This window comes from Astatotilapia calliptera, chromosome 23 (genome assembly GCF_900246225.1).
Source record: "Astatotilapia calliptera chromosome 23, fAstCal1.2, whole genome shotgun sequence".
Classification (NCBI taxonomy): domain Eukaryota; kingdom Metazoa; phylum Chordata; class Actinopteri; order Cichliformes; family Cichlidae; genus Astatotilapia; species Astatotilapia calliptera.
The window spans coordinates 18,104,883-18,249,061 of record NC_039323.1 but is presented as its reverse complement, the minus strand read 5'-3'; the positions used below and the strand labels follow the sequence as shown (position 1 = coordinate 18,249,061).

Below are 144,179 nucleotides of genomic sequence, written 5' to 3'. Positions count from 1 at the left end.
AAAACTTAAAGTGGGAGCACCTACAAATATAATACAAAAGAACAAAAACCTAGTGATGGCCCACTTGAAGCTGACGCTGCAGTGCGTGTGTCAAAAAAATCAACACACTGCTTCAGAAGCACTGTGTCGAAGCTTGATTCGTTTGGCCAGAGTCACGTGATCAGTGACGTCCGAAGCTTCATTTAGAGCGTGACTGCTTCGGTATCTGATTCAATGGTTTATAAGGAAATGAATCATTTGCAGGATTTGCGGAGTGTTTTGATGGTGACAGATAGCGAACCACTGATCATTCTACTGAGAGATTTGGAGCCAGCGAGGAATAGAGGAGGTTCTGTTGTGTGGGAGAATTTTGAGTTGATTTTCGTCAATCGGGTGGGTTTTCCAGCTTTGTGTTCTGGCTGTTTGCTTTTGTTTTGTGCGTGTTTATTTTATCTGAAAACGGGAAAAACTTAAAATGTCAAAAATATGATTTTCATAATATAAATATCATCAAATAACTTTAGAAAAACTTCCATTTGACTTGTTACATTTAATATTAAAAAATATTTTATTTTTTATTTTTCAATTAATCTTAAAATGTTAGTCTGCCAAATGTGCAGCAATTGAATTTATTTATTCTCTTTAGCTGATAGTTTCTGTATAACTGCATCTCTACCAGTTTCTCTGCACTCCAGCCTCCTCTGGGCCATGTGAAGGGATTTTCCTTAATGCAGGAGAAATTATCTCAACGAAAAATAACAGGTTCGGCCATCGCACAGTGGAACGAATTTTCTTCTTAAATAAAAATGAAAAAGGGCTACTTTAAATGCATCATGTTTTTAATTTGCAAGTTCATAAGCATTTTCCATTTCACAATCAATTCTACCCCCAGGTCAGAAATATATATAGGAAAATGTCCCTAATATAATATTATTGATAAATACACCCATCTTGCGATTAATTGCATAAGTGCATGGAGGCAGGACCTCACAGCAGAAACATACTCCATAATATGTTGTACATTATTATATATATATTATATGTAACGTGGTATTTTTCAATTATTGCATTTACCAACATCAAGAAGTGAAAAGCAAAGAAAGACCACGCCATGGTGCATGTTTAAACAAGGAAAATTTGCTGGTCATAATTATTTATAAAACAAATAAACCACATTTTTTAACCCCCCAAAATACACGTTCAAAGCAACACAACGGCGGCCCAATATCATACAGAATTCCACTCTGTAGAGTGAGCAATCATAATGAAGCAGTTGGTTTTATTTTGTGGATTCAAGCTGCTCTTTGTATTTTTGGCCACCAGATGTCACCAGAGAGGACTGTGTTGAAAAGCTTCAAGTAATGAACCGTTTTTCAATACAAGCTTCAATGCTTCAGAAAGCTTCATTTGGCCATCACTACAAAAACCTGAACCTAGAAACCTGGGGTCCGTTCTTCGTACCTCACTAAGTAAGGCTACGTTCACACTGCAGGCGAAAGCGCATCAAATCCGATTTTTCTGACCCTATGCGACCCATATCCGATCATGCTATGACAGTGTGAACGGCGCAAATCCGATATTTTCAAATCCGATCTGGGTCACTTTCGTATGTGGTACTGAATCCGATACATATCCGATGTTTTAGAAAGCGACTGCTGTTTGAACGGTCATGTCGCATTAAATCCGTCTTTTACGTCACCGACACAAGACAGACGCCAATTATCAGCGCCGGAGAAGCGCCCGAGAAGACATCGCGAACGTTTCCTGGCCATCCCGTGTAGATGTCAGTGAAACTGTTGGGGAGACAACGTTGGATAAACGTGAACATTTTATTTGTACTGTATAATCTGCAGATTCTGACAGAAATCTGCAGCTATCATTTGAAGCACCGCTCCTCTCTAAAACAGCAATAAGGATCATTATTAGGTTATTTACATTATTATGTAAATAACAAAATAACTTAAAGCAAAAATTGGGAAACGTAAAGTCCGAAGCCTTTATATTAAGGGCCATCAGTCAAACAATACCGTTTGCTCTGGGTCTAAACAGAGCGCGTTGTGTGTGACATCTTCTTTTGCGCATGCGGGCCGCTTTGAGCGTTCACACTAGAGCGCCTTTGCTGTCGCATTTTATTTGTAGTGTGAACGAGCAGACAAAAAAATCGGATTTGATCAAAGAATCGGAATTGAGCATTAAGACCTGCAGTGTGAACGTAGCCTTAGTTAGCTGGATTTGATTGTTGACGATTTCGCGTGATCTTGGATCGTTCGGTTCTCCGAAGCTCATCCGGGACTTGCTGTCATAGCAACAGAGCCGTAAGCGTAAACCTGCTCGGGAGCAGGTTTACTTTATGTAAACAGGATTAGATCGCGGCCACGCAGGTATGTCCGCTTCATGCATACGAAAGCAACAGCGATATTTTTCCACTGTTTTTCCATAAATAAATATTATCAATGTAACTAAAGATAATGCAGTATTTGATCCTTTTATTGATTTCACACAGATACATACAGGTCATTTCCTAAAAAAAGGGAAATGTACTATTAATCATTCTATTTCATGTATTTGATTATTTCAGATGTAATTCATATTTTAGAGTAGTAATAATAAATTACTTCGTGTAATCGAGATGAGAGAACACGGCTATAAAAGCGAAGGTGGATTTGGGAAGCCTGTCGCAGCCATGTCCTGTCCGTATACGCGAGCAACCCATTGCGGAAGGTGCAAGATTGATAAGGAGAGTTTTCAGAATTCCGCGTATATTGCGGGACAGACAGGATCCTTTAGCTCAGCGCGACAGTGTGCTCATAGAGAGATATCGATTTTCCCGTGAGGGTATTATTCACTTAACCAACTTGTTGACGAGGGGGTGCAGGACCACCACCTGTCTTTTTTTGCTCTGCCCTTTTCTTGGTTGCTGTTATAAACAAACAGATTATTTCAGGGTCTCTTTCCAAGAGACGAAAAGCAATATAAGTGGTAAATATTACCATTCTGTAGAATATTCTTATATTTCACTTTTACTTGTTCCCATGTTCTAGTGGGTCCTGTTGTGGCTCTAATGTGAAAGGGGATATAATATAATATAATGTAATATGATATAATGTAATATAATATAATAAATATACCCTACCGCCTACTGGTGTTGGCCAGAGGGGCCGATGGCGCGATATGGCAGCCTGGCTTCTGTCAGTCTGCCCCAGGGCAGCTGTGGCTACAACCGTAGCTGCTTCCACCAGTGTGTGAATGTGAGAGTGAATGAATAGTGGCATTGTAAAGCGCTTTGGGTGCCTTGAAAAGTGCTATATAAATCCAATCCATTATTATTATTAGTATTATTATTAAATTACTTACGAGTTTAATTTCTCAGCAACTTTCTGCCAGCCCTCTCTCCTTGCTTTTGCAGCCTTTGCAGTGTTCCCTTGCGTTTTAATTAAACTCTGAAACTCCTGAAATCCCTCACTCAAGAGTTCTTGCTCTGCTGCCGGAAAATACTGAGCGCGCGCATTCGACATTTTCGCCGACCAATCAAAGGGTTGCCGATCAATGTTTCTACTATCGATGCGTAGCCCCTTTTAAGCCAGCCAGTGATCTCACATTACTTCATCCAGCTGTACTAATCGTCAACAACAGATGTGTTCGGAGAACCGGAATAGCAAGCTCAAAGTTGGCGCGATGATTTGATCTTGGATGTAGTAAGCAAGGTACGAAGAACGGACCCCTGGAACTGAAACATAAAAACCTGAGACAGGGAACACAATGAATATGGGAAATGTCACGGGTGATACACATACAAACCAGCAAACAAACAGAGGAAGACACAGGGCTTAAATACACTGAGGGATAACGAGGGAATGAGACACAGGAGGAGAGCACAGCTGGGAGTAATCAAACATGAGACCAAGAGACTATAAATTCTAAATAATAATGAAAGCAAAGACTATTAATAATTCAAAACACAAAACACTGGGTCACCAACCAAGGACTGTGACATTAGGATTGTTTTGAGGCCTCAACACGATTCCAGCACAAATGTTTAAATTGTTTCAGTATCTCACGAAACCTCACTTTGTCCATCACTATTGTTTACTACCAAGTAAAATAATTAAACATATGCCACACAAACATACTAGCAATCAATGGGAGGTTTCAGAGGACATAATCCACAGGTGATCTGATCCGCAGTGACATGTGCATAACTCCTACCTGTAACAGCTAGTGAAGTCAGGTGCTTCACAAATCACGCTTGTGCCAAGTGCTTAGCTCCAGTGAAAGGAACTCTTAATGCTGCAGGATACCAAAACATTTTGGTTCTCCCCTTGTTTGCGCGTTTTCCCTCCGGGTACTCTGGCTTCCTCCCACTGTCCAAAGACATGCAGTTTGTGGGGATAGGTTAATTGATCAATCCAAATTTCCCATAGATGTGAATGCGGGAGTGAATGTGAGCGCGAATGGTTGTCTGTCTCTGTGTATTATCCCTGTGACAGACTGGCGACCTGTCCAGGGTGTACCCCGCCTCTAGCCCTATGACAGCTGGGATAGGCTCCAGCGCCCCCCGCGACCCTGAAACGGATAAGCAAATGGATGGCTGTTCTTTTGTGCGGACAATGTTGAGATGCCTTTTTTTTGGAAAGGCTTCCATTAAGAGTTGAGCCTGTTATAGCCTCAAAGGGTGGGCAGACATTATATTAAACCCTATGGATTAAGAATGGAGTGTTACTCAAGTTCATATGTGTATGAAGCAAACTGGGTGAATAATTTTAGTAATATAATGAAGCTTCTCTGTGATTATTGAAGTGTTAAGATGATACTTAATGCAGTCTTTTCACCAGCAGGTGGGGATAAATCACCATCAATCAATCCTCAAACTCCTAAAAGGAGACTATTCTTATTTTTCTTATAATGTAAATAGTGTCTCTACCTTATCTGCAGGATAACAACACAAGGTTTACCTGTGCCTTATTTACCAGTTTAAAACCACACAGAAGCTTCAGTGTTGATCAGTAGCAGTCTTGTCTGTTATCTGTCACCTGCAGGGTCTGACGGGAGGTTTGAGGATCTGTTAGAAAACACGTGGTACTTGTGTGATTTTATAAGTCATCCTTGTTTGGCCTCAGCTGCATTGGAGCTCTACTTATCTCCAGGTTCACCAGAGAAACCATCACTGCACACGATGCTTTCCCTCCGAGCTGCTGCTCTGTGCTGTCTGTGTTCAGGTGAGTGATTTTATTCAAACAAGAGCACAACATCTGTACCAAACTCCAAGACTAACCTGTCTGTGTCTCCACAGCGATGGTTACTATGGCTGAAGAGCTGATACAGAATGATTTAACTCTGACCAGGGTAGCTGGAGAAAGTGTCTCCTTCAGCTGTGGGGGAACTGACCAATGCAGCACTGCAGTTGTAGACTGGTACCAGAAGAAAGACACAAGAGATTCATTCAGAATGCTTCTTTCTATCAGCACAAAAAATGGTGCAGTTACTAAAGGCTACAACCACCCCGAGGAAGAAGATTTCTCAGCTGTAAAGAAACAGGACGGCTGGGAGTTGGAGATAAAGAAAGTTAAAGACATTCATTCAGCCACCTACTATTGCTGTTGCTCTAAAAGTTCTCACAGTGACAAATGATCCCTGCAGGCTGAACAAAAACCATCAGAGCAAAAGCAAGAAACCACAACCCACATTCACATCTTTCACCTCCATCTCAGTCTGAGACACAAGAACAGAGTTACAGAAATTTCAGCATTTAAATCACACAAATCGAAGTCTTTATATCAGCAAAGAGTGAAATGACTATTTGTAATGAAGGCCGAGAGCTCAGTGGGAAGCTTTCTACTCTAGTATGTTTCCACTAAATAAAGTGGTTTTCAATCAAATTGCTTATTATCTTAACAGAAAGGAAGAAAAAGAAACAAAGTGTTGATGGTTTTAATGATAATATTTCAAAGTTACACTTTTCAGAACTCCTGAAATCACCTCAAATTAAATCAATCATCTCTAATAATCCACAGAGAGATCGGCAGAAGAGAGATCACTCATGCAGGAACGATTATCCATATGTGTAAAGAAAATAAAAAGTGGAACTGAAACATCTTCTACAAACATGTTATTGTGTTGTTATAGTGTGAAGAAATGTTTTCTATGACACTGTAGTTTACACGCATGGCTAAACAAGCAGTTTTCAGACTTTCACACTGATGATTATTCTTCTTCACGCCTCAGATTCAGTGGAAAAATTACAAGACTGCATCACTTGTTAATCAGCAGCTGTATGATCTTCAGCTGCAGGGTGGTTTGAGGACCCGTTTGAAATCACGTGAGCCTCGTCACATGATTTCAAACAGTATCTTATTAATACTTGTTTGGCCTCTGCTCTGTCACAGTGCCACTTCTCTTCAGATTCAGCTGAAGAAACATCACTGCACACAATGTTTTTCCTCCAAGCTGCTGCTCTGTGCTGCCTGAGCTCAGGTGAGTGATTTTATTCAAACAAGAACACACCCTCTGTAACAAACGTTGACATACTAACCTATGTGTGTCTCTGCAGCGCTGTTTACCATGGCCACAGAGCTGATTCAAAATGATTTGACTCTGACCAGGAGAGCTGGAGAAAGTGTCTCCTTCAGCTGTGGGGGAACTGACCAGTGCAGCACTGCAGTTGTATACTGGTACCAGAACAAAGTCAGTGACAAATTCAGAGTGATTATTGGTATTAACAGACGCACTGGTGCGATCACTTCAGACTACAACCACCCTCAGCAGAATGATTTCTCTGCTGTGGTAAAACAGAACAGCTGGGCGTTGGAGCTCAAAACAGTTAAAGTCATTCATTCAGCCATATACTACTGCTCCTGTTCTCAGAGTTCCCACAGTGTGAAATCATCCCTGCAGGCTGAACAAAAACCATCAGAGGAACAGCAAGAAACTACAGCTCCGTCTCAGTCAGAGAGAAGAGTTAGAAAAATTTTCAGTATTTAAATCAGACAAATGAAAATGTTCATACCATCAAAGGGTAAAATAAGTACTTGTAATCAAGGTTGAGAGGTAACTGGGAGTACAATACAATATAATTTTATTTATATAGCACATTTAAAAACAAGGTGTATGCCAAAGTGCTTCACAGAAACCAAATAAGAGCAGTAATAAATACAAGTAAATAAAATAATAAAATAAGTACAAATGGAATATACTAACAGGTGGGAGACATAACTAACCAATGATACCAGGCATAGTAGACACGAGCCGAGAGGCTGAAGGTTAAAACATAAAAACATTAATAAAATCAAAAAAGATAAGTTACAGTACAGTTAAAAATGCAGGGTCTAGGAGGCAGGGAAGGCAAGGCTAAATAAAAACGTTTTTAATCGAGATTTAAAAGATTGAATTGAATCAGATGTGCGGATAGCTTGAGGAAGATTATTCCAGAGGTAGGGTGCAACAGAGGCGAATGTGCGGCCACCTCTGGTCTTAAGGCGGGATCTAGTTCGCACCAGGAGCATTTGACCTGCTGATCTAAGCACTCTCCTAGGGGTATAAAAGCTGAGGAGATCCTTAAGATAGCTGGACGCTATCTTAAGGACGCTGGTCCACTGCGCCCTTAGTACACTCGGTGCCCATCAGTTAATCAAACATCTTTTATGTGTCTGTACTACTTAGCTACATTGTGTGTGGAACAATACAACTCACCTCTCGTATGGCTACGTCAGACTGGCAGCGATTACTGCAGCCAGCCTCACCTAACCAGCCAAACCGATAGGGGGCGCTGTTTCCCCATTACACTGACATTTGTGGCAAGTGGAATGCCACATAAATACTGTTACATAGGTAGCCATCGTGACAGAAAAGGACCTTTCTGATAGATAAGATTTAAACCATTTAAGGGCACTGCCCGTGATGCCCACCAGATGCTCAAGCCTCATTAGAAGGACATTATGGTCCACCAAATCAAAAGCAGAGGACAAATCAAGCAAAACTAAGACCACACGGCGCCCTGAGTCAGCAATTGAGAGAAGGTCATGAAAGACTCTCAGTAATGCTGTTTCCGTGCTGTGGCGTGGCTTAAACCCCGACTGAAAATTTTCCCCGATATTATTTGCATCCAAATAAGTTTGGAGTTGGGAGTGAACAATCTTCTCTAGGACTTAAGACAGAAATTGGAGTTTGGAAATAGGTCTAAAGTTAGCGAGATCATTCTGACCGAGGCAGCTCTTTTTGAGTATAGGTTGCACTACAGCGTGTTTAAAGGCAGCCGGAACATAGCCCGGTAACAATGACAGGTTCATTAGAGATAAAATACAGGGCCCGATAATGTTAAACCCATCTTTAATAATGCAAGATGGAAGGATGTCATGAACAGCGTTTGTGTTTTTCAGGTGATCAATTATACCCCTGAGAGTGGGGAGTGAAACTGGATAAAACTGATTGAGGTTAGTGGAGCATCGTAAAGCTGGCGCCTGACTCATCACAGGGGGGTGTGAGACTCTTAGAGATAAGATTCTGCCTGTAAAATGATTTAAAAATTCTTCACAAAGTGCTAAGGAAGCCAGTCTAGGCGTTACAGGACAGGGATTAATCAATGAGTTAAAGGTTTTAAATAAAAAATGTGGATTGTGACTGTTATCCGTAATGACAGCTGACAGGAAACCTGCCTAACTGATTTCTATAATTCCAGGCGGGTCCTGCGAAGGATGTCAAAAGACACCTGGAGCTTATCTTTTTTCCACCGCCTTTCAACTTGGCAGCAAATGCATCGTAAAGCATGTAAAGAGTCATTTAACCATGGTTGAGGGCAGCTTCTAAGCTGTTTTAGCTTTATAGGGGCCACAACGTCCAGTAAAGAAGAGCATGTAGAGAGGAAGGAGTTAGCAAAATCATCAACTGGAGAGGGTGTAGAACGATCAATGTCAGGAAAAACAGATTTGGAGAAAGCAGCCAAAAATTCAGCCACAGTCACAGGATTGATTATGCGCACAAGACGTCGAGGACCCTCAAAGTCCTGGACCATTTTGCATAACAGCATCAAAGATGACTGGGAAGTGGTCAGAGATTCCGATGTTGCTGATGTCCCTGATACAGATGTCCAGTCCATAAGAAAAAATCAAGGGTATGTCCTTTGAAGTGGGTAGGTGCATTAACCCACTGGATGTGAATGTTAAAATCGCCAGTGATAAGAACACGATCATAATTTAAATAAAGAGATGCTAAAAGGTCAGCAAAATCATTAATAAAAGTCTTATTATATTTCGGGGGATGGTAGATAACAACACAGAGAGTCAGGGGGGACCAGCAAGTTCCAGCAGTTGAGCTTCGAAGCTAGGGAACATAGGGGAGGGCAGATGTCGTATTCAGAATTTATTCCTAAAGACCACTGAAGGTCCTGCCCCCCTGCAGGAAGGTCTCGGTGAGCTAAAAAAGGCACAATTCGGAGGAACAATCTCTGAAAAAGGAAAAGACTCACCAGGACAAATCCATGTTTCCGTCATGAATAATAAATCCAAACCTGTAGCAGTAAAAAGATCGCTCACAATAAATGTCTTATTCGTCAGCGACCTAACATTTAATAGCGCCTCCGAGTCAAAGACGCCGAGTGACAGTTCGAAGGAGCCCATTAGGAGCCCTAATCCAACACCGGGCCAGTGAATAAACCACTGGGTTGGCAGGGCAGGCCTGTGACTCAACATGGCAAATCCATCGATGCCTGAACAACCTAAGGGTAAACTGCTCCCAGAAGGTCGAGGGAAGGCAGAAAGCATCCACATCGACGTCGAAGCCAGCTACAAAATGTGCCTTTAGGTAAGCCTTAATGCGGACACGGACACCGCTCTGCTTGCCCCGTTTCCTGTAGCATCTCCTGCGTGAAGGAGGCAGGGGTCGGCAGTATGTTCCTGAGAGGTGATCCGTCCATGGCAGAGTGGTATCTCCTATATTGCCCCACGGGTCCGATCCATGAAAGTGCGACCCGTAAGTATAGGGTGGCCGCAGACTTAGGAAAGTATGCCGGTCATAGGTAATCAATGCAAAGCCACCTGAATAGTATGTAAGCAGAAGGGCAAGAAGCAGCAGAGAGCAGCGGAGAAGGCCTGCAGGACACACTGGCGCCATCATCGCAAAAGATGTGAGAGAGGACTAGAAAGTACTGGGAGTACAGGGGTAAGGTTCACATTTATTGCTTCCATGTTAGTCTGAGAGACAAACACCAGGCTAAAGAAATTTTCAGGATTTAGATCTCCACAAATCAAAGTTAAAACCTTATTATCTTAAAAAAAATGGAAAAAAGAAAAAAATGGAACAATTTTTTTGGTGGCTTTAGTTCTAAATTTTCAGTGTGTTATATATCCAAACTGCAAATGTTTCTTAATTACCACTAAAACTTTAAAGGTAGACCAACAGAGGGGGGATCACTCGTCCAGGAAAGCTGTCTATATATCTATGAGCAATATGGAAGTGGAGTGCACTCATCTTCTACAACAGTGTTATTGTACTATAATGATGTGAAAATACATGTGAACGCTGATAAGATTCAGATGGTGGTTAGGTTGTCATTTCTAGAGCCTCACTGATATATTGGTTGATTTGACAACATATCAGTATCAGCCTTTAGAGTGATCAATAAATGAACAATTTAAAAAAAAATAGACAAGAAAAGCACCTTTCAATATGTCACAGTGCCACTGTGACAATGTCATGAATATTGATGTTTCACAGTTTGTGCACCAGGGGGCACTCTGCAACCGCCCTGCAGTTTTGTTATTCCACCAGCTGGATCATCAAACACAAGAATCAGAAGAATGATCAATGGAAACTGAACCAATGAATTGAAAGGGAAAATCCATCCATCTTCCACTTATGTGATTTAGGTTGACGGGGAAAAATGAAATATTTCAAAGCTAAAATCAGAGATCAGGATCTTTGTGGAATTCAAGTTCATTGCATCTCTAAAATAGCAGAATAAGTCACACGGTTGTATGTCCTGTCAGAAACTATGAATTAAAGATGATAGCTTAGAACAGCAAATAAATCCCTCTACAGGAAAATATTTAAATGTTCTTTTAAACGACAAGATGGTTGCAGCTGTCAGTCAGTACCACCCTTACAAGAGGAGGTTGGAGGACCCGTTAGAAGCCACGTGGTACTTGTAAGATCTTATAACTTGCCATTGTTCTGCATCAGCTTAAAAGAGCTCTACTTCTTTCCTGGTTCACCAGAAGAAACATCACTGCACACGATGCTTTTCCTCCCAGCTGCTGCTCTGTGCTGTCTGTGTTCAGGTGAGTGATTTTATTCAAACACGAGTCCACCATCTGTAACTAACACTGCCATACTAACCTGTCTGTGTCTCTACCCCAGTGATTACTGTGGCTGAAGAGCTGATACAGAATGATTTAACTCTGACCAGGGTAGCTGGAGAAAGTGTCTCCTTCAGCTGTGGTGGGACTGACCAGTGCAGCAGTACTGTTGTATACTGGTACCAGAAGAAAGACACAAGAGATTCATTCAGAATGCTTCTTTCTATTGGTATAAGCAATGGTGCAATAAATCGAGGTTATAACCACCCTCAGCAAAATGATTTCTCAGCAGTGAAAAATCAGGGCAGCTGGGCTTTGGAGCTAAAAACAGTTAAAGACGTTCATTCAGCCATCTACTACTGCTCTTGTTACAAAAGTACTCACAGTGTGAAATCATCCCTGCAGGCTGAACAAAAACCATCAGAGGAAAAGCAAGAAACCACAGCTCCGTCTCAGCCTGAGAGACAACAGTTAGACAAAATTTCAGTACTTTAAATCATAAATCGAAATGTTCATACCGTCAAAGGGTAAAATTAATACTTGTAATTAAGGTTGAGAGGTAACTGGGAGTACTGGAAGTACACAATAAAGGTGGATAAGAAAGAAAAAAATGTCTCAGACCGGTTCTATGGGAGGTTTTTCCTCCCATATCATTGAGTTGTATGTTGATGATACTAGTGTTTCCACGCATGGTCTAAAATATTTCAGACTACATTAAGTCCCTTTATGTTCCTCAGTTTGTGTTTGAGGGAACAAATATTTTTAGTTTTGAAGTCATCACAGTTTTAAGACATTTTGTTGACTGACTTCATAGAAAGTGAAGAAAAGATACGACTGAAATAATAAATAAATTCCCCTCTATATTTGAAGGTTAGTGTTTTGCAAACCTCAGTCTCAGTGGAAAACTGCAACACACGCCTTAGCTGTCAGTCAGCAGCAGCACTGACAGCTGCAGCAGTTAATGGGAGGTTGTAGGAGTTGTTAGAAACACGTGGTCCTCGTCTGATCATATAAATTGTCCTTGTTTGGCCTCGTTTCTATCAAAACATCACTTCTCCTCAGATTCACCAGAGGAAATGTCACTGAACACAACGGTTCACACAATGCTTTTCCTCCCAGCTGCTGCTCTGTGTTGTCTGTGTTTAGGTGAGTTTCAACCCAACAAAAACTACATGTCAGAAACACCATCAAACTGACATTTTCCTCTGTGTCTTTGCAGCGCTGGTTACCATGGCTGCAGAGCTGATCCAGAAAGATTTAACTTTGACTGCGACACCTGGCAAAAAAGTCTCCTTCAGCTGTGGAACTTCCCAGTGCAGTGGCAGTTATGTGCACTGGTACCAGAAGAAAGACGGTGATAAGTTCAGAGTGATTCTTCATATTAACATACGCACTGGTGAAGTCAAGAGTGACTACAACCATGCTCAGAGAAAAGATTTCTCAGCTGTGAAAAATGAGAACAGCTGTGAGTTGGAGATAAATGCAGTTAGCCTCGTTCATTCAGCCATCTACTACTGCTCCTGTGCTCAAAGCTCTCACAGTGACAAAACATCCCTGCAGGCTGAACAAAAACCATCAAAGGAACAGCAGCAGACCACAGCTCAGGTTCACACACACACACACACACTGACGCAGGCATCACCTTTGAAACCAAAACAACTAGTTTGTATTCTATTTATATAAGAAGTAAAAATAATCAAGACCAAAATTAATTCAAGTAGATTCAAAAGATGACACAATTGGGAGTATCAGATAAACTTGTCTTGTGTGTTCACATTCAGGTCAAAAACAGCAGACTGTAAAAATCCACAGAGATTATCTTCTTCTGACAAACATCAAACAGAAGTGTCTATATTTTTTGGAGAAGCAATATTCCTCTATGAGAACAGCAACTGAGGGAAAACCAAAACACCACAACACAGTGATCACAGCTCCAGAAACCAGAAAGCATATGGCTTTGAAAAAAAAAAGAAATGAATGAAAAACAACAGTTTGAATCCAAGATTCTCAAAGTATAGCCAACTGGTCAATCACACCCTTTAGTAACATTATAGTTATGACTGTCATCCTCACAAATGTCAGCCAAGCTAAAAGTTACATCACATCCGCGAGTGCAAGCTGTGCTTTGGTGTCTTTTTGGTCGCTTTGATTGTCCAACTCTTATTTCTGTAACCTTGCACATCTGCACAGAGCATACAGGTTGGTTTCTTTTCCTTTACAGTCATTGCTGTCATGTGCTGGTTCTCTACATTTCCATGAGGACTCCTCATAATAATCATGCTGAGATTTGCAGGCAGTTAAACTACAAAACATGCAGCAAGTTTGTATTTTGTCTGAGGAGATTTTTTTTTTTTTTTGTCTCTGCCGATGTTTATAATTTTGAACAAACAGAAGAAACCATTTAGCTGGACAGATATTTGTTCTTAGAAACCAGAGGACGACCAAAGTGCATACTAATATTGTAACACTTGTTGGCTGTTTCTAGGTCCCAAAACATGCTCAGATGGGTCGGCTGGTGCAGTTAAAGTGACTTATTTGCACAGTTTTATCTTTGCAGACCGTTCATTGATTCCAGACAATCGATGTCAGCTGTGTCCACCAGGCTCTCCTGACACTGCCCCTGAACCCACTGCAACACCCCTACTGTGCAGCTGAGCCACAGACTACACGCCCACCACAGCAAATGAATCCTGTTACAGTGCTACTCCATCAAAACATTGTTGAGAAGGTTAATTCTGGAGGAAAACTGCCAACCTGCTGTTTGGACAAGAATAAACTTGTGAAACAAAGGTCAGCTCAGGTAGCTCATCATCTGGAGGCAGAAGTTATGCAGAATATTCAGATTCATGCAGTTTTTACAACATTAATTCATCTCGACTGAACCAAATCATGGAGCTGAATTACACTAAACAGAAATAACAACATGACCCCTGACAGGTGACAAGATTATCTCTTCATCACGGCACCTGTTAGTCGGTAGGATGTATTAAGGAGCAAGTAAACATTTTCTCCTCAAGTTGGTGTGTTAGAAGCAGAAAAAATGGGTGAGTGTAAGGATTTGAGTGAGTTTGACAAAATAGTGATGGCTAGATGACTCGCTGCAAAAATGGAAAAGCCCGATTGTGGGGTGTTCCTGCGGGTGGTCAGTTTGTATCAAAAGTCGTCAAAGGAAGAAACAGTGACCAGTAACTGAGCATCTGTGGGATCTACGGGACAAACAAGTGTGATCCATGGAGGTCCTTCCTCACAACTTACAAGACTTCAAGGATCTGTTGCTAACATCTCAGTGCCAGATACCACAGCACATCTTCAGGGGTCGAGTGGAATCCATGCCTCACGACTGTTTTGGCAGCAAAAGAGGGACCAACACAATATCAGGCAGAGTCATAATGTTACGTCTGATCGGTGAATGACATTGCTTTACCTCAGCTGCCACATTCAACATCAGACAGGTTTTTGTACTGGTCTGTGTCACTGTGTGAGGAGACATGATCTTTGGCTCTGGAGCTAAACTGTACGTAACAGGTAAGAACAAATGAAATCATTTTCCTTACGACTTTCAAAATGACAATTTGTTCAAAGCCAGTTTCCGTTAAGTTCGACTTTAAATGTGTTTCTGTAAAGGTCGAAAAAAAACTGTGAATCTCACTGTATATGTGAGGTATTTATTGGGGGGTTTTCAGCGTGAAAAGTCCTAAAAGTCTGATGTGAGCAGGATTACAACTAATCCTTATCTAAGAAATTTCAACATCCTTTTATTTATTTTTATATTTGTTTGTAAGCTCAAAAAGATAACAGATTCACTGGGATTTGTGAAAGAAAATCATTAAAATTAAACGTGGACATATTTACAGTAAGTCATAAGCTTATAAATAAAATGTTATTCATATTTGAATCTTAAGACACATTTAAGGAAAGTTTAATGACTACTGACTTAATATTATCTCAAATATTATAGTAGATGTAATTTGGAAATTTAGGACTTGACATCATACTTAAAATAAGAAAAGTTTTGAAATTATATAATAAGCTATGTAATTCAGTATTTCATTACATGTAGTGCATTATATAGAATTGATTGTGTATCCTTTGAGGGCTTTAAGCTATTTTTCACATATTCAAATAATTGCTATTGTTTAACTACATGAAAAAAATTATGTCTCATGTGAACACAATGAAAAAAGTTCTGAAGTTTCTGATCTAATGATGTCTCGGTCTCTCTCTCTGTGCATACTGGAAATTTCTTAAATGTCATTTTAATGTCATTAAAATGTCATACAAAATATTTAGTTAATCGCAATATAGATTTAAAAAATCCCCTGTACAAATATTTCTTCATAAATGTTTTCAGCTGAAATTACTGTAATATGTATATACTAACCTTGTATATTTTAAGAGATTATAGATGCCAAATATAAAATCATTATGAAAACAAAGATACAATTAAATTCTGACATATTATAAAAACTGATATAGAAATATTCACATCGTATATATGAAATCTTATTTGCAACAGTTTTAGAATAATTACAAACTATATGCTTCAAATATATACAGAAACTATAATGTACAAAGTACGCGTGCTTTCATTATCAATACTGCTGCCATGATATGTGAAGGATGTGATTTATTTTTACATCTATAGATGTGTTACATTGTATTGTTATAATTTAAAATTGTGATAACAGACGTAAAGGACAAAGGAGTTAATTGTATTAAATATTGTGTGTTAATGAAATCAGTTTAACTTTGATAAATATAATTCTGCCTTTAATATTTAATATTACATTGTACATTATAACAATAAATCATCTGAATATTGTTAAGTGTTTAAAATGAGCCATTACACGGCCGATAGGCACTGATTGGTAGTTTGGTGATTATGAAGCTTCTCAGGTCACACTGAGTGAAATTCTGTGTCTGCTGTCAAACTTCAGCTACGCCGGTAGCAAAGCCCTCGGTGACAGTGTACCAAGCAGCATCCAGTGATCATCTGGAGGAGAAGAGATCCCTGCTGTGTGTGGCCTCACAAATGGTTCCTCCTGTGGTCAAGATCACCTGGAAAAGCCAGAAGCAGGACGGATCTCCGCTGGCGGCGCCCCCTGGTGACACAGAACAGCTGGACATCATAGAGTCCGATTACACTGCCAGCATCTTGTTGATCCATCAGCAAGACGAGAACTCACATACATATGGCTGTTCTGTCACACACGAGGGGGGGACGGTGGAGGGTCAAATAGAGGAAGGTAATGAAAGTTTGTTGCCTTTTCAGCATGAAATTAGCTACGCAGCTACTCAAATGTGACTTTTCTGTTTCAGGAGTTTCTCAAAGTCCACCAAAAGAACTTCCACCAGATACACTTTCCACCAATCAAACTTTAACAGAAGGTCCATCATCAGAACATCCCGTGTCTCAAAAACAAGTAAAACTGCTCTGCCTGGTGTACACGGTGCTGATCACGAAGAGTCTGGTGTACTGCTGTGGAGTCTCTCTGCTCAGGCTCATCAGACGCAGCCGCAAACACGCAGCTGACTGACTGTTTCCTTCTTCTTGGCTTATCGCTTTTCATATCGTTTATCACTCAGGATTTAGAAAAGTCTGTAACAGTGCAGCATTTTGGTTGTTTTTTTACTTTCTTTTTTATTTCAATATTAAAAAAAGAGCTGAAACAGAAAAGGCTGAATTATTAGCTCCCTAGTAGATGATTCATCATTTATAGCATTTGTTTAATTAAAACAAAGTGTTGCCTGCTCTTCAAAGTATTTCTCTGCAATATTCCGAATAAAGCAAACAAAAAAATCTTGCTTGTTTGAGTTTAATTTTGTAGAAAACTGCGAGAAACAGCAGCACTCCCAATATATGCTGATAGGCAACGAGCAGTGGTAAAAGAAGAACAAATGTTTAATGAGATACAAACAGGATTTTAAAGAAGATGAGAACATGAAACCATAAATCTGTTAGAAAAAAAACATGCAGGTGTGTCTGAGCCTTATTTTTAGTTCACTATCATTGGGACTGCATAGTCATCACATGATGTGATATCATAGTGTGGAAGTAAATGTTCAAAATCATAATGTTCCCTCACAAAATCACAAATTCCTTCCAGATGCAATAAAATTGTTAAACACAATGACCCAATATTTATTTGAATATGAAATTATAAATGTTAAAATAAATTAAAATTAGAGTTCACCTTGATTGGTTTCATTTTGTAAAGGACATATTTAGCAGATGCATTTGTGAACTCTCACCAATGTGTTTGTCATTCAACAACAATTAGTTCTATGACCTAAAATATTATTTAATATGTTCTCCATGATTCGAAGCAGATAAAACTATGAAAGCAAACTCCAGTTTTAAGCTCTGTCCTCTTTCAGACATTGCAAATCAAATGTTTCTTTATACAGATAGTGTGGTTTTCTTATTAAAGGAAACAGAATAAAAACTGTCTAACTAAAGGAACCAAACTATCAGGAACCCGTGGATGTTGTTTTCTGGACTCAGTCTTAAAAACGATATCATCTTTACACCAGCTTTATTTGGACTGTGTGGGGTTTTTTACACATGCACATATATATCCTGCAGTGTCTGCATATCTATATATCAGTTATGTAAATTATGTGTCATTGTGTGTTCCATGTGAGATTGTTTAAAGCCTCTGAACAATGTCATGATATCAGTGCAGCTGTTAGCGCTGCGACCCCATAGCAGCGTCCTTTAGCTTTTAAAACTAACATGGATCGCTTTTCAACTTTTTAACTGAATCTCTTTCAAACAGCTTAAAGTCTGTCAAATTGTTTTAGTTTTTATAAATTTTCCTTTTATTTGAATTACCCTGAATACTGTATTTACTTTTTCTACTAAACATTCTGTATTAATTTCATCAATCGTACTTCTAGTTTTTTGCTAACTTTTGAAAATGACTAAAACTGAAGTATTCTGGTAGTTAAGGGGACAGATGGTCCTAAGAGTCAAGACTACACTACAACGAATTCAAACACCTGACTTTGTTAAAGCTGCGCAGTAAAAATAAATATACTTTAAACAAGCAGCAGAAAACACCAAATGTTGATGAAATATTTCTTGATGCTGACATCTAATTTTCCACCAGCATACATGAGCTAAATACTGAAAGCCCTGATTCCAAACTTATCATTGTTTCATTTAATGTGTTTAGGTGGAGCAAGTAAAAACATGATCAAGTGGAAGTGAAATAAAAACATGTGAGGTGAAGCGCTGGTGTTTGTTTCGAGAAGAACAATAAGTTGTTTGTTTCAGCGGTTTCCAAGTCTGTCTCTGTGTGGTTTGTCTTCTCATACGAGCAGGATGTCCGAGACTCAGCGCTGAACTGTTCTCATGCGATCACTTCATAAACTTTAAATTCCTATAATACTGTTTAACTGTGATTTCTTCCATATTCTTTGCATGAATGGTGCTATTTGCACCAAAAATCTCTCACATATACTTTTAAGTTGTGTTCGTCATTATTGACCACTAAAGTCGAACCTGCATTCATGTGAATAAGCACGTGACCTCGTCTTGAATGTAACACTAGTGTAGCTCAGATTAACCTTAATGCTGGTTTGTACAGCTAACCTAAAATTCATCCTAATGACTGATTTTAATAAACACCAGCTTAGATGTTGTAGGACCAACATTATTAAAGACAAGTTTGTGTTCCCTGTATTGGTTTTGTAGGATGCAGCTGACCTCACTTCTAATGTTTGGTGAAAAAAACAAAACAAAACCTAAACAAACAAAACTTTATTCGATTTCATCATTATAGCACACGGAGTCACTGCAGTGAAGGGGTCTGAATACTTTCTGGAATTATTGTGCAACTGTGGCTGTTGCTGTAACTGTCACTGTGACATTAAAGTGAAAACCCCCAACTCGCACAGAAACCCACACAGCCCAGCTGCTGCACAAAGGGAAGCTCTGATTGGCTGTTGACTTTCTTTTCTGTCCTAATAACCGCTGAGAACAGATCCATATCTGCTGCTGCACCCCTCTATCTCATTCTTTTCCACTGAGCGCTCCACCCACTCAGAGCTGAACTGACCCCGTCTGACCCACCTGCTACATCATTTACTTTTTATTATTCATTTGCTCTTTGTTAATGACTGACAAGGTGTTGCTACATTAAATAAATCGATGGCACAAAGCTTGTATTGAATCAGCTGTTTTGGACAATTTCAAGGTTGATTTAAAAACCTTTAGAACTTTTAATCCAACCACCAGAGCAACGTGTTAGCAGCTTCAAATTAAGAAGCAACACAGATCCTTACAGTTACTTTTTCTTAATGAAATTACACAACAAAAAATATTCAATTACAATTAATTTTATGCGTGTGTGTATGTGTGTGTCTGTGCATGGTAGTGAACCTAAAATATGTAATCAAAAAACCCTGAATTATACACGAGACGTTATCTATCCAAATAACTGAGCTTTAAAACTTCTAACTCTATATCTTTGTACTTTATATTTTTGAGCATGGAAACTAATCGAAAATCTTGTAGTCCAGACAGCAGGTGCTGCTTCTGGGCCAAGTTTAAATTTATTTCTGGATGACTTATAAGCATGAGTAAACCTCTCCCAGTGTCCTGTGCACTGTCTGCAGCGTGATTGTATGTTGCAAAAGAGTCTTTACTTCCCTCCAGTGGTCACACTGAGTCACAACGAAACTTGTGTGTCTCACAAGATTATTGATTATTAAACGGGTCATTCATCTCAAATCAACACTGGTCTTCTACTCAACCATCTCAAATTTACATCAAAATGTTGTGACACAAAGTTTGAACATGTATAATGGTTGCTGACAAATTTTAGATTCATAAATCCTATTAGTTTCAGGATATAGGACTTGGCGGAGGACTTTTTAAAGAAAGGTTCCTTTCAGGTCTTTTTGCTTTTTGCACACTGAAATCTGAGGCAATGTTTAAACATCGATATCTCAAAGGCTGTTTAAAATAAAAAGTTCTATACTTATCAGACTCTTCTAGGACAAAAGGGCTCAAAATGGTAGGAGTAGGTCTTGAAAACATTAAGTACGCACAAATATGGGATTTTAAAGGACTACTTGATACGCTAATAGAGAGACATGTGATGCATTTGTCTGAAATACACAATTACAGATGCTGATGGTTGATGGCAAAAATGACTAGTGAAAATTTCAGGCTTGTCATTTAAACCATGTTTTCTTAGATATTCATGTGAAAAAAATGGTTTGAAAGTGAGTTGGAACATTTTTTTAAAGTATTTGTTATATGAAGCTAAAAATTCACAACATTTAGTATATGTGTTGAAACTTTGTAACATAAAATATTTATGTTAATTAGAGGCGATCGTGGCTCAAGCGTTGGGCGTTCGTCTTGTAATCGGAAGGTTGCTGGTTTGAGCCCCGGCTCCGACAGTCTCGGTTCGTTGTGTCCTTGGGCGAGACACTTCACCCGTTGCCTACTGGTGGTGGTCAGAGGGCCTGGTGGCGCCAGTGTCCGGCAGCCTCGCCTCTGTCAGTGCATCTTGTGGACATCGGCTTTGCCAGCTGATTCAGTAGGGCTATGATGTGACTAAGCCTCTTGTTACAAGCGATGGCGGGGACTCGAGTTCAGTTCCAAAAACAGAGTTTTATTTACACAATCACCAGGTGCAGAATATATACATTGGGGGAAATTCAGGGTTCCTAGGGTCCATGGGGAAAATCAGGGAAGGGGTAGCTCTCTCGCACACGCTCTCTTCGTCACACACGTCCACACAGCGGGTAGGTTATGGTCTGGGAAAACTATTTACAAAGAGATAGGTTACGCAGAATCGCAGAGTTACACACGAAAATTTCACTGATACTAGAGGCTCACTAACGTGTCTCGCACAATCATCCAGCGATGAGGCTGTCTGCGTCTCGGCCTTAAATGGCAAACACATAATGACGGCCTGATGGACAACAGGTATGGTCCAAGGGCGGGGGCCTGCAGTGAGCTCCGCCAAGGCGGAGAGGCAAGAGAAAGAGAGAGTAAACAAAAGCACATGTAGCCTTGCGGGGCTGGGCGGGCAGACACCGGGACCATGGCACCTCAAAGACTTTAAGTTACAAGTACTACAGATCATTAATTGTTTATTTATAGATTTAGAAGCAATGCCACCACAGCTATCCCTCCCGTGATTAAACTGATTTCAAAGTTTTTTTTTGATTATTTACTTTACAATCAGCACAGTGGCACGATGGCTAGCACTGTTGCTGTACAGCAAGAAGGTCCTCAGTTTAATTCCACCATCAGGCCGGGGTCTTTCTGTGTGGAGTTTGTATGTTCTCCCCGGGTACTCCGGCTTCCTCCCACCATCCAAAGACATGCAGTTTGTGGGGATAGGTTAATTGGTAAATGGCCTGTATTGTAGTCCCTAAGGACCCCAAAGTGCTTTACACTACATTCAGTCATCCACCCATTCACACACATTCACACACTGGTGATGGCAAGCTACTGCGACAGACTGGCGACCTGTCCACCGAGTACCCTGCCTCTTTGCCCTATGACAGCGGGGATAGGCTCCACTGCCCCCGCCCCCACGACCCTGAAAAGGAGAAGCAATTGACACCCCTTTCTCAACGAGAAGTTTGGGCTTGGGTGAGCCTGAGTGCTGAAGATATCTACCTATTCGGAACCATGGTAACAGGGTAAATAAGTTTGGTTCTCCCTAATTTATGTTGGGTTTCCATCATTAAACTCTAGTGGACAAAATCTGCTAGCATTGTTGCTAGTCAGTCACAGATAATCTACTTTGGAAGTCTGGGAAACTGAGAAATTGTTCAACTCATATAGCAGATTAACTAAAGATTTGTTTGACTGGAGTTGAAAACTGTTTGTGGTTAGATATGGGCAGACTCACCTTTTCACACAGAAGCAAGTTAGTGAATTGTGAAAAGGTGAGAAAGGTTTAGATTAAATCAGCTATTTCGTCTCCCCCCTTTTTTATTACATATATTACAGTTATATTATCAGTCTTTGCGTAGTATGATTTAGTACCATAATGAACACATACCTGTGGCATTAGCTGGTTGATCCTGCAGCAGAATTTGGGGAAATGGTTGTCCTGTTGAAAACCAATAATGGATTCATTTTCATTATTGTTTAAAACAACAGGTACAGCCTTTATATTTCCTCTAAATAGCAGACCTTCATTCCTTTTGATCTTCTTTAAAATCTTCTTTGTCACCGCTGCAGTCTTTGTATCGTACATCTGCACCATCAGGTCCACTGTGTCCAGTCTGTCTGCGTTCTCCAGTCGACTCTTTTTGATTGGCTTGAAGCCATCCCTTGACTCAGTAACATTTTGCAGACACCACTTGAAGTTTTTCAGCTCCTCAGTTCCCAAAGTCTCCAGAGTTTCCCACAGCCATTCCTTTAAAACGCCCGTCTGTCTTTTTTATCTGATAAAGTAAGAGAACGTTTTTGATAATTCGTACACTAAACAATGAACAAGAAAGAGTCGTTTTATAAAATCTCACCAACATCTGAGTTATTAACAGAAAAAAAAACAAATAGACTGGTCAAACAACAGATAATATAGGCTTTTAAACCATAAAAATCAACATTTTTGTGCGACTAACATCAAATTTAATCAAATTTTAATTTTTGTAATTTTGCAGTAACCTTGAATCTTGTCATTTTAGACAGTCTTTCTTAAAAAAGGACAGTCTAATTGTTAGGTCAGTGTTCTGCTTAGAGGTCTGTGATGGCCAAATCCGTGGCCACACTCTAAAGTCGATAACTTTTGTATTTTCATTCTTCATTTGAACATAGTAATACATTTTAGTTGCCAATAACTTTATTGATTGGTTTGGATACATTTGTTCTATTTGTAAGCGCGCACATTTAGTTTACTTATGTATTCATACTACTTCATTTCTTTGCTTTCTGACTAACCTTTGTCTTTTTATTTCTTACCTGGTATCATCCCTGGGAGTTGCTGGACAAAAGATGGTAGCCAGGGTTTGAAATCATTAGATGCAAAGGAAGATAATTGGACCACACCACCACTTCCTGCTGAAGGGGGGAATGTGTGTTTTCTTTACTTTAAAAACAAAGTATTTGTATTTAATTAAATATTTGAGTTTAGGGTTTAATGGGGTTTTTTGATTTTCTTCTTTAGTGTTTAGTTTATTAACAAACCAGATTGTACTGCATCGTTTGTGATTTATGATTGTGTTTGTTTGTTACCCCCTCATGTGTCACAATGGTCTGATCAGCCATTATATATACCCTTGTATGTCATTTCATGTTTAGGTCAATTGTGTTTGTATGTAGCAGTCATTTGGTTTGTTAAGTTTGCAGTTGTTGCCTGAGTTCAGTTCAGTTTTGTTTCTTTGGCCTCTTTTATGAGCTCAACATTTATTAGTCTTGTAAATATAATTTTTGGGGGTTAAATAAATGGAAACTATATTTTTCTAATAATTCCTGGGACTCCTCCTCCTGTTTTTCAAGGTCCAAGTGACCTGAGTTTACTCTTTGCTGCTTGGTCTTCATCATCCTGCCTGTGACACAGTTTTGAGTGTGAATAGTACCTCTGTACCTCACCTCTGAGCTTTGGTCTGGCTCTCATGTTCCCCACACAGAGTGATTTTAGAGGGAGGGACTCCCTCCTCTCTGTCCTCACACTGATCCATGCTGCTGAATTCACATCAGCTCACATACACTTTCTACCTTCACCTGCAGAGGAAACAAAGTAAGCAGAGCAAGCGCTTAATTCATCATTTATACATATTACACCTCAATATGTCATTTATAAATATACAATTTACAGCTATCACTGCATGTGATAATCATAACAATATTCAGAATAACATCATTTTGAAGTTCGCGGACGACACTGCAGTGATCGGTTGCATCACTGGAGGAGACGAGGCGGCTTACAGGAGAGAGGTGGCCGGTCTGGTGTCATGGTGTAAGGACACCCTCAACACTGACAAGACAAAGAAGATGATAGTGGACATGAGGAAGAAGAGGAGGCCTCACCCACCGCTGTCTATCCGGGGCCTTGAAGTGGAGAGGGTGAGCAGCTTCAGGTGCCTGGGCGTCTACATCACCGAGGACCTCACCTGGTCACTGAACACCACACAGCTGGTCAAGAAGGCTCAGCAGCGGCTGTATTTCCTGAGGAGGCTGAGGAAATTTGGTATGTCGGCCAAGATCCTCAGCAGCTTCTACAGCTGCACTGTGGAGAGCACACTGACCAGCTGCATCACTGCATGGTACGGCAGCACTACTGCTATGGACCGCAAACGCCTGCAGAGAGTGATAACAACTGTGGAGAAGATCACCAGGACACCGCTGCCCTCTCTGCAGAGCATCTACCATCATCGAGTCCCGAGGAGAGCTGCCTCCATCCTCAAAGACCCCACACACCCCCAACACAGACTGTTCACACTTCTGCCTTCAGGGCGGAGGTTCAGAAGTTTGAAATCCAGAATATCGAGACTCAACAACTCCTTCTTGCCCACTGCCATCAGACTCTTGAACAGCTGACCCATTTTGAACAGTAATAATACATTTATTTTGCACATCAGGTCATCTTACACATTAAGCTATAGCTCTTTTACACACATTTCTGTTTCAGATCTCCATATTTTGTCTCCTTTACTGTCTACATTTATTTATTTGTACTATTTGTATTTACATGTTCTGTTTCTATTGTATATATTAATCGGCATCTGTGGGTGGACAGCAAAGAAAGAATTTCATTGCACAGAGAAATGCCTTTTCTCTTGTGACACATGACAATAAACACTTTGAATTTCTTGAATAATACATCTGTTTTAAATTACTACTATTATTATATGACATCACTATAAAGTGCTACTGAAGATGTGAGCTCTCAGATGAGCAGTGAGGCCCACACACTGACACAGCAGAAAACTGTAGTAAATGCAATGAAATAAAATGACTCTGTGTTGCTGTGAAAAACAGAAGCGACATTTACAGTAAAAACCGAGAAGAAAAGCTTTAATGATGAGGATGTGAAATCCTTTAAAAAGTGATGCTTCCTGTTTGCATTTACTCTCACTAAAAGGGAAGTCCACCAGCGTACAACTGACATCTGTACTGAATACAGCTGCGGGATTCAGGACAGATGCACAGATTATGATCATTATATTAATTAATATATTATATGGAATATTAATATATTAATTAATATATTAATTAATTAATAATTAGTAGTATTATAAGTACAGATTACAGATGCTCAAGGGTCCTGTGACCAAAAGAGGTTCTCCAAATTTACTGACAATAATGTAGCTTTGTAAGATTGTGAATATGTCCTTTTTTTATTTTTAGCTGAGTACCACAGGAGGGTGGAGCAGAGTAGAAATGAATGCTGTGTTTGATTTACAACCTGTGTCCTCATAAATGGAAAAGTCCCCTCATGGTTTGCGTTGAAGGAGTGTGTTACAATGCGCCTAAAGGAATATTTAGACTCTTTGCTGAAGTTACCAAAAAGGAAGGAATAAAATGAGATATTTGTCCTGAATCACCATGTATTAGTCGGCTTATATTTTAAAATTTGCAGAAATACGAAATAACCAAAGGTACATGAACATCATATATTCATTATTGAATGAACCATCCGTTTTCTGCCTCATAATCCAAGAGAAATGCTCAGACTTCCCTCTTCCAGCCACCTGCCTCAGCTATTCTTTGTACACAAAGACGTTCCCAAACAAAGCCTGCCTTTGTAGCACTTATCAGGGCTGGAACATTCAAGGTCCATCATTAGAGCTACTCCTCCAAACACCAAGAATCAAACACAGCAGTCGACCTGCAAAAATAAGAACTACCACCACCTTCATCTAGGGTGTCACCACAGGTTCATCACTGTGGTGTATTATTTAATAAACCAAGGCCAAAATCACAGCCTGAAGCTATCTTAATTTTAAAAAAAAAAAGAAAAAAAAAAAAGAATGTTTTGCTTCATGTCATTAATTTTTAAACCAAGATGTTGTTGACTGATGTTGATTGAGTCGATCAGAAACACAACCTTTCCTGACTCCAGGAGTTCATCCATTGATCCAGAGGGACGCTAAAGGATCTTCACTAATAGAGAGGTCACAGATTCATGGAGTTTTGGCTCTACTCTCCTCATCCCATCTCTAAGACGGAGGTCAGCCACCCTTCAGATGAAGCTCGTTCTGACACACTGTGCTCACCTTCATCAGAATAGAGCACTACAACAGCTTCATCACTGCAGGCGCTGATTACGTTTATTTAAAGCCTTTTGTTGTCCACATTTTTCCTCTGCCACTTATCTATATCACCATGTTACACCCCGACATGATGCAGATAGTTTCAGAGAAACAAAAAAAAAAAAAAAAGACAAAGAGTAAAAAAAAGTTCGTTTTTAATTATTGTAGAACAATTTGTGTTTAAACGGGACTTTATTATTCAATCATTCCATTAACTGAATGAATCAGTTAATGAATCAGCTGTTTCACAAACCAATCATAAACAATAACAGGGAATACCTCAAAGACACATTTTAAAATCTCTTTCAATTTAATTATCTGAACTTGGCTTCAGTGGGACTGACATCTGATTGTTAACTCTTTATTTAGTAAAACACACACACACAAAACAAATTCACATGGTAAGTGTAAAATATAAATTACTGCATAAACATTTCTCATTGATAATTAAACATTTCCATCGTCACAGTGGATTCAGTGGCTCCTCCTTGTGGCAGGAAACTGTTACTGCAGAACAAAAACACTGAGAAACGTTTCGTTTTATTGTTGGGTTTTTATTGAGCTTCAGCAATGAACCTGCAAACGTCAGATGTAACAAACACACCAGAACTGCTGAGGAAGTCTGAAGTCATCAACACCTTCCTTAACATAACACTCAGAGTCAAAACAAAGGTTTGAATCCAGTTTAAATAAACTGCATTAAAAACAACCAGAAACAGGGAAGAAAAGAAGAAAAAAAAAAAGCTACCAGTTTTTCCTAAATTTCCCACAATGCCTCTGGGTTGCTTTCCACACTTCACACCATGGTCTGCTACAATGAAAAGGACCAGGGTCACATGACTGCTGTGGTTACCTTCAGACATCACAGGTACCCTGAGCAGAGACCCTCACCATTCAGACTGTAACAGCGCGGCGATACACAAACACACGGCACATCAGAGCTGATCGATTAACTGATTGGTTGACTGACAGACAGTTTATGTGCGGTCGCAGCTTCTTTGATGTTTTCTACAAGAGAAACACTGTAGCGCCACCTGTGGTCACACCAGAGCAAGCAGTAGTTACACTTAAATGATCCTGGTCACATGACCACGATGCTATTGGTTGATTAAGTTGGTATAAGGGAAAAGATCCTGGACTTTGGTTCAGTCTGTCCTGACTTAAAACTGTATGATAAACAGGCTTAAACTTGAGCTGAAGCAAAGAAACTAAAAACACTGGATGTTTCCAAGGCTTTGAAACCCTGACAAATACCTCCATGACACAACAACTAAGCCAAGGAACAAAACAAATTATGAAAATAAAACACTGAACACAACTGATTGATCTTCATCGAATGACTGACAGGCAGAATAATTCATATTAAAACTTAACACAAACTAATCTGAAAATGACTTAAAGCCAACAAGTTGGCTGAACGTTGTAGTGCCTAGAGTCTTTGTGTAATTAAACAGACAGTTAACCCCACATGTTGATGAAGAAGACTAAACCACTGATCTGTTATCATCCTTATCGCTGAAAAGAGAAAAAAAAAATGAAACAAAAAACTGATACAAACGAAAGAGGATCCTCGTTCGTTCCCTGACCCTAACATTTTGTTAAGATCTCTACTATGACACTGCAACAATTAAACCAGATAATAAATAAACCTGAAATGTTGACAGATAAAATCTGAGGTATGAAAGTTGGGAGTAAATCTTTGACTATGGAAGCAAAACAACTTTGACGCATTGGCTTGTGCAAGAAAACTCAAACTATGGTTTGAGGACTGAACCCTGAAAATCAAGCGAGTAGTATCGTTTGCAGAGCTGAACTGTTGCTCAGTCCACTAATCGGTTAATCAGCTCTTTGTGCTACCTGGGAAGACTCACACACATCTGCGTTGCAGCTTTTTGATCTCTCGTCACTTCATAAACATAAAATATGCCGGTAAACAAGATGAAGCTTAAAGGGAGCTTCGGGATGTTTTGACCCATCTGCATCGGAAACAATATATATAAATATATAAAACACAGCAGATCTTTAATAACAGTATTATATAGTAAATGATAGAAGACACAGACAATAAATCTGACATTTTACTGACTATTCTCAGCACCGATTGTAATAAAGTCATGTTTTTGTTGGATTGTAAATGGTAAATGGCCTGTATTTGTATAGCGCTTTACTAGTCCCTAAGGGCCCCAAAGCACTTTACACATCCAGTCATCCCCATTCACACACACTTGTGTGGATTGTGTTGGATGTTTTGCTGTTTTTAGTAAACATTACTTTTACATTTTGGTTTTTTTAATCAATAATAAATAACAGCTTAGTTGTAAGTGCTTATTTTCCTTCAACAGTAATTTCTTCAAATAAAAACAGAGAAAAACAAACTGCATAATGTACAATGACCTCCTTTAGAAGCTGCTAATCTTCTGCAGAGATCCATGCCATCAGATTTAGTAAGTCTTAAATTTGCTGGAGCTCCTCCATTGTTAATAAATAATAATAACAACAATAATAACGATTATTAATAATACTACTAACAATAATAATAATCATAACTGTGACAGCTCCATGTAGTGGCCGATTGTTCTCACATGTTTCACACATCTGATACTTTAAAGATTCATTTGATGTTGAATGTCTTTGGATCAAACTAATGCTTTTTACGTCAGTGATACACAGACACACATGCAAGGAGAATCACTGAAATGAACACAACCTAAAAAACAAAAACCTTCACAATCCCGGTCTGTGGCAAACATCAGTCTCTATATGGTGTCACTGTGAAACATCCAGGTAGATTAAAGCCTGTTAAATCTGCCTGACAGTGTGACTTCCTGTTTTATTCATAGATGATAGGGAGCACTTCCCTCCTGGCGATCGACAAAGAACGTGAACAATGTAAATCAGCTTTATAAAGGTGTTTTCTGTGGAAGAATTCCAATTTGATCAATATGACTAATATCGGCCCATCACAGAAGTATCTGAGTACAATTATAATGAAACACACACTGAAACTTTAGACGTTAAAGGTCCGGCAGCAATCTCGGAAAGTCGAACAACTGTATTTTTCTGTTTATGACAGTAATCTGGGTCGTATCAATGTTGTTCGGATACTTTTCTTCTTCTTCTGCTGTAATGTCCTTTTTTGGTCTCGGGCATCAAAAGAGCTTCAATAGGGGTAAATAATGACTGGTTTTAAAACCTCGTCAGCTCTCCATAGAACTTATTTTTGATTTATTTAAATGGTGGCGCTCAAAGGTCAAATGCACTGCAACATAAGAAAACATCAACAAATGGAATAAGTGCACAAAACAGAAAGGAAATTGAAAAAAACATTACTAAAAAATAACTTTTTGTGAGGTTTTGTTTTGTTTTTCTTTTATTGTACTTGGTGTGTTTTTGGAGTACTTTTCTACTTGCAGCTGTTTGACCTTTCAGGGCCACACTCAGTTTTGAAATCATTGAATTTGGAGGCTGACCTGACTCAGCGGATGGATATCAGCCAGGAGACTGGTTCATCAGTTTTTCAGGCATTAACCAATATTGGCCAGTATGGATACTTACACATTTTGGAGGTTATTTCTTTGTTTTCCAGTAACACAGCATGAAGTTAGCACTGAAAAGCAATGAAAACACCATCTGACTCCAATCAGATCTAAACAGGACTACACCGATATCTCTGGTGTCATGACACAGCGTGTCCAGCAGGGCAGATGACTTGATTAGCAAGACTAAGCTAAACGACTATCTTCATGACTGTCAACATACATTGAATAACATGACAGCCTGTCTTTGGGAGACTGTTTATAAATGGATCAATTTAACGTTGATGTCATGAACATCAGTGCAGCGAGTTCATTCATGTTTGTTTTGGAGGGCTGAAAACAGGTGGAGGTGGATGCAGCGGGTGAGTCGGAGTGTAACAGTCGCAGGTGGTTTCGAGCTGAGGTTTAGGTTTAACATTTTTCTGTCACCTGATTGGAGGATGAGTTACATCAGCACACTGAACAGTCTAATAAGAAATGCCTCGAGGCAGAAGAGGAATTTTTCAGTCGTCTGAGCTGAAGGATGAAACGTTAAGACGATAGCTGTATATAATGACGATAGATGTATGGATGTCAATAATTCAAAGCAGCTCCATTATACATTTACCAGATTTAGAGCAAATATGGAAAAGAAGGGTTTTACTTTATACGACAGTGTGAAATGTTATTTTTAAGGTATAATCTAGTTTTTGATTAAAGCTAAACCCAACTTTAACTCAAGTCTGTGCCTACTTTCAAGAGAAGAAAAGCACAAACAGAGCAGGACAGAGGAGAGTCAGGTGCTGCAGGGAGGAGGAGGTAACCGCTGCACCCCGAGGCAAAGCAGTCACAGGAGGCGAAGGACGTGGAGTCGTTATTTTAACGGCGGGCTTCTCTGCAACACAAAACAGATAAACATCAGTTTAATCAGAGCTGAACGTGCAAAAAACACTTTTTTCTTTTCTTCTGTTTGCCTAAAAATAAAGATGCTTTCTGTTACTTTTTTTAAATTTTAAAGTGCAACTTCTTAAGTGTAGCATTTGTAAGTTTGCTGGGAAGCAGCGCTATCTTTGCTTTATGCTGTCAAATCAGCCCAAAGTCAAATCCGCACAAGGCACACCTTAGTGCAGGGGTGCCCAATCCCGGTCCTCGAGAGCTACCGTCCTGCAGCTTTTAGATGCATCCCTACTCCAACACAGCTGAATCAAATGGTTTGATTACCTCTTCAGCATGCCATCGTGTTTGGCAAAGGCCTGATAACAAGCCATTCATTTGATTCAGCTGTGTTGGAGTAGGGATCCATCTAAAAGCTGCAGGATAGTAGCTCTCGAGGACTGGGATTGGGCAGCCCTGCCTTAGTGGTTCAGTAAATTAGCTGTTCATTTTAGTCAGTGTTTGAGCTCTAAAAGGTCTGTTTCCTCTTTTATCCACTCAGTTTTAACACTACTGCAGCTTTGTAGGTGATGTAATGGTAAATGGCCTGTATTTGTATATCGCTTTAATTTGTCCCTATGGACCCCAAAGCACTTTACACTACATTCAGTCATCCACCCATTCACACACACATTCACACACTGGTGATGGCAAGCTACATGTATGCTGTATGCTGCTTCTAAAAACACGCCTGACAGTGGAATACTAAAATATTGTGGGAAGATCAGAAACGAACAAAAAAAAGGAAAAAAAAAAAGCTAATAAAATTATTTTCTTCCTCTTGTAGTGCTGCTTTGGATTTTAGATTCAGATTTAAGTTTTTGTTTTTACTTTTTTTAATATGAAAAGTGAACAATATTTAAAAGGCAAACACGACACTGGAACTCTTTAAAGATTCAAATGTGTTCACAGGTGTAGGTGCAGTCCAGCAGGTGGCAGTGTTGCAGCACAGAGCCACTGATGGGGCTGCTTAATAGTCTGATAACCAAACTCATGTTCACCTGCAGGACACGGAGGATATTTTTAAAAAGCCTCTTAAATTGGGGAAAATCTGAATGGAGTCTGGTGCTGTCTGAGTTCAAGTTTCACCTGATATTGACCTGCTGCACGAGCCACAAGCAGTTGAAAAAGTTTTTATCCCCATACCTGAGCTCACACTCACTGATCAGGGTTCATGCTGTTTATCTGTGACACATATAGGGCCACATGGACGCAGCAGATACATAACGAGCCACCAACTCCAGCTTTGACTCGATCTGATATTGTTGCGTTGTTGTTGTTTCTGCAGCAATAAAACTAATGGTGTCCAGCTTCAACACTTGCAAGACACAAATCACATTGTAGTGATGTCATAGTTTTATAATGTGGAAAGAGTCAGGCACCACAACAACAGGATAATAAGAGTTGCACGCTAGATTTGCAGCACGTGTATTTGTTCAGAGAGAGAATGGATTAATAAAGAGGATTTTTGTGCAGCAGTCAGCTCTTTGTGAGCTCGAGACTTCATCGACACTTACTGTGAACAGTTTCTGCACTGAATTAGATCTAAAGAGGAAACGTGTCCTGATTTCTATTCACAGCAGCATGATCATTTTCTGCACTTTTCAAAGACCCCTGAGCTGCTGCTGCACAAACACTGAGGTGTTCCTAATAAGGTGCTCGTGCTGCTGAACTGACCTGTGACATTCAGAGTTATCTTGGTCTGATAGTCCACTTTGGTGATGTGGCAGTCATACGGGCCGGCGTCGTCTGCCCTCAGGCCCTTTATAAGGATGGAGAAGTTTCCAGTCTCGTATTGGTTTGGAAAGCTGAACACGCGACTTTTGAACTTTGGATCCATTTTACCCTCTCTGCCGTTGATGATATCCAACACAATTTTGTCATCCTTGTCCCTCCAGAAGGCGTTGACCTCCTTGGGCAGCTTTTCAGAGTAGACGCAGGGCAGGAGGACCTCACCCCCGATGAAGCCGGTCCTCACAGACTGGCTGCTGACTGCAGGACGACAGGACAGGTGAGTTACAGATTACCTGTGCACAGCTTCACCACAGCTCTGTGCTTTAGCTCACTGTTTAAGCAAGAGACTAAAAAACTTAATGTTCCAGTTTTTCTCTGGATAAACTTCTGTCCTCTGAACCAAATCATCACAAGCCAATTTATGGAATCAGTCTGTTGTTTGGAAAAACCTTAAACACATAAAACACTCACTGGATGTTCTCCTGCTTAGTAAACCCTCATGAATGTCTTTAAATATGCAGAGGACTGTAAATTTTTACTGTGATTAAAATCTGCCAGACGATGATGGGAATACTCAGTAAATGCTGCTGCACTGTGTAATTCATGCTCAGTGCTGTGAGTGAGTTACCTGCAAACATCATGTGACTTTGAGCACAGGGAAAATCTCACAGCAGAGGAAGAACATGAGCAGTATTTTAGCATTAATTAATCTGATTCAGCTGTTAATGTCTGTCCTGAGACTGAGGGGCCGCAAGCTGAAGCCAAGAACAGCTTCCCTCTTTTCCTAACTGTAACTGTAACTCTGTGCACCCGGTCAAATCCTTCTGCTCACCGGACCTGGAGTACCTGATGATTAAGTGCCGGCCATTCTGGCTACCGAGGGAATTTACAGCAGTGATCATTACGGCTGTTTACATTCCCCCACAAGCCAACACTGACAGAGCACTCAGGGAACTGTACAGCGCGATCAGCAGCGAGGAAACCGCACACCCAGAGGCAGCGTTTATCACAGCCGGAGACTTTAATAAGGGAAACCTGAAGAAAGTCTCACCCAAACTCCACCAACACATCCATTTCAACACTCGTGGAGACCGGCTACTCGACCACTGTTACACCTCTTTCCGGGATGCGTACAAAGCCCTCCCCCGCGCCCCATTCGGCCAATCAGATCACTGCTCCATCCTGCTCCTGCCCGCCTACAGGCAGAAGCTGAAACGGGAAGCTCCAACCCGGAGGGCGGTGCACTGTTGGACGGACCAATCGGAATCTACGCTGCGGGACTGTTTTGATCACGCGGACTGGGAAATGTTTCACGTGGCTGCTAGGGACATTGATGAGTACACAGACTCAGTCTGCGGATTTATCAGGAAATGCGTGGAAGATGTCGTCCCATCCAGAACAGTTAAATCCTTCCCAAATCAAAAACCCTGGATTAACGGAGATGTTCGCGCGGCACGGAGCACCGCCTTTGCCTCCGCAAACACATCGGACTACAAACATGCACATTACCAACTCCGGAAGACGATCAAAGCAGCCAAACGTGAGTACAGGGACAGGGTGGAGCAACAGTTTGACAACCCTCGGAGTATGTGGCAGGGACTAAACACGATCACAGACTTTAGAGGGAAAACCAGCACACCGCAGACCACGGCCTCTCTGTGTCAGGATCTAAACGTATTCTACGCTAGATTCGACGCAGCGAACACCATGAGACCGGACAGTGTGCGCACCGCAGATGACGTCAGTGCGCACACTGTGTCTGAGGAGGATGTGCGGAAGTGCTTCAGGAAGGTGAACGCACGCAAAGCTACAGGTCCGGACGGGATTCCCGGCCGCGTCCTCAAGTCATGCGCGGCTCAGCTGGCTGGAGTGTTGTCCTCAAGTCATGCGCGGCTCAGCTGGCTGGAGTGTTCACGCACATCTTCAACCTTTCCCTCTCTCTGTCTGTAGTCCCAGCCTGCTTCAAAATGGCCACCATCGTCCCTGTACCCAAATCCTCCACCATCTCCTCATTGAACGACTGGCGACCTGTAGCCCTGACCCCCATCGTAAGCAAATGCTTCGAGAAGCTGGTCAGGGACTTCATCTGCTCTGCACTACCCGACTCACTGGACCCTCTACAGTTCGCATACTGCCACAACAGGTCCACTGATGATGCCATAGCCCTGACACTACACACTGCCCTGTCACACCTGGAGAAGAGAGACACGTATGTGAGGATGCTGTTTGTAGATTACAGCTCAGCATTCAATACCATCGTTCCCTCGAAGCTGGACAGGAAACTGCAGGATCTAGGACTGAGCAGCTCCCTCTGCAGCTGGATCCTTAGCTTCCTGTCTGACAGACGCCAGGTGGTCAGACTGGGCAGTATCACCTCATCCCCTCATCACACTGAACACTGGTGCTCCACAGGGGTGTGTACTGAGCCCTCTCCTGTACTCACTCTACACCTACGACTGCACAGCCACTAACAACTCCAACATCATTGTGAAGTTTGCGGACGACACTACAGTGGTGGGTCTTATCACCAACTTTGATGAGACGGCTTACAGGGAGGAGGTCAGCGCCCTGACCCACTGGTGTCAAGACAACCATCTCACCCTCAACGTCGCAAAGACAAAGGAGCTGATAGTGGACTTCCGGAGGTGCAGAGAAGTACACACCCCCATCACCATCAACGGCGCTGCTGTGGAGAGAGTGAGCAGCTTCCGGTTCCTTGGAGTACATCTGGCTGAAGATCTTACGTGGTCAGTACACACAAACAAAACAGTGAAGAAGGCGCAGCAGCGCCTCTTCTTTCTCAGGAGACTGAAAAGATTCGGCATGAGCCCCCGCATCCTCAGGACCTTCTATCACTGTGCCATTGAGAGCATCCTCACTGGATGCATCACCACCTGGTATGGCAACAGCACCGCCTACAACTGCAAAGCTCTCCAGCAAGTAGTGCGGTGCTCTGAACGGATAATTGGAGGTGAGCTTCCCTCCCTCCAAGATATCTACAGGAAGCGGTGCCTGAGGAAAGCGGGGAGGATCATCAAGGACTCCAGTCACCCCAGCCAGAAACTGTTCAGACTACTTCCCTCAGGAAGGAGGTTCTGCAGCATCCGGTCCCGTACCAGCAGACTGAGAGACAGCTTTTTCCATCAGGCCATCAGACTGCTGAACACGTCATAGACACCTCAGCTTCACTACTGGAACTTCAACATTATGCACTCCATACTGTACAGTAATGCCACTGTTTTGCACATGTCTCAACTCTGTATATTTTTATATATTTTATTTTTACTCTATTTAATTTGTAAAAAATGTGTATACACACACACACACACACACACACACACACACACACACACACGTAGAAAAACATTTAGTATACACATCCAGAAATGCATATACTATTATATATTGTACATATATTTATTAGTTTCAGATGTAGCCATTCTTGTATTTTGCTTGTTTACGTTATTGTATTTTGCACAACCCTGTTGCTTGTGAAGCTCGCACACAAGAATTTCACTCACATGTGCTGTACCAATGTACCTGCACATGTGATGTGACAATAAAAGTGATTTGATTTGATTTAATCAAAGTCCTTCATCAGCTAAATACTTCACTAAATGGCACTGACCTACATGATTACAGACCTCTGCATAAAGGTGAGTCAGGTCTTAGAAATAGTTCATCTTTAAATATCTGCAAATACCAGAGATCAGAATCATGAATGTGAAGGCAGGCTATTACAATAAACTAAACCTGAGGCAGATCAGATCAAACTGAACTTTTTTTCTCTTCATAAACAAAGGAAAATGTATAAAATAATAAAAGTGAATAAAAAAATAAAATAAAGGTTTGGGACTTCAACACTTAACCTGCCAAATGTTAAAGTGGATTTAAACTGTGGTGACTTTAGTGTGTGGAGTTCAAAACGAGGGTGTTCACACAATTAACTTAATAAAAACAAAGATAAGCTGCCAGAAGATCTGTCTGTGTGGAGCTGATTTGTACAGAATCTGACAAATCCTGCTTCTTTTCCACTGGTTGTTACTCTGTAAAGCAGGAACATCAAACTCATTAGGGTGACGTACAGCCCATTTTTATCCGAGGTGGTCCGAACCAGTGAAACTGTCCTGTCTGTCAGTGAAGTTTAACTACACATTTAGCTGAGATGATTTCATTTAGGAAAAAAATAAGTGTCATTTCAATAATATTCTTCAGTTTTCCTACATGTTAGAAAACATCCTGCTGTAGTAAGTGGGAGACATTTATCAGAGCAACTCGTAAACTGTAAGAAATCAACATGGAAAATTATATAAAATGTTTTAATGGCTGATTGTACAGACTGAAATGAAATGAAAGCCCCTGTTCTGTTAGTTACTTTAGGGTGGTATGAATGGGTTTTATCAGCAAGAAAAACCTGGGAACTTCAGCTCTTTAGGTTTTTTTTTTCAAATATAACATTTGTTTTAATGCATGTTTCTTTTCCCACAGAGTCCACTCTGAGATTGCCAGGAATATTCTGGAAGAAGCGCAAGCATGCCTCCCCCCCCCCATTCAGTTTCTCATTGTCAAGCTAAAAAGACTTTCTGGCAGCCAGGCTTATTGCTTATAAGCTGACACACTAGTTGTATAATTCTTTGAACCATAAAAACTAAAAACAAATACATGATAAAAATAATTGATGTGAGTCCAGCATCCCCAGTTGGTTTACAGGTCAGTTAATCACTAAGTGTAACAGAGATCTGTGGAAAATTTGGGAGTGTTTTTATTTTTATTACCCTGTTTTTTTATCGTTTTTGTTTTTCTACTGTTATTTTGCTGTGATTTTTCTCTTTTTTTATGTATTTGTACTGATTTTTGTCCTCTGTTCTTTCCTGTGATTTCACTTTTCTTTACTGTAGTTTTATGGATTTTATCTTTGTTTTTGTTTGTTCTTTGTTTATTTGGAGGGGCGCCATTCTTTCATGTATTCAGCACAGGCCTGGAGCTGGTGATAAACAAGGGAGAAAACCACACACTCACAGATTATTTTATGATAATTTTACAGCTGAAACTAGAAAATAATTCCAGGCAACCTGCTTACATTATAAAGGTTAATTCATTTGTAATAAATCCAGTCATAAAGACGGTAACAGGATCCTGATTTTCTGCACAGTCTTTAGGGTTTTTTTTCCATAGTACCTACTGGGACAGGCCCAACGTGGCACGACTCTTTTTTTCCATTACAATCAAGTACAACCTAAAGCACATCGGGTTGTTATAGCAACGTAGGGAAGTGTCTTGTGATGTCATTTGTATGCAACATGGACGCCGAGATGATGGTATACCTGATTTAGGTGAAGGAGACGCTCTCATGATTTATCGAGTGACGCCACTGATTAGCCAATTGATGGCATGGAGTCTGTTGGACGGTCTCAGACCATTTGGAACCCTAAAAAAACCATGTCGTTAATGACTCTCCGGCCACCCTGCAGCCTCTTTGTTGTGTGCATCACTGTATGAAGAAGTGATTGCGTAGCCACAGTATCAACAGACTCCCTGCTCATCTCTGCTCTTTGCTCACATGGAAACATACACTAACTAAACTGGATCTAAATCCTCTTCTGTCCACAAAGGGAACAACAATTGCCAAGCCCAGAAATTTTCCACTCTTTCACATCTTCCACTTTCCTGTCTGTCTCATGCTGCCGTACATGCAGGTACCACAATGAGACGAGCCGTTTACGTTCAGAAAATGACCACACTAGTCAGTAGGAACTGCCAACTCACTCAAACTACTCTCTAATGACTGCACAGTTTTAATTTTGGTTTATTTTGGAGGGCCACACAGACTTTCCATGGCATGCTTCTCATGTTTGTTCAGCTCAACTGATGCAACGCAACAAGAACATGAACAGCAGGAAACCAGAAAGAGGAAGAAGATTCACACCTGACTAGGAACTGAAACTGCAATACTTAACCACATAGAGCTGTTTTCTGTTTTAGGTCTTTTTTTTTGGTGGAAACATTTAATTACACTGTGTTTAAATATCTTAAATTACCCTGACACACAAGGAGAACCAACACTGAACCAAAGAAAAACTACACTGAGGTGAGAGAACACCCCGAGTCTCCAATTTGAGACAGATCCGTTAATAAATGTCTTCACTACTGGCTAGTTAAAATATGAAATAAATATATAAATTAATAATAATTCAAGTGTTGAAGTCCCATATTTGAAAATAAAAAACTTCAAAAGCAACTAGTGACCAGTGCTATATTTCACAGAAATGCAACATTAAACTAATGTTTTCATTTTTGAGACTGACTTTGAAAGCAGGGACATCGCTCAGGAGTAGTCTGAGGTTAAGCTGACTGATAAACTTAATTCAGGCTAGGTTTAAATATACAAAGAGGCATTAAAACTGCCACAGAGTAGCATTTTCATGTGTCACAAATCTTGCAGCATTCACTCTGGCTGTCAGCATGCTGACCGTCTGACCCCTGCTTGCCTGTAGCCATCATTGCATTACAGTTAGAATCTTGACTGCTGATCACGCCGTTATGTATTGGCCTCAGAAGACTTCGTACATGAAATGAGCAAGTAATCCACTTGTGAAAATATGCCCGTGTTTAATCTAACCCCAGACTCTTTTTCTCATTTCTGCTGATGTTTTTGCTTTTGTGGTATCATTTGTCATATTTGTTCGATCCAGCGTGAAAGCTGAATGAAAAAAGCGTTTACTAATTTTTGTGACTAAAAACTTCATGTTAAAAAAAAAAAAATACTATTATAGTTCTTCTGAACCATTTAACCATTTTTAAGAAGTACACACAGCCTATGTATGTAAAGCAGCGCTGTGGTGGGGATAACAAGAGGTTTCAGATTGCTTGATATGAAACTGAGTTTTATTTTATTAATTTAACATTTTAATGGATTTTAATTCCTCTAATTAATCCCTTTCAACATGTAAATTAATCAGAACGTTTTTTTGTATGTAATTTGTATAGTATTTTTTCTCTCTCTTATTTTCTTTTCTAAATGTACTTGTATATTGTTCACATGTTGAGATAAATTACCAATCAAATCAATTGATTCACTTTATGTTCAGAAGGGCCGGTAAAAACGTCAGGGTTTTATTTTTAACACTGTTTCAGACGTTAATATTAAACATGCAGTCAGACTTTCATGTGTGTTTGTGAGGGAGGGCTGAAAGTGAGTGGATTGGCCTTTAAAAAAAAAAAAAAAAAGCATACCTGAAGAAATATCTGATGTTAGAAACTCTTGTGTACTGTTTGTTTGTATATTTGTCTTTCTTGCTGCTGTTACACCCAAATTTCCCCTTGTGGGACAATTAAAGGATTATTCTATTCTAAGCTCAAATTTCACAGAAGTCATGACATCCATCCAAACTTTAGACTGTAAAAAGCAGGGGTGGGTTTTTATAATCGATTCATCGATTAAAATCGATTCTGGCTTGGATAACATAAAATCGATTCATTAAAATCCTGAATCGATTTTTTAATATAAATTTATTTTGCCCGAAATGCCAGAATCTCTGGTGAAAGATCACAAAATTTCAACAACCACCAAACAACTAAGACAGTAAACGAGAGCAGGTACACGGATTCTGCACATAGACGTAAACACACAGCGCGGACCCGCGGATCAGAATCAGTTAGATGTCGCCTTTCTCACGGTCGGGGCTGAAAGCCGACAGCTCGCTGATTCTGATCTGTCGGCGGGTCCGCGCTTTGTGTTCACGCCCTTTATGAGCTGATTCTAAAGCTGTTAGTTTGATCTCTCTCCAAACAATATTGACCGAACCAGCAGCAAAAGAAGATCCAAACGCTTCACATAAACATCGTCATGAATTCACTCTGACTTTTACTGTTTTGCTTCCACCACGATGCACAGCTCTCTCTCTCTCTCTCTGTTTTCTTCATTATTCGCTTGCTTGTTACCCACAAGACTACCGTTGTTTACAGCGCTGTCGGCCGCTGTTTTTTTCCCTTTTACATTCTTCCGAAAAGAAAACCTCATTTCTGCTGTTCAATACTGAACAAATTTAAACTTTTTAAAATTATGCAAAATGCTTAGACGTGTCTCTAATAAAACCGCTGTAACGTCAGAGGTAATGTTCATATGTTGATTAATGGTTTTCTTTCGTTTTTGATGTACTGCAGAATATTTTTATAAAATCCCAGAACAGGAAAATCACCTTCATGTTTTTCTGTGTTTTATCTTCAGCTACTTTGACACAAAGGCATCTACTGTGATGCTCACACCTTTGATAAAGTCTTGCGTGTGTCAGCTTCCTTTTTATTGATACAAAAATATGTAAATGTACTGATCTGAATTATATTTTTGACTGTCAAAATTTCCTAGATTTAAATCGAATCAAATCAAATCGAATTAAATCGAATCGTGGATCAAATCGATTCGGGACCTTGTGAATTGGAATTGAATCGATTCTAGAAATCAGTGACGATACCCAGCCCTAGTAAAAAGGTTTTTTTATGCTAGACTCACCCACGCTCTGATTCCACAGCAGGAACACCGTCAGGCTGTGGAGACAAAGAAAGACACCCAGGTTTCAGTGTAACTCCTGTGACACAGCTGATGATACTGAAATCCAACAAATCCAGGAATGTCAACGAGCAGGTTCAGTGAAGCTCAAGTGCAGAAACAGCAGTATTGAGTATTTAAACGAAAATTCAACCCATAATGAAGCATTAGAGGTAAAAACATAAAATGAAATAGCATTTTAATTATATAAAATCCTTCCAAAGTAAAACTTAAACTAGATTAAAAGTAAAAGTCAAAAGAGTGGACTCGTCTTTTCATTTTCAAGGAAAAACGGCCAAAAACGTGAACGTTAAACCTTCATAAAATATTTTCTTGGAGTTAAGTTGGGCTTTTTTAAAATTATTATTAAGAAAGGGAGTTTTAAGCGTAAATGAGAGAAAACTGAAGTATTGTCTGGATTTTTTCAGTTTTTAAAAATCATCCGTGATCCAGGGTTTCACCATGTGTTATTCATCTAAAAATGTTATCTCGACGTGTTTTTAACTTCAAACTTAAAGACGATGGAGTGAAATGAGTTAGCGGAGAAGCGGCAGGAGTTAAAGCGGCTCCCTGTGAGCTGGTTATATGAGGAGAAGCTCGTTTATCTGCAGTTAATTCAGAGAAATTCTGTTTGTCTTGTTTGACTTCTTTAAAGTTGGCCAGTTACCGGAAGTAGCTTAAGCTAAAAGAAAACGGCTAACGCTGAACTACGTAGTTAGCCTCGATGACCCATCACACTCATTTTATGGCCCAGTCGTTGTCGGTTTCATTACTGACCTGATTAAACTGTTCATGCCGTTTCTTTATCCCTCCCAGATGCCCAAAATAAATTTTATATTTACTTATTACTTCTAGTTTTCCAGCTAGCTAGACACTCCTGGCTCACGTATCCCAGTAAACGGAAGCCAAGAGGCAGTCATTTCCGCTTTAAAAAGTTCAGTATAATAATAATGCACATACTATGAGAAATATTTTTTAAATATATCTCGGCTGTGTTTATGTGTGTTTACAATGTTATTTCAACCCCCAAATTTAAAAATCCACGTTTTTTAAGCCGTCTACGTCAAATTTCTGCTAAATTGTTGCGATTTGTGCTCCGAAACTCCAGATTAAGCAGATTTTCCAGCTGTAACGCACCTATCACATATTCTGCAACTGCCTGACATCAGTGAAAACACCATGCGCACAGGCGGAACCTCATCATGCTGTCTTCTCTTTCTCCTCTTGCGCCTCCTCCAGCACTGGTGTTGCGGAGACTTCTGCAGCCGTGTCCATGTGTGGATGGTTCTCACTGAGCCTGCGTGAGGGAGAAAAAACAGAAAAAAACTTCAGTAATTACACTTAAACAGAAAAACTGTTTAAATAAAGTTTATTTGAAAAGTCATGGATTGTGCAGGGAGACAAAATTTACTGCAACACCTCCTCCCGTTTAATCCTGCAGGTAGTTTCCTGCTGCTCACAATAAATAATCACAGTAAAAACAAAAACACTGTTTTAATGCAAGAATAGCTTCAATGTTTCTTTTTTTTTGTCTCCACATATTTATTTACTGCATATATATATATATATATATATATATATATATATATATATATATATATATATATATATATATATATATATATATATATATATATGTATAGTCCAAAAAGATTTAGACTCTTTTTTCATCTTTTTTCACCTATCAAAATAAAAATAATGAACTCCTGAGGCGTAACATCCCGACGATTTGTCATGTCCCGCGGCGTTCCCGAGGAACGACCTTCCGCGTTCTAGGAGCCGGGTTACGGATGAAATCCAGTAGAATGACGGTCCCGCGATAATACACGTTGGGCACAGTGAGATCCTGAATGTAAACTTGTTTTTATGGTTTGAAAAAAACGTCTAACGGAAATTTTAAAATATATTTTTAAGACTCCCCAAGAGGGAAAGAGAAATTTCTACAAACTGTATTAAGGTATTGGATGTGGTCATAGAGATGTAATAGCTTTTTGTTCGACGCCGCTGTCTACTGTGCACATATCATTTCAGCCTGTGTTAGTGTTCTGCTTCTGCTGCCACAGCAGTATCTCAGTGGGGATAGACGGCCTGGGGGACTTTTAATCACTTTTATTTATATCATATTGTGTTTCTCTTTTCAGCAGAATTTCAGCTCGTTTGGGAGTTGGTTAAGGAGGAACTATGTGGGAGCTGTATGATTTGGGGAAGTAAAGTTTGTCATTTTATCTGTAGTTTCTGTGGCTGTGCTTTGCTTTCAGGTCACTAATTATTGCAACAGTGATTTTTATTTGTACTTTATCTGAGCCCTGAGAAAAGAGAGGTCACCTCAGTTCAAATGAATGCCAGCATTAAAAAATCTAAATATTTCCAAAAAATTTATTTTTTAACATCCTTTTTTGTTTAAAAATTCATTTTCCTTTTTGCAACATTTTACTCATAGAATAAACATTAAAAATCATTTTATCTCAACACTGAGTCTCTGTGGTTTTTTGTGATTAAACCAGAACCACATGATCCCAACATAATGTTAATGATATCTGCACCATATAATATCAACCTGCTGGTGTTCCAGTTTAACTTGTTTTGGTGGTAACTGTTTATGTTTGTTTATATTGTCCGTGTATCCGTGCCAATGCGTCAGAGGTTGTGACAACACCTTTTCAGAAATAACAGTAAACAAAGGTTGCTGTGTCCAGGTCATGAAAATATATATTTGTGTTAAGATCGTAGATCTAATTATTCCTCTGACTCCACTCGTACCACAAACCAACATTTTCCTCTTTGACACCACTGATCAACCATATAGATACACTTCTGCACACATCCTGTTTGCACAGCTAGTTGCTTAACACCACGCCCATATTAGCTGTGGCATCGCTTTGTAGAAAGCAGACAAATGCACCTTCAGCTTTTCTACAGAATAACTTAACCTGAGATCAAATTCTGATCTGTTTCAAGATCACAATGAAGTTTAGAACACCTGGAATTTGAGCAGCGTGTTGGATTTACTGTTAATGAAATCCAAACAGGTCAAACCATCATTAAGGAAACACGTTGGCTTTTAAAGCGCTCTGTAGTTGTTCAATGAAAGCAATACATGTGGGAAATAGGTATGGGAGGTTTCTGGAAGTCAGTATTTCAAACTGGTTACCTTCATTTTTTTAATAATAAATGTATTAGCTGAAGGTTCAGGTGCCTCCCTCGGGTTCCATTTCACTGCATATACAATAAATGTTTCCATATTTCCTGTACATGCATTGCGACTGTCAGTTTCACTTGCTACCAAGTTAGGTGTACGCTTGGTGGGAACTCGTTCTGCTGGATCTGCATCAGAGAACCATCCACTACGTGTTATTCATTTAATTTATTTTTGCCCCTCCTGTATTTAAAAGGGTTGGGCCAGCCTTTTGTTTAGAAATGCCCGTTTCTGATGCCAAATGCTTCCAACTATGGCAGGCCAAAACAAAAAAAAAACTATCTACAGCTGAGGATCCCGGGGAAAAACCTGACACACCTTCGGCCTTCAGCCTATTGTTGAAGAATAAAGGTGGCCATACCAACTATTGACTTTCAAGCTTTTTAGAATTATACAAACTCTGTTTTTGCCTTAAATACTGGATTGCCTTAAATACTGTGCATTTTTGAACATGCTACAAAGAAAGCAAAAGTGCTTGAGACTTTTAAACAGTAATATTGGGTAATCAGGAAAGTGTGAATAGCTAGGTAAAAGACACAGGTACAGACAATGTGTGAAACTCAAAGCAAAACACTGGAGACAATCAAGTCCGAAAAAAATCCCACAAGCAATGAACAAAGCAAAAATGAAGACCATCATAAAGACACAGGTTAAAATAATAATCTGTATTCTGCTAAAACTCTTCAGTAGAACCAAAGACTGAAGAATGTAACAAAGCACCGAATTCACAGCAACATCAAAGGAAATAACAGGAACACCCCGACACCACTGTGGTAGCAATTATTTTGGCCTGAAACAGCTGTAAAGACATGTGTGAACATGTAACCTGTTGATCAGGTTTTTACAGTCATCTGGTTTATAACTGTGATGTCTTTCACAAAGCTGAACAGTTTGTACTGATGAGGATGTGTATGGATGGCTGGCTGAAGAAGGAATCAGCCACAGTTGCGAACATGTGAACACTTAGCAGTTGTGTCGGTCTTAAGTATGAACGTAACACCGTTGTTTGACGTTAGTGAAGCGTGAGTGGTTTGATTTTTATCTTAGCAAGTCAAAAAACTTTCTCTCTCCATGTCAACATGTCAGGTGTTAACAGGTGTTGTTCAATGTTTGTTTGGGCGAGTTGTTAAACCGCTGCTGTCTTTGAGCCAAAAAGAAAACTACAGCTCGGAGAATGTGTTTGAAATTAAAGGCTTTTGTTAGTGTGAGAAAATTACTTGAATCTGGCACAGAAATTTCCCTCATCATCATTTCATTTCTTATTCTGTTCTTCAGCTCACTGGCTTTTATTGTTGGTCTTAGAGATTTCATTATTTCCTATTTTTATTCCACTCATGTGTATAATTTGAATCATTTCATTATGTTTACTCTGGGGTAATCTAGAACTTTGAGCCAGAATGAAGAGTGTTGTAGGAAGGCTTTGGTTTAAATGGACCAAACAGGATTTTTCTTCTATCATTTTTTGTTGGCAGCACTGGTGATTGGCACTGTTGCCTTTCTGTGTGGAGTTTGCATGTTCTCCTGTGTTTGTGTGGGTTCTCTCCGGGTACTCCGGCTTCTTCCCAAAGTCCAAACGCATGCAGTTAGTGGGGTTAGGTTATATTTCCCAAAGGTGCGAGTGCGAATGGTTGTCTCGTGTGTTAGCCCTCAGGCTGGCCTGTGGAAAATGTGCCCTGCATCTCGCCCTATGGTAGCTGGCATAGGCTCCAGTCTGCTACAACCCTGATAAGGATAAGCGGAAGAGGATGGATGCATTTTCCTTTGATTTTTCTTTTTCTTTACAATTTGTTTTTTGTTTTTTTTGGTCATTTTTATTTATATTGGTATTTCTGAGCCAGGAGAGGGCCATAAACCTGGCCCTGACAAGAGATGTGTGTTTCTAAGTATAACAGCTCGAGCATTTACGTGGATCACATTTCATTTAAGCAAATAAACAAGAGACTGGGTCAGAAAAGTGCAGCAACATGTGGGTGTGTGTGTGTTTGCACAGCTGTCTGCTTCAGTGGCCCACTCTTTTGTGTTGTTGCTCCTGTTGTGTTGAGCTAATTGGATTAGTGTTTAAATTAAAGGATTTATTTCCTCAGTCTGACTGGAATCTGTCCCAAACTTCTCCAGATGTTAACACACACTAACTGTGTGTGCAATATAAATTAAAAAAAATCAGAAAAAAGCAAAGTCTGTTAAAGCACTCATGAATGTAACATTTAAAAATGTCAATGTGATGGAGAGCAGAAACTGAACTGTGTATGAAGATTTATGTGGGACGTTGGGGGAAATCTTATTCTAAGGTCACAAATGACGTGTTACTGTAAAGGATGAAAAGGATGATGCAAGCATGAGCTGAGCATGACAACATGGTTTTTCCTCCCTTTGGTTGCTAAAAGGTCTAAAGTTTCTTAGGAGAGTTTTTGCTGAGGTCAGCTGGAGATGAGAGATGAAGCAGATTTACCACACTATGTCCATCTTTTATACAGTATGTAAAGTCTACAAGGTGCAGACGGAGAGTGGATGTACTGGACAAAAATTGTGCTAGGTGTAGGCTGTGATGGAGACCCCCGTGGTGACTGCCAATGAGAGCAGCCGAAACAAGACAAAGAACCGTGTGTGAATTACAACTTCACTTTTATATAAAGAAAGAAAGGGGGGGATCGGCTCTGAATGAAACTTTAGGAAACAAAATTCTGTAAAATGCTTGTATTTTTTGTGGAAGGTAACAAACTTTTGGGTAATTGGCATATTTTTGTGCCATTAATGAACATTTCCATTAATAGTAAAAGCGTAAACTATTTAAATAATCATTTATGGGCATTTCCTGTCACTGTAACTCATTAGAAATACTTCTTGATATCCATAAGCATGTATTTCTATAAAATTACAACTTAATATGCATTTAGGCCAAAATATTGTTAAATTTAAAATTCTCAATTAAATTCATCTTAGTACACAACAACAACAATTGTACACTGTGACTCCAAAGTGTCTCTTCAAACAGATCATTCAGTCCATCAAAGTTTTTAATCACTGACAGACTGACCTTTGAGACTAACAAAGCAGAGCTGTTTTTTTATGTGGAAAAACTTAAATACTCTAGTGCTTCACTACTAAACAGTCTGGCAGCTGTAATGGTAAAGACGTGGAGTAGTTCAAAAGCAAATGAGAGCACATCTCAATAAATAATACATAATTAGGGGCCGCTCAGTTTGGGTAGCTCTATCAGTAACAGCCTTCTCAATGCATAGCAGTCCATTAAAGAGCACATACAGCAAGTCGAATCAAGTCAAGTTGAGTTTTATTGTCAACCCAATAAAATACACTCAAGTATACAGTGGGACGAGATATCGTCCTCCTGGATCGAAGGTGCAAAGTGTAAAAATAGGTCCTTAAAAATAGTCAGTGATCAGTGTCAGCTTCTCTGAGTTGATATCACCACTATTCATCAGCAGCACATTTTAAAGCTCAGTTTTTAAAACCTTGTGATGTAACTACAGCCCAGCAGTTCATGGTTTGCCAAACATCAAATATTTAATCAGGTTAGAAGCTAATCACTCTGAGGCTAACAAAGATTGGATGAGTACATGAAGCTGAGAATCAGGAATATTGCAGACCATGCAGCAGTATATTAATGATTAACCTCGTGTTGTGGATGATTGTCTCAGGTGTTCCCATGACTGGACTTTGGTCTGTTTTATGCATGTTTTTCCTGCCATGCGATCACATTTCTCTCTGTTCATCAGGGACTCTCATGTTAACTTTTATTGAGTGGGGAAAAGTTAGCGCTTATCCTCTAGCTTCACTGTGCTAATGTGTTTACATTATTAGTTTTTTGTCTTCATTTATACCTGAAATGATAGCAGAGCTGTACATGATTCTTATTTTGAAACTAGCGAGCTAACTCCCTGCTAACTTCTAACTCCATGAAACTTTATAAATCCTGTTATCATGGATGTTATTGTTGTTAAACCTCTTATTGTTGGTATACACTGATCATTTTATTAAAGATGACAGATTTTAGAGCGTTTTACTCTCAGGCGAAGTGTTTGTTTGACTTTGGGAACTAAAGAGGAGTTTGTATCAGCTAGCATTATAAGACGTAATAGGCAGATAATCATCTATAAACTCAATTTTAGAGTTTATCTTTAATGTCAGATCAAGTGTGGCCTGTGTGTTGCAATAGCAAGAAAACACAAAGTATGAGGTAGCGAATACATCAGAGTGGTGCTTAACAGACATTTGATGTGTGTACAGCATGGATGGATTTCCCCACAGGACTGACTCACAGATTCAAACCTAAACATAACAACATCAATTATTTATACCTCTCATTACGTCTGAGCACTCCTGCAGCACTGTATGAATGAGAAGACCTATAAAATGGAACGATCGTGGCTCAAGAGTTGTAATTGGAAGGTTGCCGCTTCGAGCCCTAGCTTGGACAGTCTCAGTCGTTGTGTCCTTGGGCATGACACTTCACCTGTTGCCTACTGGTGGTGGTCAGAGGGCCCGGTGGCGCCAGTGTCCGGCAGCCTCGCCTCTGTCAGTGCGCCCCAGGGTGGCTGTGGCTACAATGTAGCTGCCATCACCAGTGTGTGAATGTGTTGATGACTGGATGTGTAAAGTGCCTTGGGGTCCTTAGGGACTAGTAAAGCGCTATACAAACCCATATGGAAAAGATATATACAAGTTTGTATCTGTCTTGTGTGAAACTTGTATGAAAAGCATATGAGAGTGAAAACAGATATAAGATCCCTTGAAAATTTATATAATGAAACTTGTATGTTTTGGATACTTACTAAAACAATGTATGAAAGTAATGAGAAAGTGGCCACTTTCATGAGTAAATCATGTAAGCCTTATATGATTTACTCATGAAAGTGGCCACTTTCATGAATAATCACATATAAGTTTTTACTATTTCTTTTCCATATGGGAATACAGGCCATTTAAAATGTTACTTAAATAACATGACATTTATTTAAATCAGGTCATGTCCTGCAGATAATTCAATAATAACATGTCTTGTTCACGTTCTCACAATTTGGCTTCCTGTCTTCATTTAAACTGTAGCCACAGTGACCAAATATGTAATACCAACACACTCACTACTTTGTCTTTTTTTGTGCACTTGCCAAATAACAGTTCCCCCAGAACTCAGAACAAAAAGGTTTTATTTGCATGCAGTCAGTTCCTGTTTGGTAGTCTAGCAACTGCCAGTGGCTCTCTGCACCAGTATTCACACAGCTGTCTCTTTTTAAAATGTTCAAGTAATTAAAAATAAATAAATGGGTTACGAAAACAGAAGTAAAAGCATGCTTTTTGCTGCTGTAGCAAGTTAAAGGGGAGCTGATGATGAATTGCAGTTAAAGGCTGGGTTTTTTTTTCACTGAATTTCTGCAAAAATTCTTAGAAATGTCACTTCAAAGTGACGCATTTATGCTGATGCAAAGTCTGAAAGGATGCATTCCCAAGACAAGAAAAAAGTGCACACATTTGCACTGAATGATCACCAGCCGGCTGTCTTTTTGTATGGTGTGTTTTATTTGTGGAAAACTCAAAGTGGCTCTCTAAAATCGGCTTCTCGCTTGAGGAGCTAATTGAGCGTCAGTGATGAGACCACAGCGTGTCTTATTAGCACCAAACACAAATGAGCAAATCAAAAAAACAGCATAAACGGTTGCATTTGCATGCTTTGTTGCAAAAACACAAATGTTTTCTTTTTGTTTATTTAAGTTGGTCTGAGACTTTCTGTTGTGGTCTATGGTAAGATAGTCTGCATTAGGTTGTAATTCTTTTATGACTGACTCGGTGCCTACCCCAACAAAAACACACACACACACACACACACACACACACACACACACACACACACACACACACACACACACACACACACACACACACACACACACTTTGCTCTTTATGAGTAATAACCATCTAAAGACGGAGACGTGATGTAAAACCACAGCACAAGTGTGTGTGCACTGCTGTAAGAGGAAAGGAGGCTTTTGCATCAGACAAGCATTGTAGAACACACCCTTGTAAAAAAAAAAAAGAAAAAAAAAGCCATGCACACTAACAGGCTTCACAAGAAAGGAAACAAATGTTTTTGTGTAAAAGTTGCAAAACAGTTCAAAGAAACTGAGTCAGTAAAACATTGAGAGGACAACACGTACACCTCTGTAATTTTGGTTATTTGGAGCAATTTTATTGAAATGGATTTATCAGAGCCAAAAACAGACACAACATGTTGTGATTTCTTTTGCTCTGGAGTCATCCCGTACTCTGAGGAATATCAGATTCATGATGCTGGGAACAATCTACGGGCTGCTGTGCAGCCTGTATAACAGAGCTGCTGATGGACATGCTCAGACATGCTTTGGACAGCTGAACAGTTACAATGTACAGAGTGAAAACAGTTGAGCTGAGAGTTCATTCTCAACAGTAAACATGTCTGAGTGTGAGTGATAGCAACAGTGAAAGGAACATTTAATTTAAAGCAAAGTCACTTTTATAGTGTCACTGAAAGTGATGTGAGGAAAACAGAGGGATATTTTTTTTTATTCCAGTTAATCTGAAACAGGAAACCCATTTTAGACCATGAACTCACCAGCAAATTGTTTACTGAGGTCAAGGCCGAGCGTTGCTTCCCTACAGACCTCTGCAAGACAGGAAGTCTGGCCTTGCTTCAGTTTGACTAATGTTACCTAATGCTAACTTGTCTTTTGATGTGACCGAATTGCTCTTTCATCAGATATAACGCTGTCTGAAAGTGAAAAAGTGAAGTGTCAAAGTACAAGCTGTTAATGTGTGAGAGGATTTGTGGTTGAACAAGGTGTTACAGAGTTACAGTCATTTAAAATATAACTCTCAGTGAGATGACCCAAAGTCTGAGATAAAGACGTGTAAACTCATACTTGAGGTTCAACGTGAACATTCACATAGTTACATCATAGCAACGGTGATAGAAGCAGGAAATAAGAACAAGGCTTTTATCGTGATTATAGTATGATCTACAGTGCATCGTGAGCAGAGGTGGGTAGTAACGAGTTACATTTAATCCGTTACATTTTCTTGAGTAAGTTTTTCAAAAAATTTTACTTTTAAAGTACCTTTTTTGCATGATTCTTTTTACTTTTACTTGAGTACATTTGTGAAGAAGAAACTGTACTTTTACTCCGCTACATTTGCAAAATTTGACTCGTTACTTTTTTGTTGAGTTTGTATGCACCTTGTCACTCGCCCTATGGTAGCTGGGATAGGTTCCACCCCCTCTGCAATCCTGATAAGAGGAAGAGGATGGGTCGTAACAAACGAATGAGCTAGTAGCTATGAGACAGTCGTTTGCCATGTAGCAACATGCCCAGCACTCTGTTGTGATCAAGCTTTTCTTTAATCACATTTTAAAACTAGCACGGGTGCCTTTCCTGTCACAGCCCCAAGCGAAATAGAGTCTCCTCTTGGGACTGAACCAAGAAGCATTCATAATTTTTGACAACTGCACTTTACAGCCAGAGACAAATTTTTAAACAAGAGTAAAAACAACTAAAAACAAACAAAAACAACACACTTCAATGGCTGCCATCTTTGCCACAGAGCCAAGATCTGACATTGAGGTCAGAGGATTATTGAATACATTAGAGTAGGGCTGGGCGATATGACCCAAAATTCATATCTCGATATTTTTTAGCTGGGTGGCGATATAAGATATATATCTCGATATTTTTTTAAAGCCATAAGTTAGAACAAAAAGAGAGTTCTTAGTCACACTGTGTCCCAGATGTCACACAGGCATTTTTATTTACATACAGCATAGATTTACATGAAGAAATTACTCAAAAATAAATTATCAGCATTTATTAAATAATCATGGTCCATAAATAAAAGAAAACAATGTTGTTTTTGTGCATAACAAAAAGCTCATAATTGTGCAGTCAAAATGTAAACTAACAGACGCTGAGCATAATAACAAAGACAGATTTCACAGCTGCTCTGTTCCCAACTTCTACTGCGTGACTGACAGCCGTGAGTTTGAAATCCGCTTCGTAACCATGTCTCTTAACAGGTGCCATTTATGGTCCTTATACACACACAATATGGTAATATTACGTCGAAGCACAGTACGTATTACTCCGCGAGGCTCCAGACTACGGTAGCCGTAATGCTCCGACAATTCATCAAGCGCTGCAGCTCCGTAGCTTACCAAAGTCGTAAAACATTTTTTGACAGATTTCTGAGTACCACCTGAAATCGGTTCGTGGTCAGTAAGCACAACCAGAATTCATACATTAGGCGCGCTGTCAACTTTTGAGAAAATGAAAGGATTTTAGGCCGTGCAGCCCCTGTGGGCTGCATGTCATTAGCATGGTTAGCTCGTTAGCGCGGTTAGCTCGCTAACACGTTGACGCCGTCCAGCCCCACAATTCGCTAATGGAGATTTGCCGTGTCCTTCTGGTTGCTGCCTGCAGTTGAAGCTATGGGGGAGGGGGAGTTGTATTCAGTGAAGGAGAAGCGAGGCCGAGTAACGTTGCGTAGAGACAAAAGTGAACGAAAGAGAGGCAAACTTGTGGCTCCACAAGTATAATTATAACGTAACATAGACTATATCGATATAAAGGATATTGTCACATCAGGCACGTGCGGGGGGGGGGGGGGGGGGGGGGGGGGGGGGAGCTAGAGGGGCTAATTCCTGCCTGCCCTTTTGTTGAGGCAACTTTAAAAATATATATATATATATATTTTAATGTGTGTGTGCGTGCGGAGTCCTGTCATTTTTCAAACTTGCGGATTCTCTCTCCGATCTTACAGTCGATCTCACTTGCATACAGTAGCTGTCACATACGTGATCATTTTTCATTTTTAACTCTGCAGGATGTCGAGACAGAATGAGACCAAAGTGGCCGAAAGCAACAGAAGCTGGTGTGAGAACAGATGAGACCTGATACCGACGATCCTGTCATACAAAAATGACCATAAGTTTTCAAACACTGCTTTAGACTCTACGACACAATTTAATTAATAATCCCAAAGAAAATGCAGGATCTGCAGGAGAGTTGTTGGACGCGTTATCAGATAATTGCTGTGTTTTTGCTGCTCTTACAGTTTTCAGATACTATAAAGGGGTTTTTAACTTCAATTGGGTGAGTCATACCACATCCTACTGAAAAATATCCCAAGAATGCATTGTGGGTAAACTGCCATGACTCATTTCATCATAGGGGATAAATAGCTATTCCAAACAAGTCCGAGCAAAGCAAAAGAAAGCAAAAAGCAACCTTTACTTTGTGAAAGGTAACATACCAACTCAGTATCTTTGCAGTCTGAAATATTGAAAATTGACGATCTAGTGAAATTCCAAACAGCACAAATTCTATTCAAAGCAAAAAATAAAGAACTGCCAGGTAATATTCAGAGTATGTTTCTGTTCATGGAGTGAAACTGTGGAACAGTCTGAATATGGAATTAAAGCAATGTCCAAACATAAAACAGTTCAAAAAGGGTTATAAAAATATGATCTTCCCGAACTATAAAGGCATGGAGAATATTGAAATTAAGTGAATGTCTCTATTTAAAAAAAATAAAATTCATGATGTGATATTATAGTCTATAGTATATCAGAAATCTGTTCACTTTTTTTTATTACAAATTATATCAGTAAGGAAGCTGACTAAATATTAGCTGATAATTTATGGCAAAGGGGTGGAATTAAATAAGTGTTTACTTCTTCACACTCCCTTTCGACATGTAAGTTAATCAGAACGGCAGGTATATTGAAATGTATTGATATTTTTAGTATAGTATTTTTTTCTCTTATTTTCTTTTCTAAATTTACCTGTATATTGTTTACATGTTTGAAAGAAATTACCAATCAATCAATCAAACTTGGAGAGAGTGTAAAAGAGATTTGGGTACAGTTATAAAGAAATGTTTTTCGCCCCTAAATTTTCATATGGATATCTGAAACTGAGACCCTTAGCCCCCTTGCTAGCTACCTCTCCCACATTGTAAGAGACCTTGGGGTACTCTTGGATAGCTCCTTCAAATTAGAGAAACAAGTTTCTACTGTGGTTAAATCCAGCTTCTATCAGCTATGTCAAATTTCTAAAGCTAAACCTTTTCTTTCCCCCAAGGACCTTGAAAAGCAGATTGCATGCATTCATTACCTCTAGACTGGACTATTGTAACTCTCTTTATTTAGGCCTCCCTCACTCCTCTCTCTACCGTTTGCAATTAGTACAGAACGCTGCTTCACGCCTTTTATCAGGTGTTAGAATGCATGATCATATGACTCCGGTTTTAGCTAACTTACACTGGCTTCCTGTGAAATTTCGCATTGATTTTAAAATTCTTTTACTCATAAAATCTTTAACAATAACATGCCTAGCTATTTAACAGAACTTCTGCATTTGTATAATCCTAAAAAAGCACTAAGATCTTCAAACTAGATGCTCTGAATGCAACCTAAGTCTAAACTGAAAACCAGAGGTGATCGTGCCTTTGCTATTGCAGCACCTAAACTGTGGAACAATCTCCCTACTGCCATTCACACTTCTGAGTCTATTCAGTCTTTTAAATCCCGCTTAAAGACTCATCTTTTTTCCCTGGCTCTGACTTAAGACAGTTTGACTATCATTTTGTGGCTTCTAAGATTGTCTTGTCTTGTGTTCCTGTTTGGTAAATGTGTCTTATTTTATTTATTTCCTAATTTGTGAAGCGCTTTGATCGACATTGTTGTTTTTAAATGTGCTATCCCATATGGAAAAGAAATAGTAAAAACATATATGATTTACTCATGAAAGTGGCCACTTTCTCATTACTTTCATTTTTTTTAGCAAGTATACAAAACATACAAGTTTCATTATATAATTTTTCAAGGGATCTTATATCTGTTTTCACTCTTGTATGCTTTTCATACAAGTTTCATACAAGACAGATACAAACTTTATAAGATTTATATATATCTTTTCCATATGGGTTATAAATACATTTTTGATTTGATTTGATATCTGCCGTGAGGACAAATCTGGACCAGGCTTGTGTCATCAAAGGGCCTGTAACTCTGAAAGTACTCACAGTATGAAGACAAACGTCAGACTGGCTTCACGAGATGTGCTGAAGTTTTTGTAAGAAAAGAAATCAGCTGATTGTGACGGGGTCAGGGGGGAGCACTGTTGCTCTTACAACTTAGTACATCGAGCAGCAAAAAAACCCCACTTAAATTCTAGTTATTTATTTTAATACTGAGTGTGTAATCAAATCTGCTGACATTTCCCATGATATAATGCCAGAAAACACTCAAAAACACGATGATGTGACTCCAGACCTTTTAAAATGTGGGAATCTTTAGTCCAATAGATGCTGAGAGCAGTGAGAGCCTAAAGTGATTTTTTTTGCAGCCGTCTACTCTAACGTCTCTCTGAGGGTTAGAACTCATACTCCAAAAAATGGATATGAGGTGGATCATTATCAGCCTTATGAGCCCATGAAAAACAATCTCATATTCTCGTACTTTATTTTTTTCATTCATTTCTTAATCTTCGACTCTGACTTCACCGTATGCAAGCCAAACGAGGCTGCCGTCCCATGTTTAATCAAACTTTCAAGCATAACACTACAACACTAGTAGTGTAGCCTGTGGTAGTTACAGGTAGTCTGTGTCACTGTGAGCAGTGCCATTCAGGTTAAAGCACAACAACATTGCTCATTACATACATGTTCAATCCAGGGATAATACAGTTCACAGTTTGCAGTTCATGTTGTGGTTTTTGTAAGGCTTAAAAACACATACTAAACATATTCCAGCAGCACAGAATACATATTGCACTTATAACAAGCTATAAATAAAATACCTGAAAACGTTGAGCACATACAGTGGAATAATAGAGCCAGATGAAGAGGCACTAACAGAAAAATAAGATAGAGGGAGGACAGGAATCAAATCACATTAATGCTCCAAAGGAATTAATTCTGAAATCAAAACAGGCATCGACAAACACCAAAACTGAATCCTCAAACACCAGACTACCTATGAACATGCTGCTAACTAACCCTTAGTCTGATATATGAAGCAGAAAGTTTCAGCTAAACCATCAGTCCTGCTCCTCTTCTCTCAATGTTTGACACTCTGAGTCTGAACCAAAGACCTACGGCCCAAACTAAACAACTAAACAAAGAGGATGTCCTTGCTTTACTGACTGCGTCTCTTTTGCATTTTGACAGCTCTCAGAGATAAAAATGTGAAGTGACAACAGACATTTACCCTTATTCTCTCCCTCCTCGTCTTCAGACTTTCTTTTGCAAAGTGATGAATAGAAACAGACAGTCGAATTGACCACTTTGTATAACTTCACACAGGAAGCGAAAACGAAATCAAACATAAAGGAAATGCTCTTGTTTCAATTCCTAGGGGAGGCATGCATGGTATGACAGACACCTGGGTGAAGCAGAAAGGGTTTTACTCAGAACTGTAGAAAGGGAGTCAGAGAGCTGTCAGGAGATGAGATGAAGAAGGGCCAGACAACAGAGGATGGTAAAACGTCCTCCCCTGAGTGTTGCTCAAAGGGCTCTGAAGCTGTGGGATTAAACTTCCCTGGCACAAACTGCCATGCAGACCACTGGCGAAGGGAATCATCTGCTCACGCAGACCTAAGCTTCTCTAGAGTTCCTTTAAAACTGGTTTCCACTTCTTTATAGATGACCACTTCCTTACTGTTTGTGTTTCTGAACTAAATTTAAAGGCCTCCAGTTTTGGTAGCTGTGATTGTCTAAGTTCATGTTTTTATGGGTTGAATTTGGTTAATAAAGAGAGGGTACACATTGTTCACTTTTAGCAGATATCTTATTAGATTTAGAAATCAACGAGGTAAATAGCTGAAGAATTTAAACATTTAGCTGATCGTGAAGCCAACTAAAAATGCTCACAAGAACATCCCATGTTGCCATGAATGTACAAGTTGTTCGAAAATCAAGTGTGTGCTCTGTTAGCCAAGGCCAACAACTGTGGCCTCACTAGAAAGGCCAGGATTTCCCCGTGAGAGCGCAGCGGGAGGTCATATTAACGTTTCCTCCCCAAAGAGCAAAAACAAAGAACAGCTGGCTCACAGCTGGGTAAAACACAACGGTGTTTAATAACTGGACCTCTTATGACTAATGTTCCCTCTAAGCTGCGCGCATGCGCGCATGCGCACTACTGGCACGGTCTCCGGGCAGAAAAAATCTGCGTTGCGCACAAAAAAAAATTAACTTGAATTGAAATTAAAATAAATAGTTAACAAGGTTCAAGGTTCTTTATTTGTCACATGCATAGTTATACAAGTATAACACACAGTGAAATGTAACCTGACACGCTCCTCGACATGTGCAAAAATGGGGTAGTTACACTCGCAGTAGCACAGGAACAGAGCAGGAGGGAGAGAGACAGAGAAAGAGAGCCAGGGACAACAACGTCACATTAGAAAGGTATAGTAATCGTCCACAACTATTTTCAGTTGCGGATGATACAGGATTCAGAAAGTTTATTCATGCAGGCCCATATGACTGAGAATGTGCATCTTCTTTTTGTTTTCATATTTTCATTTATATTTAATTGTGTTGTGGTTTGCAGCATTTTGTGTTGTTTCATTTAAAAAAAAAAAGCTGAAAATTTAAATAGTTAAAAGTTGAACTGTGACTAGTTGGTTTTCGTTTTATATGATTTATTTATTACATTTTATGTGGAGTGAATAAATAAAAGTATATTTACGGTGGCCCCTACAGACAAAGCACGTACAAACTTCACAATACGTACAAACCCTGAAGCACGTACAAACTCCAAAACACATAAAAACTCAGAAGCACGTAAAAACTCCAAAACACGAAGAAAACACAACAGAAGTGCTCCAGAATGCTAGGCCCAGCATTGAGCTTTTGTTACCTGCACTGTTCCAAAAAATAGAAATGTCAAATTATTTTACAGTGTATTTTACAGTTGTGTACTGTTTTTCTAGAATATCATTACATTTACATAAGTAGACTGTGATCTGGCATGTCAAATGTAAAATAACATAACATCACTGTAAATGTAATAAAACACAATTTACTTGTTTTTTAAATAAATTTTTTTGTACATATGCATATTTAGATTGTAAAAATACATTCACAAATGTATCATGATTTCACAAATATCTGTCCGTTATTTGAAAGATTGAACTGTTGAATTCAAATGTAATGCTATGGAAAAGTATATAACATGATCCCTATAAGCTTGTGTTACATCACATAAGTATTATTATCGTCACTAGTTAGAGCGATCGTGGCTCAAGAGTTGGCAGTTCGCCTTGTGATCAGAAGGTTGTCGGTCCGAGCCCCGGCTCAGACACTCTCCGTCGCTGTGTCCGTGGTCAAGACTCTTCACCTACCGCCTACTAGTGATGGCCGATGGTGCGATATGGCAGCCTCGCCTCTGTCCCAGGGCATGCAATCAATTATTATTTAAACCAACTGTTAACTGTATATTTCTGTACATTTACGTATTATGATTCATATTTCCACATTCAGTGACCTGGTTTATAGGTAATTTCATTGTTTGATCACGTTAAAATGTTCCTAATTTAATGTCTAAAAGCATTTGGAAAAGACAGAATCCCATGTCAAATTAGAGCAACAAACTCTATTTTCATTACTGAAAATAACTGTATTTTTATAGGACAGTTATTTTCTGTTATTTTGCGGTCGTATTTTGGCGCCCCAGCTGCCGGAATATTACCGTTTTTTTAAGATGGTTTTTTTTCCTATTTACAGATGATTTCATTGTTTAATGACATTAACATGTTCCTAATTTAATGTTTAGCGGCACTTGAAAAAGGCGGGATCCCATGTCAAATTAGCGCAACTAATTGTATTTTCATTACTGGAAATAACCGTATTTTTATGCGGGAGTTATTTTCTGTAATTATACGGTCGTATTTTGGCTTCAGCTGCCGGAATATTACCATTTTTTCAAGATGCTTTTTCTAACAGTGTAGAGGCTACACAAGCCAGCAAGTACCAACGACTTGCTGGCTTGTGTATGGTGTATTAACAGGTAAATGAACATTTTTTTTAATTATTTGAATATATATGGTGCTTGTGTATAAATACACAAACAATACATATATGCTTTCAATTGTGTAATTTAAGTGATCTAGGTAGCTCTGTTTTGAAGTTCAGTTAATGCTAGAAATGTGTTTTGGAGTTTGTACATGCTTTGGAGTTTGTACATGCTTTGTCTCTAGGGGCCACTGTATATATTTATATATAAACATATCAATAAAACCACTTTTTTTATACATTAGTAATTCCTTTTGTGCATAATGTCATATTATTGTTAATAATAAATTAATTAAAGCAAAAAACAACCTGAAGAGTCGGTCGGAGCCGCAAGAGCCAGCTCTCTAAAAAGATCCGGAAATCCCATCACTACAAGAGACGCTCAGAGAGTTTATGCGTTCGCTCAGACACATAAAAAAATAGAGTGAACAGTGCTTATGACTCTCAGACTGAAACATGAAAACAGGTCCGTTTCACAGTTTCCAACACAATTATAATAAGTATGAATCATGTCGTCTTTGATTTTCCAGGTATAAAAAAACAAACAAACCTCCAAGTCATTTTCGCCCGAAGTGACAGACTTGCTGATTTTGTCCATGACATCAGCAGCAGAAACTGTGACCAGTTGTTGCCGGTTTCACCAAATGTCATTAGCGCTGCAGTTTTACTTTTGGGGCTTGGCTTAATGAGAACAGAGTTGAGCGAAAGGGTGAAATGAAATCTGGGGGACGGGGCTGATGCAATAAGAATTGGCTGCGATATCTTCCAAACTTGCACAATTTAAGCAAGATTTGCGCTCTCCTGCCAACTCCTACCCCACACTAAGTATACTGAGCTGGAACTCATTGTTATTAATAAATCTGCTCTACATTTTAAAGGGAACACGGACAGTTTATTAAGGGTGTATGAATAGTTTTCGATGTCTGTCAGCTAGACCGATTATTGCGCAAACCGTGAAATAAAAACGACACATCATGTCAGTGTAGGATCTGGGTCGTTCCCGATGAGGATAGCCTATTGTGAAATGTGAAGCTCACCTTGAGAGCCTGGAGCTGGACCTGAGGACTCCCGCGGACCCTGTCACCTCAACACAAGAATAAAGCGTTGCCCCACTGTCTTCTCCACACGTGACATCTGCCCCACTGACGTCTGACAGATCCTCATTTTTACAGAGAGTGCTTCTGCTGACAAGGCGGCGCTCTGAAGAATGAAACTTTGTGACAGCAGAGAGCGGAGGAGGAGTGGTGGGAGTGACTCGTCCAGCCTCCAGTGACACCGGAAAGAATAAATATTTAAATATTCAATCGCGCTTGTCATTTATTCATGGACAACACGAATTTAAAGCTGAATTTTTGTCTTCATCTACCGGACAAACAGAGCAACTACAAACGGTCTTCACAGAGAACCAGAATGCTCATGTCTGAGAAGAGAAGCGCATTTCCCGTCTAAAGAGTTCAACATCATTAAACTGATCATATTAACATTTAAATCATTCTTATGCATCTAAAAGCCTTCCATACAACACCCCAAAATATAAAAAAGGTCCTTTATTTTCAACTAATCCATCCTCTGAGTGAAACAGCAGCTGTGTGTTGTCTTCGTGTTTGTGCTTTTCCTCCAGTCGTATTCAGAGCATTAAAACATGAAATAACCCAAAGTAATACATGACGAACAACATAAATGGCAAGAAAAAAACAGTGGCCTTCATTTCTTCTAGGTCTTATATGGTGGATCAATATAGCTGCTGAGCTGGACAAAAATTCCCAGCATGTACAGCCATCACTACAGAGGAAGCAGCTGGCAGCAAAGCAGACACCAGAGACCATGGAAGGTCAGTGACAACTGAGAAACACAGGGTGGGTGCCCTGGATTTATCCCTGTGAGGTCTGAGCCAACATCAGTGATGACCTTTGTACTCTAAACCCATCACCCTGACTCCATGCTCTCCTGCATTTTGGAGATCAAGGGACAAAAGAAATTCAGTAAAAGTATAATTCTAACTGCAGAAACCCAATTTTCATATTCTCTATAATATGACCTTTCATTGTAAGAATTCACTGCGGTGAGAGCGTGAGATCTCAGAGAGTTAAATAGCCTTCAAGAGTGAAGGACATTACTGTCATATAACATGGTGATAAACTAGCTCCATCCAATCTCTTTCTTTGAAGTCTTTCAGTGGCACTGGCCCTGACAGTGGTTAAAACCTCACAATTTCCAGTGAATGTACACTCACTGGACACTTTATTAGGTTCACATTCTAGCCAGCTGTGGAGCTCAGCGAGCCGGAGGAGCTCAGCGAGCGGGAGCTCAGCGAGCGGGCGAGCGGGAGCTCAGCGAGCGGGCGAGCGGGAGCTCAGCGAGCGGGCGAGCGGGAGCTCAGCGAGCGGGCGAGCGGGAGCTCAGCGAGCGGGCGAGCGGGAGCTCAGCGAGCGGGCGAGCGGGAGCTCAGCGAGCGGGCGCTCAGCGAGCGGGAGGAGCCCGCGTCGCCAGCTGTGGAGCTCAGCATGCCCGAGCCGGAGGAGCTCAGCGAGCCGGAGGAGCTCAGCATGCCCGAGCAGGAGCTCAGCGAGCGGGAGGAGCCCGCGTCACCAGCTGTGGAGCTCAGCGAGCCGGAGGAGCTCAGCATGCCCGAGCAGGAGCAGCTCAGCGAGCGGGAGCAGCTCAGCGAGCAGGAGCAGCTCAGCGAGCCGGAGGAGCTCAGCATGCCCGAGCCGGAGGAGCTCAGCGAGCCGGAGGAGCTCAGCGAGCAGGAGCAGCTCAGCGAGCAGGAGCAGCTCAGCGAGCAGGAGCAGCTCAGCGAGCCGGAGGAGCTCAGCATGCCCGAGCGGGAGCTCAGCGAGCGGGAGGAGCCCGCGTCGCCAGCTGTGGAGCTCAGCATGCCCGAGCCGGAGGAGCTCAGCGAGCCGGAGGAGCTCAGCGAGCCGGAGGAGCTCAGCGAGCCGGAGGAGCTCAGCATGCCCGAGCAGGAGCTCAGCGAGCGGGAGGAGCCCGCGTCGCCACCTGTGGAGCTCAGCGAGCCGGAGGAGCTCAGCATGCCCGAGCAGGAGCAGCTCAGCGAGCGGGAGCAGCTCAGCGAGCGGGAGCAGCTCAGCGAGCCGGAGGAGCTCAGCATGCCCGAGCCGGAGGAGCTCAGCGAGCCGGAGGAGCTCAGCGAGCCGGAGGAGCTCAGCGAGCCACCAGCAGAGGAGCTCAGCGAGCCACCAGCAGACGAGCTCAGCGAGCCACCAGCAGACGAGCTCAGCGAGCCACCAGCAGACGAGCTCGGCGAGCGGAAGGAACAACCGGCGCTGCCAGCCGCGGAGGGGCTCTCGCTGCCAGCCGCGGAGGGGCTCTCGCTGCCAGCCAAGGAGGGGCTCTCGCTGCCAGCCGAGGAGGGACCCGCTCAGCCGGAGGTCAGCGAACCGGAGGGACCTCCACGTCTTGCGCGGCCTCCACGCCATCCACGTCCAGTGCGTCCACGTCAGCGACCGGCGCGTCATAGACCATGTGCCACGCCTCGCTGTTGCTCACCGGAGCAGCGACGTTGCCATCGGACCCGTGGCAGGCCACCAGAACCGTTCCGCCGCCACCGGACCCGTGGCAGGCCGCCGGAGGAGCAGCGCCGCCGCCACCGGACCCGTGGCAGGCCACCAGAACCGTTCCGCCGCCACCGGACCCGTGGCAGGCCGCCGGAGGAGCAGCGCCGCCGCCACCGGATCCGTGGCAGGCCGCCTGAAGCGTTCCGCTTCCATCATGGGGTTGGAGGTAGGCCGCCCGAACTGTTTTCCCACCACTGCCTGACCCGTAGCGAGTTTTGCCTGCTTGCGGTCCACTGGGTCGGCCGCAAGAACTGTTGTTCCCACCATGGCAGTGGTTGGACATTTGAACTGGGGTTTTGGGGCCCTCCGTCCGGGACCCCCCGCCTGGTGGGTGTGGCCCTGCCAGCTGACCGGTCCCACCCAGGAATCCACACACACCTGGCGCCGATCAAGCCTCGTCAGAGGAGCTTCAAAACAGTGTGGCTGAGAGCTCCTCGACGCTGGATCGTTGAGTGACTTCCCGTCAGTCTTAAGTGTATTATGCAAGGTTAGTGCAAGTCTACTCTTAGGTTTTGTACTCACGGCTGCCTTTGGTATGCGTGTTTCCTCAGGAGGAATTGTGGCGACCAGGAGGCAGCACACGGAGAGTACGCAGGGAACGGAGACAGAGCACGGAGCACGGGATAAAGGAGAAGACACGGAACGGGAGTTGGGATCGCACGGGGGGATTTATTGTTGTTCGGATTGTCACCACTGTAAATAAACACTGTTGCACTGTAGAGTCCTGCATTTTGGGTCCTCCTTTCCCCACATCCCCACGGTCTGCCAGCGAGACCGTGACAGTGGGTGCCCCCCAGATACTCCAGCTTGTGGGGATAGGTTAATTGGATAATCCAAATTGCCACTAGATGTGAATGGGCGAGTGAGTGTGAATGGTTGTCTGTCCCTGTGTGTTGGCCCTGCGACAGACTGGCAACCTGTCCAGGGTGTACCCAGTCTCTCGCCCTATGATTGGGATAGGCTCCAGGGCCTCTCACGACCCTGAAAAGGATAAGCGGAGGCGAATGGATGGATCTATCTATCTATCTATCTATCTATCTATCTATCTGTCTATCTGTCTGTCTGTCTGTCTGTCTGTCTGTATATATATATATATATGTGTGTGTGTGTGTGTATGTATGTGTGTATATATATATATATATATATATATATATATATATATATATATATGGACAGAGGGAGAGAGATGTATATGTGTATACTTGATATTTTCTACTCTATTCTACTCTTAACACAGTATCAATCCGGAGTCCGGTACTGACAATAAAGCTGAATTTTGGCTTAAAGTTGAATACTTGAGGAGTTGGGTTCTGTCATATTCCACAGTTTGTATCTCATATTTAGCATCAAATGTTTGTATCTTTGAGTATATTTGACTTCTCTCTCAAAAATGAACCTAACAGTAATCAAGCTAGCTAGCATTAGCTTATAACTAAGCACTCCACCATCTTTTCCGAGTATGCTTACCTCAAGCTCCATGAAACCAACATGGTGATGGTCATAGATCTGCCATTAAATGAGTTCAACGTTGATTGGGTGACAATGTGCACATCCATGTTTTATATACAGTATTGCCTGTCAGCTCAGTTGAAAATTAAGCTATAAGCATTTATTTGATGCATCCTCAATAATCAGCTGTGTAACAAAACATAATGGATCCAGTCATAACTGAAGTCACACAGATTGATAACATGGTGCTTCAAGCTTTGACTTTAATGTTTAAACATGTGATCACAACACGGCAGTTACACAGTATTTTATCATCACTTGTCACACAATTCCTAAGATGCATAAACTCTATTAATCTGTACGGAATGTAAATATTTTATATGGATTAAGCTTTGTTTGCTAAGTTTTTTTATTATCAGAATTTGAGAAAGGAGAAACTCAGTGATCAGTAACTGTTACACAACAGACATGCAATACACACTGAAATAAGAACAAATATAAATCAAATAATTCATATCTTGAGACAAAAAAGGCCATGACTACACAAACCCCCCTCTTCATAAAAACCTCCTGACTGCAACACCTTTACATTCATTCTTACAGTTTCCCTGTTTGTTATAATCACCGATACACTATTAAGAAGTTTTAAGATTATGATGTACACAAAAGTTAAATCAGTGGAAAAAGTTTAAATCTGGACACACACTCTTCCCCCTACCCCGTTAAATTAATATGAAGCTGAAGGAGAAGATGCCTTTCAATATTCATTCAAATAGATACACTGTTTTCAACCACCTCTGGATCCATGTATGTGTACGGCAAGTCCAACCTTGAGTTTCTAGCTTTGATGTCTGCACTCAGCTTTTTGAGCTCTTCTTGAAATTCTTTTATCTTCAGGAGAGGAAACCTCTCAGTAAAATGCTTCTCTGGGTAGTTGCCAAGAAAAATCTGATGAGATCAATGGTACATTTAGTTTTGGTTCCACTATCACGTTGATCAAATATGTAACTCTAGCAAAATTTTCATGTATTTTACATTAAAATAAACAAACAGCAACATAAAACATAACATCTTTGGTGAGTACTTACACTATCAGATGACTCCTTGCTGAGTAGCCATAAGGTGGCCATGGCATGCACTGTGGTGTTAACACTGGGGAATGTGTCCAGTATCGTTTTCTCAGTTGTTGTCCCCTTTTCTTTTGGTGGGGGAAGTTCCATGGTAGTAGGACTATTGGGCATCCAGCCACCAAAATCGTACTGCATTGGTGAAGTAATTGATACATTATTTATAGGCTTTGAGAGATAGTTTTTAGGTCTGATAGCATTAACCTTTGGATCCAAATGTACCAAATATTCCACATGATTTCTAAGGTGTTTCACATCCAGATTTATCCATCAAGTGTAACATCACACGCTGTGCAGTTTTTTCAGTCGCGTTATTCAGCTTCTGCTCAAACTGCACGATTGACTCACAGGGGTTAGAAGTTCGTAGGTCACGATGCAGGGTCTCACACTATACAGCCCGATGCCCTGATGTGACCTGAGTGCTCACACTGTGCGTCCATAAAATGAAGGTTATAACAGATAATCTGTCCCTTGCTCTCCCTCTCTGTCTTTCACTCACACAGACACGCACCACCACCATAAACTTTGCTAAATTGCTAATGAAAAACATTGATCAGGCAGCTGTGATTGAGCAGCAATGTAAATCCAACTATTTTCACGGTTGTTGTAGTCGTGATAATTTTGTGAGGCCAAATCTAAAAGGCTCGGATGCGCTTGCCAAAGTTCTACAAGTTGTGCCTCCATCGCTTATGTCCAGATCACACGCTGCACTGCTGTGCTACTTCGTTTTTTCACTTTCATTTCTGTGTTTGCGCGTCCGCAGTGTGAGAGGCTGTGGTGACACCCTCACGACGGCTGACAGGATTTCAAACTGGTTTGATTTTCTTACGACGAAGCGATTGATGATCGGGAGCTGGTCATGAGGTGTTAATCTCGTTACCCCACGTATACTACACGATGCATGACACACGATGAAGGCGAAACTCAGGTTTCCAATCACCAAAACGGTTGCACGACTGAAAAATCAAAATGAGCCCAAAATTGCACAGTGTATGCCCAGCATAATGGGCTGAAAAATACGTTAACTTCTACCTTCCTTTAGCAAGTGCGGAAGTCCAACTTTTTGTGCAATGATTAGCATCTTTCTCTGCCTTTTGGGTGCTACCACAGGTGCCTTTGATGGTGCAAAATGTCTCGTCGACATTGTTGGGGAGAAAACTTACAAACAAACAGTACAGCACTTCAGAGTCACAGTGTTAGTGATTATATTTGACAAGCTGAATGGATTCTGTACTGGATAGGAGACACAGCACGAGATTTACTGACAATAGTCTACAGACAATCAGGACCCAGACCACAATGCACTTAATATTGCACTTAAAAAAAGCATTTAATATTGCACCAAAAATAAATAAATAAAAAATCTGCGACAACAAGGCCGCAAAAGGTGAACCGCACTACAGTGAGGGACCACTGTACTGAAAACTGATCACATTTTAGCCAAGAGAACATATTTTTATATCCACTGCACAAGGTTAGTGAGTAACATGTTGGTGGCTGGGTGATTTGAATTACTCACTGTGAAAAAAGTCCTGATCTTGAACTTAATGAAATCTTAGTAAATAAATAATTCTTTGCTGATTTGCTCAAATATCTAGTGTCTATAACACCATAAGCCCATGGACTGCAGTGAATTCTAAGTTTTTAAAAAAACAACTTAAAGACAGACTCTTTTCTTTGCTTTTTCTACCAGGCTACAATTTAGTGTTTGATGCTGCTGACTGTAATTCAATTCAATTCAATTCAATTTCATTTATATAGCGCCAAATCACAACAAAAGTTGCCTCAAGGCGCTTCATAGATACAGAGAAAAACCCAACAATCATATGACCCCCTATGAGCAAGCACTTTGGCGACAGTGGGAAGGAAAAACTCCCTTTTAACAGGAAGAAACCTCCGGCAGAACCAGGCTCAGGGAGGGGCGGCCATCTGCTGCGACCAATTGGGGTGAGAGAAGGAAGACAGGATAAAAGACATGCTGTGGAAGTGAGACAGAGATTAATAACAGATATGAGTCAATGCAGAGAGGTCTGTTAACACATAGTGAGTGAGAAAGGTGACTGGAAAGGAAAAACTCAATGCATCATGTGAATTCCCGGCAGCCTACGTCTATTGGAGCATAACTAAGGGAGGATTCAGGGTCACCTGGTCCAGCCCTAACTATATGCTTTAGCAAAAAGGAAAGTTTTAAGCCTAATCTTGAAAGTAGAGATAGTGTCTGTCTCCCGAATCCAAACTGGAAGCTGGTTCCACAGAAGAGGGGCCTGAAAACGGAAGGCTCTCCCTCCCATTCTACTTTTAAATACTCTAGGAACAACAAGTAGGCCTGCAGAGCAAGAGCGAAGTGCTCTAATAGGGTGATATGGTACTACAAGGTCATTAAGATAAGATGGGGCCTGATTATCTAAGACCTTGTATGTGAGGAGCAGGATTTTGAATTCAATTCTGGATTTAACAGGAAGCCAATGAAGGGAAGCCAAAACAGGAGAAATCTGCTCTCTCTTTCTAGTCCCTGTCAGGACTCTTGCTGCACCATTTTGGATTAGCTGAAGGCTTTTCAGTGAGTTTTTTGGACATCCTGATAATAATGAATTACAGCAGTCCAGCCTGGAAGTAATAAAAGCATGAACTAGTTTTTCAGCGTCACTGTGAGACAGGATATTTCTAACTTTAGAGATGTTGCGCAAATGGAAGAACGCAGTCTTACATATTTGTTTAATATGTGCGTTGAAGGACATGTCCTGGTCAAAAATGACTCCAAGGTTCCTCACAGTGATACTGGAGGCCAAGGTAATGCCATCCAGAGTAAGAATCTGGTTAGATACCATATTTCTAAGATTTTCAGGGCCGAGTACAATAACCTCAGTTTTATCTGAATTAAGAAGCAGAAAGGTCTTTATGTCTTTAAGACATTCCTGCAGTTTAACTAATTGGTGTGTGTTATCTGGCTTCATGGACAGATAGAGCTGGGTGTCATCTGCATAGCAGTGAAAATTTATGCTGTCTTCTAATGATGCTGCCTAAGGGAAGCATGTATAATGTAAACAGAATTGGTCCTAGCACCGAACCCTGTGGAACTCCATAATTAACCTCAGTGGGTGAAGAGGACTCTTCATTTACATGTACAAATTGGAGTCTATTAGATAGATATGATACAAACCACTGCAGTGCAGTACCTGTAATACCTACAGCATGTTCTAATCGCTCTAATAGGATATTATGGTCAACAGTATCGAATGCTGCACTAAGGTCTAGCAGGACAAGCACAGAGATGAGTCCACTGTCAGAGGCCATAAAAAGATAATTTGTAACCTTCACTAAAGCTGTTTCTGTGCTGTGATGAGCTCTGAAACCTGACTGAAACTCTTCAAATAAACCATTCCTCTGCAGATGATCAGTTAGCTGTTTGACAACTACTCTTTCAAGGATTTTTGATATGAAAGGAAGGTTCGAGATTGGCCTATAATTAGCTACGACTGCTGGGTCTAGAGATGGCTTTTTAAGTAAAGGTTTAACTACAGCCACCTTGAAGGCCTGTGGTACATAGCCGATTATTAGAGATAGGTTGATCATATTTAAGATCGAAGAATTAATTGATGGCAGGACTTCTTTGAGCAGTTTTGTAGGAATGGGGTCTAAAAGACACATTGATGGTTTGGAGGAAGTAATTATTGAAGTTAACTCAGAAAGATCAATTGGAGAAAAAGAGTCTAACTTAACATCAATGGTACTAAGAGTAGCTGTAGATAATATTACATCTGTGGGATGATTATTGGTAATTTTTATTTGTGAAGAAGTTCATGAAGTCATTACTAGTTAACGTTAAAGGGATGGTTGGCTCAAAAGAGCTCTGACTTTTTGTCAGCCTGGCTAATATTTTATTATGGTGATTAGAGCATGCTCTAGGTATTAAAAATACTGATTTGAATCATATTTACGTAACTCGAATTTGTTAATGATGGAGTTTCATAGCGTTTTATGTTAGGACTCTTTACATTATACATGCCTCTCTTAGGCAGTATCCTTAGAAGGTATAGCGTACCTTTTTTATTAAAAAAAAATTCTGTCCATTAGGCAGATGAAGTGTAAGTTTATCAGTACAGGCAGTCTTAAACACTGTACTTAGGACTGCTGGGTTAGGACTGGTACACCCAGTCTCAGTTGAGAAACTGTAATTAGATTACAGTTTCAATGTTATAGTTACTTGCATTACAAAAATGCAATGCTGCAGTGAGCAGCAACAAGTATTGTATAATATATTACTTCTTTTGAGTAAGGACCCCAACACTGGTCTTTAACATACAATATAAAGCACCTTGAAGTGAGAGTTATGATTCTGCCCTTTATAATTACCATTGAATTAAACTGAAAAACATTTAAAATCCTTCGCATGACTTTCTATCAACTTTTAGATTTCTTAATACATTGGAAGATAAATTATGAACTACTTGAATCACCTTATGACTTAAAAGGAGGGCTGTGGCCTACAACAATGGTCATCACTGTAGTACATGAATGAGTGCACAATAAATGGCATTCCGATTGGAAATAGTTGTACGTAATTTCTGCTTCCATGTTCACGAGGTAAAGTTCAATTATGATCATAGAATACAATAAGCATTAAGTAATGTATTGTATTCACTGCTGATGGAGTTGCATCAACTCCTTCATAAACCTCAAAATTTTAGTGGATTTATCTATGCAAAAGTGATCCATGCAGAGAGAACTGAGAAAATCTGATGTGAACATCATCACTGATAATCAGGATATATTAAAAGGCTTCACCTGTCCAGAGTTGACAGCTGAGTGCTGGGCGGAGCAAGTGAAGATCACCATGGTGACAAACTTGACCATCTCATCCATAGTGCTAAATTCTTGAGGAATTCCTGACAGAATAGGCAGAATAAATTATGAATTATGTCAACACAGAAATTAAATATAATATAATAAACAATGAACCACCTGTGGTTTCCTGTGAAAGAAATCCATACTGAAAAATTTCTTTAATCCAGTTCTGCAGTTCTGTGTCTTCTTGGACCTCAGCATCAGTCTTGTAGTAGAAGGCAAGTGTTGACTTCACCAACCTTTGGCCAAATGGAGACACATTCAAACATGTTCCTACTTCCATTGATGGTTTCTAAAACACATTTAAAAAGCTATAATGCATAACAGATAAAATAAATATAAAATATGTATGTTGGGTAATCAGGTTGTTAGTTTTTAACTGTTGCAAATCGGCAACGCCTGCCTCGAGAGGGTTAAAATCTAAAGAATTATGGATTTAATCAACTGCTCCCGTAACGGAACTGACATCCTCTTCTCGACAAAAAGCCTGGGCTCAGGAGAGCCCAATTGGCCTGCAGAGACGTTTGCTGTGTGATACTCTATGGCCGGTTGTGTTGTGTATTTAGCGACATTATCGATGGAGGACATTGAATGAGATCTACCAATTCGGAACCTCGATAACAGAGTTCTGGGTGATTGGATCTGGCTCGGACCTAGCTTATCGAAGAACAAGAAGCAGCCACAGCTGTTCAAAATCCCACCAGGCTGGCCGACAAGATAGACGATGAGTGGAGCTGTGAGTACTCAGACTGTGTTTATTGAACGCATATGGGCAAGATCTTGGAGAAGCTCACGGCTCTGCAATAGGAATTGAGAGATTTAGTCACCAGTGACAGACATTAGACCAGCTCTAAAAACTGGATGCAGTTGTTCGCACTAAACACAAACAACCACCATCTTCACTCATGCGGCTATCCCACTGGCAACAGATAGAGACCTGCCAAGGTTGAAGTTGACTGGAACAACAAAATTCTTCACTAATAACTAATGGTGCAATGGATAAAGGTTGATCCGTAATCCGAACTGATCCCAATCCACAGTTCTGTACGCAGGTGATCCGAAGATTCGAAAAAGAAGGAAAAAAAGTGTATGGTTCACGTCGTCAGTCTGTCAAGTGATAATTATGGCCAGTGTTAGTGGTCCAAGTGGAGGAGCAGAGGAGTTTGCGGCATTTAAGCAGCCCTTTGCTGCCCAATCCGACTGGGCTAAAGCTATTACAAAAGCTACTGGAGTGTTTAGCTGCAGACGGGAGGCCGTATTCCCTTGTGCTAAACAAGGGGTTTAAACTATGACGAATGTGCTTGAGCCACGCTATGATATCCCGTTGCGCGTCCACTTCAGTGACAAGATTGTAACCAGGCATTTACGAGCAGGAAAAGTTTAAAGTTATGGCTGAACTGTCACAGACATCTTCTGTTGCCCAACTACAAATGGGTGGACCTCCAGGTCAACGGAAAGCTACGTGACCGTGACCACTGATTATATCACAGCGGAGTGGTAGATACAAAGTCCTGTACTGCCTTGTATTGCACCTTAATTTGTTTTTATATAATTGCGTGGAATGAGTCTTGTGTTGAATGTTTTTAATAGGCAAAAAATATTTAACTAAGTTAATAAGAAATTTTTTTTTAAAAATTCATTTTTTTCTTTTTTTTGCCGATCTGAAAATTGATCCGATCCGTGACTTGAAACCGTAATCCGATCCGAACCGTGAGATTTTTGATCTGTTGCACCACTACTAATAACAAGATTGTTGTCTGAACTTTCTGTCTGACCTTCAAGGCCACCTGGGTCCACTGGAGACTTGATCTTCTTTCTCCTTCTTTTTTTCTCTTTCTCTCACCCAAACTGATCGCAGCAGATGGCCGCCCCTCCCTGAGCCTGGTTCTGTGGGAGGTTTCTTCCTGTTAAAAGGGAGTTTTTCCTTCCCACTGTCGCCAAAGTGCTTGCTCATAGGGGGTCATATGATTGTTGGGTTTTTCTCTGTATCTATTATTGTAGGGTCTGCTGTACAATATAAAGCATGGGGTGAACACGGGATACACTCACACACATACTCATGTAACGGACACAGACACTGAGTTGTTTTTGTTTTGCTGTCCTTAAACTGCTCTCCTAGTGGAGGTGAGTCTGAGTAGAGTCCTTTTTTTCTCCTCCTGTCCCTGATGTTGTGAATTTTCACTGTTCTTTTTAAATGCTATCTATTCTGACCTGTCTCCGCAATGTGATGTTTGTGTAATATATGTATGGTCAGAAGGGTCAGTTTCACTGCAGGCAACTGCATGTCACAAATAAAGGCTTCATTCATTTATTCTTTCATTTAAAATAATAACTGGGAAGCCATCTGGAAGAATTTTGTTTTTGTTTCGGCAAGCATCTGAAAGTACATTACTAAATTTACCAGGGTGTGAAGAATGGCCTAGGTGAACTTCGAAATAAATTGAAGTTATTCTGTATGTTGTGTCAGACAAAGTGGTAATATAACCTGTGGATGATGTCCCAAAGCTTGAGTCCATCATCTCTGTAGTAGAAGCTTGGTACATCTTTCAATCCACACTCTTCAATATCATCTGGGATACAGAGGGAGGTGTAGGTCAGTGAGGTCAGTGATCTTCTCAGGATTGTGAGGGCACCCTCTCCACCAGAAGATGTAAACTAGGAAACAGTCAAATCTTAGTGGCAAAAAAATACATGTTGGTCAAAAAGAACATTTGTTTGTCCTTTTTGTTTGTTTATACCTTAGCAAAAGTTCCTCCTTTAGATATCAGAAGCATCCGAGCTAAGAAGTTGATGTTCAAAGTGTAGCGAGTGTGAGGTATGAGAAGCTGAGGGAAGCAGAGAAGTTCATTTGTAAGAAGACTACTTTTTCCTTTCTTGTCTGATGTTTTATATTCAAATGTTTAATTCTGCTGTATAACATATATGTAAATGGCTAACATCAAAGTCACAAGTTTTGTTGCTTTCTGTACCATTTACCATTGTGTTAAATCTTCGAAACAATTAATCAACTTTACATACCTTGTACAGTGGATGCACCATTGGAAGGTTGCGGAGCAGTGACACTGCAAAAACCTCAGCCAGCAGATGAGTACGCAGCAGATGAGCATTTAGTTCATAAAGGTTGAAGTTTGCACTTCTCACAAACGTCTTGGCCAACAACCAGTCGTACTCAGAATCACTAGGATAAAAAATCGGGTTGTCCTTTGTTGGTTTCTGCTTCAGCTGCAGGAGAAGGAATAAATGTGTTTTCTTACTTATACTACCTTTTTTTTTAATCATTACGAACTGCTAACCATCAAACACTTTTATAGATGTTGAGCAGACCAACTCAAACACAAACTGCAATGAAAAGCTTTATTTACTGTAAAAATAACGATTAAAGGCGCAGGAAAGAAACAGACCGAGGATCTTTGATAATCCAGGGAGACAGAGAAATGGCAGTTAGTGACTGGAAAGCACATGACTAGGAAAAGATTTGGATACTGAATGAAAGAATTTAAAGGTGAGTAGAGATTATTTGTCAAGTTAAAAAGGTCTTGTGTGAGGAGTTTGAGGAAAGGTTGCTGAGGCAGAGAGGAATAAAGGTAAGAGTAGTGGTGTGTGAGAGGCATAGAGGTGTTCAGGTAAGCAGCACACAGTGCAGGATTTACGGTGGCAGGACAGTCTGATGAAAGTGGAGAAGGGTCATGGCTGATATTCTTCTGAAAGATCCTGGGAAAACTGGCAAGCTGGAAGGAGGACTGCCGAAAAGCAAAAGTAGAAACTGCAGATTGACACTTTCCCAAAATTCAAGTCACAACAAAACCACCAGAGCAGAGACAACAGTCAGGCGTAGGATATCTGCCTCGTTGCTACTTAAATACACTAGGTTGACAGAACCAAATGGCCCTAGTTGTGCCAGAGAAACCATGTACACCACAGTCACACCCAGCTGCCCAACTGTTCCTGAAAAGCAAAACAGAAAGCGGTAGGTAAACCCCATCCACGCTGGATCGTACCAGTCCTCCTTTTCCCTGGTTGGCAAATCAATGATTCTACGTCACAGAAAAGTCTGCCTTCGTATCCTCTGGCTGTGATGTAGGTGTTAAGGCATGGAGGGAACTGTGATTTCAGTCTCTTCGCCCTTGTAATGTAATTTATAGATAATTGAAAGGGGAGAGACTAGTAGCCGAGAGTCTTAGGGGTCATGTGGAGGAAGGAGCCACTGCTGTTTGTGTCAAAATATTACTAGGGAACTAAAGATAAATCTGCAGTCTCTAAGTCAGGTTTAAGGACCCAATTTGGGGCTGAAGGGATGGTGAATTGTAAGAAGTGTGACAAACAGAACGTGCTGATCAAAAACCCTGTGATGATGATGGTGGGGAGTAACTGGCAGTTACTTCCACAGGAGCCTCAAGGGCCAAACCTCCGTACTGAGTTGTTTCATAAGCTAACCCATACGGAAAAGAAATAGTAAAAACTTATATGTGATTTACTCATGAAAGTGGCCACTTTCATGAGTAAATCATTTAAGGCTTACATGATTTACTCATGAAAGTGGCCACTTTCTCATTACTTTCATACATTGTTTTAGTAAGTATCCAAAACATACAAGTTTCATTATATAATTTTTCAAGGGATCTTATATCTGTTTTTACTCTTGTATGCTTTTCATACAAGTTTCACACAAGACAGATACAAACTTTATAAGATTTATATATATCTTTTCCATATGGGAACTGTCAATTAAATTCAGCACCAGAGTTTAAAATCACTTAAAAAGAAAGAGTGCCAGTGACAGGTTGTTGCATGTGGGGACCTTCGAGTCCAGAAGACACCGCTTACCAGTACCGCCACATTTGGAGGTTGGCACTTTCTTTAGGTTGAATGAGGCAGGTGGCCAAGAAAGGACAGACAGATCGCAATATGTGCAGAGTCACTCCACAAATCTCTGCCATCACCTTTGATGCCGGTCTTGTGTGACCCTGCTGCATTGGCTCCCATGCTACAAGCTAACAGATAAATCCCAATAGCTAAATTGACAAGATGAGAATTTTGAGAATCTTGTATGATCTTGTTGTGATTGTTTTAAGTTTCTGTCTGCTGTTTTTATCTTTGCTTTGTGTTGTTGGCGTTTTGTTCATATCTAAATATTAAGAGAAAGATCACATGTGACTCCTCATTAGGATAGGATTAGTGTAGGTGTATGAGATTTTAACTTCAGTTTGATATTGTTAGATGATATTCCTGAGTAGGGATGGGTATCGTTTAGGTTTTATCCGATATCGGTGCCAAACCGGTACTTTTGAAACGGTGCCGGTGCTTAAACGGTGCTCAAACCGGTGCTTAAAGAATGGAGAACACAAAATTGGTCCAAAAACCTCTCATGTTCAGCTGGTTTTTTTTGTAAAAAGATAACAATGTTAGCCTTTTCTGCAGCTATGGGGCATATATGGTATCACTCTTGGCTGGAAGCAGTGCTTAAACAATGGAAAAAACACAAACTTTGTCCAAAAACCTCTCATGTTTAACTGTTTTCCACTTTTTCTTTGGTCATTTTAGCCTTTTTGGCCAGGGTGAAGGGAGTATCTGCCATCAAACAAGAAGTCAGCTGCATGTAACTACGACTGTGTTTGCTAGTTCACCTTATATGCATTCATTTAATAATGTGGTTAGCCTACTCAGCATAAATTACACACGAACAACATTAAGCTACTCACGCAGAGAAGAATGGCTGCTGCTGCCATTATCATCCGTCATCATTTTTGCTACACTGGCAGGGCTAGGGGCCAGGACTCTCCTCTTCGGGTGCAGTAGATGCGCTCGGTGTGAGGTCTCGCAGCACGCTATCAAATACGGCGCATTTTTCGGCTTTAAAAAAAACGCTATGCGTCGCCAGGTGTTTCATCGGATTTGAGGTGTTACCTCCTTTGACAGTATCACAGTATCACCTTAAAGCACTTGTTGCAGGCTGCTGAGTTTGCATATTTTGCTGTGAAGTACAGCCAGACTTTTGACCGCTTCGCCTTGGGCATTTTTAATCTAATTAAAATAACGTACGTACCTGGACCCGCCTACTATCCTCGGAAACGTAAAATGATTGGCTAGAATTCAAAGTGTATGACATCTCAGGAAAAAAAAGCACCGAAATAAAGCACCGAAATGTGCGCTGCTTTTCGGTCTGGTTACTACCATTTATGTCAGAACCGATACCGGTACCCATCCCTATTCCTGAGACATTCCTTGATATGCTGCTTAGAGATAGTGGTTATTCTCAAAGCTGAGCCAACCAGAATCTATCCAGCCTTTAAGCGATGATGTGCTGAATCCTGCTTCCGGTCCAAAAGTACTCTGCTTTTAATAGGGCTATTGTGCTTTTAACATATTTTAATGCTTGGTATCTTGTTCTATTTCATCTCAACAAGCCCCTAAAAACAGTCAGTGATCACTGTCGGCCTCTCTCTATTTTTATTTCCGCTAATCATTTTAAAGCTCAGTTTTTTAAAACCTTACGATGTAACTACAGCACAGCCCATGCAGCAGTATATTAATGACTAACCTTGTTTTGTGGATGGATTATCTCACTTGTTCCCCTGACTGAAGTTTGGTCCGTTTACAGCATCCTGCCATGCTAATGTTATGCTAACATAGCTGTGTCGCTAGCGATCATGCAGCACATCATTATATACCTGCTAGTCCAAGTTCTGTAATCCTACAAACGCCACTGCTGTTTAGTTTTCTGTCTTCATTTATGTTGGGAGTGATAGCAGAGCTGTAACGTTTTAATTTTTTCAGAAGTCTCTCATTCAGAACATGGTGTATTATATTTAAATGGAAGCTAGCGAGCTAACTCCCTGCTAACTTCGACTTCAGTTAAATTTCATAAATAATTCAGTTTTCATGGATGCCTGGATGTTAAACTTAATCATTGCACCTGGTAAAACAGCAACACTGATCATTTTATTAAAGATGAATGAATTTAGACAGTTTTTAAACTCTCAGTAATGCTGCAGAGATCTTTTGACTTAGGAACCTGCAGCGGAGTTTGGGCCCAGACGCGGCTAATGACGTCAGCCTTAAAGACCGGATAGACAATCAATAAGAGAATTGATAATGAATGGAATCCACGAGTGATATTGATATTGGAATTGGAATAAATTCTTATTAATTTCATTCCCTAGCTAAAGCTACTGAGAACTTTTTTCTGGCACAGACATTGGCAACAACAACAGAGATTGGTTTAGCAAGAGCTAATCTCTATGCAGAAGGAAAAAGATAAACAAAATCCATATACAATAGATGCACATTGTCTAAAGCAATTTGAGTGCTCAGGTAGGCTTGAAAAGTGCTATATACTGTAAGAACCAGTTAATTTACGTTATTAATGTCTGAGTTCTAAGCTCACCTGAATAGCAACTGGCATTAACTGATCAGCATTGTTTTTCCAAAGTAGGACAAGCGGGGCCATCAAGAACTGTTTGTTCCCATTGATGGTGTTTGACTCCACTTCATCCAAAATCTTGTAGTCACACAGGAAGATGTTACCCTTCTGTTTGAAATTTCAGAAGGAATGACAAATTATTTGACCCCATGCATTTAGTCTGGGTATTACAACTGCAAAGTAAAATTTGCCAATACAAATACCTCACCAACATACAAATAAGAGCAACCAGATATCAGTCAACTTTATTTAATAGAAATTTAAATTAAATAAACCTCCATTTCTTCTGCCAAATTATGCTGACCATCAGGGAAAACCGTTTCATCCGTGACAGATAAGTTATTGGGCAGTTGTGTACAGCGTTGGATCAAAATGGGATTGGTACCATTTAGAAACTGATAGCCAAAGAATGCATCTTCCTTCCAGTGTTTAGAGACGTATTCTAGAAATAAAACATAATTTTACTTCTCTGTGTTTAAAATGCTTTACAATCCTTCTCAACCACTGTTAATATCATAAAATTTGACCGCAGGCAAAAAACAGGAAAGTAAAATTCATCATGTCATGGACATAAATGCCAGAGTCCTAATAATATGACTTATTCTATGTTACTTTATGTGCTATTATACATTATATAATATGGTCTAATGATTGTTCATTACCTGAAACCTGAGTTTTGTGGACATTTAATAGTTGTTTAATATCCTCTATACAATTAAACTTGTTAGACTGAAGCATTCCCATCAGTCCCAGCCTTCCCAGTCTAGAAAAAAACACAGTAGCTTTTTCAGATGATTAGAATCATACATATATATATATATATATATATATATATATATATATATATATATATAACAGGGCATTGTTGGAATGCTACTACGCAAGTAACCCCGGCGGAAGGGGCTACATGAATAGGATGGATTCTTCGATACCCAACATCCACAATGACGGCGAAACAACTAGTAGCTCAGTGTTCCAACATTCGAAAGAAGGGACTGCTCTCACAGCTAGAGATTGACAAGGTACAACACAAATGCTATGGCAAGGAGGAGTCAGGACGCCAGGTCAGGGGGGCGATATCATCACCCCCACCCGAGATTGGGTACATAGCCCCAAGTGCAATAGGAGAAGGATTGCACGTTAAGTGCGAGAGGAACTGACCTGAAAGATAGGATCATGGCCAAGCTTGAAACCTGGATCCCCCGTAGCCGGTTACCAAGATTAAGTGAAGTACCCTCAGAAGGTCTGCTAGATGATGTTAATGCAGCACTACGGACAATACCTACAACCACGATTACCGACACTAACAAGCTGATCTACAATACGGCAGCAGTGATCAGTGAGATGCTTGGCTACAAGATGAACAGCCACAAGGGGCAGTACCCTCCATGGAGAAGGAGGCTAGAGGGCAAGATCAAAGTAGCACGGAGGGAGGTTTGCCAACTAACGGAGTTGCAGAAAGGTGCGACAAAGAAGGTGCATAAGAAATACAGCAAGCTGTCCATACCTGAGGCCTTGGAAACTGCCAAGCAAAGACTCACAGCCTTGGCCAGCCGCTTGAGGAGGTACACCAGAGAGATAGAAGGCAGGAGAATAAACCAGCTGTTCTCCACAGAACCAGCAAAGGTGTACTCTCAGTGGCAAGGGAACAATAATAATAAGAGAACAGCACCACCCAGGCTGGAGACCGAGCAATACTGGAAGAGCATATGGGAGAAGGACGCAACCCATAACGGCAATGCTCAGTGGCTAGTGGATCTGAGGGCAGACCACAGCGACCTCCCCGAACAGGGTCCAGTAACCATCACAGTGGCAGATATCCAAGAAAGGGTCTCCAGTATGAAGAGTTGGACAGCACCAAGGCCCGACATGGTTCACGCCTACTGGCTAAAGAAGCTGACTGCACTCCACGAGCGTCTGGCAGCACAAATGAACCAGCTGCTAGTTAACGAGAGACACCCGGAATGGCTAACCGAAGGTCGGACGGTCCTGATCCCCAAGGACCCCAAGAAGGGACCGGTCCCCTCCAACTACCGACCAATAACCTGCCTCAGTACTACATGGAAGCTCCTGTCAGGCATCATATCAGCTAAGATGAACAGGCACATGGGTCAATACATGAGCGGGACACAGAAAGGAATTGGCAAGGATACCAGAGGCGCAAAACACCAGCTACTGGTAGACAGAACAGTCAGCCGAGACTGCAAGATCAGACTGACCAACCTGTGCACTGCCTGGATTGATTACAAGAAGGCCTATGACTCAATGCCCCACAGCTGGATACTGGAATGCCTAGAATTGTACAAGATCAATGAGCCTTCATCAGGAACTCAATGGGGATGTGGCGTACAACACTAGAGGCCAACTCCAAGCCCATAGCACAAGTCACCATCAAGTGCGGGATCTACCAAGGAGATGCTCTGTCCCCACTGCTGTTCTGCATAGGCCTGAACCCCCTCAGTGAGATCATTAACAAGACTGGCTACGGATACTGACTACAGAACGGAGCAGTTGTCAGCCACCTCCTGTACATGGATGACATCAAGCTGTATGCCAAGAGTGAACGAGACATCGATTCACTGATCCACACTACCAGGCTATACAGCAATGACATTGGAATGTCGTTCGGACTGGAGAAGTGTAGTCGGATGGTAACAAAGAGAGGGAAGGTAGTCAGAACTGAGGGGATTGAACTACCAGAAGGCAACATTGCAGACATAGAGGACAGTTACAAGTACCTGGGGATCCCGCAGGCGAATGGGAACCATGAAGAGGCCGCTAGAAAAGCTGCAACCACCAAGTACCTGCAGAGGGTCAGGCAAGTCCTGAGGAGTCAGCTGAATGGTAAGAACAAGATCCGGGCCATCAACACGTACGCCCTGCCCGTGATCAGGTACCCTGCTGGGGTAATAGGCTGGCCAAAGGAGGAGATAGAAGCCACTGACATAGGAAGGGGGCCGGGGACTGGTGAGTGTCAGCACCACAGTCCAGGATGAGACAACGAACATCCAAGAATACATTGGCAAGATGGCCCCAACTGACCGAGTGCTCAGTGAATACCTCAGGCAGCAGAAACCCAACAAAGAGGAGGGAGACGAGGAACCATCATGGAAGGACAGGCCCCTGCACGGTATGTACCACCGGCAGATAGAGGGGGTGGCTGATATCCAGAAATCCTACCAGTGGCTGGACAAAGCTGGACTGAAAGACAGCACAGAGGCACTAATCATGGCAGCACAAGAACAAGCTCTGAGTACAAGATCCATAGAGGCTGGGGTCTATCACACCAGGCAAGACCCCAGGTGCAGGCTGTGTAAAGATGCCCCAGAGACAATCCAGCACATAACAGCAGGGTGCAAGATGCAGACGGACAAAATGGTGGTGGCTAACCAACCGGACATAGTGGTGGTAGATAAACAGAAGAAGACGGCCGTAGTGATCGATGTAGCGGTTCCGAATGACAGCAACATCAGAAAGAAGGAACACGAGAAGCTGGAGAAATACCAAGGGCTCAGAGAAGAGCTCGAGAGGATGTGGAGGGTGAAGGTAACGGTGGTCCCCGTGGTAATCGGAGCACTAGGTGCGGTGACTCCCAAGCTAGGCGAGTGGCTCCAGCAGATCCCGGGAATAACATCGGAGATCTCTGTCCAGAAGAGCGCAGGGCTGGGAACAGCTAAGATACTGCGCAGGACCCTCAAGCTCCCAGGCCTCTGGTAGAGGACCCGAGCTTGAAGGATAAACCGCCCGCAGGGGCGTGCTGGGTGTTTTATAAATATATATATATATATATATATATATATATATATGTATGTATGTATTGTATTGTATGTATATCTATATGTATGTATATCTACATGTATACATATATATATATGTATATATGTATATATATATATGTATATATATATGTGTATATATATATGACATGAGGGGTTCACCCTGTGGCCCCAATGTAGACCATCTCCACAGTCTTAGTCAAAGAGAAGCGGATGTCATAGGGGAGTGATAAAACACTGTCTGCCTTCAGGTGGGAGATGCCCTGCTTGTCCCAGCTGGAAAAGAAGATAAAGGCAAAACATATAAAATATACAAAAACAAAATAACTTAAGTGTAGTGGAAAGGGATTATAGTACAGAAAACAAATGGCATTACTGACTAATTGTTTGTATATGCACATCTATGCTTCGACCATGCACATCAAATTCTAGCAGATATTATGTAGTGTTTAAATTATCTTGGTATTTCACAAATTTACATCCAACTGATCGAGCCAGGGGTGGAGAAGGATTTCAGGCCTTCATTCTATTGGTTCTCATGATGCTCTCATCTCTTACCTGTAGAGTTTGCGTCTTTCCAGAAGCTCCTGTTCCCGACTGTACGGGCTAAGAAGTCTGTGCTTGTCTTCAATTGCTGTGAGAGCTAGAAAAAACACACACAAGGTAAAAATTCTTTTAAAAGACAGAACGGTTTGGATTTGATCTACCTGCTTGGTCTGTTTCATTAGTTCTGGTTACCAGTTGCAGATGTTCCTGCTGGTTTTCATGATATTGTTTGTTTTTGTTTCAATTAACTCCAGATGTTTGTGGTCAGAGTTGATAATAAATTATAATATAAGTTATATCCATTATTCCTAGAATTTTGCTGTGCTTGCAGCACTTTTACTCTTACTTTTACTTTGTCGTGTAGTGTACTTAGTGTGTACTCAGTTTGTGTGTGGGCGTGTCAAAATAATGAGGAATCTCCGGAATGTTACAGATACTGGCCAAAAAACTACCAAAGGTAGATTGCAATGTAAACGCTGTCTTCAGGTGGAAAACTGGAGGAGCAATACACTTGCTGCTGATTTGCTCCTCCGTCTTGTGGTGGACAGGAACTATTCTCTCAAACACTCACTGAGGAGAACCAATTAGCAAATTCTTTATTGTCTATAAAATTTCTCTTAAAGATTTTTTAAAAAAAAGAAAAAAGAAGACAGGCAGAAAAAAAAGAAGACTTTCTTAATGTGTCATTTTTCAGTTAATTTTTATAATCTTTATGATCTCTTCTAAATGAATAGCTACATCATTTTTTGCTTTTAATTTATTCATTTCTAACATTGACACAAACCTGCTCCCTCTCTGAAGTAGTGCGGCTTGCTGTTAGTGATCCAGCGGTAGACAGGAAAGCTGTATTTGCCTCCCTCAGGGGACGTCACATCCACCTTAGCAGGATACCAAGCCATGTTTGGGACAAGCGTCTGATTCTCTTTCTCTAGCTCTATCAGTGCTAGATGTCCAAGGGATTTTCGGCAGGACACAATAAAATGTGACACCTGAAGTAAAAGTAGCATATACCTTTGAATACCTTTGAAAAATGTACAATAGGTCAGCATGTATTAAACTGACAATTGTATTTTATCATACGTCTTTACCTCCTAGTAATCACAGTGCAGTTACTATACAGGCAAAATTAAAATGTACATTTCAGTTTCAGAGTATTTAATGCTATAAATCACGATGTAATCTCATATAACCATGGCACAAATTTAAACATCCATTTTCCTGTGGAGAATATTTTATCTGATTAGGAAGGATACCACCCTTCCCACTGTGGAAAGTACAGCCTTGTTTCGAATAACATGGCCAAATTGATTAAAAACTCCAGAATGTGACTAACTGTAGTTGAGTTTATGTACGACAGACTTTTAAGGTGGCTGTAATCAAACCACTATTTATTAAGCTCTCTCAGGTTTTGTCTTGTCTCCCACAGTTTGTGTTCCATCCACTCTCCCTATGCTCTCTTTTCTTTGACCTTACTTCCAAGTAATAACTTACTTCCAGATGGCTGCCTCTACCTGAACTTGCTTCTTCTGGAAGACTTTTAACTTCTATAAGGGAGTTGATTTCCTACTGCCTTTATATTGCTCATAGCAGATTATCTGTTTGTTGTGGCTTTCTCTAATGTCGTATGCTCTTTACCTTAAAATAGAGACTACCTGGAGGTGACTGTTATTGTGAATTGAGTTTATATATATAAAAAAAGTAACTGAGTATCATACTTACTGCTCCCCTGTAGAAAGATGGCACACAGCTCCACAGGTGTGTGCGTTCACTCTCTCCATCTGTGCCGACTAGCTTAATGTAGATCTTGTTAAAAGTGGAGGCATTGGAGACATTGCCAGTGAAAATGATCACCTCATAATCGCCCATTTTCACTCTTGAAAGAAGAAAAATCCTGATGGGAACAAAATTATATTAACCAAAAGATATTATGAGAAGTAATTTCAAATGTGTCCTCTATCTACGATCAGTTTCAGTGCAGAAACTGTCAGTGTTATCTATCTTACCTCTGCTAATGACGCCAAGATCTTACTCTGAAGATCTTCCCTGTTCATCTAACAACTCAAAACCGATTTCTCTTTTTATGCAGAACTTGTGGGAGTGTCCTCTAAGGTGCATCTGTCAACAATGTTCAACCTTTTCAATGTTTCATTTCATTCGTTCATTTTAAATCTCTGCCGTTCTGTGTCTCTGCACAGAATAAGTCCTAATCCATTGATGCTTTGTGGGTGACATTAATTAGCTACACCAAGAATATACACAAAATCAATCTGCACTGCATTTTGAAGTGTTTCATTGTGTTTGCTGGTAAAGATTTTGGTCAAGGTCATATTTCAATACAGGTGTGACTGAGCATCAGCTGCAGGTTACCAGAAACAAACTGAGCAGGATCTCATTGGAAATCAGAATCAGTGCAGTTGCATTTTAATGCTTTTATTGCAAATAGAAAAATAAATAAAAGTAAAAAATAATAAATAAAAGCAATGCTTTTCAGTAGGTATTAACACTGTATTGTTTTCGTTCAAAAGATGAGCAATGAAACATGAAATTGTTTTCCTGCTCAGCCAGTTGGATCAACAAAACACCTTTCAATCTATTGTCTGCCTCAGTGCTAGTAATCATACACTTCCTTAAACCTGTTGTGAAAGATCAGATTTTAATAAACAGATTAAGGCCTTGCACTTGAATTACAGGTCTAATTTCACTTTCAATTTTACTCATATCATTGATTTTTTTTTTCTAAGGGAATGAAGATTTTATTTTAATTAAAAAAATCTTATTCTAGAGATGAGTTTTTCAGAAAGTTCAAGTTTAAAAAAAAATCAATTTTCTCATCATGACTTCATGGTTTAGGCTTTACAGGACCAGGTTATGATGGCAACTACCTTTCAGAACACTAGACTATTACACGGGGCAGTATGAATAAGTTAAACTACAAAAACGATAAAGGAGGAACAAGGAAAAGATACGATAGAAGATAACAGGGAGAGATGTTATGAGGAAACTGTCATTCATTCAGTGTTCAAAAGTTTCTCAGTTCAACATTGAGGCCAAAATGTTTGTTCCTGGAGGTTTTAATCAATTGAGGAATGGATGAATGAATAAAAGGAATTTGGTAGGATAACCTATTAAAATTACAGTGTATATTTCATTTCTGTAGCAGATCTCCAGCCAAACAGATCATGTCTCCTGTCTGCCGAGAAGCAGCAACAATTACATTAATCCAAACTATGATCAGCCAGTGTATACCCCTGTATATGTTGGAGGAACTTCTTACACTCAACAAAAATATAAATGCAACACCTTTGTTACTGCTCCCATTCCCCATGGGATGGACGTAGAGACCTAAAATTCATTCCAGATACACAATATAACCATCCCTCCCAAACAGTGGTCACAAATCAGTCCAAATGTGTGGTAGTGGGCACATCTGCTATATTGAGATAATCCATCCCACCTCACAGGTGTGCCACATCAGGATGCTGATCTGACATCATGAGTAGTGCACAGGTGTACCTCAGACTGCCCACAACAAAAGGCCACCCTGGAATGTGCAGTTTTTTGTGCTATTGGGGGTCTGGGGACCCAGAACCGGTCAGTATCTGGTGTGACCACCATTTGCCTCATGCAGTGCAACACATCGTCGCATGGAGTCTATCAGATTGTCAATTGTGGCCTGTGGAATGTTGGTCCACTCCACTTCAATGGCTGTGCGAGGTTGTTGGATATTCGTGGGAACTGGTGCACGCTGTCGTATACGCCGGTCAAGCACATCCCGAACATGCTCAATGGGTGACATGTCCGGTGAGTATGCTGGCCATGCAAGAACTGGGACATTCTCAGCTGCCATCTGCCCTGAACAATGTGAACCATGATTCATCCGTGAAGCGCACACCTCTCCAACGTGCCAGACGCCATCGAATGTGAGCATTTGCCCACACAAGTCTGTTACGGTGACGAGCTGGAGTCAGGTCAAGACCCCGATGAGGACGACGGGCATGCAGTTGAGCGTCCCTGAGACGGTTTCTGACAGTTTATGCAGAAATTGTTTGGTTGTGCAAACCAATTGTTCCAGCAGCTGTCTGGGTGGCTGGTCTCAGACGATCTTGGAGGTGAACCTGCTGGATGTGGAGGTCCTGGGCTGGTGTGGTTACACGAGGTCTGCGGTTGTGAGGCCGGTTGGATTTGCTGCCATATTCTCTGAAACGCCTGTGGAGACGGCTTATGGTTGAGAAATGAACGGACAACAAAGGCACAAGAACTCTCATAACAGTATAAACTTAAACACACAGAGGAAGGCACAGGGGTCAACTATACAGAGGGAAATGATTAAACCATCAGGGAACTAAACGGGGCCACAAGAAACTAGAGACCCTGTAGAAATAAACTATAGACTAACAAAGAGAACTTGATACATAATTCACAACAACAAATGATATAAATCACAGGAACTCAAAATGCTAGGTCAGAAAACCCAGAACCCTGACAAATTCACTGAATTCAACCTTCATATCAACTGAATACAGTCTAGTGTAAAGAAGTATAAAGAGTAAACTGCCAAGATAGTTTGTGAAGTATTAGCTTGTTTCTATCGGTTGTGTAAATCCACAAAGAGCAGTAAACTTCAGATCAGCACCAGCAGGTCAGCTGATCAAAACCTGCAGACAAAGAAATTCTACTTGAGCTTTCAATAGAAATGATAATAATATCAATCATAGGGTCACCCTCACCTGCCAATCTCACTATTCTCTGACTGTACTTTTTTTTTTTTTTTTTTTTTTTTGGTTTACTAATATTATTTCAGTAATTTTGCCACCTCTAGCCATTAAGGAGAGGCCCTGAACAGAGCAGCAGTCCCATCTATTAATAATGACTAAGTGATGTCTCAGATATCTGCCTAAAATGTCTCCTGACATCTTCTAAGTGAGGGGTCTTGAGAAAGTTCAACTTAGAAGAGAGCCAAGGGCAGACTTAGGCACAACTGAAGATTTTTCTCTCAGCTGGCTTGAGAATCCTTTGGTAACCTCTAGAAGATTAAGGATACAGTGGAGGATAGGGAGAGGTCTAGAAGGCTCAGACAGCCTGGATCTGGATAAGTTTTAGGAAGATGGGTAGAATTTGTAATATTGTACTGATATCCTACACTGTAAATGTAGAACTGATCACACACATCCATGATAATGTTTTCATTGTTCACTAACTCTTACATCTTTCCATTTTTTTTCTTTCTGTATTTAAGATGCTTTTGTTCAGTGTCATTGCAAAATTAAGTCCAAACTAAAGAAGAAATTCCAGTGTTTGTTTGAGGGGATCGCTAAAGCAGGAAACCCAACATTTCTTAATCAGATCTACACAGAGCTCTACATTACAGAACAAAAGACTACAAAGGTTAATGATGAACATGAAGTCAGACAGATTGAAACAGCATCCCAGAAAATGCACAGATCAGAAACAACAATAAGATTAGAAGATATCTTCAAAGGCTCCACTGGAAGAGATGAACCAATCAGAACAGTGCTGACAAAGGGAGTGGCTGGCATTGGGAAAACTGTCTTAACACAAAATTCACTCTGGACTGGGCTGAAGACAAACCAACCAGAACATTGAATTCACATTTCCATTCACTTTCAAAGAACTCAATGTGTTGAAGGAGAAAAAGTTCAGCTTGGTAGAACTTGTGCATTGTTTCTTTACTGAAACCAAAAAAGCAGGAATCTGCAGCTTTGAAGACTTCCAGGTTGTGTTCATCTTAGACGGTCTTGATGAGTGTCGGCTTCCTTTGGACTTCCACAACACTGAGATCTTTACTGATGTTCAAGAGTCGACCTCAGTGGATGTGCTGCTGACAAACCTCATCAGGGGACATCTGTTTCCCTCTGCTTGCCTCTGGATAACCACAAGACCTGCAGCAGCCAATCAAATCCCTCCTGAATGTGTTAGTATGGTGACAGAGGTCAGAGGGTTCACTGACCAACAAAAAGAGGAGTACTTTAAGAAGAGATTCAGAGATGAGGAGCAGGCCAGCAGGATCATCTCCCACATCAAGACATCACGAAGCCTCCACATCATGTGCCACATCCCAGTCTTCTGCTGGATCACTGCTACAGTTCTGGAGGATGTGCTGAAAACCAGAGATGAGGAAGAGCTGCCCAAGACCCTGACTGAGATGTACATCCACTTCCTGGTGGTTCAGGCCAAAGTGAAAAAGGTCAAGTACGATGGAGGAGTTGAGACAGATCCACACTGGAGTCCAGAGAGCAGGGAGATGATTGAGTCTCTGGGGAAACTGGCTTTTGATCATCTGCAGAAAGGAAACCTGATCTTCTATGAATCAGACCTGACAGAGTGTGGCATCGATATCACAGCAGCATCAGTGTACTCAGGAGTGTTCACACAGATCTTTAAAGAGGAGAGGGACTGTACCAGGACAGGGTGTACTGCTTCATCCATCTGAGTGTTCAGGAGTTTCTGGCTGCTCTTCATGTCCATCTGACCTTCATCAACTCTGGAGTCAATCTGCTGGTAAAAAAACAAACCTCATCTACAATCTTCTACCAATGTGCTGTGGACAAGGCCTTACAGAGTCCAAACGGACACCTGGACTTATTTCTCCGCTTTCTGCTGGGTCTTTCACTGGTAACCAATCAGATTCTACTCAGAGGCCTTGTGACTGATTCAGAAGTATCTCAAAAGCAAGTAAACAGACAGTCCGGTACATTGAGAACAAGCTCTGTGAGAATCTGCCTACAGAGAAAATTATCAATCTCTTTCATTGTCTGAATGAACTGAATGATTGTTCTCTAGCAGAGACATCCAGTTGATCCTGAGTTTAGGGCGTCTCTACGCATACGAACTGTCTCTGACGAGTGGTCAGCCGTAGTCTTCATCTTATTGTCATCAGAAAAGGATCTGGATGTGTTTGAGCTGAAGAAATATGAGGTTTCAGAAAGGGCTCTTCTGAGGCTGCTACCAGTCATCAAAGACTCCAAGAAAGCTGTGTAAGTACACAGATATTCATTGAGATACTCAGCTTACTAGAAGAGCTAATCATTGCTTTGTTTTTTTTGATTGATTGATTGACTGATTATTTTCCCTGTAGACTAAGTGGCTGTAACCTTTCACTGAGAAGCTGTGAAGCTCTGTCCTCAGTTTTAAACTGTGACTCATCTCATCTGAGGAAGCTGGATCTGAGTAACAACAATGTGCAAGATTCTGGTGTGAAGATACTGTCTGCTGGATTGAAGAGTTCATACTGCAGACTGGATTCACTCAGGTCGAACAGAGTTAAGGCATGAGAACTCTAAATACTTGATAAACTAAATATAAATAATAATAATAATGATAATAATAAGGTTGCAAGCACAGATGATAGGGCCCTTGTGTATGTCCAGGCAAGCTGTAGTTACTTTTGTACATCTTGGTTGGAGCCTTTAATGTAAATTCGATCTACATGAGATGACACTATGTGTGATCTAATATCGCAGCATAGATATCTCAATGCTTGGATTCTCATGAAGCATGTGATGTTTAGGGCAGATCGAACTATACTTATATTTTATTTGCCCGAAAATGCTGTTTCACAAAAACACAACTTTACATACCAATATCTTTGGATTGAACTCACAAAAGATGCAGCCAGACTTGCACCTTAAAATCAAAATACGTGGGATGCAAAAGTTTGGGCAACCTTGTTATAGTCATTATTTTCCTGTATAAATGTTGTTTGTTACAATATAAAAAGTCAGTTATATATATCATATAGGAAGACACACACAGTGATATTTGAGAAGTGAAATGAAGTTTATTGGATTTACAGAAAGTGTCAATAATTGTTTAAACAAAATCAGGCAGGTGCATAAATTTGGGCACTGTTGTCATTTTATTGATTCCAAAACCTTTAGAACTAATTATTGGAACTCAAATTGCTTGGTAAGCTCAGTGACCCCTGACCTCCTACATACATGTTGAATCCAATAATGAGACAGAGTATTTAAGGGGGTCAATTGTAAGTTTCCCTCCTCTTTTAATTTTCTCTGAAGAGTAGCAACATGGGGTCTCAAAACAACTCTCAAATGACCTGAAGACAAAGATTGTTCACCATCATGGTTTAGGGGAAGGATACAGAAAGCTGTCTCAGAGATGTAAGCTGTTTCCACAGTTAGGAACATATTGAGAAAATGGAAGACCACAGACTCAGTTCAAGTTAATGCTCGAAGTGGCAGACCAAGAAAAATCTTGGATAGACAGAAGCGACGAATGGTGAGAACAGTCAGAGTCAACCAACAGTATGCGAGAGTGATGCAGAGGAAGCCTTTGCTCCGCCCACAGACACAAACAGAGCCGCTTGAGGTTTGCTAAAGCACATTTGGACAAGCCAGCTTCATTCTGGATTAAGGTGCTGTGAACTGATGAAACTAAAATTGAGTTATTTGGGCATAACAAGAGGCGTTATGCATGGAGGAAAAAGAACACAGCATTCCAAGAAAAACACCTGCTACCTACAGTAAAATATGGTGGTGGTTCCATCATGCTGTGGGGCTGTGTGGGCAGTGCAGGGACTGTGAATCTTGTCAAAGTTGAGGGACACATGGATTCCACTCAGTATTAGCAGATTCTGGAGACCAATGTCCAGGAATCAGTGACAAAGCTGAAGCTGCGCCGGGACTGAATCTTTCAACAAGACAATGCCCTGAAACACTGCTCAAAATCCACTAAGGCATTCATGCAGAGGAACAAGTACAACGTTCTGGAATGGCCATCTCAGTCCCCAGACCTGAATATTACTGAAGATCTGTGGTAAAGAGAGCTGTCCATGCTCGGAAGCCATCAAACCTGAATGAATTAGAGATGTTTTGTAACGAGGAATGGTCCAAAATACCTTCAACCCCAATCCAGGCTCTCATTGGAACCTACCGGAAGCATTTAGAGGCTGTAATTTCTGCAAAAGGAGGATCTACTAAATTTTAATTTCATTTCTTTTTTTCTGGTGCCCAAATTTATTCACCTGCCTGATTTTGTTTAAACAATTATTGCACACTGTCTGTAAATCCAATAAACTTCATTTCATTTCTCAAATATCACTGTGTGTGTCTCTTATATGAATATTTAAATGACTTTTTTTTTATTGTAACAACCAACGATTTATACAGGAAAATAATGACTATTAAAAAGGTTGCCCAAAGTTTTGCATCCCACTGTAGCTGATTTGTTATTGGGTTTTTTAGTATGACTTTTTTGCACATCTCAGCACATTACACGAGGGGCTAAATTTCAGATAGACAGATTAAATGTAGCACCAGGGCCTAAACTTCGACAGAGGAGTTGTTAATAATGTTATATCCTCATTTTGTAGGACTCTTGTGCATGAAGAAACCAGAAAGTCTTCATTTAGCCTGGAATAAGCTTGCTCCTCTGTATGTCATTAGAAAACTCCTCTGAAAAGCTAGGACATCTTAGTCTTCACTGATTGAAGAAATTATGAAACTGCTAGGAAAATGTAGACTACTTTCATACATTTGTACAATCTTTCTAAAATTAAAAAACATCCTGGCTTACAGTGATGCTGAAAAAGTAGTTCATATATTTAATACTTCTGGAGTGGAGTGTTGTCATTTATTACATTAAAAGCTCAGTGAAACACCTTCATTGATCCAGAATGCTGGAGAGTGTATATGTCGAATTTGTGGAACCAGTTCCCAGTTTGGATTTGTGAGGACTCTCTCTCTGCTTTAACAACTGGGTTTAAAAACCTTCCTTGTTCATAAAGTCAGGGTTGGATAAGGTCACCCTGAATTCTCCTGTAGTATTTTTTCTATTAATGTTTCTATTATATACAGCCTAGATTTGTATAGCATGTTACACCCAGAGGAATTTGTGGTGACTTGCAGGATTTACACTATGGATGCAAATGTTTAGCTGATGAAATCAAATGTTTTCGATGCATTTCCCACAGCTGCACACTTAGGAAATTCCCCACCTCTGGTCCCTGAAAGATTTATTTTATTATTTAACTTAGCTGCAACTGTTACCAATCTGTTTCTAATTTCTTATGTTTCTAACTCTTGCTGGTTGATGAGGCACTTTATTTACATTTCAAATGAAATGTTTTTCGTGTTTATTATTTTCTGTCCAGGCTCTGTGACTGCAAACTCTCACAGAGAAGCTGTGACGTTCTGTCCTCAGTTCTCATCTCACAGACTTGTAGCCTGAGGGAGCTTGACCTGAACCACAATGATCTGCAAGATTCAGAGAGTGAAGATGCTATCTGCTGCGCTGAAGAGGACACAGTGCAAACTGGAAATGCTCAGTCAACAAGTGATAACTGGTAACAAATAAAGTAGATGGCCGCCCCTCCCTGAGCTGGTTCTGCGAAGGTTCTTCCTGTTAAAATGGAGTTTTTCCTTCCCACTGTCGCCAAAGTACTTGCTCATAGGGAGTCATATGATTGTTGGGCTTTTCTACTGTATCTATTATTGTACGATCTCTGTACAATATAAAGTGCTTTGAGGTGACTTTTGTTGTGATCTGTCACTATATAAATAAAAATTGAATTGAATAACAAGGGGAGTTTAAAAGTAGCTTTGACAGTATTTTAGGAATATTTCTCATTAGAAACTTTTTTTTATTTGGACTGTATTCATTCAAACACTGGATACAATAGTGGGTTGACTTTAAAACAAAAAATCGAACCCTTCCTAAGTTTTTTCTTTTTACTATACAATGAGCTTCTGTTTTCTGCTGTTTTGTGTGTCTGCAGGCTGTCAGGATGTATGATACAAGTGAAGGCTGTGTGTCGCTGGCCTCAGCTCTGAGCTCCAACTCCTCTTATCTGAAAGAGCTGGATCTGAGCTACAATCATCCAGGAGACTCTGGAGTGAAGCTGCTGTCAGCTAGACTGAATGATCCACACTGGAGAATGGACACGCTCAGGTATGGAGAGCCCTACTACTAGCTTGAGACCAAGTACAAGAACTAGTCTTTTGTTATATATAATTTCATAATTAGAGACCACATTCACAAGACTTCATTTTCAAAGAACCATGTTAATAAATTCCTATATGTATATATGTGTATATCTATATATGTGTATATGTATATGTACTGTATGTATGTATATATGTATGTATGTATATTGTGTGTGTGTGTGTGTGTGTGTGTGTATGTGTGTGTGTGGTGTGTGTGTGTGTGTGTGTGTGTATATATATGTATGTGTGTGTGTGTAAATGTGTGTGTGTGTGTGTGGTGTGTGTATATGTATATTACCTCAACAGTAGTGTGCGTGTGTGTGCGTGCGTGCGTGTGTGTGTGTGTGTGTGTCGCATTATAGTTCAGAGCAGCGGTACACACTGTATTCTGCCAGACCTGGGCCCAGCTGCAGATCTCTAACGACTGACTTGTACTTGGAGTTACCTGTGTTTATTACTCGAAAGCGCCTCCCTTCCAGTTTGTCCTCTTCACTGTTTTGTGGAGTGAATCAAACACAAGACTGTACTAAAATTGAACCTGAATCTAAACATGAACTGATGCCTGAAACAACAAGCATACCTGAACAAGAATCCTCTGCAACTTTGAAGTAAGTCACTGAAATACTAGTAACAGTAAAACCACAGAACTGTAAATCAACAGAGCGTCTGTGATTAAAAGGCTGAAGTAAAGGTGTGACTCATAAATCTGCTTTCTCACTTTACATGAAACACTTCTTTATAGAGATATTAACCATGCACAGTTAAATAATTCATTAAAATTGGATGATCTCTCTTCAGTCTTCAGATCCTCGGTTGTAAACATGTCATGGATCAGGATCAGGCTGGGCCCCGGCAGATGATCTGTCCAGTGTTGAACAGCAGTGCTGTAAGTCATGCTTCATCCTGTTTCAGTTCCTTTTCTTTATATTAAAAAAAGATTATTTCCTCTTTTGTTCCTGATAAGCAGACTGAGGTAAACATCACATTACAGCCACAGCAAAGGGAAGCGTCCTGATTTGAACCTGAACAAGTCATTATTCTGTCTCTTCTTCATTTTAGAAAACACCTATCCACCTCAGCGTACAACATCACGTTTGACACCACATTCATGCTTGGCATATAATTTAACACAGAAGATAAATGCACAGTAAATGTTACCTCTAATGTAGCGACACCTTGAGATAGGAAACAAAATTGGGTAGTTTTGTCAGCCTCAGGGAACAACAGACTGCACTCTGATAACAAAGTCACAGGCAGGATGACAAAGACCAAGCAGCAAAGAGTCAACTCAGGTCACTCGGACCTCTAAGCAGAACACTGACCTAACAATTAGACTGTCCTTTTTTAAGAAAGCCTGTCTAAAATGAAACAATCCCAGGTTAATGCAAAATTGGAAAGCAAAGTTAAATTTGATGTTAGTCGCACAAAAATGTTGATTTTTATGGTTTAAAAGCCTATATTATCTGTTGTTTGACCAGTCTATTTGTTTTTTTTTTTTCTGTTAATAACTCAGATGTTGGTGAGATTTTATAAAACGACTCTTTCTTGTTCATTGTTTAGTGTACGAATTATCAAAAACGTTCTCTTACTTTATCAGATAAAAAAGACAGACGGGCTTTTAAAGGAATGGCTGTGGGAAACTCTGGAGACTTTGGGAACTGAGGAGCTGAAAAACTTCAAGTGGTGTCTGCAAAATGTTACTGAGTCAAGGGATGGCTTCAAGCCAATCAAAAAGAGTCGACTGGAGAACGCAGACAGACTGGACACAGTGGACCTGATGGTGCAGATGTACGATACAAAGACTGCAGCGGTGACAAAGAAGATTTTAAAGAAGATCAAAAGGAATGAAGGTCTGCTATTTAGAGGAAATATAAAGGCTGTACCTGTTGTTTTAAACAATAATGAAAATGAATCCATTATTGGTTTTCAACAGGACAACCATTTCCCCAAATTCTGCTGCAGGATCAACCAGCTAATGCCACAGGTATGTGTTCATTATGGTACTAAATCATACTACGCAAAGACTGATAATATAACTGTAATATATGTAATAAAAAAGGGGGGAGACGAAATAGCTGATTTAATCTAAACCTTTCTCACCTTTTCACAATTCACTAACTTGCTTCTGTGTGAAAAGGTGAGTCTGCCCATATCTAACCACAAACAGTTTTCAACTCCAGTCAAACAAATCTTTAGTTAATCTGCTATATGAGTTGAACAATTTCTCAGTTTCCCAGACTTCCAAAGTAGATTATCTGTGACTGACTAGCAACAATGCTAGCAGATTTTGTCCACTAGAGTTTAATGATGGAAACCCAACATAAATTAGGGAGAACCAAACTTCTATTTTACCTTAATTCCAGTTTATGTTAAAAAACACACACACAAACACCTTTTTTATAACTTTATGACACACTTTTGCTTCAAAAGCTTCTTTTGCCTTAACCTTCACATTGTCCATGTCTAGCAGGGTGGGTTAGAGTTTTGGGGGTGATTCAGTGTTTTAAAGTGAGCAGTGGCCGCACACTATTTAGTTTTGGAATAGAAGTGAGAGAGAGGCAGTGTATAGCCATTGATATAACCGTGGCATAGTAGAACAGGGAACAGCTGGGAGACACAGCTGAGGGCAATTACACGCGTGACAAAACTGGGAGGACACAGAGACAGATTGGAGGGTGAGTGAGAGAGAAGGAGAGAGAGAGAGAGCACAGAGGGGCACGAGAGGGGCACGAGAGGAAGCACAGACATGACGGGATGAGGAAAACATGGAACGTAAGGAGTGGACACAAGGCACAAGAACTCTCATAACAGTATAAACTTAAACACACAGAGGAAGGCACAGGGGTCAACTATACAGAGGGAAATGATTAAACCATCAGGGAACTAAACCGGGGCCACAAGAAACTAGAGACCCTGTAGAAATAAACTATAGACTAACAAAGAGAACTTGATACATAATTCACAACACAAAATGATATAAATCACAGGAACTCAAAATGCTAGGTCAGAAAACCCAGAACCCTGACAAATTCACTGAATTCAACCTTCATATCAACTGAATACAGTCTAGTGTAAAGAAAGTATAAAGAGTAAACTGCCAAGATAGTTTGTGAAGTATTAGCTTGTTTCTATCAGTTGTGTAAATCCACAAAGAGCTGTAAACTTCAGATCAGCACCAGCAGGTCAGCTGATCAAAACCTGCAGACAAAGAAATTCTACTTGAGCTTTCAATAGAAATGATAATAATATCAATCATAGGGTCACCCTCACCTGCCAAATCTCACTATTCTCTGACTGTACTTTTTTTTTTTTTTTTTTTTTTTTTGGTTTACTAATATTATTTCAGTAATTTTGTCACCTCTAGCCATTAAGGAGAGGCCCTGAACAGAGCAGCAGTCCCATCTATTAATAATGACTAAGTGATGTCTCAGATATCTGCCTAAAATGTCTCCTGACATCTTCTAAGTGAGGGGTCTTGAGAAAGTTCAACTTAGAAGAGAGCCAAGGGCAGACTTAGGACACACTGAAGATTTTTCTCTCAGCTGGCTTGAGAATCCTTTGGTAACCTCTAGAAGATTAAGGATACAGTGGAGGATAAGGGAGAGGTCTAGAAGGCTCAGACAGCCTGGATCTGGATAAGTTTTAGGAAGATGGGTAGAATTTGTAATATTGTACTGATATCCTACACTGTAAATGTAGAACTGATCACACACATCCATGATAATGTTTTCATTGTTCACTAACTCTTACATCTTTCCATTTTTTTTCTTTCTGTATTTAAGATGCTTTTGTTCAGTGTCATTGCAAAATTAAGTCCAAACTAAAGAAGAAATTCCAGTGTTTGTTTGAGGGGATCGCTAAAGCAGGAAACCCAACATTTCTTAATCAGATCTACACAGAGCTCTACATTACAGAACAAAAGACTACAAAGGTTAATGATGAACATGAAGTCAGACAGATTGAAACAGCATCCCAGAAAATGCACAGATCAGAAACAACAATAAGATTAGAAGATATCTTCAAAGGCTCCACTGGAAGAGATGAACCAATCAGAACAGTGCTGACAAAGGGAGTGGCTGGCATTGGGAAAACTGTCTTAACACAAAAATTCACTCTGGACTGGGCTGAAGACAAAACCAACCAGAACATTGAATTCACATTTCCATTCACTTTCAAAGAACTCAATGTGTTGAAGGAGAAAAAGTTCAGCTTGGTAGAACTTGTGCATTGTTTCTTTACTGAAACCAAAAAAGCAGGAATCTGCAGCTTTGAAGACTTCCAGGTTGTGTTCATCTTAGACGGTCTTGATGAGTGTCGGCTTCCTTTGGACTTCCACAACACTGAGATCTTTACTGATGTTACAGAGTCGACCTCAGTGGATGTGCTGCTGACAAACCTCATCAGGGGACATCTGTTTCCCTCTGCTCGCCTCTGGATAACCACAAGACCTGCAGCAGCCAATCAAATCCCTCCTGAATGTGTTAGTATGGTGACAGAGGTCAGAGGGTTCACTGACCAACAGAAAGAGGAGTACTTTAAGAAGAGATTCAGAGATGAGGAGCAGGCCAGCAGGATCATCTCCCACATCAAGACATCACGAAGCCTCCACATCATGTGCCACATCCCAGTCTTCTGCTGGATCACTGCTACAGTTCTGGAGGATGTGCTGAAAACCAGAGATGAGGAAGAGCTGCCCAAGACCCTGACTGAGATGTACATCCACTTCCTGGTGGTTCAGGCCAAAGTGAAAAAGGTCAAGTACGATGGAGGAGTTGAGACAGATCCACACTGGAGTCCAGAGAGCAGGGAGATGATTGAGTCTCTGGGGAAACTGGCTTTTGATCATCTGCAGAAAGGAAACCTGATCTTCTATGAATCAGACCTGACAGAGTGTGGCATCGATATCACAGCAGCATCAGTGTACTCAGGAGTGTTCACACAGATCTTTAAAGAGGAGAGAGGACTGTACCAGGACAGGGTGTACTGCTTCATCCATCTGAGTGTTCAGGAGTTTCTGGCTGCTCTTCATGTCCATCTGACCTTCATCAACTCTGGAGTCAATCTGCTGGTAAAAAAACAAACCTCATCTACAATCTTCTACCAATGTGCTGTGGACAAGGCCTTACAGAGTCCAAACGGACACCTGGACTTATTTCTCCGCTTTCTGCTGGGTCTTTCACTGGTAACCAATCAGATTCTACTCAGAGGCCTTGTGACTGATTCAGAAAGTATCTCAAAAGCAAGTAAACAGACAGTCCGGTACATTGAGAACAAGCTCTGTGAGAATCTGCCTACAGAGAAAATTATCAATCTCTTTCATTGTCTGAATGAACTGAATGATTGTTCTCTAGCAGAGACAATCCAGTTGATCCTGAGTTTAGGGCGTCTCTACGCATACGAACTGTCTCCTGACGAGTGGTCAGCCGTAGTCTTCATCTTATTGTCATCAGAAAAGGATCTGGATGTGTTTGAGCTGAAGAAATATGAGGTTTCAGAAAGGGCTCTTCTGAGGCTGCTACCAGTCATCAAAGACTCCAAGAAAGCTGTGTAAGTACACAGATATTCATTGAGATACTCAGCTTACTAGAAGAGCTAATCATTGCTTTGTTATTTGATTGATTGATTGACTGATTATTTTCCCTGTAGACTAAGTGGCTGTAACCTTTCACTGAGAAGCTGTGAAGCTCTGTCCTCAGTTTTAAACTGTGACTCATCTCATCTGAGGAAGCTGGATCTGAGTAACAACAATGTGCAAGATTCTGGTGTGAAGATACTGTCTGCTGGATTGAAGAGTTCATACTGCAGACTGGATTCACTCAGGTCAGAACAGAGTTAAAAGGCATGAGAACTCTAAATACTTGATAAACTAAATAATAATAATAATAATAATGATAATAATAAGGTTGCAAGCACAGATGATAGGGCCCTTGTGTATGTCCAGGCAAGCTGTAGTTACTTTTGTACATCTTGGTTGGAGCCTTTAATGTAAATTCGATCTACATGAGATGACACTATGTGTGATCTAATATCGCAGCATAGATATCTCAATGCTTGGATTCTCATGAAGCATGTGATGTTTAGGGCAGATCGAACTATACTTATATTTTATTTGCCCGAAAAATGCTGTTTCACAAAAACACAACTTTACATCACCAATATCTTTGGATTGAACTCACAAAAGATGCAGCCAGACTTGCACCTTAAAATCAAAATACAGTGGGATGCAAAAGTTTGGGCAACCTTGTTAATAGTCATTATTTTCCTGTATAAATCGTTGTTTGTTACAATAAAAAACGTCAGTTAAATATATCATATAGGAGACACACACAGTGATATTTGAGAAGTGAAATGAAGTTTATTGGATTTACAGAAAGTGTGCAATAATTGTTTAAACAAAATCAGGCAGGTGCATAAATTTGGGCACTGTTGTCATTTTATTGATTCCAAAACCTTTAGAACTAATTATTGGAACTCAAATTGGCTTGGTAAGCTCAGTGACCCCTGACCTCCTACATACATGTTGAATCCAATAATGAGACAGAGTATTTAAGGGGGTCAATTGTAAGTTTCCCTCCTCTTTTAATTTTCTCTGAAGAGTAGCAACATGGGGTCTCAAAACAACTCTCAAATGACCTGAAGACAAAGATTGTTCACCATCATGGTTTAGGGGAAGGATACAGAAAGCTGTCTCAGAGATGTAAGCTGTTTCCACAGTTAGGAACATATTGAGAAAATGGAAGACCACAGACTCAGTTCAAGTTAATGCTCGAAGTGGCAGACCAAGAAAAATCTTGGATAGACAGAAGCGACGAATGGTGAGAACAGTCAGAGTCAACCAACAGTATGCAAGAGTGATGCAGAGGAAGCCTTTGCTCCGCCCACAGCACAAACAGAGCCGCTTGAGGTTTGCTAAAGCACATTTGGACAAGCCAGCTTCATTCTGGATTAAGGTGCTGTGAACTGATGAAACTAAAATTGAGTTATTTGGGCATAACAAGAGGCGTTATGCATGGAGGAAAAAGAACACAGCATTCCAAGAAAAACACCTGCTACCTACAGTAAAATATGGTGGTGGTTCCATCATGCTGTGGGGCTGTGTGGGCAGTGCAGGGACTGTGAATCTTGTTAAAGTTGAGGGACACATGGATTCCACTCAGTATTAGCAGATTCTGGAGACCAATGTCCAGGAATCAGTGACAAAGCTGAAGCTGCGCCGGGACTGGATCTTTCAACAAGACAATGACCTGAAACACTGCTCAAAATCCACTAAGGCATTCATGCAGAGGAACAAGTACAACGTTCTGGAATGGCCATCTCAGTCCCCAGACCTGAATATTACTGAAGATCTGTGGTAAAGAGAGCTGTCCATGCTCGGAAGCCATCAAACCTGAATGAATTAGAGATGTTTTGTAACAAGGAATGGTCCAAAATACCTTCAACCCCAATCCAGGCTCTCATTGGAACCTACCGGAAGCATTTAGAGGCTGTAATTTCTGCAAAAGGAGGATCTACTAAATATTAATTTCATTTCTTTTTTTCTGGTGCCCAAATTTATTCACCTGCCTGATTTTGTTTAAACAATTATTGCACACTGTCTGTAAATCCAATAAACTTCATTTCATTTCTCAAATATCACTGTGTGTGTCTCTTATATGATATATTTAAATGACATTTTTTTTATTGTAACAACCAACGATTTATACAGGAAAATAATGACTATTAAAAAGGTTGCCCAAAGTTTTGCATCCCACTGTAGCTGATTTGTTATTGGGTTTTTTAGTATGACTTTTTTGCACATCTCAGCACATTACACGAGGGAGCTAAATTTCAGATAGACAGATTAAATGTAGCACCAGGGCCTAAACTTCGACAGAGGAGTTGTTAATAATGTTATATCCTCAATTTGTAGGACTCTTGTGCATGAAAGAAACCAGAAAGATCTTCATTTAGCCTGGAATAAGCTTGCTCCTCTGTATGTCATTAGAAAACTCCTCTGTAAAGCTAGGACATCTTAGTCTTCACTGATTGAAGAAATTATGAACAATGCTAGGAAAATGTAGGACTGCTTTCATACATTTGTACAATCTTTCTAAAATTAAAAACATCCTGGCTTACAGTGATGCTGAAAAAGTAGTTCATATATTTAATACTTCTGGAGTGGAGTGTTGTCATTTATTACATTAAAAGCTCAGTGAAACACCTTCAATTGATCCAGAATGCTGGAGAGTGTATATGTCGAATTTGTGGAACCAGTTCCCAGTTTGGATTTGTGAGGACTCTCTCTCTGCTTTAACAACTGGGTTTAAAAACCTTCCTTGTTCATAAAGTCAGGGTTGGATAAGGTCACCCTGAATTCTCCTGTAGTATTTTTCTATTAATGATTTCTATTATATACAGCCTAGATTTGTATAGCATGTTACACCCAGAGGAATTTGTGGTGACTTGCAGGATTTACACTATGGATAGCAAATGTTTAGCTGATGAAATCAAATGTTTTCGATGCATTTCCCACAGCTGCACACTTAGGAAATTCCCACCCTCTGGTCCCTGAAAGATTTATTTTATTATTTAACTTAGCTGCAACTGTTACCAATCTGTTTCTAATTTCTTATGTTTCTAACTCTTGCTGGTTGATAGAGGCACTTTATTTACATTTCAAATGAAATGTTTTTCGTGTTTATTATTTTCTGTCCAGGCTCTGTGACTGCAAACTCTCACAGAGAAGCTGTGACGTTCTGTCCTCAGTTCTCATCTCACAGACTTGTAGCCTGAGGGAGCTTGACCTGAACCACAATGATCTGCAAGATTCAGGAGTGAAGATGCTATCTGCTGCGCTGAAGAGGACACAGTGCAAACTGGAAATGCTCAGGTCAACAAGTGATAACTGGTAACAAATAAAGTAGATGGCCGCCCCTCCCTGAGCCTGGTTCTGCCGAAGGTTTCTTCCTGTTAAAATGGAGTTTTTCCTTCCCACTGTCGCCAAAGTACTTGCTCATAGGGAGTCATATGATTGTTGGGCTTTTCTACTGTATCTATTATTGTACGATCTACTGTACAATATAAAGTGCCTTGAGGTGACTTTTGTTGTGATCTGTCACTATATAAATAAAAATTGAATTGAATAACAAGGGGAGTTTAAAAGTAGCTTTGACAGTATTTTAGGAATTATTTCTCAATAGAAACTTTTTTTTATATTTGGACTGTATTCATTCAAACACTGGATACAATAGTGGGTTGACTTTAAAACAAAAAATCGAACCCTTCCTAAGTTATTTTTCTTTTTACTATACAATGAGCTTCTGTTTTCTGCTGTGTTTTGTGTCTGCAGGCTGTCAGGATGTATGATTACAAGTGAAGGCTGTGTGTCGCTGGCCTCAGCTCTGAGCTCCAACTCCTCTTATCTGAAAGAGCTGGATCTGAGCTACAATCATCCAGGAGACTCTGGAGTGAAGCTGCTGTCAGCTAGACTGAATGATCCACACTGGAGAATGGACACGCTCAGGTATGGAGAGCCCTACTACTAGCTTGAGACCAAGTACAAGAACTAGTCTTTTGTTATATATAATTTCATAATTAGAGACCACATTCACAAGACTTCATTTTCAAAGAACCATGTATATAAAATTCCTATATGTATATATGTGTATATCTATATATGTGTATATGTATATGTACTGTATGTATGTATATATGTATGTATGTATATGTGTGTGTGTGTGTGTGTGTGTGTGTGTGTGTGTGTGTGTGTGTGTGTGTGTGTGTGTGTATATATATGTGTGTGTGTGTGTGTATATGTGTGTGTGTGTGTGTGTGTATATGTATATGTATATACACTCAACAAAAATATAAACGCAACACCTTTGTTACTGCTCCCATTCCCCATGGGATGGACGTAGAGACCTAAAATTCATTCCAGATACACAATATAACCATCCCTCCCAAACAGTGGTCACAAATCAGTCCAAATGTGTGGTAGTGGGCACATCTGCTATATTGAGATAATCCATCCCACCTCACAGGTGTGCCACATCAGGATGCTGATCTGACATCATGAGTAGTGCACAGGTGTACCTCAGACTGCCCACAACAAAAGGCCACCCTGGAATGTGCAGTTTTTTGCGCTATTGGGGGTCTGGGGACCCAGAACCGGTCAGTATCTGGTGTGACCACCATTTGCCTCATGCAGTGCAACACATCGTCGCATGGAGTCTATCAGATTGTCAATTGTGGCCTGTGGAATGTTGGTCCACTCCACTTCAATGGCTGTGCGAGGTTGTTGGATATTCGTGGGAACTGGTGCACGCTGTCGTATACGCCGGTCAAGCACATCCCGAACATGCTCAATGGGTGACATGTCCGGTGAGTATGCTGGCCATGCAAGAACTGGGACATTCTCAGCTGCCATCTGCCCTGAACAATGTGAACCATGATTCATCCGTGAAGCGCACACCTCTCCAACGTGCCAGACGCCATCGAATGTGAGCATTTGCACACACAAGTCTGTTACGGCGACGAGCTGGAGTCAGGTCAAGACCCCGATGAGGACGACGGGCATGCAGTTGAGCGTCCCTGAGACGGTTTCTGACAGTTTGTGCAGAAATTGTTTGGTTGTGCAAACCAATTGTTCCAGCAGCTGTCTGGGTGGCTGGTCTCAGACGATCTTGGAGGTGAACCTGCTGGATGTGGAGGTCCTGGGCTGGTGTGGTTACACGAGGTCTGCGGTTGTGAGGCCGGTTGGATGTGCTGCCATATTCTCTGAAACGCCTGTGGAGACAGCTTATGGTTGAGAAATGAACATTCAATGCACGGGCGACAGATCTGGTTGACATTCCTGCTGTCAGCATGCCAATTGCACGCTCCCTCATTGCTTGTGGCATCTGTGGCATTTTGCTGTGAGACAAAACGGCACATTCCAGGGTGGCCTTTTGTTGTGGGCAGTCTGAGGTACACCTGTGCACTACTCATGATGTCAGATCAGCATCCTGATGTGGCACACCTGTGAGGTGGGATGGATTATCTCAATAGAGCAGATGTGCCCACTACCACACATTTGGACTGATTTGTGACCACTGTTTGGGAGGGATGGTTATATTGTGTGTGTGTGTGTGTGTGTGTATATATATATATGTGTATATGTGTATATATATATGTGTGTGTGTGTGTGTGTATATGTGTGTGTGTGTGTGTATATGTGTGTGTGTGTGTGTGTGTATGTGTGTGTATGTATGTGTATATGTGTGTGTATGTATGTATGTGTGTATATGTATGCCCGGCATGCGGATACGGCACAACACTTCTGTTAGCCGCTCCACGACCTTGCCAGTGACTGCAGAGTTTGGGGGACACTCCTCTCTTGCGAACCGGGCAGTACACCCAAACCTTGTCGCCAGGCATGAAAACCCCCCTCGGCAGTTGGTGTCGTAGGCTCTTTTCTGTCGTACTCCGGCGCTGGCCTAGGCCTGGGGGGTGTAGTCATGAACCACCTGCAGCCGCTCCCTCAGCCTCCTGTAGTAGTCCATCTCTGGCCCACCATCAATCTCCGGCTCGGGGGGGGGACCCGAACACCAGATCCACAGGCATCTGGAGCTCCCGTCCAAACATCAGAGCGGCAGGTGTGCACTGGCTGGACTCCTGCACCGCAGTCCGATATGACCAAAGGACCAGGGGCAAATGTCGGTCCCAATCCCGCTGGTGGCGGCTGGTGAGAATGGCGAGCTGGGTGGCCAGCGTGCGGTTGAAGCGCTCAACCAAGCCATCGCTTTGTGGGTGGAGCGGTGTGGTTCTTGTCTTCTCCATCCCCAGTTGCCGGCAGATCTGCCCGAAGACCTTCGATTCGAAGTTATGCCCCTGGTCACTGTGGAGCTCAGCCGGGACCCCAAAACGGGTGAACATCTCCTCCACCAGCTTCTCGGCCGTCGTCATTGCGCTCTGGTCCGGCACCGCGTAGGCCTCTGGCCACTTCGTGAAATAGTCCATAGCCACCAACACATACCGGTTCCCTGACTCCGTGACGGGGAAAGGCCCTAGGACGTCCACTCCCACTCTTTCCATTGGGGCCCCCACCAGGTACTGCTGAAGGGGGGCAGTGGAGCGTTGAGTGGGGCCCTTCTGTGCCGTGCAGGTGTCACAGCAGTGCACATGAAGTTCCACATCCCGTCGACAGCCAGGCCAGTAGAACCGTCCCCTGAGGCGGCGGAGAGTTTTGGCGTTCCCATAGTGTCCTGCCCCCACCGAGTCGTGGACCAGCTCAAGCACCTGCGACCGCAGCGATCGAGGCACCTACAGCTGCAGGAGATCTCTGCCCTGACCGGGGCCCGCCATCTCCGGTACAGGAGGCCGTCGTGGGTCTCCAGATTGTTGTGCTGGGAGTAGTAGGCCTTCACCTCGGGCTCCTGTCCTGACACCCCCGTCCAGGCGGGGCGTTGCGCCGCCTCCAGCCAGGCCCCCACCTGAACCAACGTTGTGTCGGCCTCCTGCTCCCGCTTCAGCTGCTGCGTTGTCAATGGGAGCCACGCCCCGCCGCCGGCTGTGGCCTGAGCAGTAGCCACCCCCAGCACCTCCTGGGCTCACTTCTCCTGTCGCAGGCAGTAGCGGCACTCGACGGCTACGCAGGGCCGTCTGGAGAGGGCATCAGCGTTGCCATGCTGTCGACCTGCCCGATGCTGGATCTCGGTCAAAGGAGGTTTGTCAGGCTGAGAGGCTGAGGCGAGTGGAGATGACCCGGAGCCACCGGCATCCGAAATCTGCTGAGCGGCAGCTGCCTGACGTCTGTCTCATCTGGTCCCCGCTCCCTGCTTTTGGCTGCGCTGGAGAGCAAAAGTCTCTGCGCCAAGAGTGATCGCCAGCTTCGTGGTGTCGACGCAGGCCCCCCAGCGGCTCAGCAGATCCAGGCCAATGATGCACTGGTCTTGAATGTCGGTGAGCCAGAAGTCATGCACCAGCTCTAGATCCTTCACTCGGATCCGCAACGGTTTCTTCCCCCGCATAACAGTTTTCTCCCCCGTCACTGTCATCAGCTGGGTGTCTGTGGGCAACCAACCCTTCACCAGTGGCCCGGATGTTTCAGGGAGCACGCCAGGTCGTATCAGGAAAATGGTAGACCCCGTGTCTACCAGGGCCTGGCATGGCTGGCCCTCAACACAGCAGCTCAGGTAGAGTCCCTTGAGGTGCCCAACTCGGCCCACCACTGTGCATCGTCCTTGGAGGGAGGCAGGAAGCTGGAGTGGTGGTCCCCTCGCTACACCGCTCCCTCCTCGTTTCCTGCTGGTTAGGTCGCGAGGTGAGCACCGGCTCGGCCCTTTCAGCCTCAAGGAGCGCCTCACGGAGGGTCTGAGGCATGGCCAGGCGGACGTGTTGGCGTAGTCGCTCTGGGAAAAGTCCTCGCAGAAAAGTATGCAGGCTAAGCTCCTCACGGGCTGCTGCTGGAAACTCCGGGTAGCCACGATGAGCATACAGCAACACGTCTGCTGCAAAGGTGCCCAGGCTCTCCCCCAGTCGACGGCTCCGGTTGGTTAGCTGCTCTCTGCTCAGATCAGTGGAGTGCCGCTGCCCGAATCGCCTCTCAAGTGCTGCGGTGAGGGCCTGGAGCTCATGCTGCTCTGCCGGGGCTAGGTCAAGGAGTATCTGCAGTGCGTCTCCCTCTAATGCTAGCGCTAGGTGTGTAGCAGTCTCCTCTTCGCTCCAGCCACTATGTCTGGCGGCCAGCCGCACTTGTGAGAGGTAGGGCTCTAGCGGGGTTAGCCCGTTGTATTTCGGTACCTTAACTGGCGTGGTAGGCATAACTGCTCGCGGTTGGGGGCTCGGCGTGTGGGTCGACAGAGGTAGCCCATGAAGCATTGCCCTAGCATTTGTCGCGACGGGCTGCTGCCGCCGTGCGCTCGCGCCATCGGGACCCGTCGGGTGACTTACATGGTCGCTCACATCCTCTCTCTTCCATCGCCAGTTTCCCAAGCGGGGAATGTTCTCCTCGACGGCTTGCTCCAGCCTCTGAATGTCTCTCTCCATTACGGCGAGGGTGAGCTATCCCACTTCTGACACCAATGTGGCGAGCTCAGACAAGGAGGAGACGGAGGTATCGTTTGGTCTTGCTTCCCGTGAGCTAGCCAGGGAGCACAGCCATTTATTAACACTGGCAGAAGAACACTGCCGCTAGCTAACCGCTCAGCGCGGAAACAACAACACACAGGGCGCCCTCTGACCGCGGAAGGACACACCGTCGCAGCGAGAGGGCGTCACCCATCACTATAGCAACATAAACAAAACATAACTGTACAAACAGAACCCCGAACAGCCCTGACCCGCTACAATATGTATATGTGTGTGTGTGTGTGTATGTGTGTGTGTGTATATGTATATACACATGTGTGTGTGTGTGTGTATATGTATACATATATACTGTCCGAGCCGGGGCTTGAACCGGCAACCTTCCGATTACAAGGCGAATACATCGTGGCACAAGAGAGTTCGCCTTGTAATCGGAAGGTTGCCGGTTCGATCCCCGGCTCGGACAGTCTCGGTCGTTTTGTCCATGGGCAAAACACTTCACCCTTGTGGTGGTGGACGGAGGGCCCGGAGGCGCCAGTGTCTGGCAGCCTTGCCTCTGTCAATGTGCCCCAGGGTGGCTGTGGCTACAATGTAGCTTGCCATCACCTGTGTGTGAATGGGTGGATGACTGAATGTGTAAAGTGCTTTGGGGTCCTTAGGGACTAGTAGAGCGCTATACAAATACAGACCATTTACCATTTGTTTTCTGATTCTTGTCTGTAGTTCAGTTTTTCATCAATGAAAAGCAAATAAAATGTATAGTTGTCTATGTGTATATATATGTATATACTATACAAGAGCTTGAGAAGATGTGGAGGGTGAAGGTAACAGTGGTAATCGGCACACTAGGTGCGGTGGCTCACCAGCAGATCCCAGTATCTTGCCTAAGGATATTTGGCATGCAAACTAGGGGAGCCAGGGATCGAATCACCAACCTGCCGATCAGCAGCTGACCTGCTCCAGCTCCTGAGCTTGGGTAGAGGACCCAAGCTTGAAGGATAGACTGCCCACAGGGGCGAGAGGGGATTTTTTTTTTTTTCAAATAATTGCTTGAGATAACCCCCCCCCCCCCCCCCTTCTTCTTTTAGGTTGGAGCCTACTGGAGTTCAGTGGTTGAGACCAGGCCTGAGGAAGTGTAAGCCTGTTTCCAATGTGATTCATAAAAGCAAAGAAGCACACATTCAATGAACTCCAAACAGATGAATAACCTTTGCTGTGTTTTTGATATCTCCATTAGATGCATGTGAACTCACGCTGGACTCAAACACGGCAAACAGAAAACTCAAGCTCACTGACAACAGCAGGAAGGTGGTATATGAGGGCTATCAGTCATATCCTGACCATCCGGAGAGGTTTGACAGGTGTCCTCAAATGCTGTGTAGAAATAGCCTGACAGGTCGCTGTTACTGGGAGCTTGAATGGAAAGGAGATGTTCAGTTAGCTGTGAGTTACAGAGGAATCAGAAGAAGAGGAGACGAGCTTGATTGCAGGTTTGGGGAGAATGATCAGTCCTGGAGTCTCTTCTGCTTTGATAATTGTTTCTCTGTCTGGCACAACAACAGACATGCTCTCCTCCCATTTTTGTCTCCCACTGTGTCCTCCTCTGTCTCTAACAGAGTAGGAGTGTTTGTGGACTGTCCTGCTGGCACTCTGTCCTTCTACAGAGTCTCCTCTGACACTCTGATCCACCTCCACACCTTCAACACCACATTCACTGAACCTCTTTATCCTGGAATAGGGTGTTTTATTCATTCCTCTGTGACTCTGTGCGATCTTTAGAAGAATCTTATCTGGTAACAAAATATGCAACTTGAAAGTGTGTTGTTTCCTTAGATGATCTTGTACAACTCTTAAAGTTGAGTAATATCCAGTCAAGTGATCTGCAGGTCAATGATTTAATTAACTCAATAACCATAATATTAACAACCACTCATGGGTTAAGGACTACCTGACACAGTATGTGAGACCTGGCGGTACTGTGTCTAACCTGGTGATGTACAGTACAAGAGCTCCGCAGGGATCTGTAATACTGCTGTTCACCTTGTGTATATATATATATATGTATATATGTGTGTGTGTATATATGTATGTTTATTAGGGGTGCAACGATACACAAAATTCACGGTTTGGTTCGGTTCGATACTTTGGTGTCACGGTTCGATATTTTTTCGAAACAAAAAAAAAGTTCATGCCTTTTTAATTTGTCATTTATTAAAATTATAAATATATATTTTAACTCAAAAGTACAGTTTTTAAATTTAATGTTGCTGAAACAAAAAAGTAATAAAAATAAATAAATATATCTCAGGGCTCGCAAAATTTCAAAATCCCTGGTAGCCCTTCGGGCAGGGACTCTTCAGTTTTTGGTAGCCCAAAATAAATTTAAGTAGCCCAAATAAAAAAGAGAGCAATTTTTTTTTGATTGATGTTTTCCTGTTTTGTTTCCTTTACAATATTATACATTAAAGTATAATATTGTAAGAAGTTGCAACGCGCGTTTGCGTCTATATAAAAGGCACTGTTTTTGTCCGCTAGAGTTGGATTTTCACGGCACATTCCGCACCACATCTCTGTGCGTTCATCATTTGTTTGAAGCCAGCTCACCTCCTGCAACCACTTTTCCGAGAATACGTGCTTCTTTTGTGGTTTGGACTCCTTCTGACATTTGTTTGGAGGTGGAGGAAAACCAAAGTAATTGCTTAAAGGAGTTTGCTTCTTCGACATCTTTAAGAGTTCTAAACAAATGTCTGTCCTCCTCCAGAAAATCTTATGTATGCAAACACGCATTGCAACTTCTTCTCTTGTGTGCGTTTTTATTTTGACAGCAAATGCGCACCTGCCGACCACTTACAGTGGGGCAAAAAAGTATTTAGTCAGCCACCGATTGTGCAAGTTCCCCCACTTAAAATGATGACAGAGGTCAGTAATTTGCACCAGAGGTACACTTCAACTGTGAGAGACAGAATGTGAAAAAAAAATCCATGAATCCACATGGTAGGATTTGTAAAGAATTTATTCGTAAAATAGGGTGGAAAATAAGTATTTGGTCACCTCAAACAAGGAAAATCTCTGGCTCTCACAGACCTGTAACGTCTTCTGTAAGAAGCTTTTCTGTCCCCCACTCGTTACCTGTATGAATGGCACCTGTTTGAACTCATCATCTGTATAAAAGACACCTGTCCACAGCCTCAAATAGTCAGACTCCAAACTCCGCCATGGCCAAGACCAAAGAGCTTTCGAAGGACACCAGGAAAAGTATTGTAGACCTGCACCAGACTGGGAAGAGTGAATCTACAATAGGCAAGCAGCTTGGTGTGAAAAAATCAACTGTGGGAGCAATCATCAGAAAATGGAAGACATACAAGACCACTGATAATCTCCCTCGATCTGGGGCTCCACGCAAGATCTCATCCCGTGGGGTCAAAATGATCATGAGAACGGTGAGCAAAGATCCCAGAACCACACGGGGGGACCTGGTGAATGACCTGCAGAGAGCTGGGACCAAAGTAACAAAGGTCACCATCAGTAACACACTACAACGGCAGGGAATCAAATCCCGCAGTGCCAGACGTGTTCCGCTGCTGAAGCCAGTGCATGTCCAGGCCCGTCTGAAGTTTGCCAGAGAGCACATGGATGATACAGCAGAGGATTGGGAGAATGTCATGTGGTCAGATGAAACCAAAGTAGAACTTTTTGGTATAAACTCAACTCGTCGTGTTTGGAGGAAGAAGAATACTGAGTTGCATCCCAAGAACACCATACCTACTGTGAAGCATGGGGGTGGAAACATCATGCTATGGGGCTGTTTTTCTGCCAAGGGGACAGGACGACTGATCCGTGTTAAGGACAGAATGAATGGGGCCATGTATCGTGAGATTTTGAGCCAAAACCTCCTTCCATCAGTGAGAACTTTGAAGATGAAACGAGGCTGGGTCTTCCAACATGACAATGATCCAAAAAACCCCGCCCGGGCAACAAAGGAGTGGCTCCGTAAGAAGCATTTGAAAGTCCTGGAGTGGCCTAGCCAGTCTCCAGACCTCAACCCCATAGAAAATCTGTGGCGGGAGTTGAAAGTCCGTGTTGCTCGGCGACAGCCGCAAAACATCACTGCTCTCGAGAAGATCTGCATGGAGGAATGGGCCAAAATACCAGCTACTGTGTGTGCAAACCTGGTAAAGACCTATAGTAAACGTTTGACCTCTGTTATTGCCAACAAAGGTTATGTTACAAAGTATTGAGTTGTATTTTTGTTATTGACCAAATACTTATTTTCCACCCTGATTTACAAATAAATTCTCTACAAATCCTACCAAGGCAAGGCAAATTTATTTGTATAGCACAATTCAACAACAAGGTGATTCAAAGTGCTTTACAGAGACATTAGAAACAAAAACAAATAAAAGGCATGATTTAAAATTGATTAAAACAAGCAAACAAACTAACTAACTAAACACACACATTTCACACCTGTTCGCGCGATCTGAACCCTTATCGTAAGGGGAGCTACCAGTCCTTCTGTGGACGAGCTACTTTCTATTTTAAATTCCCTGAATTTAAAATACTCTAGACCCAGTCTAGACCCAGCTGGGGAGCTACCCAGAGCTCTAATCCCACACCTGTTCGCGCAATCTGAACCCTTATCGTAAGAGGAGCTACCAGTCCTTCTGTGGATGAGCTACTTTCTATTTTAAATTCCCTGAATTTAAAACACTCTCTAGACCCAGTCTAGACCCAGCTGGGGAGCTACCCAGAGCTCTAATCCCACACCTGTTCACGCAATCTGAACCCTTATCATAAGGGGAGCTACCAGTCCTTCTGTGGACGAGCTACTTTCTATTTTAAATTCCCTGAATTTAAAACACTCTCTAGACCCAGTCTAGACCCAGTTGGGGAGCTACCCAGAGCTCTAAACCCACTTAACTAACAAACAAACAAACACAAACAAACAAACAAACAAACTCAAAACAGATAAAATCAGAACAGTAGATAAAATCAGTAGTTAATGTAAGTTTTGAAATTTAAGCTTAACTAATTAACAAGCAAACAAAACAGTATATAAAATCAAAACAGATAAAATCAGAAATAGATAAGATCAGTAGTTAGTGTAAGTTTTGAAATTTAAGCTTAAAAGTGTGGATTTGGTGCTTTATTCAAATGCAGCTGAGAATAGGTGAGTCTTCAACCTGGATTTAAATAAACTGAGTGTTTCAGCTGATCTGAGGCTTTCTGGGAGTTTGTTCCAGATATAAGGAGCATAGAAGCTGAATGCAGCTTCTCCGTGTCTGGTTCTGACTCTGGGAACTGATAAAAGACCGGATCCAGATGACCTGAGGGATCTGGAAGGTTCATACTGGGTTAGGAGGTCACTGATGTATTTTGGTCCTAAACCATTCAGAGCTTTATAGGCCAGCATCAGAACTTTAAAGTCTATCCTCTGACGGACAGGCAGCCAGTGTAAAGACCTCAGAGCTGGACTGATGTGGTCCACTTTTTTTGGTCTTAGTGAGGACTCGAGCAGCAGAGTTCTGAATGAGCTGTAGTTGTCTGACTGATTTTTTTTTAGGTAGACCTGTAAAGATGCTGTTACAGTAATCAAGCCTACTAAAAATGAATGCATGGACTAGTTTTTCCAGGTCCTGTTGAGACATCAGATCTTTTATCCTAGAAATATTCTTGAGGTGATAGTAAGCTGATTTTGTTATTGTCTTAATGTGTTTTTCTAAGTTTAGGTCTGCATCCATCACTACACCCAAATTTCTCGCCTGGTTTGTGGTTTTTAGATGTATAGATTGAAGTTCTCTGGTGACCTGTAATCGTTTTTCTTTGGCGCCAAAGACTATTACTTCAGTTTTGTTTTTGTTTAGTTGGAGAAAATTGTGGCACAACCAGTCATTAATTTCCTCAATGCATTTACCAAGAGCCTGTACAGGGCCTCGGTCTCCTGGTGACATTGTGATATATATTTGTGTGTCATCTGCATAGCTGTGGTAGTTTATTTTGTTGTTCTTTATAATCTGTGCCAGTGGGAGCATGTAAATGTTAAACAGAGGGGGTCCCAAGATGGAACCTTGGGGAACTCCACATGTGATACTTGTCTGCTCGGATGTGAAGTTACCTATTGATACAAAGTATTTCCTGTTTTCTAAGTATGTTTTGAACCAGTTTAGTACAGTTCCTGAAAGACCTGCCCAGTTCTCCAGTCGTTTGAGTAATATGTTGTGGTCAACTGTATCAAATGCTGCACTGAGATCCAGTAAAACTAGGACTGACATTTTTCCACTGTCTGTGTTCAGACATATGTCATTAAACACTTTTGTCAGAGCGGTTTCAGTGCTGTGGTTCTGTCTAAAACCTGACTGGAAGGCATCATAGCAGTTATTCTGTTTTAAGAAGTAATTGAGCTGTTGAGAAACTGCTTTTTCAATGATCTTACTTAAAAATGGGAGATTTGAGATCGGCCTGTAGTTCTTCATTTGTGTCTTGTCAAGATTGTCCTTTTTCAGTATAGGTTTGATTACAGCAGTTTTTAATGGTTCTGGAAACACACCTGACATTAAGGAAAAGTTGACGATCTGTAACAGGTCTGACTCTAAAGTCTTTGAGACCATGTGAATTCATGGATTTTTTTTTTTCACATTCTATCTCTCACGGTTGAAGTGTACCTCTGGTGCAAATTACTGACCTCTGTCATCATTTTAGGTGGGGGAACTTGCACAATCGGTGGCTGACTAAATACTTTTTTGCCCCACTGTAACTGAGCATTGCATGGCACATCCAACATACTGTTTTACTTTTGTCCATGACGCGCTTACCTTCAGGGTCATACTTCACATAAAAACCAAGATAGTTCCAAACAGTGTTGCCAACTCCTCAGTAAGGAAAATCGCTATTGGTTGTCCTAAAAGTCGCTAGAAGTTGCTAAATGACGTCATTGCCTAATTTGCATAATTGGTCATGCTAATCTAATTGTAACCTATGTTGTTGGAGAGAGAAATAACATCGTGGAAGAGACATAAAGTGAGTAAAAAACGTCCTAAATGCATTGCACCCCTAGTATATATATGTATATATAAGTGTATATGTATGTATGTATATATATGTGTGCAACAATACTTGTATCACTATTGAACCGTTCGATAAAGTGCTTTCGGTTCGGTACGCATATGTATCGAACAATACAAAAATTTTTATTTATTTTATCAACTTTTCTTCTGACGATGCTGTCTGTGTTGAGCGCTCAGTGGATCTGCGTTTGACTACTCCGCCTAGGTTGCACTGTCGAGCGCAGATCGACTGAGCACAGCGCAAGCTAGCAAGACAGAAGCTAAGCTCGTTGCAACATGGCAACTGCCTGAACGCTACCTGAAATTGAACCTCCCCCACCCTCATTCAGATATGGCGTTTGGAACTATCTTGGTTTTCATGTGAAGCATGACCCTGAAGGTAAGCGTGTCATGGACAAAAGTAAAACAGAATGTCGGTTGTGCCACGCAGTGCTCAATTGGTGGGAACTAGAGAGATATAGATATAGAGAGAGATATAGAGAGATATTTAGAGATATCTATCTCTCTCTATATATCTATATATATCTATCTCTCTCTCTATATCTATATATATCTATATCTATATATATATATCTATATATATCTATATATATCGATCGATCGATCGATAGATATATATATCTAGATTAAAAAAAAAACCACCCAGCACGCCCCTGCGGGCGGTTTATCCTTCAAGCTCGGGTCCTCTACCAGAGGCCTGGGAGCTTGAGGGTCCTGCGCAGTATCTTAGCTGTTCCCAGGACTGCGCTCTTCTGGACAGAGATCTCCGATGTTATTCCCGGGATCTGCTGGAGCCACTCGCCTAGCTTGGGAGTCACCGCACCTAGTGCTCCGATTACCACGGGGACCACCGTTACCTTCACCCTCCACATCCTCTCGAGCTCTTCTCTGAGCCCTTGGTATTTCTCCAGCTTCTCGTGTTCCTTCTTCCTGATATTGCTGTCATTCGGAACCGCTACATCGATCACTACGGCCGTCTTCTTCTGTTTGTCTACCACCACTATGTCCGGTTGGTTAGCCACCACCATTTTGTCCGTCTGTATCTGGAAGTCCCACAGGATCTTAGCTCGGTCATTCTCCACCACCCTTGGGGGCATCTCCCATTTTGACCTCGGGACTTCCAGGTTATACTCGGCACAGATGTTCCTGTACACTATGCCGGCCACTTGGTTATGGCGTTCCATGTATGCCTTGCCTGCTAGCATCTTGCACCCTGCTGTTATGTGCTGGATTGTCTCTGGGGCATCTTTACACAGCCTGCACCTGGGGTCTTGCCTGGTGTGATAGACCCCAGCCTCTATGGATCTTGTGCTCAGAGCTTGTTCTTGTGCTGCCATGATTAGTGCCTCTGTGCTGTCTTTCAGTCCAGCTTTGTCCAGCCACTGGTAGGATTTCTGGATATCAGCCACCTCCTCTATCTGCCGGTGGTACATACTGTGCAGGGGCCTGTCCTTCCATGATGGTTCCTCGTCTCCCTCCTCTTTCTTGGGTTTCTGCTGCCTGAGGTATTCACTGAGCACTCGGTCAGTTGGGGCCATCTTCCCAATGTATTCTTGGATGTTCGTTGTCTCATCCTGGACTGTGGTGCTGACACTCACCAGTCCCCGGCCCCCTTCCTTCCGCTTAGCGTACAGCCTCAGGGTGCTGGACTTGGAGTGAAACCCTCCATGCATGGTAAGGAGCTTTCTTGTCTTTATGTCAGTGGCTTCTATCTCCTCCTTTGGCCAGCCTATTACCCCAGCAGGGTACCCGATCACGGGTAGGGCGTACGTGTTGATGGCCCGGATCTTGTTCTTACCATTCAGCTGACTCCTCAGGACTTGCCTGACCCTCTGCAGGTACTTGGTGGTTGCAGCTTTTCCAGCGGCCTCTTCATGGTTCCCATTCGCCTGCGGGATCCCCAAGTACTTGTAACTGTCCTCTATGTCTGCAATGTTGCCTTCTGGTAGTTCAATCCCCTCAGTTCTGACTACCTTCCCTCTCTTTGTTACCATCCGGCTACACTTCTCCAGTCCGAACGACATTCCAATGTCATTGCTGTATAGCCTGGTAGTGTGGATCAGTGAATCGATGTCTCGTTCACTCTTGGCATACAGCTTGATGTCATCCATGTACAGGAGGTGGCTGACAACTGCTCCGTTCCGTAGTCTGTATCCGTAGCCAGTCTTGTTAATGATCTCACTGAGGGGGTTCAGGCCTATGCAGAACAGCAGTGGGGACAGAGCATCTCCTTGGTAGATCCCGCACTTGATGGTGACTTGTGCTATGGGCTTGGAGTTGGCCTCTAGTGTTGTACGCCACATCCCCATTGAGTTCCTGATGAAGGCTCTTAGGGTCCCATTGATCTTGTACAATTCTAGGCATTCCAGTATCCAGCTGTGGGGCATTGAGTCATAGGCCTTCTTGTAATCAATCCAGGCAGTGCACAGGTTGGTCAGTCTGGTCTTGCAGTCTCGGCTGATTGTTCTGTCTACCAGTAGCTGGTGTTTTGCGCCTCTGGTATTCTTGCCAATTCCTTTCTGTGTCCCGCTCATGTATTGACCCATGTGCCTGTTCATCTTAGCCGATATGATGCCTGACAGGAGCTTCCATGTGGTACTGAGGCAGGTTATTGGTCGGTAGTTGGAGGGGACCGGTCCCTTCTTGGGGTCCTTGGGGATCAGGACCGTCCGGCCTTCAGTTAGCCATTCCGGGTGTCTCTCGTTAACTAGCAGCTGGTTCATTTGTGCTGCCAGACGCTCGTGGAGTGCAGTCAGCTTCTTCAGCCAGTAGGCGTGAACCATGTCGGGCCCTGGTGCTGTCCAGCTCTTCATACTGGAGACCCTTTCTTGGATATCTGCCACTGTGATGGTTACTGGACCCTGTTCAGGGAGGTCGCTGTGGTCTGCCCTCAGATCCTCTAGCCACTGAGCATTGCCGTTATGGGTTGCATCCTTCTCCCATATGCTCTTCCAGTATTGCTCCGTCTCCAGCCTTGGTGGTGCTGTTCTCTTATTGTTCCCTTGCCACTGAGAGTACACCTTTGCTGGTTCTGTGGAGAACAGCTGGTTTATTCTCCTGCCTTCTATCTCTCTGGTGTACCTCCTCAAGCGGCTGGCCAAGGCTGTGAGTCTTTGCTTGGCAGTTTCCAAGGCCTCAGGTATGGACAGCTTGCTGTATTTCTTAGGCACCTTATTTGTCGCACCTTTCTGCAACTCCGTTAGTTGGCTAACCTCCCTCCGTGCTACTTTGGTCTTGCCCTCTAGCCTCCTTCTCCATGGAGGGTACTGCCCCTTGTCGCTGTTCAACTTGTAGCCAAGCATCTCACTGATCACTGCTGCCGTATTGTAGATCAGCTTGTTAGTGTCGGTAATCGTGGTTGTAGGTATTGCCCGTAGTGCTGCATTAACATCATCTAGCAGACCTTCTGAGGGTACTTCACGTAATCTTGATGACCGGCTACGGGGGATCCAGGTTTCAAGCTTGGCCATGATCCTATTTTTCAGGTCAGTTCCTCTCGCACTCAACGATCCTTCTCCTATCGCACTTGGGGCTATGTACCCAATCTCGGGTGGGGGTGATGATATCGCCCCCCTGACCTGGCGTCCTGACTCCTCCTTGCCGTAGCATTTGTGTTGTACCTCGTCAATCTCTAGCTGTGAGAGCAGTCCCTTTCTAGCTGTGAGAGCTAGAAAGGGATATATATATATATATCGATATAGATATATATCGATATAGATATAGATCGATATAGATATAGATCGATATAGATCTATATCTATAGATCTATATCTATAGATCTATATAGATCTATATCTATAGATCTATATCGATCTATAGATATAGATCTATATAGATCTATAGATATAGATCTATATCTCTATCTATATATATCGAGAGAGAGAGAGAGAGAGAGAGAGAGAGAACAATTTGATTTATGAATCTAAAATTTGTCAGCAACCATTATACATGTTCAAACTTTGTGTCACAACATTTTGATGTAAATTTGAGATGGTTGAGTAGAAGACCGGTGTTGATTTGAGATGAATGACCCGTTTAATAATCAATAATCTTGTGAGACACAAAGATATAGAGTTAGAAGTTTTAAACCCCAGTTATTTGGATAGATAACGTCTCATGTGTATAATTCAGGGTTTTTTATTACATATTTTTGGTTCACTACCATGCACAAACAAACACAGATACACACACATAAAATGTAATTTCATCCAGAAAAAGTAACTGTAAGAATCTGTGTTGCTTCTTAATTTGAAGCTGCTAACACGTTGCTCTGGTGGTTGGATTAAAAGTTCTAAAGGTTTTTAAATCAACCTTGAAATTGTCCAAAACAGCTGATTCAATACAAGCTTTGTGCCATCGATTTATTTAATGTAGCAACACCTTGTCAGTCATTAACAAAGAGCAAATGAATAATAAAAAGTAAATGATGTAGCAGGTGGGTCAGACGGGGTCAGTTCAGCTCTGAGTGGGTGGAGCGCTCAGTGGAAAAGAATGAGATAGAGGGGTGCAGCAGCAGATATGGATCTGTTCTCAGCGGTTATTAGGACAGAAAAGAAAAGTCAACAGCCAATCAGAGCTTCCCTTTGTGCAGCAGCTGGGCTGTGTGGGTTTCTGTGCGAGTTGGGGGTTTTCACTTTAATGTCACAGTGACAGTTACAGCAACAGCCACAGTTGCACAATAATTCCAGAAAGTATTCAGACCCCTTCACTGCAGTGACTCCGTGTGCTATAATGATGAAATCGAATAAAGTTTTGTTTGTTTAGGTTTTGTTTTGTTTTTTTCACCAAACATTAGAAGTGAGGTCAGCTGCATCCTACAAAACCAATACAGGGAACACAAACTTGTCTTTAATAATGTTGGTCCTACAACATCTAAGCTGGTGTTTATTAAAATCAGTCATTAGGATGAATTTTAGGTTAGCTGTACAAACCAGCATTAAGGTTAATCTGAGCTACACTAGTGTTACATTCAAGACGAGGTCACGTGCTTATTCACATGAATGCAGGTTCGACTTTAGTGGTCAATAATGACGAACACAACTTAAAAGTATATGTGAGAGATTTTTGGTGCAAATAGCACCATTCATGCAAAGAATATGGAAGAAATCACAGTTAAACAGTATTATAGGAATTTAAAGTTTATGAAGTGATCGCATGAGAACAGTTCAGCGCTGAGTCTCGGACATCCTGCTCGTATGAGAAGACAAACCACACAGAGACAGACTTGGAAACCGCTGAAACAAACAACTTATTGTTCTTCTCGAAACAAACACCAGCGCTTCACCTCACATGTTTTTATTTCACTTCCACTTGATCATGTTTTTACTTGCTCCACCTAAACACATTAAATGAAACAATGATAAGTTTGGAATCAGGGCTTTCAGTATTTAGCTCATGTATGCTGGTGGAAAATTAGATGTCAGCATCAAGAAATATTTCATCAACATTTGGTGTTTTCTGCTGCTTGTTTAAAGTATATTTATTTTTACTGCGCAGCTTTAACAAAGTCAGGTGTTTGAATTCGTTGTAGTGTAGTCTTGACTCTTAGGACCATCTGTCCCCTTAACTACCAGAATACTTCAGTTTTAGTCATTTTCAAAAGTTAGCAAAAAACTAGAAGTACGATTGATGAAATTAATACAGAATGTTTAGTAGAAAAAGTAAATACAGTATTCAGGGTAATTCAAATAAAAGGAAAATTTATAAAAACTAAAACAATTTGACAGACTTTAAGCTGTTTGAAAGAGATTCAGTTAAAAAGTTGAAAAGCGATCCATGTTAGTTTTAAAAGCTAAAGGACGCTGCTATGGGGTCGCAGCGCTAACAGCTGCACTGATATCATGACATTGTTCAGAGGCTTTAAACAATCTCACATGGAACACACAATGACACATAATTTACATAACTGATATATAGATATGCAGACACTGCAGGATATATATGTGCATGTGTAAAAAACCCCACACAGTCCAAATAAAGCTGGTGTAAAGATGATATCGTTTTTAAGACTGAGTCCAGAAAACAACATCCACGGGTTCCTGATAGTTTGGTTCCTTTAGTTAGACAGTTTTTATTCTGTTTCCTTTAATAAGAAAACCACACTATCTGTATAAAGAAACATTTGATTTGCAATGTCTGAAAGAGGACAGAGCTTAAAACTGGAGTTTGCTTTCATAGTTTTATCTGCTTCGAATCATGGAGAACATATTAAATAATATTTTAGGTCATAGAACTAATTGTTGTTGAATGACAAACACATTGGTGAGAGTTCACAAATGCATCTGCTAAATATGTCCTTTACAAAATGAAACCAATCAAGGTGAACTCTAATTTTAATTTATTTTAACATTTATAATTTCATATTCAAATAAATATTGGGTCATTGTGTTTAACAATTTTATTGCATCTGGAAGGAATTTGTGATTTTGTGAGGGAACATTATGATTTTGAACATTTACTTCCACACTATGATATCACATCATGTGATGACTATGCAGTCCCAATGATAGTGAACTAAAAATAAGGCTCAGACACACCTGCATGTTTTTTTATCTAACAGATTTATGGTTTCATGTTCTCATCTTCTTTAAAATCCTGTTTGTATCTCATTAAACATTTGTTCTTCTTTTACCACTGCTCGTTGCCTATCAGCATATATTGGGAGTGCTGCTGTTTCTCGCAGTTTTCTACAAAATTAAACTCAAACAAGCAAGATTTTTTTTGTTTGCTTTATTCGGAATATTGCAGAGAAATACTTTGAAGAGCAGGCAACACTTTGTTTTAATTAAACAAATGCTATAAATGATGAATCATCTACTAGGGAGCTAATAATTCAGCCTTTTCTGTTTCAGCTCTTTTTTTAATATTGAAATAAAAAAGAAAGTAAAAAAACAACCAAAATGCTGCACTGTTACAGACTTTTCTAAATCCTGAGTGATAAACGATATGAAAAGCGATAAGCCAAGAAGAAGGAAACAGTCAGTCAGCTGCGTGTTTGCGGCTGCGTCTGATGAGCCTGAGCAGAGAGACTCCACAGCAGTACACCAGACTCTTCGTGATCAGCACCGTGTACACCAGGCAGAGCAGTTTTACTTGTTTTTGAGACACGGGATGTTCTGATGATGGACCTTCTGTTAAAGTTTGATTGGTGGAAAGTGTATCTGGTGGAAGTTCTTTTGGTGGACTTTGAGAAACTCCTGAAACAGAAAAGTCACATTTGAGTAGCTGCGTAGCTAATTTCATGCTGAAAAGGCAACAAACTTTCATTACCTTCCTCTATTTGACCCTCCACCGTCCCCCCCTCGTGTGTGACAGAACAGCCATATGTATGTGAGTTCTCGTCTTGCTGATGGATCAACAAGATGCTGGCAGTGTAATCGGACTCTATGATGTCCAGCTGTTCTGTGTCACCAGGGGGCGCCGCCAGCGGAGATCCGTCCTGCTTCTGGCTTTTCCAGGTGATCTTGACCACAGGAGGAACCATTTGTGAGGCCACACACAGCAGGGATCTCTTCTCCTCCAGATGATCACTGGATGCTGCTTGGTACACTGTCACCGAGGGCTTTGCTACCGGCGTAGCTGAAGTTTGACAGCAGACACAGAATTTCACTCAGTGTGACCTGAGAAGCTTCATAATCACCAAACTACCAATCAGTGCCTATCGGCCGTGTAATGGCTCATTTTAAACACTTAACAATATTCAGATGATTTATTGTTATAATGTACAATGTAATATTAAATATTAAAGGCAGAATTATATTTATCAAAGTTAAACTGATTTCATTAACACACAATATTTAATACAATTAACTCCTTTGTCCTTTACGTCTGTTATCACAATTTTAAATTATAACAATACAATGTAACACATCTATAGATGTAAAAATAAATCACATCCTTCACATATCATGGCAGCAGTATTGATAATGAAAGCACGCGTACTTTGTACATTATAGTTTCTGTATATATTTGAAGCATATAGTTTGTAATTATTCTAAAACTGTTGCAAATAAGATTTCATATATACGATGTGAATATTTCTATATCAGTTTTTATAATATGTCAGAATTTAATTGTATCTTTGTTTTCATAATGATTTTATATTTGGCATCTATAATCTCTTAAAATATACAAGGTTAGTATATACATATTACAGTAATTTCAGCTGAAAACATTTATGAAGAAATATTTGTACAGGGGATTTTTTAAATCTATATTGCGATTAACTAAATATTTTGTATGACATTTTAATGACATTAAAATGACATTTAAGAAATTTCCAGTATGCACAGAGAGAGAGACCGAGACATCATTAGATCAGAAACTTCAGAACTTTTTTCATTGTGTTCACATGAGACATAATTTTTTTCATGTAGTTAAACAATAGCAATTATTTGAATATGTGAAAAATAGCTTAAAGCCCTCAAAGGATACACAATCAATTCTATATAATGCACTACATGTAATGAAATACTGAATTACATAGCTTATTATATAATTTCAAAACTTTTCTTATTTTAAGTATGATGTCAAGTCCTAAATTTCCAAATTACATCTACTATAATATTTGAGATAATATTAAGTCAGTAGTCATTAAACTTTCCTTAAATGTGTCTTAAGATTCAAATATGAATAACATTTTATTTATAAGCTTATGACTTACTGTAAATATGTCCACGTTTAATTTTAATGATTTTCTTTCACAAATCCCAGTGAATCTGTTATCTTTTTGAGCTTACAAACAAATATAAAAATAAATAAAAGGATGTTGAAATTTCTTAGATAAGGATTAGTTGTAATCCTGCTCACATCAGACTTTTAGGACTTTTCACGCTGAAAAAACCCCCCAATAAATACCTCACATATACAGTGAGATTCACAGTTTTTTTTCGACCTTTACAGAAACACATTTAAAGTCGAACTTAACAGAAACTGGCTTTGAACAAATTGTCATTTTGAAAGTCGTAAGGAAAATTAATTCATTTGTTCTTACCTGTTACGTACAGTTTAGCTCCAGAGCCAAAGATCCTGTCTCCTCACACAGTGACACAGACCAGTACAAAAACCTGTCTCATGTTGAATGTGGCAGCTGAGGTAAAGCAATGTCATTAACCAATCAGACGTAACATTATGACTCTGCCTGATTTTGTGTTGGTCCCTCTTTTGCTGCCAAAACAGTCGTGAGGCATGGATTCCACTCGACCCCTGAAGATGTGCTGTGGTATCTGGCACTGAGATGTTAGCAACAGATCCTTGAAGTCTTGTAAGTTGTGAGGAAGGACCTCCATGGATTACACTTGTTTGTTCCGTAGATCCCACAGATGCTCAGTTACTGGTTCACCACTGTTTCTTCTTTGGACCACTTTTAATGCATAGTGACCACCCGCAGGAACACCCCACAATCGGGCTTTTCCATTTTTGCAGCGAGTCATCTAGCCATCACTATTTTGTCAAACTCACTCAAATCCTTACACTCACCCATTTTTTCTGCTTCTAACACACCAACTTGAGGACAAAATGTTTACTTGCTCCTTAATATACCCAACCGACTAACAGGTGCCGTGATGAAGAGATAATCTTGTCACCTGTCAGGGGTCATGTTGTTATTTCTGTTTAGTGTAATTCAGCTCCATGATTTGGTTCAGTCGAGATGAATTAATGTTGTAAAAACTGCATGAATCTGAATATTCTGCATAACTTCTGCCTCCAGATGATGAGCTACCTGAGCTGACCTTTGTTTCACAAGTTTATTCTTGTCCAAACAGCAGGTTGGCAGTTTTCCTCCAGAATTAACCTTCTCAACAATGTTTTGATGGAGTAGCACTGTAACAGGATTCATTTGCTGTGGTGGGCGTGTAGTCTGTGGCTCAGCTGCACAGTAGGGGTGTTGCAGTGGGTTCAGGGGCAGTGTCAGGAGAGCCTGGTGGACACAGCTGACATCGATTGTCTGGAATCAATGAACGGTCTGCAAAGATAAAACTGTGCAAATAAGTCACTTTAACTGCACCAGCCGACCCATCTGAGCATGTTTTGGGACCTAGAAACAGCCAACAAGTGTTACAATATTAGTATGCACTTTGGTCGTCCTCTGGTTTCTAAGAACAAATATCTGTCCAGCTAAATGGTTTCTTCTGTTTGTTCAAAATTATAAACATCGGCAGAGACAAAAAAAAAAAAAAATCTCCTCAGACAAAATACAAACTTGCTGCATGTTTTGTAGTTTAACTGCCTGCAAATCTCAGCATGATTATTATGAGGAGTCCTCATGGAAATGTAGAGAACCAGCACATGACAGCAATGACTGTAAAGGAAAAGAAACCAACCTGTATGCTCTGTGCAGATGTGCAAGGTTACAGAAATAAGAGTTGGACAATCAAAGCGACCAAAAAGACACCAAAGCACAGCTTGCACTCGCGGATGTGATGTAACTTTTAGCTTGGCTGACATTTGTGAGGATGACAGTCATAACTATAATGTTACTAAAGGGTGTGATTGACCAGTTGGCTATACTTTGAGAATCTTGGATTCAAACTGTTGTTTTTCATTCATTTCTTTTTTTTTTCAAAGCCATATGCTTTCTGGTTTCTGGAGCTGTGATCACTGTGTTGTGGTGTTTTGGTTTTCCCTCAGTTGCTGTTCTCATAGAGGAATATTGCTTCTCCAAAAAATATAGACACTTCTGTTTGATGTTTGTCAGAAGAAGATAATCTCTGTGGATTTTTACAGTCTGCTGTTTTTGACCTGAATGTGAACACACAAGACAAGTTTATCTGATACTCCCAATTGTGTCATCTTTTGAATCTACTTGAATTAATTTTGGTCTTGATTATTTTTACTTCTTATATAAATAGAATACAAACTAGTTGTTTTGGTTTCAAAGGTGATGCCTGCGTCAGTGTGTGTGTGTGTGTGTGAACCTGAGCTGTGGTCTGCTGCTGTTCCTTTGATGGTTTTTGTTCAGCCTGCAGGGATGTTTTGTCACTGTGAGAGCTTTGAGCACAGGAGCAGTAGTAGATGGCTGAATGAACGAGGCTAACTGCATTTATCTCCAACTCACAGCTGTTCTCATTTTTCACAGCTGAGAAATCTTTTCTCTGAGCATGGTTGTAGTCACTGTTGACTTCACCAGTGCGTATGTTAATATGAAGAATCACTCTGAACTTATCACCGTCTTTCTTCTGGTACCAGTGCACATAACTGCCACTGCACTGGGAAGTTCCACAGCTGAAGGAGACTTTTTTGCCAGGTGTCGCAGTCAAAGTTAAATCTTTCTGGATCAGCTCTGCAGCCATGGTAACCAGCGCTGCAAAGACACAGAGGAAAATGTCAGTTTGATGGTGTTTCTGACATGTAGTTTTTGTTGGGTTGAAACTCACCTAAACACAGACAACACAGAGCAGCAGCTGGGAGGAAAAGCATTGTGTGAACCGTTGTGTTCAGTGACATTTCCTCTGGTGAATCTGAGGAGAAGTGATGTTTTGATAGAAACGAGGCCAAACAAGGACAATTTATATGATCAGACGAGGACCACGTGTTTCTAACAACTCCTACAACCTCCCATTAACTGCTGCAGCTGTCAGTGCTGCTGCTGACTGACAGCTAAGGCGTGTGTTGCAGTTTTCCACTGAGACTGAGGTTTGCAAAACACTAACCTTCAAATATAGAGGGGAATTTATTTATTATTTCAGTCGTATCTTTTCTTCACTTTCTATGAAGTCAGTCAACAAAATGTCTTAAAACTGTGATGACTTCAAAACTAAAAATATTTGTTCCCTCAAACACAAACTGAGGAACATAAAGGGACTTAATGTAGTCTGAAATATTTTAGACCATGCGTGGAAACACTAGTATCATCAACATACAACTCAATGATATGGGAGGAAAAACCTCCCATAGAACCGGTCTGAGACATTTTTTTCTTTCTTATCCACCTTTATTGTGTACTTCCAGTACTCCCAGTTACCTCTCAACCTTAATTACAAGTATTAATTTTACCCTTTGACGGTATGAACATTTCGATTTATGATTTAAAGTACTGAAATTTTGTCTAACTGTTGTCTCTCAGGCTGAGACGGAGCTGTGGTTTCTTGCTTTTCCTCTGATGGTTTTTGTTCAGCCTGCAGGGATGATTTCACACTGTGAGTACTTTTGTAACAAGAGCAGTAGTAGATGGCTGAATGAACGTCTTTAACTGTTTTTAGCTCCAAAGCCCAGCTGCCCTGATTTTTCACTGCTGAGAAATCATTTTGCTGAGGGTGGTTATAACCTCGATTTATTGCACCATTGCTTATACCAATAGAAAGAAGCATTCTGAATGAATCTCTTGTGTCTTTCTTCTGGTACCAGTATACAACAGTACTGCTGCACTGGTCAGTCCCACCACAGCTGAAGGAGACACTTTCTCCAGCTACCCTGGTCAGAGTTAAATCATTCTGTATCAGCTCTTCAGCCACAGTAATCACTGGGGTAGAGACACAGACAGGTTAGTATGGCAGTGTTAGTTACAGATGGTGGACTCGTGTTTGAATAAAATCACTCACCTGAACACAGACAGCACAGAGCAGCAGCTGGGAGGAAAAGCATCGTGTGCAGTGATGTTTCTTCTGGTGAACCAGGAAAGAAGTAGAGCTCTTTTAAGCTGATGCAGAACAATGGCAAGTTATAAGATCTTACAAGTACCACGTGGCTTCTAACGGGTCCTCCAACCTCCTCTTGTAAGGGTGGTACTGACTGACAGCTGCAACCATCTTGTCGTTTAAAAGAACATTTAAATATTTTCCTGTAGAGGGATTTATTTGCTGTTCTAAGCTATCATCTTTAATTCATAGTTTCTGACAGGACATACAACCGTGTGACTTATTCTGCTATTTTAGAGATGCAATGAACTTGAATTCCACAAAGATCCTGATCTCTGATTTTAGCTTTGAAATATTTCATTTTTCCCCGTCAACCTAAATCACATAAGTGGAAGATGGATGGATTTTCCCTTTCAATTCATTGGTTCAGTTTCCATTGATCATTCTTCTGATTCTTGTGTTTGATGATCCAGCTGGTGGAATAACAAAACTGCAGGGCGGTTGCAGAGTGCCCCCTGGTGCACAAACTGTGAAACATCAATATTCATGACATTGTCACAGTGGCACTGTGACATATTGAAAGGTGCTTTTCTTGTCTATTTTTTTTTAAATTGTTCATTTATTGATCACTCTAAAGGCTGATACTGATATGTTGTCAAATCAACCAATATATCAGTGAGGCTCTAGAAATGACAACCTAACCACCATCTGAATCTTATCAGCGTTCACATGTATTTTCACATCATTATAGTACAATAACACTGTTGTAGAAGATGAGTGCACTCCACTTCCATATTGCTCATAGATATATAGACAGCTTTCCTGGACGAGTGATCCCCCCTCTGTTGGTCTACCTTTAAAGTTTTAGTGGTAATTAAGAAACATTTGCAGTTTGGATATATAACACACTGAAAATTTAGAACTAAAGCCACCAAAAAAATTGTTCCATTTTTTTCTTTTTTCCATTTTTTTTAAGATAATAAGGTTTTAACTTTGATTTGTGGAGATCTAAATCCTGAAAATTTCTTTAGCCTGGTGTTTGTCTCTCAGACTAACATGGAAGCAATAAATGTGAACCTTACCCCTGTACTCCCAGTACTTTCTAGTCCTCTCTCACATCTTTTGCGATGATGGCGCCAGTGTGTCCTGCAGGCCTTCTCCGCTGCTCTCTGCTGCTTCTTGCCCTTCTGCTTACATACTATTCAGGTGGCTTTGCATTGATTACCTATGACCGGCATACTTTCCTAAGTCTGCGGCCACCCTATACTTACGGGTCGCACTTTCATGGATCGGACCCGTGGGGCAATATAGGAGATACCACTCTGCCATGGACGGATCACCTCTCAGGAACATACTGCCGACCCCTGCCTCCTTCACGCAGGAGATGCTACAGGAAACGGGGCAAGCAGAGCGGTGTCCGTGTCCGCATTAAGGCTTACCTAAAGGCACATTTTGTAGCTGGCTTCGACGTCGATGTGGATGCTTTCTGCCTTCCCTCGACCTTCTGGGAGCAGTTTACCCTTAGGTTGTTCAGGCATCGATGGATTTGCCATGTTGAGTCACAGGCCTGCCCTGCCAACCCAGTGGTTTATTCACTGGCCCGGTGTTGGATTAGGGCTCCTAATGGGCTCCTTCGAACTGTCACTCGGCGTCTTTGACTCGGAGGCGCTATTAAATGTTAGGTCGCTGACGAATAAGACATTTATTGTGAGCGATCTTTTTACTGCTACAGGTTTGGATTTATTATTCATGACGGAAACATGGATTTGTCCTGGTGAGTCTTTTCCTTTTTCAGAGATTGTTCCTCCGAATTGTGCCTTTTTTAGCTCACCGAGACCTTCCTGCAGGGGGGCAGGACCTTCAGTGGTCTTTAGGAATAAATTCTGAGTACGACACCTGCCCTCCGCTATGTTCCCTAGCTTCGAAGCTCAAGTGCTGGAACTTGCTGGTCCCCCCCGACTCTCTGTGTTGTGATTTACCGTCCCTCGAAATATAATAAGACTTTCATTAACGATTTTGCTGACCTTTTAGCATCTCTTTATTTAAATTATGATCGTGTTCTTATCACTGGCGATTTTAACATTCACATCCAGTGGGTTAATGCACCTACCCACTTCAAAGGACATACCCTTGATTTTTTCTTATGGACTGGACATCTGTATCAGGGACATCAGCAACATCGGAATCTCTGACCACTTCCCAGTCATCTTTGATGCTGTTATGCAAAATGGTCCAGGACTTTGAGGGTCCTCGACGTCTTGTGCGCATAATCAATCCTGTGACTGTGGCTGAATTTTTGGCTGCTTTCTCCAAATCTGTTTTTCCTGACATTGATCGTTCTACACCCTCTCCAGTTGATGATTTTGCTAACTCCTTCCTCTCTACATGCTCTTCTTTACTGGACGTTGTGGCCCCTATAAAGCTAAAACAGCTTAGAAGCTGCCCTCAACCATGGTTAAATGACTCTTTACATGCTTTACGATGCATTTGCTGCCAAGTTGAAAGGCGGTGGAAAAAAGATAAGCTCCAGGTGTCTTTTGACATCCTTCGCAGGACCCGCCTGGAATTATAGAAATCAGTTAGGCAGGTTTCCTGTCAGCTGTCATTACGGATAACAGTCACAATCCACATTTTTTATTTAAAACCTTTAACTCATTGATTAATCCCTGTCCTGTAACGCCTAGACTGGCTTCCTTAGCACTTTGTGAAGAATTTTTAAATCATTTTACAGGCAGAATCTTATCTCTAAGAGTCTCACACCCCCCTGTGATGAGTCAGGCGCCAGCTTTACGATGCTCCACTAACCTCAATCAGTTTTATCCAGTTTCACTCCCCACTCTCAGGGGTATAATTGATCACCTGAAAAACACAAACGCTGTTCATGACATCCTTCCATCTTGCATTATTAAAGATGGGTTTAACATTATCGGGCCCTGTATTTTATCTCTAATGAACCTGTCATTGTTACCGGGCTATGTTCCGGCTGCCTTTAAACACGCTGTAGTGCAACCTATACTCAAAAAGAGCTGCCTCGGTCAGAATGATCTCGCTAACTTTAGACCTATTTCCAAACTCCAATTTCTGTCTTAAGTCCTAGAGAAGATTGTTCACTCCCAACTCCAAACTTATTTGGATGCAAATAATATCGGGGAAAATTTTCAGTCGGGGTTTAAGCCACGCCACAGCACGGAAACAGCATTACTGAGAGTCTTTCATGACCTTCTCTCAATTGCTGACTCAGGGCGCCGTGTGGTCTTAGTTTTGCTTGATTTGTCCTCTGCTTTTGATTTGGTGGACCATAATGTCCTTCTAATGAGGCTTGAGCATCTGGTGGGCATCACGGGCAGTGCCCTTAAATGGTTTAAATCTTATCTATCAGAAAGGTCCTTTTCTGTCACGATGGCTACCTATGTAACAGTATTTATGTGGCATTCCACTTGCCACAAATGTCAGTGTAATGGGGAAACAGCGCCCCCTATCGGTTTGGCTGGTTAGGTGAGGCTGGCTGCAGTAATCGCTGCCAGTCTGACGTAGCCATACGAGAGGTGAGTTGTATTGTTCCACACACAATGTAGCTAAGTAGTACAGACACATAAAAGATGTTTGATTAACTGATGGGCACCGAGTGTACTAAGGGCGCAGTGGACCAGCGTCCTTAAGATAGCGTCCAGCTATCTTAAGGATCTCCTCAGCTTTTATACCCCTAGGAGAGTGCTTAGATCAGCAGGTCAAATGCTCCTGGTGCGAACTAGATCCCGCCTTAAGACCAGAGGTGGCCGCACATTCGCCTCTGTTGCACCCTACCTCTGGAATAATCTTCCTCAAGCTATCCGCACATCTGATTCAATTCAATCTTTTAAATCTCGATTAAAAACGTTTTTATTTAGCCTTGCCTTCCCTGCCTCCTAGACCCTGCATTTTTAACTGTACTGTAACTTATCTTTTTTGATTTTATTAATGTTTTTATGTTTTAACCTTCAGCCTCTCGGCTCGTGTCTACTATGCCTGGTATCATTGGTTAGTTATGTCTCCCACCTGTTAGTATATTCCATTTGTACTTATTTTATTATTTTATTTACTTGTATTTATTACTGCTCTTATTTGGTTTCTGTGAAGCACTTTGGCATACACCTTGTTTTTAAATGTGCTATATAAATAAAATTATATTGTATTGTACTCCCAGTTACCTCTCAACCTTGATTACAAGTACTTATTTTACCCTTTGATGGTATGAACATTTTCATTTGTCTGATTTAAATACTGAAAATTTTTCTAACTCTTCTCTCTCAGACTGAGACGGAGCTGTGGTTTCTTGCTGTTCCTCTGATGGTTTTTGTTCAGCCTGCAGGGATGATTTCACACTGTGGGAACTCTGAGAACAGGAGCAGTAGTATATGGCTGAATGAATGACTTTAACTGTTTTGAGCTCCAACGCCCAGCTGTTCTGTTTTACCACAGCAGAGAAATCATTCTGCTGAGGGTGGTTGTAGTTTGAAGTGATCGCACCAGTGCGTCTGTAAATACCAATAATCACTCTGAATTTGTCACTGACTTTGTTCTGGTACCAGTATACAACTGCAGTGCTGCACTGGTCAGTTCTCCCACAGCTGAAGGAGACACTTTCTACAGCTCTCCTGGTCAGAGTCAAATCATTCAGTATCAGCTCTGTGGCCATGGTAAACAGCGCTGCAGAGACACACATAGGTTAGTATGTCAACGTTTGTTACAGAGGGTGTGTTCTTGTTTGAATAAAATCACTCACCTGAGCTCAGGCAGCACAGAGCAGCAGCTTGGAGGAAAAACATTGTGTGCAGTGATGTTTCTTCAGCTGAATCTGAAGAGAAGTGGCACTGTGACAGAGCAGAGGCCAAACAAGTATTAATAAGATACTGTTTGAAATCATGTGACGAGGCTCACGTGATTTCAAACGGGTCCTCAAACCACCCTGCAGCTGAAGATCATACAGCTGCTGATTAACAAGTGATGCAGTCTTGTAATTTTTCCACTGAATCTGAGGCGTGAAGAAGAATAATCATCAGTGTGAAAGTCTGAAATCTGCTTGTTTAGCCATGCGTGTAAACTACAGTGTCATAGAAAACATTTCTTCACACTATAACAACACAATAACATGTTTGTAGAAGATGTTTCAGTTCCACTTTTTATTTTCTTTACACATATGGATAATCGTTCCTGCATGAGTGATCTCTCTTCTGCCGATCTCTCTGTGGATTATTAGAGATGATTGATTTAATTTGAGGTGATTTCAGGAGTTCTGAAAAGTGTAACTTTGAAATATTATCATTAAAACCATCAACACTTTGTTTCTTTTTCTTCCTTTCTGTTAAGATAAATAGCAATTTGATTGAAAACCACTTTATTTAGTGGAAACATACTAGAGTAGAAAGCTTCCCACTGAGCTCTCGGCCTTCATTACAAATAGTCATTTCACTCTTTGCTGATATAAAGACTTCGATTTGTGTGATTTAAATGCTGAAATTTCTGTAACTCTGTTCTTGTGTCTCAGACTGAGATGGAGGTGAAAGATGTGAATGTGGGTTGTGGTTTCTTGCTTTTGCTCTGATGGTTTTTGTTCAGCCTGCAGGGATCATTTGTCACTGTGAGAACTTTTAGAGCAACAGCAATAGTAGGTGGCTGAATGAATGTCTTTAACTTTCTTTATCTCCAACTCCCAGCCGTCCTGTTTCTTTACAGCTGAGAAATCTTCTTCCTCGGGGTGGTTGTAGCCTTTAGTAACTGCACCATTTTTTGTGCTGATAGAAAGAAGCATTCTGAATGAATCTCTTGTGTCTTTCTTCTGGTACCAGTCTACAACTGCAGTGCTGCACTGGTCAGTTCCCCCACAGCTGAAGGAGACACTTTCTCCAGCTACCCTGGTCAGAGTTAAATCATTCTGTATCAGCTCTTCAGCCATAGTAACCATCGCTGTGAAGACACAGACAGGTTAGTCTTGGAGTTTGGTACAGATGTTGTGCTCTTGTTTGAATAAAATCACTCACCTGAACACAGACAGCACAGAGCAGCAGCTCGGAGGGAAAGCATCGTGTGCAGTGATGGTTTCTCTGGTGAACCTGGAAATAAGTAGAGCTCCAATGCAGCTGAGGCCAAACAAGGATGACTTATAAAATCACACAAGTACCACGTGTTTTCTAACAGATCCTCAAACCTCCCGTCAGACCCTGCAGGTGACCGATAACAGACAAGACTGCTACTGATCAACACTGAAGCTTCTGTGTGGTTTTAAACTGGTAAATAAGGCACAGGTAAACCTTGTGTTGTTATCCTGCAGATAAGGTAGAGACACTATTTACATTATAAGAAAAATAAGAATAGTCTCCTTTTAGGAGTTTGAGGATTGATTGATGGTGATTTATCCCCATCTGCTGGTGAAAAGGTTGCATTAAGTATCATCTTAATACTTCAATAATCACAGAGAAGCTTCATTGTATTACTAAAATTATTCACCCAGTGTGCTTCATACACATATGAACTTGAGTAACACTCCATTCTTAATCCATAGGGTTTAATATAATGTCTGCCCACCCTTTGTGGCTATAACAGGTTCAACTCTTAATGTAAGACTTTCCAAAAAAAAGGCATCTCAACATTGTCCGCACAAAAGAACAGCCATCCATTTGCTTATCCGTTTCAGGGTCGCGGGGGGCGCTGGAGCCTATCCCAGCTGTCATAGGGCTAGAGGCGGGGTACACCCTGGACAGGTCGCCAGTCTGTCACAGTGATAATACACAGAGACAGACAACCATTCGCGCTCACATTCACTCCCGCATTCACATCTATGGGAAATTTGGATTGATCAATTAACCTATCCCCACAAACTGCATGTCTTTGGACAGTGGGAGGAAGCCAGAGTACCCGGAGGGAAAACGCGCAAACAAGGGGAGAACCAAAATGTTTTGGTATCCTGCAGCATTAAGAGTTCCTTTCACTGGAGCTAAGCACTTGGCACAAGCGTGATTTGTGAAGCACCTGACTTCACTAGCTGTTACAGGTAGGAGTTATGCACATGTCACTGCGGATCAGATCACCTGTGGATTATGTCCTCTGAAACCTCCCATTGATTGCTAGTATGTTTGTGTGGCATATGTTTAATTATTTTACTTGGTAGTAAACAATAGTGATGGACAAAGTGAGGTTTCGTGAGATACTGAAACAATTTAAACATTTGTGCTGGAATCGTGTTGAGGCCTCAAAACAATCCTAATGTCACAGTCCTTGGTTGGTGACCCAGTGTTTTGTGTTTTGAATTATTAATAGTCTTTGCTTTCATTATTATTTAGAATTTATAGTCTCTTGGTCTCATGTTTGATTACTCCCAGCTGTGCTCTCCTCCTGTGTCTCATTCCCTCGTTATCCCTCAGTGTATTTAAGCCCTGTGTCTTCCTCTGTTTGTTTGCTGGTTTGTATGTGTATCACCCGTGACATTTCCCATATTCATTGTGTTCCCTGTCTCAGGTTTTTATGTTTCAGTTCCAGGGGTCCGTTCTTCGTACCTTGCTTACTACATCCAAGATCAAATCATCGCGCCAACTTTGAGCTTGCTATTCCGGTTCTCCGAACACATCTGTTGTTGACGATTAGTACAGCTGGATGAAGTAATGTGAGATCACTGGCTGGCTTAAAAGGGGCTACGCATCGATAGTAGAAACATTGATCGGCAACCCTTTGATTGGTCGGCGAAAATGTCGAATGCGCGCGCTCAGTATTTTCCGGCAGCAGAGCAAGAACTCTTGAGTGAGGGATTTCAGGAGTTTCAGAGTTTAATTAAAACGCAAGGGAACACTGCAAAGGCTGCAAAAGCAAGGAGAGAGGGCTGGCAGAAAGTTGCTGAGAAATTAAACTCGTAAGTAATTTAATAATAATACTAATAATAATAATAATGGATTGGATTTATATAGCACTTTTCAAGGCACCCAAAGCGCTTTACAATGCCACTATTCATTCACTCTCACATTCACACACTGGTGGAGGCAGCTACGGTTGTAGCCACAGCTGCCCTGGGGCAGACTGACAGAAGCCAGGCTGCCATATCGCGCCATCGGCCCCTCTGGCCAACACCAGTAGGCGGTAGGGTATATTTATTATATTATATTACATTATATCATATTACATTATATTATATTATATCCCCTTTCACATTAGAGCCACAACAGGACCCACTAGAACATGGGAACAAGTAAAAGTGGAATATAAGAATATTCTACAGAATGGTAATATTTATCACTTATATTGCTTTTCGTCTCTTGGAAAGAGACCCTGAAATAATCTGTTTGTTTGTTTATAACAGCAACCAAGAAAAGGGCAGAGCAAAAAAAGACAGGTGGTGGTCCTGCACCCCCTCGTCAACAAGTTGGTTAAGTGAATAATACCCTCACGGGAAAATCGATATCTCTCTATGAGCACGCTGTCGCGCTGAGCTAAAGGATCCTGTCTATCCCGCAATATACGCTGAATTCTGAAAACTCTCCTTATCAATCTTGCACCTTCCGCAATGGGTGGCTCGCGTATACGGACAGGACATGGCTGCGACAGGCTTCCCAAATCCACCTTCGCTTTTATAGCCGTGTTCTCTCATCTCGATTACACGAAGTAATTTATTATTACTACTCTAAAATATGAATTACATCTGAAATAATCAAATACATGAAATAGAATGATTAATAGTACATTTCCCTTTTTTTAGGAAATGACCTGTATGTATCTGTGTGAAATCAATAAAAGGATCAAATACTGCATTATCTTTAGTTACATTGATAATATTTATTTATGGAAAAACAGTGGAAAAATATCGCTGTTGCTTTCGTATGCATGAAGCGGACATACCTGCGTGGCCGCGATCTAATCCTGTTTACATAAAGTAAACCTGCTCCCGAGCAGGTTTACGCTTACGGCTCTGTTGCTATGACAGCAAGTCCCGGATGAGCTTCGGGGAACCGACTGATCCAAGATCACGCGAAATCGTCAACAATCAAATCCAGCTAACTAAGGCTACGTTCACACTGCAGGTCTTAATGCTCAATTCCGATTCTTTGATCAAATCCGATTTTTTTGTCTGCTCGTTCACACTACAAATAAAATGCGACAGCAAAGGCGCTCTAGTGTGAACGCTCAAAGCGGCCCGCATGCGCAAAAGAAGATGTCACACACAACGTGCTCTGTTTAGACCCAGAGCAAACGGTATTGTTTGACTGATGGCCCTTAATATAAAGGCTTCGGACTTTACGTTTCCCAATTTTTGCTTTAAGTTATTTTGTTATTTACATAATAATGTAAATAACCTAATAATGATCCTTATTGCTGTTTTAGAGAGGAGCGGTGCTTCAAATGATAGCTGCAGATTTCTGTCAGAATCTGCAGATTATACAGTACAAATAAAATGTTCACGTTTATCCAACGTTGTCTCCCCAACAGTTTCACTGACATCTACACTGGATGGCCAGGAAACGTTCGCGATGTCTTCTCGGGCGCTTCTCCGGCGCTGATAATTGGCGTCTGTCTTGTGTCGGTGACGTAAAAGACGGATTTAATGCGACATGACCGTTCAAACAGCAGTCGCTTTCTAAAACATCGGATATGTATCGGATTCAGTACCACATACGAAAGTGACCCAGATCGGATTTGAAAATATCGGATTTGCGCCGTTCACACTGTCATAGCATGATCGGATATGGGTCGCATAGGGTCAGAAAAATCGGATTTGATGCGCTTTCGCCTGCAGTGTGAACGTAGCCTTACTTAGTGAGGTACGAAGAACGGACCCCAGGTTTCTAGGTTCAGGTTTTTGTAGTGATGGCCAAATGAAGCTTTCTGAAGCATTGAAGCTTGTATTGAAAAACGGTTCATTACTTGAAGCTTTTCAACACAGTCCTCTCTGGTGACATCTGGTGGCCAAAAATACAAAGAGCAGCTTGAATCCACAAAATAAAACCAACTGCTTCATTATGATTGCTCACTCTACAGAGTGGAATTCTGTATGATATTGGGCCGCCGTTGTGTTGCTTTGAACGTGTATTTTGGGGGGTTAAAAAATGTGGTTTATTTGTTTTATAAATAATTATGACCAGCAAATTTTCCTTGTTTAAACATGCACCATGGCGTGGTCTTTCTTTGCTTTTCACTTCTTGATGTTGGTAAATGCAATAATTGAAAAATACCACGTTACATATAATATATATATAATAATGTACAACATATTATGGAGTATGTTTCTGCTGTGAGGTCCTGCCTCCATGCACTTATGCAATTAATCGCAAGATGGGTGTATTTATCAATAATATTATATTAGGGACATTTTCCTATATATATTTCTGACCTGGGGGTAGAATTGATTGTGAAATGGAAAATGCTTATGAACTTGCAAATTAAAAACATGATGCATTTAAAGTAGCCCTTTTTCATTTTTATTTAAGAAGAAAATTCGTTCCACTGTGCGATGGCCGAACCTGTTATTTTTCGTTGAGATAATTTCTCCTGCATTAAGGAAAATCCCTTCACATGGCCCAGAGGAGGCTGGAGTGCAGAGAAACTGGTAGAGATGCAGTTATACAGAAACTATCAGCTAAAGAGAATAAATAAATTCAATTGCTGCACATTTGGCAGACTAACATTTTAAGATTAATTGAAAAATAAAAAAATATATTTTTTAATATTAAATGTAACAAGTCAAATGGAAGTTTTTCTAAAGTTATTTGATGATATTTATATTATGAAAATCATATTTTTGACATTTTAAGTTTTTCCCGTTTTCAGATAAAATAAACACGCACAAAACAAAAGCAAACAGCCAGAACACAAAGCTGGAAAACCCACCCGATTGACGAAAATCAACTCAAAATTCTCCCACACAACAGAACCTCCTCTATTCCTCGCTGGCTCCAAATCTCTCAGTAGAATGATCAGTGGTTCGCTATCTGTCACCATCAAAACACTCCGCAAATCCTGCAAATGATTCATTTCCTTATAAACCATTGAATCAGATACCGAAGCAGTCACGCTCTAAATGAAGCTTCGGACGTCACTGATCACGTGACTCTGGCCAAACGAATCAAGCTTCGACACAGTGCTTCTGAAGCAGTGTGTTGATTTTTTTGACACACGCACTGCAGCGTCAGCTTCAAGTGGGCCATCACTAGGTTTTTGTTCTTTTGTATTATATTTGTAGGTGCTCCCACTTTAAGTTTTATTTAGTTTAGGTTTTATTCGTGCTCTGCTTTTGTTTGTTTCCTGTCCCCGCTGCAAATAAAAGCGTGTTCACAGTTAAGTTTGTTATCAATGTCTGCACTTGGGTCCTGTTTCTCTCCACTCCATACGTCTGCCAAGGCAGCCGTGACACTGAAACCATCTCCACAGTGATACATGCTGGCCAATTTGGAACAGGGCCTTCAGTACAACTTGAAGACGCTGTTCTGTGAAACAATGCTGCAGACAGGCAAAAGCTCCAAACAAAACTACTTATTACATCAGACTGTCAGTAATTATGAGAGAAATTCTAAAACATGGCCAGAAAAATATTGGGACTGCTAAAGACAACAAGCTGTGACTGTAGTGATCAGTGTGCTTCAGCAACATCCTCCCTCTGTGAACATTCATGATAGTCACAATAAATCCATTGATAAAGTCAAACATACAGAGAACAGACTGCTGTGTTCACTGTAATAACCACACAGGTTTACAGATGTTTGTTTGTTTGTTTTTTAGCTCAGTCGGTTTGTTCCTTCCTCACAGCCCTCAAACTTGGTTTGGTTGATTTTTAAGTTTTCTAAATGTCTGTGTCATCAACTTTGTTCTACACACTGGCAGAAAAGCTAGAAGCTGGCACAGTGTTAGGTTTTAATATATATATGGGGCACGAAAACCTTGTTCAATTGTGGTCATGTGACCTGGTATTTTGAACCAAGCTTCGGAGCAGTGTTTTTAATCCAGACTATCCCTCTCCCTCTCTGTTCTATATACTTCTCTGTCTAGTTATCACTTTATCTTTTTCTCTATATTTCTTCCTTAGTTTTCTCTCACTTATTAATTAATCTTGGTGAACATATATTGTGTAATGAATAGAAACACATTCCTTCTCTTACAGTAAGATCTTTCTCTGTCTCTGATATGTACCTTTGTGAAACAAACACATTGCAATGTGGAGAGAACATCGCAGTGAAACACCAGGACCATTTCTGAATTGTGGACACCGCCTTTACAACACAGACAAAGAACATATCACAAACTCTTACATGTTGGCCCCTCTCACGGGGGGGCTATACCTCCTCCCTCACAGAGAGAATTATGACCTTGTTTTCTGCTTAGCCTTCACCTAAGGATTTACATCCCTGATAAGCAGAAAGAGTCTCACTATCTGTTGATGTCTCCCATTACAATGACCTCACTGTGTTAACTTTCCACATGCATGTAAACTAGTGACAGGAGTGCTCTTACTATGGTAAAGTGAGAAAGTGATATTACTGTAACTAATGTGATATAATTATATATATGTGATTAATATATGAGAAAAGAAATCTGCCACCACAATATCATTTAGAGGAAGAAAAGGAGAAGCTAGCTTGAATACAAGAATATACAAATATACGTAAAAACGGCACAGAAATGATAAGTGACAAAAAGGCTGACGTCCTAGAATAACATGTACTTCCTTGTGGTGCATGCTGGGTTTTTTTCCTGCTGCCTAACAGTGTAGACCAGAGACAAACCAGAGAAACTGTTACAGCCCTGTTGAATCTGCTGTGTGAGGCTGTGTCCTGCTGCTCTTTCTAACTCACTCAGATAACAATTCTCCTGACTCCACTCAGCAATCAGCACTGAGGGCAAAGCTGGTGAGTTCTTTGAAATATCCTGCTGATTTATCTATTTATTTATTTTTATTTAATGAACATTATCCCTGGGGCGCAGGGTGGCTGTGGCTACAATGTAGCTTGCCATCACCAGTGTGTGAATGTGTGTGAATGGGTGGATGACTAGATGTGTAAAGCGCTTTGGGGTTCTTAGGGACTAGTAAAGCGCTATATAAAAATACAGGCCATTTACCATTTGTTTTCTGATTCTTGTCTGTAGTTCAGTTTTTCATCAATGAAAAGCAAATAAAATGTATAGTTGTAGAAAGAAAACAATAGCGGCACTAACACACATGATAAAACATGAATCAAAAATGTCAAATAATTTGATTTATTTATATCCATTTTGAAAAAATAGAAAAGTCTTGGAATCTGTATATTTTTTTCTCTCTATTTTAAATAACCCCAAACTCATTTTTATGTGATTCTTGTTTTCAGTGAGCTTAATAACAAAGCTGATATGTTTGAAGTTTTTAAAACACATTTTAAAGGTGTCAAAATTGTTGGTCATGAGCAGAAATGTTGCTGAAACAGTTCAGAGCTGTTTCTACATTGAAATATGTGAATTTATCCTTGAGGTGAACAGGTCAGGATATTTCCTAAAGCTGGAAAAAAAAAGAAACAGCCTGAAACACTAACTGGTAAGACAACAGGAAGTAGTTATTTAAAGGTAATGCACAGTGAATGTTTCATCTCAGATACTTCAATGGGTGATTCCATCATGCTACTTCACTATGCATGGCACTGCAAAGAAATCTGTGTTTCAAGTGGAACAGTTCCCTTATTTTGCTGATCTTCTTGCTTTCGTTTCTCATTAAAGTTTTACGTCTCTTTCCTGTCACGATCTGCAATAACAGATCACATGGGAGTTGTGGTGTGCGGACCCAAAAGCAGAAGAAAAAGGTGGTACTGAACTTTAAGGAAATGCGAGCGTTTATTGTGGCTAAAAACAAAAAAATAAGCCAAATGAAGGAAATAACCAGGGGGGAAACTAACATAAAACTCGAACCAGGAAAACTAAGTACATGAAAGCTGGAATGCCTGGAACAGAGAGCAGGGAATGGAACACGCAGACTAAGACATACTTGACTCTGTCATAATTGTCTTTTCGCTGTAAATGCTGATTGTATGATGCATTACAGGAAGTCTGGGTCTGAGTGGGAAGCTATAGCTTTACAGCACAACCACGCCTTGTGGAAAAGTTGAGACTTTTTTTTTTTTTGCCTGTCCCATTTGGTTCTTTAGCCATCAGAATTGTTGTCTGAAGACCAACAAGGATACCCAATGGATTTACTTTGCCAAATGGATCATCGTGGCATTGCCGTATTGGTCCATTTGGTCGATCTTTGTTTTTATTATTTATTATATTTTATTTTCAGATGTTACAGACGGGACAGACATGAGTGAGGGATAGGAAAGGGAGAAAGAAAGAGGAAGGAAAGGAAAAACAGAAGGGGAGAGGGACAGTGAGAAAGGGGGGGAGAAAAAAAATAAATAAAAATCTCCTGGATCACCTGTTGAGAGAAAAATAGAAAACAAGCAAAAAAAACCAAAGCAACATACTAAACACAACACCATCGCATTAATCTAGCTAAGTGTAAACAGCAGTAAATACTAAATATTCAATGTTGTTGTGCAGCTCGCAGGACAGATGTGCTTCGAAGTAGCGGCCAAGAAAGGTGTAATTTGGGTCTACGAGCAGTGAACACCCGTGTGCATACCTGTGTGGATCAGCGCGCTTGTATTCCAAAGGTTTCTCCATGTAACGATCTGCTAGGGAGTGTGGGGGGGCCACAGCCCCGTCCTCCAGGGTGTGAAGCGGGTATGGAGGAGATCAAAACTCCAGACATCCAGAGGCCCCCAGAACACAAGAGACCATGGAAGACCAACAGAGGGGCAGCCGCGCCACTGTTCCAGAAAGAGCTGAGGAGAGTCCCAGATGAGGGTTCACTCAGCAGCCGCGGAGCAGAAGCCAGGGGGAGTTGCAGTGACGCGCCCGTGAGCTCCGCCGGCCCCCAGCTGTGCCTGAGTGACCGAGCCCCAGGCCGAGAGGCCGGGGGCACCCCACCTCCGAAGGGGCCCGAGCGAGCCCCAGGCTCCAGGCCCCGATAAGCGGCCGCCAAGGAGTGAGCCGGTGTGTACCTGGACGCCCACCCCCAGACACAAAGAACCACCAACGCACCGACACCTGAGGGAGTCCGCCACCGGCAGGGGAAGTGGTGGTGGGTGGAGATAGGCCTCCAAACCTTGGAGGGCCTGAGGTGTCCCCAGAGAGGTGGCGTCTGATACCCAACCTGACATATAGACACAGACATACAGGCACACACAGACACAAACATTCATTCCCACCCTCATGCTCTCTCATGTGCACTTACTCCACACTCAACCAACGTGGAGACAGACATAAAGAGACGCTGTACACACGATCACACTCCCCAAGCGTACTCTACAAACCGGGTCTAGGTTGAGACTCTTAACTGAGGATGCATAAATCTAGAGCTGGGCGATAGAACGATAACCATATGTATCGCGATATAACTTTTACTCGATAGAGAAATTAAGCTATCGCGATAGACCTCGCCACTCTTGTCCTCTTAAAAAAAAAAAAAAAAAAAAAAAAAAAAAGGTCAGCCGATCCAAATTCAGTAGCGCAGAGCCGAACCAATCACAGCCGCAGCGTCACGTCGCGTGACTTGGTACGTACAGCACAAGTGCCAAGCCGCACGTGTGTTTGTTTGGGAAGCAGCCAGCGGGTAATGGAGCCAGCGCGTAATGGAGGAAATGAGTGTGCCGACTAGAAAAATCAACCGAGCGTGACCGAAGAGAAAACAGATGATGGTCCCAATGCCGGAGAGATTGTCGAACGGAAGAGCCATAGAAGTTCCGTAGTGTGAAGGTATTTCGGCTATTTCAAGTCTGACAAAAAACAGAGTAGCGCGCACTGTTAATTGTACTCTCTGCAGTGTTTAAATGCTTACATATACACACAGTTACTGTCCCTCCACACATACGACTCTGTTCTGCTTCTATGCCCCAGCTTTGTTTACTTTTTCCCACCGAGGCTTCTAGACTTCTGATTGACCAACATTTCTGCACGGTTAGGAATTTAGCGCCACCTGCTGCTTTGGCATGTTCATAGCAGCGTTTTCTTTCATTTCTCCCTTTATGTGTGGACGGGATTATTTTTTAAAACGAAAACGGAAAATCTCCGTTTTCAAGAATACCCGTGTACGTGTGGACGTAGCCTCAGTCTCTGACTGGAAGCGCTAATTCGTCATTCGGCTTTTGTCAGACTAAAGTAACTGTTAAAACTGTTTGAAAAGCTAAGCTATACAACAAGGAGAGATTGAGAATTTCCTTTTAGTTCTCAGTTTATTTGATACTGACAAAAGTTAGTCAGTTTTGTCTGTTCTTCTGTAAAACAAACTAAGATTTATTTTTAGAATTAATATTTTGTTTCTAAGTGGAATTGACAATTTAGTCTGTTTTGTTTGTTCTATTTTGAAACTTAAACACTTTAGCGGCTGCCTTTTGTGTAGTTTACAATATTTGCCTTTATTTATCTGAAAAAGTCTCATGTTCCTTAAGTACATCTACCCTGTTGAACTTATTATGGGAAATAAATATTTAAATAAAAACAAGCTGCTGATTATTTCACATTTTACTTGTGAGCAACGGCACATTTAAATCTTACAAATATAGTTATTTGGCTTATATCGTGATAGATATCGTTATCGCCTGAAATGAAAAAAACATATCGTGATATGAAAAAATCTCATATCGCCCAGCTCTACATAAATCTGACATTTAGATCAGATATCGACCAAATCCTGACTAGAATATCTGAATTTAATATTGGTAACCAGGGGCGATTTTAGCCCATTTTTGAATGAATCAAATCACCCCCAAAGATTTCTTACTTTTTTGACTTTTTTTTGACAATATTTGCTGTTTGTGTGACACACTTCTAAAAATATAAAAAGCAAAAAAAAAAAAAACTGTACTTGTTTGAGACATAACATTTTAACAACGGTTAAAACAATGGTTAGCTTCAGCTCGCCTCTCCCCTACTCTGGCTCTAGCACCGTTGCTGCCAGAGCGATGGTGGCTGAGACGCAGCAGAGCGGAGGTGTAAGTGCCTGGCTTAAAACAAGACATATTAGCTGCATTTAACCTTCAGTTACTCTTTATATAGTTGGTAGGAGTCAGACCATGTTTCTTTTTAGCTGAAAAACATTACACCAGGTAACCTGCTGTGTTGAAAACTTGTTTTCTGACAATGTTTGCTACCCTACAATCCGTCCTGTTCTGTAGTAAATTCAGCAACATTTCATTGTCCTGTTGCTCCCATTGAAATTTATACAGCCTATTTAAAATCTAAAACGTAGCCTACTGTTGTTACCACTGTCCTGTTAGAAATGGATACTAACTAGCTAACT

At 41.2% G+C, this 144,179-nt stretch overlaps 4 protein-coding genes and 1 pseudogene across 4 annotated transcripts; 3 read left to right on the top strand and 2 right to left on the bottom strand.

Annotated features, from left to right (window-relative positions):
- Window positions 1-13,380: 13,380 nt before the first annotated feature.
- On the top strand, window positions 13,381-17,051 carry LOC113015548 (immunoglobulin lambda-1 light chain-like). The gene is made up of 3 exons (XM_026157557.1): window positions 13,381-14,789; window positions 16,202-16,510; window positions 16,584-17,051. Exons 1-3 carry the CDS (start codon window positions 14,753-14,755, stop codon window positions 16,799-16,801), a joined length of 564 nt encoding a protein of 187 aa, XP_026013342.1. The 5' UTR covers window positions 13,381-14,752; the 3' UTR covers window positions 16,802-17,051.
- Window positions 17,052-64,751: 47,700 nt separating this feature from the next.
- LOC113016309 (hydroperoxide isomerase ALOXE3-like) lies at window positions 64,752-84,088 on the bottom strand. Its single transcript, XM_026159051.1, has 14 exons — window positions 83,942-84,088; window positions 83,007-83,211; window positions 82,235-82,319; window positions 81,839-81,952; window positions 78,563-78,663; window positions 78,176-78,342; window positions 77,865-78,008; window positions 73,499-73,702; window positions 73,219-73,305; window positions 72,966-73,135; window positions 70,598-70,719; window positions 70,421-70,521; window positions 65,597-65,767; window positions 64,752-65,456 (listed from the first exon to the last, which is right to left on the bottom strand). The coding sequence occupies exons 1-14, from the start codon at window positions 84,086-84,088 to the stop codon at window positions 65,277-65,279; spliced, it is 1,998 nt and encodes a 665-aa protein (XP_026014836.1). The 3' UTR covers window positions 64,752-65,276.
- A 3,238-nt stretch (window positions 84,089-87,326) lies between these two features.
- LOC113015899 (protein NLRC3-like) lies at window positions 87,327-93,170 on the top strand (annotated as a pseudogene).
- A 387-nt stretch (window positions 93,171-93,557) lies between these two features.
- LOC113016983 (NACHT, LRR and PYD domains-containing protein 3-like) lies at window positions 93,558-109,283 on the top strand. The gene is made up of 10 exons (XM_026160230.1): window positions 93,558-93,791; window positions 93,982-94,069; window positions 94,781-95,033; window positions 95,117-95,167; window positions 96,966-98,730; window positions 98,830-99,003; window positions 101,879-102,052; window positions 102,512-102,685; window positions 108,315-108,361; window positions 108,464-109,283. Exons 1-10 carry the CDS (start codon window positions 93,742-93,744, stop codon window positions 109,003-109,005), a joined length of 3,318 nt encoding a protein of 1,105 aa, XP_026016015.1. The 5' UTR covers window positions 93,558-93,741; the 3' UTR covers window positions 109,006-109,283.
- Window positions 109,284-118,161: 8,878 nt separating this feature from the next.
- Window positions 118,162-127,783, bottom strand: LOC113015896 (immunoglobulin lambda-1 light chain-like). Its single transcript, XM_026158258.1, has 4 exons — window positions 126,830-127,783; window positions 125,143-125,592; window positions 121,560-121,898; window positions 118,162-121,486 (listed from the first exon to the last, which is right to left on the bottom strand). The coding sequence occupies exons 1-4, from the start codon at window positions 126,870-126,872 to the stop codon at window positions 121,269-121,271; spliced, it is 1,050 nt and encodes a 349-aa protein (XP_026014043.1). The 5' UTR covers window positions 126,873-127,783; the 3' UTR covers window positions 118,162-121,268.
- Window positions 127,784-144,179: the final 16,396 nt, after the last annotated feature.

Coding starts and splice junctions, on each gene's coding strand:
- LOC113015896 (XM_026158258.1), bottom strand. CDS start 126,872: ATGCTTTTCCTCCCAGCTGCTGCTCTGTGCTGTCTGTGTTCAG. Junction 121,899..125,142: donor ACCAAAACAACTAGTTTGTA/TTCTATTTATAT, acceptor GGTCACACTGAG/TGAAATTCTGTGTCTGCTGT. Junction 121,487..121,559: donor GGAGGGTCAAATAGAGGAAG/GTAATGAAAGTT, acceptor TTTCTGTTTCAG/GAGTTTCTCAAAGTCCACCA.
- LOC113016309 (XM_026159051.1), bottom strand. CDS start 84,088: ATGGGCGATTATGAGGTGATCATTTTCACTGGCAATGTCTCCAATGCC. Junction 81,953..82,234: donor GAAAGACGCAAACTCTACAG/GTAAGAGATGAG, acceptor CTTCTTTTCCAG/CTGGGACAAGCAGGGCATCT. Junction 78,664..81,838: donor GTCTACATTGGGGCCACAGG/GTGAACCCCTCA, acceptor GTTTTTTTCTAG/ACTGGGAAGGCTGGGACTGA.
- LOC113016983 (XM_026160230.1), top strand. CDS start 93,742: ATGCCTGAAACAACAAGCATACCTGAACAAGAATCCTCTGCAACTTTG. Junction 94,070..94,780: donor CAGTGTTGAACAGCAGTGCT/GTAAGTCATGCT, acceptor TTACTTTATCAG/ATAAAAAAGACAGACGGGCT. Junction 99,004..101,878: donor TGCAGACTGGATTCACTCAG/GTCAGAACAGAG, acceptor TTTTCTGTCCAG/GCTCTGTGACTGCAAACTCT.
- LOC113015548 (XM_026157557.1), top strand. CDS start 14,753: ATGATCTTTGGCTCTGGAGCTAAACTGTACGTAACAG. Junction 14,790..16,201: donor AGCTAAACTGTACGTAACAG/GTAAGAACAAAT, acceptor GTCAAACTTCAG/CTACGCCGGTAGCAAAGCCC. Junction 16,511..16,583: donor GGAGGGTCAAATAGAGGAAG/GTAATGAAAGTT, acceptor TTTCTGTTTCAG/GAGTTTCTCAAAGTCCACCA.